Source organism: Gorilla gorilla, chromosome 3, assembly GCF_029281585.2.
Source record: "Gorilla gorilla gorilla isolate KB3781 chromosome 3, NHGRI_mGorGor1-v2.1_pri, whole genome shotgun sequence".
NCBI lineage: Eukaryota > Metazoa > Chordata > Mammalia > Primates > Hominidae > Gorilla > Gorilla gorilla.
Window position 1 is genome coordinate 146,549,479 of NC_073227.2, and position 144,179 is coordinate 146,693,657.

The 144,179-nt window shown below is 36.4% G+C and overlaps 1 long non-coding RNA gene across 1 annotated transcript; it reads right to left on the minus strand.

The window, feature by feature from the left end:
• Positions 1-35,636: 35,636 nt before the first annotated feature.
• LOC129533176 (uncharacterized) lies at positions 35,637-115,728 on the minus strand. Its single transcript, XR_010133252.1, has 5 exons — positions 115,539-115,728; positions 78,855-79,067; positions 76,970-78,227; positions 76,159-76,296; positions 35,637-37,340 (listed from the first exon to the last, which is right to left on the minus strand). It is a non-coding gene; the product is annotated as an uncharacterized lncRNA (long non-coding RNA).
• Positions 115,729-144,179: the final 28,451 nt, after the last annotated feature.

The following is a 144,179-nucleotide window of genomic DNA, read 5'->3' on the forward strand; positions in this document are numbered from 1 at the left end:
TTTGTAGTGATTAATATACATATTCCCATATATTGCTTTGTTTCACTACATTTTAATGAATGCTGTGTTAGAATGGGCTAAAATCCACTGGTGTTAAAATTTACGTCATCTTGGATAATAAATATGCAAATTCAGCAGTAAAACTGTTTATGACATTATAAAGAAAAATTTGTGTATATTTTGTACAGGTTTCCGTAAAGTTCTGTGCTATGTTATTTTTCACTCTCTCTATGTCTTTCTACTAGCTAGCTAGATAGATAGATTCATTGATCTACCTAACACATTATATTTCATAAATAAAATAAAATCCTTATGTTTAACATCTTGTGAATGAAAACCTCTATTTATGTGAGGCCAATACAAATATGTTTCAATGTGAGAAAAAAAAAATCACTGTTCCCTTTGTCATTGGTTTTGATTACTGGAAATTTATTCTTAAAACAAAGCTAAGTTTCCCTTATTTAATAAATTCATTATAATATCAGTATTTAAGAAGGGAAGACATATCTATTAAAAATTATGTATTAAATAGGAAAAAGACAAGGATGCCCACTCTCATCAGTTCTATTAAACGTAGTACTGGAAGTCCTAGACAGCAATTAGGCAAACAAAAGAAATAAAAAGAAGTAAAAGACATTTCTGACGAGGTGTGGTGACTCATGCCTGTAAACCCAACACTTTGGGAGGCTGAGGAGAGTGGATTGTTTGATTTGGAGACCAGCCTGGGCAATGTGGTGACACCCTATCTCTACAAAAATGCAAAAATTAGCTGGGCATGGTGGTGCACGCCTGTGGTCCCAGCTACTTGGGAGGCTGAGATGGGAGGATCGCTTGAGCCCAGGAGGTGGAGGTTGCAGTAAGCCGTGATGGCACCACTGCACTCTAGCCTGGGCAACAGAGTGAGACCCTGTCACACACACACACACACACACACACACACACACACAGACATTTCCAGAACACACACACAAACACACACGCACACTCTTTCAAATCAGAAAGAAAGAAGGAAAATTGTCTCTATTTGAGGATAAGATGATTTTATATATAGCAAACCCTGAAGACCCCACCAAAATATTGTTAGAACTAATAAATGAATTCAATAAAGTTGCAGATACAAAATCAACACTAAAAAAAACTAGTTGCATTTCTATAAACTAATGGTAAATTTTCTGTAAAATTAAGTAAACAATTACTTAATTACTTATACAATTGCATAAAAAAAATTAGAAATACACTTAACCAAGGAGGTAAGTGTGTTTTTTATTGGCTAAGGTAATTTTGAATATCTTTAAAATAGGATCTTTTCTAAACTTTGCTTTGAAAATGGAAAATATTTTGCAAACCTCACAATATTTAAAAATATATGGAAGTTATTATGTTATTTAAATGAGTCAAGACTTTATTTGACAAAAAGAATAAAACCATCATAGGAGACCTAAAGAAGACAACTATACACCCTCTGGTTTATTGCTTCCATAAAGTCTAATGATTTTTCCTATTGAGAAGTAATATATATCAAATTTATATAGCCTTCTGTCATTATCAATGATGGTGTACCAGGTGTTCACAGTTTATCACTGCCATAATGTTCCAATGATATACGTGAAAACATGCATTTTAAAAATTTGTCTACGTAGGTTGAATTTTAAAATTCTAATTTTAAAGTCGTATGTGTGTATGCATGTAATTTTTAAATTTATATGTGTGTATGCGTGTATGTGTCCATGTATATGTGTTTCACTATTGTGCCAAGATATATATTTGTGTCTATTTTAAGGTCAGAAGACTATTTTAAGTATAGACAATGATTTGGTGCCATGTTGTGGTATCTTTTTTGTAATTATTTATAAGACTTCTAATACGTTCTTTTTTCAGTTTAATATCTATGAAACTGAATCAGGACTTAAATACTTGATAAACACAATGAAATATGTTTGTGTATTTTGATATTTTCCATCATTATCCTTATTTCATAAAGATTATTTCATAATTTCCAACAAATTTAGTAAACAGCATTTTAAAAAATTTCATTTAATTACTCTTCAGAACACTAGCAGAATGTCTGTGTTGTGTGTGTGTGTGTGTGACTGTGTGGTGTGTAGAGGTATAAATATACCTAGAGCAAATGAAATAAATCATAGACATAACAAAATAATTCAAGAGAACATGTGACTCAAAATTCAAGACTGAAACACAAGGACAGCTTCTTTTAAGTGACTAGAAATTTAAGTATAAATGGTAACAGCTATACGTTGGCAAAGCTCATAGAAAGACTTTACTCAATCAAATTTGGATCCAAAGGTTTCTGTGATTCAGGTTTGGATTGGAATAGATTCCTCACAGATGAAAAAAATGTAAAATAATAGTTATCCTTCACTGATTTTCACTCACTAGGCAACCAGTTCCTAAGTTATAATGTAACACCCTTTGCTACATCTCATTCTTTCCAGGTTACTTTTGTGGCACTATGCATCAGCCCTACTTTAGTAATACTATTTTTACAGGAGCCAAAGAATAAATAAAAATTTCCCCATTATTCCCCAAGTAATGAGTGCCAGGAGTCATGACTTTTAAGCAGGTAAGACTTGGAAAATCAGAATAAACTTTTAGAAATACATTTAATTCAATTCTATAAATATTAATCATTCAAAATCTGGCCACAATCATAGGAATACAAAAGTAAAATCCCAGTTCTTTTTTCCCTAAAATGTCACAATGTAATAGATCTAACATTGCATATATTTCTAATGTGATGAAATGTTGATATATATTTTCTATCGTGCAAACTACAGCTCTAAAATTTTTCAAAGATAGTACATGTATTATGTTTTCTATAATACACCATCATTATTGTTTTACCTTTTATATCTCATATTCTACTTTAATTATGGAATGGTATTATTACATATCCCTGATAAAAATATTAAAATGTGCTATGGGAAAATTAAGAAAAGACATATTAAACCTTGTTATGTAGTAGCAGGGACCTGGGAAAGCTCCTTGGAAGAAGTAAGGTTCATCACTCAGAAGTCAACCTATTTAATACAGAGATAATGATTCAACTTTACTTCAGAGAATTTAAATCTGCAGCTACCCTCTCATGGTTTGAATGTAGTTGGTGACTATTTTTTAATAAAAGCAAGAACTAGCTGACACAACTCAAATTTTGTTTCTCTCGCATATTGTTTGAAAATAGTTAGATTTATCTAATAAAACAAAAATCAGAGTATTATACTGAAAAAACTGCATTTCCAGCTTTCCATAAAATTGTGAGCATGTGGCCAAACCAAGCCCTCAATTTTATTAGCAACATTTGGCTAAGTCACATCTGTTTCCATTTGCCCCCCTTGTCCACATCACGCATTTCACTCTCCTGACTGGGCAAATTAGTTATTTGCACTTTTACTCCTGCTTGAGAAATGTAAGAAGTGTTTCCCTCCCTCGTTCTACATGAAGTGACATATTCCTTTCTGGAAAGAGGAAATTGTTTTTCAGAAAAATAAACAGAAAGTGAAAATAGCCTTATTCAAGCAAATTGGCAAAGAATAAATTTAACACACTTATTTGTAAATTCTAAATATTTAAGCTAAGAATCCCATAATAACTTGACCATAAATAGTTTAATGAGGGTAGCAGAGTTGGTTGTAAACCCTAAAAAATCTGCTTAGAGAGTGTGGAGGTAGAAGGAAAATAAAATATATGAAGTGTCTGTTAAAATCACGTTAGGTGTAATCATCAAAGAGTTTAATATGATTGGCCTCAGTTTATATTCCCATAGTGGAAACAGGAAGCAAACTCAGAGTTACCCAACCTTAAAAGCCTCGGCACTCTATCTATTATTCTTTCTACTCTACCAATTATTTTCAATGACTGGCATGCTGTTTATTACATGTAAGATACAGAAGAAAAAATAAGGCAGAGGTTTTAAAATCATCAGTAATTCATTATATCTTGACTCCCATAGTATGAAGGACATTGTCTCCATTTTTTTATGAATTACCTAATTTGAAAATTTTATTTGTAATTTCTATGAGTATATAGTAAGTTTATGTATTTATGGGGCACATGAAGTATTCTCATACAGGCAGACTGCATAATAATCACATCAAGTTAAGGGGGTGTCCATCACTTCAAGTATTTATTATTTCTTTGCATTAAAAACATTCCAATTTTACTCTTTTAGTTATTTTTAAATGTACAATAAATTATCATTGACTGTGGTCACCTTGTTGTGTGATCAAATGCTAGATCTTACTCATTTTATCAAACTATAATTTTGTTCTCATTAACCATTTCCATTTCTCCCTCCCCTCCAAACTACCTGTCCCAGCACCTGGTTAGCTAGTATTCTACTCTCTATCTCCACAAGTTCCATTGTTTTAATTTTCAGCACCCACAGAAGAATGAAAACATGCAAAGTTTGCCTTTCTGTACCTGGCTTATTTCACTTAATATAATGACCTCTAGTTTAATTCATGTTCTTGCAAATGTCAGAATCTCATTCTTTTTACGGTAGAATAGTACTCTATTGTGTATGTCTACCACATTTTCTTTACCAATTCCTTTGTTGAACACTTACCTTGCTTCCAAATTTTGGCTGTGTTGAATAGTGCTGCAGTAAACATGGAAGTTCAGATACCTCTTCAACATACTGATTTCCTTTCTTTTGGGTATATACCTAAAACTGGGATTTCCGGATCATATGATAGTTCTATTTTTAGTTTTTTGAGGAATCTCCATACCGTTCTTCACAGAGGCTGTACTAATACACATTGCTACCAACAGTTTATGAGAGTTCCCTTTTCTCCACATCCTCAGCATTTGTTATTACCTATCTTTTCAATAAAACCCATTTTAACTGAGTAAGATGATATCTCATCGTAGTTTCGATTTGCATTTCTCTGATGATCAATCATGTTGAGCACCTTTTTGTATACCCATTTGCCATTTGTCCGTCTTCTTTTGAGAGATGTCTATGAAGATATTTTGCCTATTTAAAAATCAGATCATTTGATTTTTCCTATTGAGTTGTTTGAGCTCCTTATATGTTTTGAATATTAATCTCCTGTCAAATGAATAGTTTGCAAACATTTTCTCCCATTCTGTGGGTTGTTAATTCATATTGTTGATTGTTTCCTTTGTTGTGCATTAGGTTTCTAACTTAATACGATCCTGTTTTTCCATTTTTCTTTTGGTTGCCTGTGCTTATGCGGTATTACCCAAGAAACCTTTGCCCAGTCCAATGTCCTGGAGAGTTTCCCCAGTGTTTTCTTTTAGTAATTTCACAGTTTGAGGTCTTAGATTTAAGTCTGCAATGCATTTTGATTTGATCTTTTTATATGGTGAGAGATAGTGGTCTAGTTTCATTCTTCTGCGTATGGATATCCAGTTTTCCCAGCACTATTTGTTGAAAAGATTGTCCTTTCCCCATTGTATGTTCTTAGCAACTTTGTCAAAAATGAATTCATTGTAGATGTTAAGAACGTTTTTCTGGGTTCTTTTTTCTGTTCCATTGGTCTATGTGTCTGTTTTTATACTAGTACCATGGTATTTTACTTATTATAGGTCTGTAATATTCCTTGAAGTTAGGTAATGTGTTTCCTCCAGTCTTGTTCATTTTCCTCAGAATGGTTTTAGTTATTCTGGGTCTCCTGTGGTTCCATATAAATTTTAGAATTATTTTCTCTATTTCTGTGAAGAATGTCCTTGGTATTTTCGTAGGGATTGCACTGAAGCTGTAGATTGCTTTGAGTACTGTGGATATTTTAGCAGTATGGATTCTTCCAATCACAGAACATGCAATATTTTTCCATTTTTTTGTCTGTGTCATCTTCAAGTTCTTTCAGCAATGTTTTAGTTTTCATGATAGAGATCTTTCACTTCTTTGGTCAAATTTATTTCTGGGTACTTTTTATTTTGTTTGTAGCTATTGTAAATGAGATTACTTTCTTGATTTCTTTTTCAGGTTGTTCACTGTCGGCATATAGAACTGCTATTAATTTTTGCATATTGATTTTGTATCAGTATTTGTATCGGATTTGTTTATCAGTTCTAATAGTTTTTTTTTGTGGAGTCCTTAGGTTCTTCCAAATATAAGATCATACCATCTGCAAACATGAATAATTTGACTTCTTCCTTTCCAATTTGGATGTCCTGCATGTCTTTCTCTTGTCATATCGCTCTTGCTAGGACTTCCCATATGATGTTGAATAATAGCGGTGAAAGTGGGAATCCTTGTCATCTACCACGTCTTAAAGGAAAGACTTTTCATTTTTCCCTGTTCTGTATGATACTAGCTGTGGTTCTGCTCTGCATAGCTTTTATTGTGTTGAGGTATGTCCCTTCTATACCCCATTTTTAAAGGGTTTTTATCATGAAGGGATGTTGCATTTTATCAAATTTTTTTCAGCATCAATTGAAATGATCACGTTTTTTGTCCTCCATTCTGTTGATTATGATGTACCATGTTGATTGATTTGTGTATGCCTAACCATTCTTGCATCCCTTTGATGAATTTCACTTGGTCATAATGGATGATACTTTACATGTGCTGTTGAATTCAGTTTGCTAGTATTTTGTTGAGCATTTCTGCATCAAATTTCATCAGAGATATTGGCCTGTAGTTTCCTTTTTTTGATGTGTCTTTGTCTGGTTTTGCTATTAAGATAGTACTGGCCTTGTAGAATGAGTTTGAAAGTATTCCCTCCTCCTCTGTTTTTCGTAATAATTTGAATAGGTCTGGTATTAGTCCTTCTTTAAATGTTTGATAAAAGTCAGCAGTGAAGCCATTAGGTCTGGGCATTTCTCTACTGCAAGACATTTTAATCATAGCTTTGTTCTTGTCTCTTGTTATTGGTCTATTCTGCTTTTGGATTCCTCCATAGTTGAGTCTCATTAGGTTGTATGTGTCTGGGAATTCATCAGTTTCTTCTAGGTTTTCCAATTTATTGGCATGCAATTGCTGCTAGTAGTCTTTAATGATCCATTGAATTTCTTCAATGTCAGCTGTAATGTCTCCTTTTTCATCTCTGATTTTATTCATTTGGATCCTCTTTTCTTGTATATTTTTAAAATTTTAACCAATCAGCCACATATACTGAATGGATCCTCTCTTTTTTTAATAGTCTGGCTAAAAGTTTGTCAATGTTGTTTATCTTCTTGAAAAAATGGCTTTTCATCTAATTGATGTTTTGCATTTTTTTGTTTTCACTTCCACTTATTTCTGCTCTGATCTTCTTTATTTCTTTTCTTGTACTAATTTTGGGTTTTGTTTGCTCTTGCTTCACTAGTTATTTAAGATGTATCATTAGGCTGTTTGTTTAAAGTTTTTATACTTTTTTGATGCAGGTTATTATTGCTATAAACTTTCTTCTCAGTACTGCTTTTGCTGTATTCCAAAGGTTTTGGTATATTTACATTTTCATTTGTTTCAATACAATTTTTAAATTTCCTTCTCAATTTCTTTATGGACCTGCTGGATTTCATTCTTCATTCTCCTCATATAATGTTTCACATTGATATGTTAATTCATAGCTACTTGTGGCAATAGCAAGCAGTTTCAAGAGATGAATACATAGCTCAAAGCCAGGTGAGTAGGACATGAGTGCAGTCTCATTTTAATGCTTCTCTGGGCCTGACAATAAAAAGGGTTTGCATTCCTCAGATGACAGTGCTTTTCTTTTATCCTTAGAGAAGAGCAGCATATTGCTTAAATTCAGGATCATATTATTTAATTTTCACTTGTTTGTATAGTTTCCAAAATTGCTCTTGATTGATTTTTAGTTTTACTCCTTTTGGTCAGAAAAGACGCTTGCCATGATTTTCATTTTTCAATCTTTTAAGACTTGTTTTGTGAAATAACATAAAATCTACTACTTGAGAATGATCCATGTGTTGAGGAGAAGAATGTGTATTCTGTAGTCTTTGGATGAAATGTTCTGTGAGTATCTATTAGGTCCATTTGGTCTAGAGTGCAGATTAAGTCTGATGTTTCTTTGCTAATTTTCTGTCTGGTTAATCTGTACAATGCTGAAAGTAGGGAGCTGGTGTTTCCAGCTACTATTCTATTAGAATCCATCTCTCTCTTTAACTCTAATAATATTTGCTTTATATATCTTGGTGATCCAGTGTTAGGTGTATATATTTTTTAAATTGTCATATTCTCTTGCTGTATTGACCCTTTATCATTAAAGAATAACCTTCTTTTTGTCTCTTTTTATGCTTTTTGTCTTAAAATCTATTATATTTGATATTATATCTACTCCTGCTTTTTTCGTTTCCATTTGCATCTAATATCTTTCCCTACATCTTTACTTTAGTGTTTTTGTATCTTTATTGGTGAAGTGTGTTTCTTATAGGCAGCAGATAGTTGGAGTTTCCTTTTTTATCTGTTCAGCCACTCTAAGTCTTTTGATTAGAGAATTTTATTATTGATAAGGAAGGATTTACTACAACCATTTTGTTGTTGTTGTTGTTTTTCAGTTGTTTTTTGGCCTTCTTTTCCTTCCTTCTTTCCTTCATTCCTTTCTCTCTTCCTTTGTGTGAAAGTGATTTTCTCTGGTAGTGTGTTTTAGTTTCTTGTTTTTTATCTTTTGTGTTTCTACTGTAGGTTTTTTGATTTGAGGTTACCATGAGGCTTGCAAATAAAATCTTATAACCCATTATTTTAAATTAATGACAACTTAAATGTACTAATCTAGGATATAACTTTTCTTTTTTCCTTCAGCACTTTAAATATGTCATGCCACTTTCTCCTGCCCTGTAAAGTGTCCACTAAGAAGTCTGCACCAGATGTATTGGAGCTCTATTGTATGTTACTTGTTTCTTTTCTCTTTCTGCTTTTGGGATCCTTTCTTTATCTTTGACCTTTGGGAGTTTGATTATTTAATGTCTTAAGGTAGTCTTATTTGGGTTAAATCTACTTGTTGTTCATTACTGGTGTACTTGAATATTGCTATCTTTCTGGGTTTGTAAAGTTCTTTGTTATTATCTCTTTGAATAACTTTCTACCCAAATCTCTTTCTCTACTCCTCTTTAAGGTCAATAATTCTTAGATTGGTCCTTTTGAGGCTATTTTCTACTTCTTTTGTTGTTTTTTCTTTTGTGTTCCCTGTGTATTTTCAAATAGCTCACTGATTATTTTTTCTGTTTGATTAATTCTAATGAGAGACTCTAATGCATTCTTATTTTTTCAATTGAATGTTTTAGCTCCAGAATTTCTGCTTGATTTTTAAAATATATTTCAATCTCCTTATTTAATTTATCTGATAAGGTTCTACATTTCATCTCTATATTATCTTGAATTTAATTGAGTTTCTTCAAAACAGCTATTTTGAATTCTCTATCTGAAAGCTGGCATATCTCTGTCATTCTGAGATTGGTTACTGGTTCCTTATTTAGTTTGTTTGGTGAGGTCATGTTTTCCTAGAAAGTCCTGATGCTTGTGGATGTTCATCAATGTCTGGGCATTTAAGAATTAAATATTTATTCTATTCTTTGCAGTCTGGGCTTTCTTGTACCTGTCCTTCTTGAGAAGGCTTTCTAAGTATTCAAAGAGAATTGAATGTTGTAATCTAAGTCTGGTCACTGCAGCCATATCTGCATTGGGAACAGCATAAACTCAGTAATGGTGTTACTCTTACAGACTTGTAGAGATGCCTTGGTGATCTTTGGTAAGATCCAAGAGACTTCCCTGGATTACCAGCTAAGATCTCTTGTTTCCTTCCTTTACTTTCCTCCAAACAAATAGTCTTTCTCTCTTTCTCTCTCTCTCGCTGCTGAGCTACTTGGAGTTGGAGACAGGATGATGCAAGTGTTCCCATGGCCACCGCCATTGGAATTGTGTTGAGTCACACCCGCAGCCAGCATAGTACTGGATCTCACCCGCAGCCAACACAGTACGGGATCTCACCCAAGGCCTGTAGCAACTGTTGCCTGGCTACCACTGATATTTATTCAAAGGTTAAGGGCTCTTAAGTTAGCATATGGTGAATTCTGCCAGGCTTATGTTTTTTCCTTCAGGACAGTAGATTCCCTTCTGGCCAGGTGGGGTCTAGAAATGCCATCCAGAAGCTAGGGCCTGGAGTTGGGAACTTTAGTAACCTACTTGGTGCTTTATTTTACCGTGGCTGAGCTGGTATGCAAGTTGCATGATAAAGTCATTTTTACTCTACCTTCTCCTTTCCTCAAGTGGAAGGAGTCTCTCCCTGTGCCCACTACAGCTAGGAATGCTCTGGGTCACACCTGAAGGCAGCAAAGCACTGGGTCTTTCCTGAAATCCGCAGTGACTACTGCCTGCCTGGCTACCACTGATGTTTATTCAATGCCCAAGGGCTAGTTAGCAGGTAATAAATTCTGCTAGGACTGGGTCCCTCCCTTCAGGGCACTGGGTTCCCTTCTCACCTAGGGTGTGTCTAGAAATGTCAACCAGGAGCTATGGCCTAGAATAATGGCTTCTTGACTCTATTTCATGCTTTATTTTACTATGGCTGAACTGGTCTCCAAGTTGCAAGACAAAGTTCTCTTTATTCTTCCTTCTCCTTTCCTTAAGTAGAAAGAGTTTCTCCCAGAGCTGCAAGCTGTGCTGACTGGTATTGGAGGAGAGGTGACACAAGCACTCCCTTGGCCACCCCAGCTTGTGTCTCACTAGGTTGCATGCACCCCAAGTCCACTTGCTCCAAGCACATCATGGCACCAAGACTTGCCCTGGAATTGCCGTCCTTGTGGCCTAGACTGCCAATCAAATTTATTTAGGACCCCAGAGAACTCTAGCCTATAGAGGCTAGCCAGAACTCAGGTTCTGACTGCTGGGACAGATGATTCCCCTCTGGCTGGGGCTGATATAAGTGCTCCCTCTGTTGGTGGCAGCAAAATTCTGCCCTATTTGCTTTCCACTGTGACAGAGCAACACTGAGTGCCAATCTGGAGTCCCATATTCATTGCACTTTCCCTCCCCCAAACACACTTGGTATTGCCAGGGGATAGAGGAGGGTAATGTAGGCAATTCAAGACTGTGTTTTATATCCTCTTCAGTACCTCTTTCCTTAAAATGATATTAAAACCAGGTACTGTGATCACTCACTTGATTTTTGGTTCTTATAAAGATGACTTTTTGTGTGATAGTTGTTCAATTTGCTGTTCCGTTTGGGTAACGATCACTGGAGGATTTTATTCAGCCATCTTGCTCTGCCTCCTTAGATCTGGATTACCTATTTTTGATTTTTTATGCTTCCATTAGCCATGGACATTTCATTTTTTTCCTAAATTTAATTCTCCTATCACCAAAAGGCTGTTGTTTGCTTTTAGCATAACTTCCTGCCAAATCTATCTTCCAGGTATTATACACTAGACTTTTCTCCCTGATTTTTTCTACACTGGCTAGCCAACAATTAATTTCCTACCAAGCTGTAATTTGTATCAGTACCCAAGAACTTGCCTAAACATTTTCTATAGTATTATAATCTATTTATTTCCAAGTTCATAACCATATTTTAAAATGTATTTTATTTTTTCAATATATCATAGCTCTTATAATTTCCAAAAATGTATCTAGTATCCAACTAAAACATGTCAATTAGAAAGAAATTTGTGAATTATCAAGATACTACTCATTAATGCAAGAAAACTCAAAGCCCTAAGCCACATTTTTCTGTTACTTTTAAAAGAGAGGAGTCTGAATTAATTTAGATTTAGGTTTGTACAACACATATTCTGCTTTAAAGTTACTGTTGTCTTTTATTTCCTTAGTAAACATACTTAAATTTAAATGTTTCAAAAAATATTAATTTGTGTTCCTCAAATATAGGGGTTTTGGCCAAAAAGTAAAACATAAAATAGTTCTGCCAACTATTTCTTATTCTAAATCCAAAATGATGTAGCAGATATTGTCATTTTCTTCTTTAATTTAAATGAAATGAAATAAAATTTTTATCACATATGTATGTATTAATTTTTCTTTCCTACCCCTTCTAAAGTCTACCTAAACACATTACTGAGTGAACTTGACTCATTTTTACCATATTTTAAATATAATTCCAATGGATTCATTCAGCATAGTTAAGGGGATTCAATAAAATAAATATTTGATTAAAACAAAATACCAGACCACCTCCATAATGCTTTCTGACAATCCAAGTTTTAAAAAATATCTCATAAATGAGTGTTCTTATATAGTAGAATTATCCTTTTATCCTTTCACTTTCTGAAGTTACAGCATTGTATCACTTGTGTTTAAAGCCACAAAAGAGTAGGTTTGGATATTGAAACATGATATGCAGTGTATCTGGTTTCTAAGAGAGGTTGATATATTAAATATGCACTGGAAAAAAGAAGTGTACAAGCTGGGTTTTCCTAGTAAGGTTAAGGAGAAATATACCTAGTGTGTATTTGCTAGCCTTATTACATTTTGGAGTTTTTATTTCCTCCATTATTCGATGATCCCAGATAGGCATCTAAACATAAGGAAGGCAGACTGTTTTCACAGCTGCTCTTACAAAGTTATACCTATGTACTGTAGACCACACAGGAGGAGCACAGTTGCTCAACTATTAAAGTATCACCAAAAGACGGTTTACTTAAATTGATCTAATTGCAGCACTATGGGATAATTTCTGTGTACATACGTACATCAATAGTGTCTATATCAGTAAATGGAATTTATTTTGAAGAATTGTGTTTCAGAATCACATGAAAGAAATAGTACATAGTAACATTATAAAATAATTAAAATCTCATGGCCCAGGAAATAAAAAGGTGATGTATTTTACAAATTGTAACTGATAATATGCCCATGCCATCTTAAACACGTTTGAATATAAGAAAGAAATAAGTACAAGTAAAGTCAGCACTGTCATAAAAAAAATTATGTTCTGCTTGCCAAAGTAATTTCTCAGTACACTCAAGTAAATCCTACAATTTTCTATGTATTATTTAGCTGAGATTATCACATTTTATATCTATATCTATCTATATGTATATCTATCTACATTATATATGTGAAACACAAACACACACACACTTCCCTCATATCCAAAACCTGTCATTTATCAATAGAAAAAAGTGAGATAGAAGAAACAAAAAGCAACATAAGTATTGAACCTAATACTCTCATACAACAATCATCTCTTAAGTCAATGTCCACCCCTGTGATCAATGATGTCTTCAAATCATATATAGCCTTTGAACCAGCATCCCCCATCTTCAGGAAAAGAAGATATCTAAAGGTTCAATGTATCATGTTCTATCATTTTTTAAGCTTTTAAGTTGAGAATATGAAAATGAAGATTTGATATTTCCATATATTGCTTGCTTTCTTGAAGTCTCTCTTTAAAATGGCTTTTAAGAAAAAAAGAGGTTAATTGATTAGTAGCTCTGAAATATAAAAACATAAAAATTAACACTTTTTCCTCTAACAATTTTATTGAGTGTTAAGACTGATTTACAGATTTACTTAATTTCACATATAATTGAGGCCAAACCACTAAAAAGAAAAATATCAAGTCAGTTATTAATGCCAGATTGCTTCCAATAATCCTCAAAGATGATTTGGACTAGAAATGTGCAGCCAGACCCTGTTGCTTTTTAATTAAGTGCCACATTAAAGCTCCTAGATCCCAGTCAACTATAATAATAATAACATTTCTTCCAGAATCTAACTTCCTTTTATGGATCTATTTCTTCCTACATGCAGTTTATTTTTAAACTATGTACTTTTAAGATGTCTGATACTAATGATGTCTATTTTTAATAAAATAATAATGATTATATGTTATATTTTTACCCTTTTTAAAGCATTTTAAATATACTAATGTTTAATTTGCAGAGCTAAACTATGAAATCAATGAAATTAAAGATATATATTTAAAGATGAGAAAATGGATTCACAGTGAGCTTAGGTTCCTTCTCAAAATCATGTGGCTGGTAAACTGGCAGAGTAATAACCTCAACCTAAGTAGACTGGCCTCTGAGCCTCTCCTCATAAACAAAATGTTAATACTTCCTCTCTGTTTAGTGTCCATTCTTCCTTTTAAAACCCTAACTGAAGATAATGCTAACTGTGGTCTACAAAGTAAAGCTGTTTGATCCATCTATATTTACCCTAAACATCAAAAGGATTCTGAGTGGGCATAGATTTTTATGAAAAATAAAATGTTCTGCTTTATGTCTCAAAATAAATATAAAAGATTAGGCCAACCAAAGGTTTGGGACAACATGCTAAGTATTTGAATCTAGAGGATTTTTGCAAATATATTTTTAGGCAAAACAAAAAATGATAAATATGGAACAGAGAAAAATAATAGGTAAAAAGACAAATATTCCCCTAAAACAGGTTTATGAGACACTATTAATATCTTTCAGATGTGAAAACTAAGTAGTGATAATATTTAAGATGGTCCATGTAGTGAACATGACATTTTATAGTTTTTTAACTTCATTCACATACTGTCAGTTGAGCCTCATAGTTGCATATTGTGGGAGAATCAGGATAAGCTTTCTTACATAGGTAAGAAAATAAATATAGAAAGTGTTATTTGTCAGTGGTCTGATAGTTACTTGGTAATATATTTTACATATTTTATCATGATTCTTTTTCAAATAAAAGTGCTTAAAAATAGAATCCCATGCACTTTCAGAAAATGTGTGAATTACTAAACACAAATTGGGAAAAAATAAATAGTAGAGCTTCAGTCATAAACATCATTCATTTCAGTTTTAATCCTAACAAAAATTTTTGAATGCTTGTACTTCAGAAATACGCAATATTTTCCTAGCTTTCATCAATATTTAATTTTAATTTTATCTCTAGCATCACCTTTCATCTTTGTCTAACATAGTCATTCTAACTAAACTCAACTTTATACAAAGACTTCCATCTTTAGAGTTGAAAGCATCAGAATATTGGTTGGTCTGAATGAAAACATCTGCATGCTTGAATTTTTCACTTTCTTCTTGGATGTTTTAATGTCATATAGACAGAATTGTATTCCAAGGACATGGCAATATTTTTTATTTAAAATAATTGAATTTTTGGAGGTCAATTATTCAATTCTTGAGAAATCATTTTTTAGTTCTTTTTTTTTCCTTTTTGGCTAAATTCAAGGGAAGTTTATATTTTCATTATGTTAAGGCTGACTTTAATTGCAAAAACTATTTTTCATTTATCTTAGATATGTCAAGATTACTCGTGGGTGTTATGCAAATGAAAGTTTGCAAAGTTAGCACTTTAGTTTTTGAGTTATTGAGATAAAATGTAACTACAAAGAAAAGCAGGAATTGCAAATGTATATTCTGGTAAACTTTGACAAATATATATACTCAAGTAACTGTTTAAGATAGATAACATTTCTATCACACCAGGAAATTCCCTTTCCTTTTTTTCAATCTCTTTTATTTATAATCAACTCAGTTTTATCACTATTGATTTCCAACATCATGATTCTTGAATTTATAATTGATCCCTTTAAAATTAATATTTGTGTGTAGTATGAAGTAGGAGTAGAGTAGTATTTTTCCTCACGAATTTTTTGTTTGTTTTTAAACGACCATGTGTTAAAAAGACTTTTCTTTCTCTTCTGAATTGACCTGGTGCCTAAGCCAAAACATTTATAAAATCCCTATTCATTTTATTGATCTATTTGTCTACTATTATGTCAAAAATATACTCTCTTCATGACTATAGCTTTATAATAACTCCTGAAATCAGGCAATATAATTCCTCCAACATTGATACTGTGTTTTATGAATATTTGAATGATTACTGGTACTATACATTGGCACATATATTGTAGAATATGCTTGAGAATACTGAAAAACCTGTTGAATAGTTTCAGAGTATTCGTTTTCAAAATGAGAAGAGTTCTGTAGATGAATGATGGTGATGGTTGCACAAAAATATAAATATATTTAATGCTATTGAACGGTACACATGAAAAATGGCACATTTTAAGTTTTATGCATTTTACCATGCTTTGAAATATTGCTAAACAAATGAATGATGGCTAAACAAAATGTAGGCCATCCATTCAATGGAATATTTTCCACCATAAAAAGGAATGAAGTGCTGATATATGCTACAACATTCATAAACCTTCACAAAAATATTATGCTAAGTGAAAGAAATCAGACACAAAAGGACACATAGTGCACATAGTGCATAATTCCATTTATATAAAATGTTCAGAATAGGCAACTCTATAGAGACAAAGTAGATTTGTGATTGCCAGAGACTGGGAGAAGAAAGGATCTGGGAGTGACTACTAACAGGTACAGGATGTTTTTGAGGGGTTATGAAAATGTTTTGGAATTGTATGATGGTGATGGTTGTACCACCTTGTGAATATATGAAAAAACACTGAATTATACACTTTAGAATTGGGAATTTTTATGTTATGTAGAATTTTTTGTTATATGATTTAGTTTTCATTTATAAAATGAATAAATGAAAGAAAAAAATTTAATTTGGATTGATTTGAATCTTTCCATCAATATGAAAATAATGAATAATGAATGTTTCATTCATTTTTAGTGTACAAGTTTTACACATACCTTGTAAATCATACCTAAGAATTTTATGTTTTTGATGTACTTTAAAAGTGGCATTTCAAAAATTGTTTGCATTTTTTTCTAGAATACAAAAATAAAATTGATTATTGTTTATTTACCTTTTATTCTATGAGCTTGCTAAGTTTACTTACTAATTAATTATAGTATATTCGGTGAACAAGGGAGAGTGAAAAATTCCCTAGAATTTTGCAACAGTGCATAGTCTGTATATAGAAAGATGCTAACTTTTCAATCTTTAGGTCGTTATTTTACTTCTTGTCTTATTAACTAGGATACAACTTTGAATACAATGTTTAATAGAATGGCAAGAGCAGACATTCTTCAGAGAAAGAATTCAATATTTCACCCTTATTATAATGTTGCTATTGATATTTCACAGATATAATTTGACATTAATTAAATGACCTACTATTTCGTTTCCTGAGAGTGTTTAGAAAAAGTGTGTGTTGAATGTTGTCAAATGTGTTGTCTTCATCTATTGAGATGATATTATTTTTTCTCATTTATGTGTACATTTATATTAATTTATTTTCAAAAAAAAAATCCAGCCCTGCATTCTTGAGATAAACTCAAACTGGTTTTGATGAAAATACTAACATTTTATTAAGGCTATTTGTTTTCATATTTACAAAGAATGTTAATTTGTCATTTTTTATGACATTATCTAAATTCATGTTTATCATTTTATCTCTTGGTTATATAAACGTGTCTGCATATGTTTTTATATAGAAATGTGCATGTATTTGGTTTTGTTTTGTTGTTTTGTTTTTTTGTTGTTGGATTGTCAGTTTCAGTGAGTTCATTAGTTTGATTTTATAGTGGGAACTAGAGCAGTTCTTTTCTTAACACATGAATGAGTCTTTAACAGTCACAGAACTAGAGTCTGGTAAAACACAAGCCATCTATGAGGCTGCCTCCTTCCTTTCCAAATTTATTGCAAAAGATTATGGTGTGGAACCCTAGACAAAGAAGCAAATTCTGGTCTGGTTTGAATCTTGTCAACAGTGGAGAAGAAAAGTGTGAATTAATCAAGCCAACAACAGCTTACACATCCCCAGATATCTTTGAAACAACCCTTATTCATTGCTGTCAGAAGAGGAACAACTGCTCTGCCTGCAGATCTTAGCAGGTGCATCAGTAATGACCTGAATCAGAATGTGTCTCTTGTGATGCTTGGGATTGCTCAAAAAATAGGCCCCAACCTCCCCTGGCTCTTTTCAGGGAAAGAGGGCGTTTTGGGATGTGGAATCTGGTCCCAAAGATAGCATTCAAGAATTTAGGTCTTTTGTGAGGCTGGACAGAGAGGGGTGTGGCCTGATAGCTGTGGTTTCTTACACAGAGAGTCTCACAGTCTGGAACAACTGGAAGGCCTCATGATGTGGGCATAGATGGCTTGGGACTAGCCTAACTGGTTGGACCCACTGCTGGGGACCAGATGCTGAAAGGAGACCTGCTAGGTCAGGATAGTGGGAGCTGGTTTGGCCCCATGGCAAACTGCTGGGCTAAAAACCCCAGCCACCTTTCTTCACCTGAGTTAACTCTGTGGTGCAGCAGAGGTGCCTCCACTCCACCCTGGTGGGTAGTTGCAGTTGCCTGAGAGCTGCCCCTAGATCCCAACAAAGGCCAATGTTTGACCCGCCATGGAGAGCCTGGTTGCCAGCTTGCCTGGTCCGGCCTGAACCAGCTTTCCCTCCTCCAGCTGGCTTGGCAGGAGATCACAGGATAGGACCCTGAGAACCCCATGCCCTGCACATCATCAGGGATGCACCAGTACTTCCTTCATCAACAAAGGCCAAGTAATGCAACCAGGGCCAGCTTGGCGATATGAAGCTAATCTGCTTGTGCCATTGCTGAGTGCCCCAGCCTATACCCCTGAGATTATGGTGCAGCAGGGCTTTCTCTGCTCTACCCGAGGCTGAAATCCAGGCATTTGGAGTACCCTCTTGCCTGGACCAGCATCCTGTGATGCTCTATCCTTCATAAATATACATTGTGGTACAGAGGGACCCTTTCCACTCCATGTCCAAGCAGATCTCCAGGCATTTAGAGTGTCCACTCATCTAGTTCAGCAGTCTGAGTAACCCCACTCTTCCTGTGCAGGGATCCTGATGCAGGGGGTACTTTTCTGCTACATGCCCAGGCAGCTCTCCAAGCATTCAGAGCACCAGTTTGCCTGGTCCAGCAGCCTGAGTCACCCTACTCCTTCTGTACAGAAATCTCAGTTCAGGGGGCCATCTCAGCTCCATGCTTAGGCATATATCCAGGCATCAGAAACACCCACAGACATGGAGCAGCAGCCTGACCTGCTCCATACTTCCTAAGCAGAGATCCTGCTGCAGAGAGGCCCTCTTTGCTTGATGCCCAGGTAGATCACCAGGCATTAGGATCATCCACTCATCAGGTTCAGAAGCCTGAGCTGCCTCATCATTCCTGGACATAGATCGTGGTGCAGAGAGGCCTTCACTCCATGCTCAAGTAGATCTCCAGGCATTTGGAGCACCAACTCACATGGATCAGTAGCCTGAATTGCCTGACCCTTTCTGTGCAGAGATCTTGCTGCAGGGTGGCCGTCCCCACTCCATGCCCAGACAGATCTGCAGGCATAGGGACCACCCACTCCCTTGGATTAAGGGTTTAGGCTGCTCCTCATCCCTGTGCAGAGAACATGGGGCAAAGAAGGCTTCACACCTCCACACATGGGCACATTACTGGGCACTCAGCAGTGGCCCACTGGATTCTCTCCAAGTAATGCTGATTGTTTCTGCCATTGGGGCCATGTAGGTGGACCTACGTAGTCTGGCCCCACCCTTTATGATGTCCCCCCACCCACATGGGGTTCAGCAGAGAACACAGACCACTGTGCACCCCATGAAGCAGCCCATTGCTTTAGGCAACAGAGAGCTTCTGCCAGTAAGCAAGGATCAAGTATATACCCAGCATATTGGCAACAGAGGGCTCTTACCCATAAGTGCTGTCTACTGGCTTGTAGGTCAAACTGCACAGCCCAATATAAAACTTGCCAAAAGAAATGCCTAGGGCTATAGAAGCAAAGACAAAATGCCCTGCCCAGCATTCTCTACAATCACTTCCCCAAGGAGTAGGGGAAGGGAAAGGGAAATAATAATAATAATAAGTATGAAAGAAAAAGAAAAAATCATAACCTCATGGAAATAATTACAATAATTAGAAATGCCAGCATCTCCAGATAAGAAGGAACCAGCACAAGAATTCTGGCACCATGAAAAATCTTAATATAGTGACACTACCAAAAAATTGCACTACCTCCTTAGCAGTGATCTTTAACCAAAATGGTAACTCAGAAATGAGAGATAGATAACTCAAAGCATGGAATGCAAGGAACCTCAATGATATCCAAGACAAAGTTAATAATCAAAACAAATAAACTTCTAAAGCAATCCAGAAAATGATGGAAGAGATAAACATGAAAATAAATCAATCAGAGCTTCAGGAATAAAAAACTTACTCAAGAAATTTCCAAATACAATTAAAGCTTTATCAATAGACTGGACCAAGCAGAAGAAAGAATTACAGAGCTTGAAGTCCAGCCTTTCCAAATAAACCGTTCAGACAAAAATAAAGAAAAATAAATTTTTGAAAAATCAAGTCTTCAAGAAATATAGGATTATGTAAAGCCACTAAACTTATGAATTATTGGCATTACTGAGAGAGAATAAGAAAAGTAAACAACCTGGAAAACACATTTGAGGGTATAATTCAAGAAAATTTACTGAATTTTGCTAGAGATGTAGACATCAAGATACAAGAAATCTAGAGAACAACTGCAAGGTATTATTTAAAAAACTAACATCACCAAAGCATGTAGTCACCAGACTATGCAAGCTCAAAGCTAAAGAAAAAAATCTTAAAGACAGCTAAAGGAAAAGGTTAGATAACATTCAAAGGGAACCCCATCGGGCTAACAGAAGACTTCTCAACGGAAACCTTACAATCTCCAGAGGAGATTGAGGGACTATTTTTAGCATTCTTAAAGAACATAAATTTCAGCCAAGTATTTCTTACCCCACCAAACTAAGCTTTGTAAGCAAAGGAGACATAAAAACTTTTCCAGATATGCAAGCACTAAGGGAATTTATTACCACTAGACCAGCCTTAAAAGAGATCCTTAAGGGAGTTCTAAACATGGGGGGAAAAGGACAACACCTGCTAAAACAAAAAACACACTTAATGTGCATATCCTGCAGATCCTATAAAGCAAGCATACAATAGAAACCACAAAGCAATGAGCAAATAACTTCATGATAGAATCAAAACCTCGTATGTAAATATTAACCTTGAATGGAAGTAGTCTAAATACTCCACTTAAAAGGTACAGAATAAGAAGATGGATTAAAAAATAAAACCCATCTTTCTGCTGTCATCAAAAGACCCATCTCACACATAATGACACCCATAGACTCAAAGTGAAGGAAAGGGATCTATCATGCATGAAACAAAGAAGAGCAGGGGTTACTATTCTTATATCAGATAAAACAACTTTAAAGCAACAATAGTAAAGAAAAAGGACAAAGAAAGGCAATACATAATGATGAAGGGTTAAATTCAACAAGAAGCCAACGTCAGAGCACCCAAGTTAATTAAACAAAGTATTTCTAGGCCTACAAAAAGACTTAGACAGCCACAAAATACTAGTGGGGAACTTCAACATCTCATTCATAGATGCACGAGACAGATCATTGAGGGAGAAATCAACAAAGAAATTCTGGACTTTAAACCTGACACTTGACCTACTGGACCTAATAGACATCTACAGAATACTCTGCCCATCAACTTCAGAATTTACATTCTTGTCATCTGCTCATGGAACATACTGCAAGATCAATCACATGTTCAGCCATAAAGCAAGTCTAAATAAATTAAAAAAGCAAAATTATACCAACCATATTTTTGAACAACATTAGAATAAAAATAGAAATCATTACCAAAAATATCTCTCAATTCACACAATTACATTGGAAATCACATAACTTGCTCCTGAATGACTTTTGGGTAAACAACAAAATTAAGACAGAAATTAAAAAAATGTTCTTTGAAATAAGTGAAAACAGAGACACAACTTACCAAAATCTTTGGGATGCACCAAAAGCAGTGTCAAAAGGAAATTTTATAGCGCTAAATGCCTATGTTAAGAAGACAAAAATATCTCAACTTAATTATCTAACTTCATGCCTAGAGAAACTAGTAAAACAAGAACACCACCCAAAAGCTAGCAGAAGAAAATAAATAACTAAAATGAGAGTGGAACTGAACAAAATTGAGATCCTCAAATCCACACAAAAGATCAATAAAACCAAAAGTTGGTTTTTTGAAATGATAAAAAAGATTGATAGACTGATAGCTAGATTAACAAAGAAACAAAAAGAGAAGATCCAAATAAACACACCAGACATGACAAAGGTGACATTACAACAAATCCAACAGAAATACAAAAGATACTCAGGGAATATTATGAACAGCTCTACACACAAATGAGAAAAATCTAGAGAAAATGGATAAATTCCTGGAAACACACAAGTTCCCAAGATTGAATCAGGAATAAGTTGAAACACCGAACAAACAAATGTCAAGTTTTGATATTGCATCAATAATTAAAAACCTATGAACCAAAGACAAAAATAAAATAAAAATTATACAGCAGCTAGATTCATAGCCAAATTCTACCAGACATGCAAGGAGCTCGTCCACTTCTACTAAAACTATTCCAAAAAATCAAGGAGGAGGTACTCCTTCTTAACTTATTCTACAAAGCCAGCATTATTTCCTGATTTCAAAGCCCAGCAAAAACACAATGAAAAAAGAAAACTATAAACAAATATCACTCAGGAACATAGATGTAAGAATCCTCAACAAAATACTAGCAAACTGAATTCAATAGCATACAAAAAAGTTAATTCCCCATACTCAAGTAGGCTATATTCTTGGGATGTAAGGTTAGTTCAACACATGCAAATCAGTAAATGTGATTCACCACATAAAGAGTTAAAAACAAAACTCCTCAAAATATAGCAGTCATCTATGACAAACACACAACCAACAACTTACTGAATTTGCAAAACTGGAACCATCCTCCTTAAGAATTGGAACAAGACAAGGTTGCCCACTCTTACCACTTATATTTATCATAGTATTGAAAGTCCTAGCCAGCCAATAAGACAAGAGAAAGAAATAAGAGACACCCAAATACATAAAGAAAAAAGCAAATTCTTTCACTTCATGGACAATATAATCCTGTACCTAAAAAACCCAAAAGATTTCTGGGACTGATAAACTACTTCAGTAAAGTTTCAAAATACCAAATAAACATACAAAAATCAGTAACATTTCTATACATCAATATGTTTAAGCTGAGAACCAAATCAAGAAGGCAATCCCATTTACAACAGCCAAAAAATAAAATAATGTAGTATACGTAGGAATTCAGTTAACCAAGGAGGTAAAAGATCTCTATAAGGAGAACTGCAAAACACTTCTAAAAGAAATCACAGTTGATACAAACAAACGGAAAAACATTTTATGCTCATGGATTGGAATAATGAGTATCATTAAAATGGCCATACTGCCCAACAAAATCTACAGATTCAGTGCTATTTCTATCAAGCTACCAATGCCATTTTTTACAGAACTGGAAAAAACTACTCTAAAATTCATACTGAACAAAAATATGCAGTAATAAAAAATTGTTTGAAATGAATGAAAACAGAGACACAACATATCAAAACCACTGCTATCCCACAAAAGAAATGTGAAAAAGAAAGCTTATAGTGTTTATAGTGTTAAAGGCATATATCAAAAAGAAATAAGGATCTCCAATTAACAACCTAACTTCACACCTCAAGGAAATAGAAAAGCAAGAATAAAACACACCCAAAGCTAGCAGAAGAAAAGAAATAACAAAGTTCAGAGCAAAACTCAATAAAATTGAGACATAATTACAATAGACCAATAAAAGGAAAAGTTGGGTCTTTCAAAAGATAAAATTGATAGACTGCTACATAGATTAACCAATAAAAAGGAGAGAAGATTCAAATAAGCACAATGACAAAGGTGACATTGCAACTGATACCATTGAAATACAAAAGATCATCAGAGATTAATATGAACATTTATATGTACACAAACTAGAAACTGTAGAGGAAATGGATAAATTCCTGAAAACATACAACCTTCCAAGACTGAACCAGTAAGAAATAGAAATCCTGAACCTATTAATAATGAATAATGAATTTGAATAAGTAATAAAAATAACTTCCAACACACACACACACACACACACACACACGCCAGGACCAGATGGATTCACAGCGAAATTTTTCCAGATGTAAAAAGATGAGCTGGTTTCAATCTTACTGAAACTATTCCAAATAATCACGGAGGAGGGATTGGTGCCTAATTCATTCTACAAAACAAGTATCACCCTGATATGAAAATCAGGCAATGACAAAAAAAAAAAAGGAAGCTACAGCCCAATATTCCTAATGATCATAGATGCAAAACTTCTCAGCAAGAAACTAGCAAAGTGTGGCTGGGCAGGGTGGCTCACACCTGTAATCCCAGCACTTTGGAAACCAAGACAGGAGGATCACTTGAGCCCAGGAGTTCGAGACCAGCTGTTCAACATGGCGAACCCCCATCTCTACAAAAAATACAAAAATTAGATGAGCATGGTGGTGCATGTCTGTAGTCCCAGCTACTAGAGAGGCTGAGGTGGGAGGATCGCTTAAGCTTAGGAGTCAGAGTTTGCAGTGAGTCGAGATTGTGCCACTGCACTCCAGTCTGTCTCAAATAAAAATTTTTAAAATCAAATAAAATTGAAAAGAAAAAAGAAACTAGCAAAATGAATCCAATAGCACATCAAAAAGATAACTCATCATGATCAAGTGGATTTCATTCCAGGGATGCAAGATTGTTTCAACATATACAAGTCAACAAATGTGATTCACCACATAAATAGAATTAAATACAAAAACCACATGATCATCCCATTAGGGGCAGAAAAAACATTTGATACAATCCAACATCCTTTCTTGATAAAAAGAAAACCTTCAACAAACTAAGCATTGAAAGAGTGTACCTCAAAACAATAAGAGCTATATATGGCAAACCACATTCAACATCATAATGAATGGGGAAAAGTTGAGAGCATTCCCCCTAAAAAATGGAACTAGACAAGGATGTCCACTCTCACCACTCGTATTCACCATAGTACTGGAATTAATTCCTAGTCAGAGCGATCAGGCAAGAACAAGAAATAAAAGGCATCCAAATTGGAAAAGAGGAAATCTGATTATTTCTGTTTACTGATTACGTGATCTTATACCTTAAAAGCCCTAAAGCCTCCTCCAAAAGACTAGAATTGAGAAGTGAATTCAGTAAAGTTTCAGGATATAAAATCAGCATACAAAAATCAGTAGCATTTCTATACACCAATAACGTTCAAGATGAGAACCAAATCAAAATCTCAATGACGTTTACAATAGCCAGAAAGAAAAATAAAATACCTAAGAATACATTTAACCAATAAGATGAAAGAGCTGTAGAAGGAGAAATGCAAAACACTAATAAAAAAATAGCTGACACAAACAAATTGAAAAACATCCCATGATCATTGACTGGAAGAATCAATATTTTGAAAATAACCTTACTTTTCAAAACAATCTATGGATTCCATGCAATTCCTATCAAAGTACCATCAGTCTTCAAAGAATTACAATAAAACTTAAAATGTATGTAGAGCAACAATAATAACAAAAATTTTGAATAGCTAAAGCAATCCTAAACAAAAGGATCAAAGCCAGAGGCATCAATCACATTATCTGACTTCAAATTATATTATGGGGCTGTATTAATAACATGATACTGGTACAAAAATAGAAACATAGATCAATGGACCATAATAGAGAACCTAGAAATAAAGCCACATACCTACAACCAACTGATATTGACAACATCAACAAAAATAAACAATAGGAAAAGGAAACCCTATTCAATAAATGGTGCTGGGAAAATTGACTAGCCATATGCAGAAGAATGAAACTGCAAAACTGCGTATAGCTAGCCAATTATATCTCAACATATATATCTCACCATATATAAAAATTAACTCAATATGGATTAAAGACCAAAATGTAAACCTGAAAATATAAAAGTCACAGAAGACAATTAAGGAAAAACTCTTCTGGACATTGGCCTAGGCAAATAATTTATTACTGAGATCCTAAAAGCAAATGCAACAAAACCAAAATTAGACAAACGGTATTTAATTAAACTAAAAAGCTTCTTCACAGCAAAAGAAATAACAGATAAACAGAGAACATACAGGATGGGAGAAAATATTTACAGTTTATGCCTCTGACAGAATATTAATATCCAGAATATAAAGGAACCAAAACAACTGAACAAGAGAAAAACAAGTATCTATCCATCTGACAAAGATCTAATATCCAGAATCTACAAGGAACTTAAACAAATTTATTAACATTAAAAAACTGCACAAACAACTCGACTAAAAAGTGGGCAGGCCAGGGGTGATGGCTCATGCCTGTAATCTCAGCATTTTGGGAGGCCAAGGCAGGCGGATCACGAGGTCAAGAGCTCGAGACCATCCCGGCCAACATGGTGAAACCATGGTGAAACCGTTTTCTACTGAAAATACAAAAATCAGCTGGGTGTAGTGGTGCATGCCTGTAGTCCCAGCTACTAGGGAGGCTGAGGCAGGATAATCGCTTGAACCCAGGAGGCGGAGGTTGTAGTGAGCAGAGATCAAGCCACTGTACTCCAGCCTGGCAACAGAGAGAGACTCCATCTCAAAAATAAATAAATAAATAAATAAATAAATAAATAAATAAATAAATAAAACAAAATGAAGTGGGCAAAGGACACGAACAGACTCTTCTCAAAAAAAAGACATTCACGAGCCCAACAAACATATGAGAAAAGCTCAACATCACTGGTCATTAGAGAAATGCAAATCAAAACCACAATGAGATACCATCTCATGCCAGTCAGAATGGCAATTATTAAAAAGTCAAGAAACAGCAGGTGCTAGAGAGGTTACAGAGAAATAGGAATGCTTTTACACTGTTGGTGGGAATATAAACTAGTTCAACCATTATGGAAGACAGTGTGGAGATTCCTTGAAAATCTAGAACCAGAAATACCATTTGACCCAGCAATCTCATTACTGGATATATACCCAAAGGAATATAAATCATTCTGTTATAAAGATACATGCACATGCATGTTCCCTGCAACACTACTCACGCTTGAAAAGACATGGAATCACCACAAATGCCCATCAATGATAGACTGGATAAAGAAAATGTGGTACATGTACACCATAGAATACTATGCAAGCAAAAAAAGGAACAAGATCATGTCCTTTGCAGGGACATGGATAGAGTTGGAAGCCATCAACCTCAACAATCTAATGGAGGAACAGAAAACAAAACACTACACGTTTTCACTTACAAGTGGGAGCTGAACAATGAGAACACATGGACACAGGGAGGGGAACAATACATACTAGACCTGTCAGGGGAGGAGAGGGGTAGGGAGAGCATTAGGAAAAATAGTTAATGCATCCTGGGCTTAATACCTAGGTGGCAGGTTGATATGTGCAGCAAACCACCATGGCACACGTTTACCTATGAAATAAACCTGCATATCCTGCTCAAGTACCCTCGAACTTAAAAATAAAATGTTTTTAAAAATAAGGCAAAGGATATGAAAACACATTATTCAAAAGAAGACTTATAAATGGCCAACAGGTAAATTTTAAAAAAGCTCCACATCACTAATCATCAGAGAAATGCAAATTGAAACCACATTGAGATACCATGTTATACCAGTCAATATGACTACTATAAAAAAGTCAAAAACAACAGATGTTGGCATGGATACAGAGAAAGGAGAACTCTTATACACTGTTGGTAAGAATGTAAATTAGTACAACCTGTATGGAAAATAGTATAGAGAATTCTCAAAGAACTGAAAATAGAACTATATTTGACCCAGCAATCCCACTAATGGGTTTCTATCCAAAGGAAAGGAAAAACTGTTACATAAAAAAGACACACGGCCGGGAGGAGTGACTCATGCTTGTAATCCCAGCACTTTGGGAGGCCGAGGTGGGAGGATCACCTGAGGTCAGGAGTTCGAGACCAGCTTGGCCAACATGGTGAAAATACAAAAATACAAAAATTAGCCAAGTGTGGGCATGCCTGTAATCCCAGGTACTCGGGAGGCTGAGGCAGAAGAATCGCTTGAACCTGGGAGGCAGAGGCTGCAGTGAGTTGAGATCGTGCCACTATACTCCAGCCTAGGTGACAGAGTGAGATTCTGTCTCAAAAAATAAAAAATAAATAAAAAAGTTACCTGCACACATATGTTTATTGCAGCACTATTCACAACAGCAAAATCATAGAATCGAACTAAGTGCCCTCAGGGTGGATTGGATAAAGAAAATGTCTATATGTACACCATGGAATATTATGCAACCAAAAAGGGGGGAAAATCATGTCATTTGCCCCAATATGGATTGAACTGGAGGCCATTATCCTAAGTAAAATAACTCAGAAACAGAAAATTAAATATTTAATGTTCTCTCTTTAAGTGGGATCTAAATAATGGGTACATATGGACATAAAATGGTAATAATAAACACTGGGAACTCCAAAAGCAGGGAGGCTGGAGGGGGGTGGTGAGGGTTAAAAAATTACCCATTGGGTACAATGTTCAAACCTCACCATATACAATATATACATTTTAAAAACCTGCCCTCTGAATCTAAATTAAAAAAAAAATTAAAGGATTTAGATCCTATCTTCATAGTTGCCAGGCTGACAGGATTTGGGACTCTCTAGGCAAAATGTGACCCACCAATCTTTTGCCAATGTATGGATAAAACCTGTTATACATTGACATTCAGTGTTACCTAAATTAAAACAACTGAATTAGCCTTAAAGTGTACCCATCGCCTTTATAGCTATGGTGTGTGGATTTAACTCTTGCGGGCACTTCAGAAAAAATGAAAAGAAGTTTCATACCAAGATGGATTTTGTTGTTGTTTTCATTAGTTTATTTAGCCTAGGCCCAAATGAGGAATGGAGATTTTCTCAGATACTTATTTCTAAGGCATATAGGATTTCTGTTACTTACAACTGAGTGAATCTTGACAAATTTACTTTGTTAATGTAAGTCTGTTTTAGTGCAACCAATTCAATGAGTAGGCAATATTACACTTTCATACCTGACAGCCAGTCACAGCTGAGGGCTCCGTGTGAATGTGCCAGGGTGAATGCTACTTGCATGAAATTCCTTGCAGTAAAAGAGCATTTTTTTTTTTTCTGTCCAGACCCTCTGCTTCACCTGTCCTGGGAAACTTTTATTTTAAAAAGTTAAATGTATCTTTTCTCTTAGACATTATTCAGTAGGCAATCATTCTATAATGATTTTTCAATTTATCTTTTTGAAATACTTATAAAAAGAGCAAGCAATTTTATACTGTCACCTTAACCCCTACACAAATACTTTTTCTTGACCTTCATTTGAACTGGGAGAATGACAAGAATTTCATAAATATTCTCAAAGCACAAAGTCTTGTCAATTTTTTTTTTTTTTTTGATATTTCATTTGGGCCTTAGCTGTCAGTATTGCACCTGTTAAGATATTTTGCACACATATATTAGTAGATTTGACATTTTTAAGATAGCTACTGTCAATAAAAATTATAGGTATTTATTTTAAATTGTGTGGTTGGAAATCATCCAGCAGATCTTGGCAGAATAAAAGCCAGATCAGAATGAAAGCAAAAGCTCCTCCCCCAAATATTTCTTTTTCATACAGTGCCAGGAGTCTAATAAATATTTAAGTATATTTTTATCTCTATTAATTAGTGAATTAATAATAGACATAGTATCAATGCAAGATATTAATCTATGAAAAAATATTTATAATGTTACAAATTAATTTTCAAATGATATAGTTTTAAAATAAATTTTATTTCTCTCAGTCATAATTCATTAAATATGGTCAAACTTATTCCTTTTAGTGTTTTATTTTATTTTAATTAAAATATAGTGCATTCTCTTGATTTAAAATAGCAAAAAGGGTAAAATTCTCTCAACCAAAAGCTAATCTTTTCATTCCCATAAGTAACTGAATTAATACATTAATACATACATTAATAAATTAATACATACATACACACACAAACACAAACAATTCTGTATCCACAAATTATATTACAATGAAACACTGTTATTATACTTACTTTTTTACTTAACATTTATTTAAACACATTTTAAAATTATTTTCCATATAAATTTACCTCCTTTTTTTGTTAAACTGTATAAAACACATATAACATAAAATTCATCATCTTAACTATTTTTAAGTGTACATTTAGTATTATTAAATATATTCACATTGAGCAACGGATCCCAGAACTTTTTCAAATTGCAATACTGAATGTTAATATCCATTAAATAGTTACTCCCCATTTTAAACCCCCTCCAGCTCGTGGAAACCACAATTCTACTTTCTGTTTCTGTGAATTTCAGCACCCTAGATACCTAGATGAATCAAACAGTAGTTGTCTTTTGTGACTGGTTTATTTATTTCACTACAGTATAATGTGTTTGATGTTCATCTATATTGTACTTGTGTCAGAATTTACTTCCTTTTTGAGGCCAAATGACATTCCATTATACATATATGGCACATTTTGTTTTCTCAATTATCCATCAATGAACCCTGGGGTTGTTTTTACCTTTTGGCTATTGTGAATAATGATTCTGTGAACATGAATGAATAAATATCTTTTTGAGACCCTGCTTTTCACTATTTGGGAATACACCCAGAGAGACTTGCTGGATCATATGATAATTATGATTTTTAATTTTTTGAGGAACTGCAATACTGTTTTTCATTACACCTGCACCATTTTATATTCTTATTAATAGTGTCAAAGGGCTCCAATTTTTCCACAACCTCATCAACAATTATTATTTTCTACTTTTTTTTATGTTAGTCATCTTGACGAGTGTGAGATTCTATTTCCCCGTTTAAATGCTGTATAGGCTTTTATATGATTATATTATTGGTTATTTGGCAGTGTGATTTTTGATGAACATTATGATTATTTCTATGTTCAATGCTGAAATAGGAGCCTTATCCATATATGTTTGTGTACTTATGCAAATATATCATAATTACATACATTTTTATGAGTGGATTTTCTATGTCAAAGTATAAATGTATTCACATTTAGGAAAATTAAAATATAAATTGTTCCGTATTTTTTTAATGTTTTATTTTTGAATCTTTATACTAAGAGAAAGACATTTTCTCCTGCCCCCTTTATCCCAACAGAAACGCTTTTACCAAATATCCTCTAAAAGTGCTCAGCTATTTTGTAGTCTCAGCAAAAGGAGGAAACAGGGGCAACGGTCTTCCATAACCCTTACTAGTCTTTGTTGGTAGGGTGGGCTAATATTTCCTCATTTTGATTCTCTCGCTTTAATAATTTTGAGATTAATTGATTTTTATATTCATTGACCATTTGTTTCTTTTTTTAACTTTTGTGAAATATTCACATTTTAGGGCCTTTTTTTACATTATGGTTTTGTATTTTTTAATTGATTTATGAAAACTTCTTGAAAATTTAAAATACTAGTTCACTTTTTGCCATATTAGCTGCAAGTACTAATTTTGTATTTGGTTAAGAAATATCAATTTCATTGTTTTGTTTTTTTCCCAGAAAACAGCATTTGGTTTTATTGATTATTTATAATTTCTTATTACAATTTTAATAATTTGTTTACTGATTTGTGTATGCTAGACCATCCTTGCACCCTTGGGATGAATACCACTTGATCATGGTGAATGATCTTTTTAATGTGTTGTTGAATTTGGTTTGCTAATATTTTGTTTAGGATTTTTGTATCTATGTTAATCAGTAAAATTGGCCTGTAGTTTTCTTTTTGCGGTTGTTGTTGTGTCCTTGCCTGGATTTGCTATCAGGGTAATACTAGCCCCATAGAATGAATTAGGAAGAATTTTTGCTTCATTTGAGAATAATTGGTATTAATTCTTATAAGTATGATACATGGAATACACAGTAAAGCAATATGATTTCTGGGCTTTTGTGGGGAGAAGAGAGAGGAGACTTTCTATTACTGATTCAATTGTTACTCATTTTTGGTCTGTTTATGTTTTCCATTTATTCTTCATTCAATTTTTTTAGATTATATGTGTTCAATAATTTATCAATTTTCTCTAGGTTTTACAATTTGTTAGTGTATAAGTTTTCCAAAATGGTCTCTACTGATCCTTTACATTTCTTTAGCTTCAGTTATAATGTGTCCTTTTTCATATCTGATTTGATATATTTGGCACTTCTTTCTTTTTTCTTGGTTAGTTTAGCTAGCATGGTGATTTAGTTTATCTATTTTAAAAAACAAATCTTTACTTTTTTAATCCTTTGTAATTTCTTAGTCCCCATTTTGTCTATATCTGTTCTGATCATATATCTTTCCTACTATGCATTTCGGGCTTGGTTCATTCTTGTTTCTAGTTCTTCAAGCTGCATTGTTAAGTTGTTTATTTCAAGTCTTTCTACTTTTTTGTTGTAGGTGTTGCTATAAACTTCATTCTTAGCAATGCTTTTGCTGTATCCCACAGGTTTTACTATGTTGTATTTCCATCTTCATTTGTTTCAAGGAACTTTTTGGTTTTCTGCTTAATTTCTGCATTGACCCAATACTTGTCAGAAGCATCTTGTTTAATTTTCATACATTTTTACAGATTCTAATTTTTCGCTTGTTATTGATTTATAGTTTTATTTTATTTTGGTCTCAAGAAATTATTGATATAATCTTGATTAAAAAAAAATTGCTGAGACTTGTTTTGTAGCCTAGCAAATGGTCTGTCCTGGAGAATGTTCCATGTGCTGATGAGAAGAAAGTTTATTCCATAGCTATTGAATGAAATGTTCTGTAAATGTCCATTAGGTTCATTTGGTCTAAAGAGAAGCTTAAATTCAATGTTTCTTTGTTGATTTTTTTGTCTAGATGTTTTGTTCAATGCTGAGTGAGGGGTTCTTAAGTCCCCAGCACTTACTATATTGAAGTCTATCTCTAATGATTACTTTATATATCTGGGTGTTCTGGTGATGAGTACACATATATTTAAAATTGTTATATCCTTTTGTTGGATTGATCCAGTTATCCCTATATAATGACCTTCTTTGTGGCTTTTTACAGTTTTTGACTTAAAGTGTGTTTTAACTGACATAAATATAGCTACTCTTGCTCACGTATGGTTTCCATTTGTGTGGAATATCTTTTTCCATCCCTTTACCTTCTGTCTGTAAGTGTCTTTACAGGCCAAGTGAGTTGCTTGTAGGTAGCATATAGTTGAGTTATGTTTTTTTTTCCATTAATAAACCTTTTAAGTGTGGAGTTTAATCTGTTGACATCCAATATTATATTAATAGATGAGAACTTATTCCTGTTATTTTCTTGTTTTTGGGTTGTTTTGTATATCCTTTGCTCCTTTTGTAGTCTCTTATTATCATTGCAATTTGGTGGTTTTCTGTAGTGGTAACATTTCTTTCTCTTTCTCATTTTAGTATATAATAGACAGTAAGTTATATAATTTTGTGTTTTCATGATGTTAGACATCATCCTTTGATTTCTAGATGTAGGACTCTCTTATTCATTTTCGCAGGGCCTGTCTATTGGTGATGAATTCCTAGCTTTTGCTTGTCTTGAAAACAGTTTATTTCTTCCTCATTTTTGAAGGATAGCTTCATTGGATATAATATTCTTATCTGATAGGGGTTTTCTTCAGTACTTTAAATGTGTCATTCCATTTTCTCCTGGTCTATAAGGCTGCTGTTGAGAAATGTGCCATTAGTCTGATGGGGATTACCTTATATGTGACTTGATGCTTTTTTCCTGCTGTTTTTAACATTCTCTTTTTCTTTGACTTGACAGTTTTACTAAAATATGTGTTGGAGAATACATTTTTGGTTTGAATCTATTCAGGTATCTTTGAGATTCCTATATCTAGATATTACATCTCTTGTGACTCTTGAAAAGTTTTCAGCTATTATTTTATTAAATATGTTTTCTCTGTCTTTGCCCTTCTTTCTCCTTCTGGAACTTCCTGAATTTAGATATTTTGTCATTGTATATTATGTCAAATGTCACATAGAATTTCTTCATTCTTTTATATTCTTTTTTAAAAATCTAACTGTCTTATTTCAAAAGACTTGTCTTCAAGTTCAGAAATTCTTTCTTCTGCTTGATCTACTACATTTTTAAAACTCTTAATTGTGTTTTTCATTTTATTTATTGAATTCTTCAGTTACAGGCTTTCTGTTTGGTCCTTTTTTATGATATCCATCTCTTTGCTGAATTTGGCATTCGGATCATTGTTTTCCTGATTTCCTTGTATTGTTTATCTGTGCCCTCTTGTATCTCACTGAGTTGCTTTAATATTATTATTTTGATTTTTTAAGTCATTTTATAAATTTTCCTTTCATTGGAATCTGTTTCTAGAAAATTACTATGTTCCTTTGGAGATGTTATACTTCCTTGCTTTTTTTCATGTTTCTTGTGTTCTTAAGTTGATATCTGTGCATTTGTTGTAAGTCTCTTCTATCTATTTTATGGATTGGCTTTCGTAGGAAAATACTTTTTCCTATAGATGTATTTACAGTGTTGGTTGAGTAAGGTCACATGGCTTTGATTCTGGATGGGCATAGTAGTGTAGTCTCCACATGATTTTTTGGCTGCAATCAGCATCAGAGGTTCCTATGAGTTCCTCAGTGACTTAGACAGTGGTTGTTAGTGGAGGCTGTGGTAAGGCTTTGCTGGAGACAGTGACTCCAGGAAGGCCAGTATTCAGGCACCAGTGATGGCAGTAGTAGGCAGGGCAGGGCTGTCCTTAGGCCCCTAGATGATGTGCATAAGTGTCGGAAATGGAGGGTGGGGCCATGTAATCCCCAGGTTCCTGGGTGGTATATTCATGTGCCGGCAGTAGTGGCAGTAAGTAGGGAAGACCTAAGCTTCCTGGAAGATGTGCATAAGTGTCGGAAATGGAAGATAAGGCCATTTAATCCCATGCTCCTGGATGGTGTATTGATGTGCTGGCAGCAGTGAAAGTAAGTAGGGGAGGCCTAAGGCCCCTGGATAGTGGATGTGGGCACTGGCAGCAGTGGGTGGAGTGTGTTGATCCCCAGGCCTTCAAATAATGCACACGTGTGGTGGCAGCAGCAGCAAAATTCAGGATGGGTCTGTCCTTCGGCTTTCTAATGGTATGTGCACAAGCACCACCTACAGTGGTCAGGGCAGGTCAATCTATAGACACTTGGACCCTACTCCCAGACACTTGCAGTAGAGGTGAATAGTGTTTCAGGCCTGTCCTCAGGCCCCCAGTTGGTGCACAGGTATTGGCTGTAGCAGGTAGTGCAGGTCAGTCCCTAGGCCTCCCAATGACTTGCACATGTGGCAGCAGTGAAAGGCAATGCAGGTCTTTCCTCAGGCCTCTGATGGTACATGTGGACATTCACAGTGAGGCAGGTTGATCCCGGGCCCCTAGATGATATGCATGGGCACTAGTGGTGGGTAGGACAGTCCTCTCCTTGGACCCATGAATTGTGGTGTGCATGTCAGCCAGTGGTGGTTGGTGGAGCAGAGTGAATCCCCAGGCTCCAAGGCAATATGCATGGGCACAGTGAGCAGAGCATAACGCCCTTCAGGCCCCCAGGTGACGTGTGTGGGTGCCAACAGGCAAAGTAAACCTACTATTTCTCCAATTGCTAAATTGCTTTTTCTAAAACATCAGTAAAATGTTTCCACAAAATACTGTACCTTCAATAAAATATTATTTTTAAAGTTATATGGTTTTCTAAAGTTAATTATTTTGTTGTATGGAATTTTGTAAATCACACTAGGAAAGCAAAGATTACTGTCTAGGAATTTTCTGTCTATTTTATGTACTCTCAGATTAACTTCACACCACATATTCAGCTTAGAATTTATTCAAAAAGTGCATTTTTAAAAAAAAGATTTATTTGGCCAGCATAGTGAACATCTAGAGAACATCTCTTAACATACATCAAATGAAACAAAATAACTAAAGTAGAAAAGACAATGTTACCTGGGGACTAGGAGGTTCAGAGCCACATACATACAGCACTGCTTTTGAGAAATAGCTCCCACTAAAATACTACATGCTCCAAACTGGAGGAGTATACAATGAAGTATCAGAGAGTTTCACTATCTGAGATTTGTGTATATTATGTTGAATTAATATAGAATTCTTTTCATAGATTTATTCTAAAAATCCTTACGAGTGGTATGTATTTGGAAATATGGCAGGTGTTTAGATAATTGAGGATTAATGTCCTAAAGGTCCATTTTGGCAATATGTTACAGATATGGTGCTAAGTGTGATGGAGAGGGCATAGGATGGTAGGGTCATCTTTGTGATCTGCACTTAGTTCACAGAAGAGTGATTTCCAGAATGAAGGTTCAGAGACAAGAAACAAACATATAGTTTTAATTTTGTAGATAAAATTAACTATTGAAAAATAATTTCATACTTTTTATAAAACAAATATAGCAATGAATAGCACAAGTTTTCTCAACATAAATTCTTGCCATAGTAGCTAGCTAATTCCAAAGTAGCCGAATAAGCCAAATCCTAAGTGGTACGCAAGTGGTTTAGAAATGATACAATGTGTACAGAGTTTTGATGATAGGAAATGATATAAAACAAAGATTTATAAACTACTCAAGTTCCCTCATGCCACACTGGAGAGAAAAGCAATATATTATTATGTAGAGAAAACAAGGAAGCATATTACTCATATACATTTCCTAAACTGTGAAATTAGGGAAAAATCTTCATTCCCGTGTCTAAGTTAATTCACATCTTTACATTTGTGAAACATCTAAAACAATTTTTTTTCAGCTAAAAACTAATTTTGGGAGGCCTTAGATTGCACTTGAATCCCAGAAAATACAGAGGTAAAGATTGAGACTCTTATTTAAAATAAAAATTAATTTAAAACTTTAAAATCTAAGAAAGTCTAAAATAATTAGTTGGTATAAAACAAAACAAGTGGCGAATGTTTTATTAAGAAATTCACAAAAAAGAAATACAAATGACACCACATAAAATAACTGTTTTAAAACTAAAAAAAAAAACATTTTTATAGCCATAAGATTTAAAACTATGAAATGTTTAGTAGCATTTAGTCATTTTTGCAACAATGCCTAAACCAATGGCAAGAGCTTCTTCCATACGTTTTCTTGTAGTAGGTTTACAGTTTCATGTCCTATGTTTACGTTTTTAATCTATTTTGAATTTATTTTTGTATAAGATGTGAAGCAATGGTTCACTTTCATTCTTCTGTATGTAAATACCCAGTTTTTTTTTTTAACGTTATTTATTCAAGACTGTCATTTCTCTACATGTGTTTTTGGCACTTTTGTCACAAATCAATTGATTAAACATGGGTTTAATTCTGAGTTCTCTATCCTGTTCTATTGGTTGAGCTGTCTGTTTTTATGCCAGGACCATACTGTTTTGATCACAATTACTTTATAATATGTTTTGGAATCAGGGAATGTGACACCTCCAGCTCTGTTCTTTTTGCTTGAGATTGTTTTGGCTGTTGAGAGTCTCTTGTGGTTCTATGTGAATTCAAGAACATTTTTCTATTTCTGTAAGAATGGGAATTTTGATAAGAGATTACAATAAGTTTGCAGATTGTTTGGGTAGTATTAACATTTTATGAATATTAATTATTTCAGTCCATGAACAATTATTTCAGTCTTGCCTTTCTTTAACCAGTGTTTTATAGTTTTCAGTATATAGCCATTCCTTGGTATCCTTGGGGTATTGGTTCCAGGACCTCCCACAGATACCAAAATCCATGAATGCTCAAGTCCCTGATATAAAATGGCATATTATTTGATGTAAACTATGCACATCCTCTTGCATACTTTAAATAATCTCTAGATTACTTATGATCCTAATACAAAAAAAAACTATGTAAATAATTGTTAGAACTGTGTTGTTTAGGAAATAATTGATTAGAAAATTATTTTTTAGAAAAAAAGCCTGTACATGCTCAATACAGAGGTAACTTTTTTAAAAAAATATTTTTGATCTACGGTTGAATCCATGGATTCAGAATTTACAGGTAACAATGGCATATTATACAGGTCTTTTACCTCTTTGATTAAATTAAATTTACACTTATTTAACTTTTTGTTGCTATTGTAAATGTAAATGTTTTCTTAATTTTTTAAGAATAATTCATTATTAATATATAGAAATGCTACAAATTTTTGTATGTTGATTGTGTATTGTTCAATACACAATAAAATTCAACTTTACTGACTTCATTTATCAGTTCTAACAGTTTTCTAGTGGAGTCTTTAGGGTGTTTCTTACATATAAGATTAACTCTATTGCAAGAAAACAAACAACCTAATTAAAACATTAGCAAAAGATCTGAATAGACAGTTCTCAAAGAAGACATATATGTATGTGAAAAATGCTCAGTATCACTAACCATTAGGTAAATGAAAAATTAAAAGTACAGTAAGATACACCTCCCATCTGTTACAATGGCTCTTATCAAAAAGATGAAAAATAACAAGCGTTGGTGAGCATGCAGAGAAAAAGAAACTTGATATAATTTGGATATTTGTCATTGTCCAAATCACATGTTGAATTGTAATCCCCAAAGCTGAAGTGGGAACTAGTGGGAGATGGTTGGGTCATGGGGACAGGGACAGATCTCACATAGCTTGGTACTCTTTTTGCAATAGTGAGTGAGTTCTTGCAAGATCTGGTTGTTTAAAACTGTGTGGCATCTCCCCCTTCCACCTCACTTGCTTCTGCTCTTGCCATGTGATATGCCTTCTCCCCCTTTGCCTTCTGACATGATTGGAAGCTTCCCAAGTCCTCTGCAGAAGAGGATGTTGCTATGCTTCCTGTACAGCCTGCAGAACTATGATCCAATTAAAAATCTTTTCTTATGAGTTACTCAATCTCAGGTATTTCTTTATAGCAATGCAAGAATGGCCTAATGCAGAACTCTTATACATTGTTGGTAGAAATGCAAATTAGCACCATTATAGTAAACAGCCTAAAGTTTCCTCAGGACACTAAAAATAGAACTACCATATGATCCAGTAATACCACTCTGGGTGTATATCCAAAGGAAGCGAAATCAATATGTCAAAGAGATATCTGTACTGTCATGTTCATAGAAGCATTATTCACAATAGCCAAGATATAGAATGAACCTAAGTGTTCAACAATGGATGAATGGATGAAGAAAATGTAGTATATATACACAATAGAATATTAGGAAAATTCTGTCATTCATGACAAGGATAAATCTGAAGGACATTATGCTAAGTGACATAAGGCAAGCATAGAAGTTCAACTACCACATGATCTCACTTATATGTGTAATATAAAAAAGTTGAACCCACAAATGTACAGAGTTAAATGATGGCCTCACATAAAAAATGGTAAATAAGTGAAATGATGGATATGCTAGTTAGCTTGACTTAAACATTCCACATTGTATACATATATCAAAACATCACATTGTATCCCTTAAATACATACCATTATGATTTGTTAATCAAAAATAACATTAATAATCATGAATTTAAAATTTTAAAATAAATTAAAGTTGAAAGAGAAACTGCAAACATTGCTATAGAAAGATTCCTTAATAGTACCTAAAAGATTTATATAAAAATTCCTTTTTATTACATAACATCTTTTTAAATCCAGTCTTGATGTGAGATTTTTTAAAAATAGAAAACATTACTAAGTATCTGCAGAAAACTAGGACTTAACGTAATATATTAGATATTTAGTATTATTGTAACTACATTTATAGCAAGAAAAATTTCTAAATTTTGATTAAAGAATCTCACCCAATCTATCTACCAAAATCTGAAACAATGAAGAGCAATGATATAGAATAAATGAGTACATTTGAATACCAACAAAACAAAGAACTCATTTTAACACTTAATAATATTCTAGAAAGCAAAATAAATAAATAAATAAAACCTGAGACATCATTTGGCTTAGTAATTAATTTTATAAAAAGCCTCATCCTGCCTATTTTTTGCTTCATCTTTTTGAGAAAGATGAAAATTACCTGAAGGCTGTGTTGGGACATCAAGTTCTAGTCTAACTGCTGAAGTTGGTATTCTTTTTTTATTTTCCTGTCACATAGAAGGTGTTGAATTTTTTTTTTAATTATATGAGGTATATAGTAGGTGTGTATGTTTATTGGATACATGAGCTGTTTTGATACAGGCATGCAATACGTAATAATCACATCATAGAAGATGGAATATTCATCTTTTCAAGCATTTATCTTTTGTGTTATGAACAATGCAGTTATACTCTTTTAGTTATTTTTAAATGCATAATAAATTATTATTGACTGTAGTCACCTTGTTGTACTATCAAATACTATGCCTTGCTCATTCATTTTAACTATTTTTTTCTACCCATTAGACAGACATCCCCACCTACCCCCAATCCTCCGATTACCCTTCCCAGCCTCTGGTAACCATCCTTCTACTCTCTATCTCCACAGAATCAATTATTTTGATTTCTATATCCCATAAATTAGTGAAAACCTACAATGCTTTTCTTTCTGTGTCTGGCTTATTTCACTTAACATAATGACCTCCAATTTCATCCATGTTGTTGCAAATGATAGGATTTCATTTTTTTAATGGTTGTATAGTACTCCATTGTGTATAAGTACCATATTTTCTTTTATCTATTCGTCTGCTGATGGACACTTAGGTTGTTTCAAATCTTGTCTACTGTGAACAGAGCTGTAACAAACATGGGAATGTAGATATCTCTTTGATATATTGATTTCCTTTCTTTTGGGTATATATCCAGCAGTGGGATTGTTGGATAATACGGTAGCTCTATGTTTAGTTTTCTGAGGAACCTCCAAACTGTTCTCCATAGTGGTTGCACTAATTTACATTCCCACCAACAGTGTATGAGGGTTCCTTTTTCTCCACATTCTTACCAGCATTTATTATTGGCTCTATTTGGATAAAAGCCATTTTAAATGGGATGAGATATCTCATTGTAGTTTTGATTTGCATTTCTCTGAGGATATACGATGTTGAGCACCTTTTCATATGTCTGTTTACCATTTGAATGTCTTCTTTTGAGAAATGTCTTTTCAGATCTTCTGCCCATTTTTAAATCTGATTATTAGATCTTTTTTTTTCCTATTGAGTTGTTTGAGCTCCTTAGATATTCCAGTTATTAATCCCAGACGTTGGTATTCTAATATCTCATGATTCATCAATTATTTTCATCAAAACACAATATTAAAAGACAGACTGAAATATAATTAAAAAGAAAATATTTAATTTTCTCACACTTATTAAAAAAATAATAAAAGTTATCTCAAGCTACAAAAGCAAGAAAATTTCTAGTAATATTCCAAAGTGAGGAACTAAATACAATAGATATAAATTTTGTAGTTCTTGAAGCAGTCAATTTAGTGAGTAGGGGGAAATGATTCATCCTATCTTACATACTATAGTTGAAGTATTACTCAAAATTTTCTTTGTCACATGCTAACCTCTTTATAAAGTATATCAAATAATAGAAAGAAATTATACATTTACCTGACTTAGAGCTTTGGAAAGACCCAATCTTTTCACTTATATTTTTAGTAATTTCTTAGTTTACTTAATACCTCTCAGAAGACAAACTTATTTAGTGAATTATGAGTTAAAATAAAACTTATTATTTAGAGGAGAGGATTGTCTCACTGTTCACTGTACAAACCACCAAAACCAAGTTGCCAGGATCAAAAAACTGTCCCAGCCATCATAGCTTCATAATGACTGATAGCAATTCAGTCCAAACAGATCTTGATATTTCATCTGGATCAGCCACATAAGTGCAAGTATGTTTATCAGCAGATTTGACCCAACGACTTAAGTAATTTAAAGAATTCAAAGTCAAATGTGATGCACTTGTTTTTATTTTGTTTTATTTTGTTGCCTAATTTATAGGCCCCTTTAGTAAGAGGGTAAAAAGAACAGTGGAAGAAGTGGTTGGGTTGAATTGGTTTAGAGAGTGTGAAGGTGGCCTCTCTGCAGAGCAGGGGGCCTGCCAGTAGTCTGGAATCTATGCTCTAACTATAAAACAGCCTTTACACTGAGCCTCGAGGGTCATTTTATAGGTGTTCTATAAACATTTTAAAGCTATTCTATAGCTGTTCCTTTTTTATAACTGCCCCATCTTATCCCTCCTGGAGATGCCGACCCAGCAGGGGGTGAGGTAATGGCCAGTTACGGAGATCAGAATGGATTGCTTTCTTTACTCACTCACCCTTCACCTACTGTTTAATGACCACCCAACGACTCCCAGCACAACAAAAAGAAATCAGTAGGAATAGCTCTGAAAGGATACTCTAGACAAAGTCTAGATCTGAAGGTTTCCCCACTGCCACTCAGTGAATGAATGGCCTATCCTACTGTCCTTGTTTAAATACAGGCATAGTTATACGTAATACACACACACACACACACACACACACACACACACACACACACACACAATGCAACTAAATCTGATATGGGAAGAGATAAATTCTTGGTAGGGCTCTCTCCCTTGTCATACCAGAGAGTTAAGTAATGTTCTTTGCATGGTGATCACGTGATGAATAAGAAAATATTCAGTGCCCAAAGCACAATTTTGAGATTATGTGTTTAATCAATCTACCCTAGGAAAGAAAAAGTAGTGTTTAGGTTATTCTGAGTACATCGTCTATGGGGTAGCCTTGCTCTACAAGGAGTAGCTAAAAAAGAAAAAGAAAAAGTAATGTTTAAACCTGTAGATTTTTCTCAAAATATCAGAGAATTTTTACTTTCTTTTGAGTATTGTCCTGATATGTTTTAAATTTCACTGAAAATTCCGGAAATAATGTGGCTAACAATGCACACAGCAGGAAGTAAGATTTTGGCTATTGTGATCGTCTTAAGTGTCAATTTAAACCATAATCTAGATTTGCAGTGAAGGTATTTGTAGATATCATTTTCCCCAGAAATCAGTTTACCTTTACTTTAAGTAAAGAAGATTATGCCTGACGATATGGGAGGGCCTTATCCAATCAGTAGAAGATCTTAGGAGCAAAGTCGAGGTTTCCTAGACAAGAATTTTTGCCTCCAGATGACAGCCTAAAATCTGCCTGTTTCAAGTCTGTTGGCCTGTATTATAGGTTTCCAACTTGCCAGCTTTCACAATTCCATAAGCCATTTCTTAAAATAAATGTCTCTCTGTTAAATATCTCTCTATTTTCTATATAATTCTACTGATTCTGTTTCTCTGAAGAAACCTGACTAATGCAGTTATTAAATATTAAATTGCTCAAAAGATATACATAAATTTATCTTAATATATATAAACTATGTATATAGAAAGTGTTAAGAAATACAGCAAGGATGCAGGGTACAAGATTCAAAATACAAAAATCAATTGTGTTTCCAGCAATGATCAACTTGAAAATAAAATTAAGAAAACAATTTCACTTATGATAACATGAAAAATGATAAAACTCCTAGGAGCAGCTACAGAACATTGTTGAAAGAAATTAAAGGCCTGAAATAATGGAAAGCTACCTCATGTTTATTCATGGAAAAATTTAATATTTTTAAAGTGCCAGTACTCCTCAACTTGATGTATACATTCAAAGCAATTAGTATCAAAATTCCAGCTGGCTTCTTTGAATAATTTACAAACTGATTGTGAAATTCAGGTGGAAATTTAAGGAGCTCAAAATAACTAAAAATGTGGAAAAAAAGAACAAAATGGGAGGACTCACGCATCCTGACCGCAAAACTGCAGTGTTAAGGACATCGTGGTACTAACGTAAGGATAGACAAATAGATCAATAGAATTAAGATTCCAGGAACAAACCCTCACATTTACAGTCAAATAATCTTCAGCAGTGGTGCCAAGTAATTCAATGGGGAAAAAAATGTTATTTTCAACAAAATGATGCAGAGATAACACGATATCCACACGTAAAAGAATGAAGTTGGGCCTTAGCTCATATCACACGTGAAAATTAATTCAAAATGTACTAAAGGTCTATATGTAAGAGCTAAATTTATAAAACTCTTGGAAAAGCACATATGTGTAAACATTCACATCATGGGTTAGGCAATAGTTTCTAAGATATGACACCAAAGCCCCGGCAAAGAAGGAAAATTTGATAAATTTGACTTCATCAAAATTTTTAAAATGTTTGTGCTTCAAAGGACAGTATGAAGAAAGTGGAAAGACAACTCACTGAATGTGTAGGAATATTTGCAAAACATATATCTGATAAGAAGCTAGTATTCAGAATATAAAAAGAAACCTAACATCTCAACTATAAATAACCCAATTAAAAAATGTGAATAGACATTTCTCCAAAGAAGATGTACGAATACCCAATGAGCACATGAAAAGATGTTTGACATTGTTAGTCATTAGGGAAAGGCACATCAAAATCACAATAAGATACCATTATCTTCTTCATATAATAAATAAAAGGATAACTGTACATCAAAGAGACTAATAATTAAGTGTTGGCACTAATGGGGATAAATTGAACACATGTGCATTACTGTGGAAATGTAAAATTGTGTATCTGCTTTAAAAAATAGTTTGGCAGTTTCTCAAAAACAAAAAGTTAAAGAGTTACCATATGACCCAGAAATTTCACTCCTAGCTATACACCTATGAGAAATGTAAACATACATCTATACAAAAAGTTGTACCTGAATGTACATTGAAGCATTACTCAAAATAGCCAAGAAGTGTAAGCAACCAAAATGCCCATCCATTCATGAATGACTAAACAAAATGCAGTATATCTGTACAACGGAATATCATTCAACAACAAAGGAACAAAATGCTGATACATATCAAAACATAGATGAACATTGAATACATTATGCCAACTTAAAGAAGCCAGACACAAAAGACCGCATATGGTACGATTCACTTTATATGAGACATACAAAACAGACAAATCAATAGAGATAAAAAGTACCTCAGTGTTTACCAGAGTTTGAAGTGGAGAGGGAGAGAAAGGAAATGGCTGCTAATGGGTAAGTGGGTTCTGTCTGGCCTGGTGAAAAGGTGAAAATACTCTGGAATTAGGTAGTGGTGACGATTGCACAATTTTGTTAATATAATTGAAACTACTGAATTTTATCTATAAAGTGGTGAATTTTATGATATGTGAATTATGTCTCAAAAAAGAACATAATAAAGTTTGAAAATCAGGTTGTATTATTAGTCCATTCTCGCACTGCTATAAAGAAATACCTGAGACTGGGCAATTTATAAAGAAAATAAAAGGGGTTTAATTGTCTGACAGTTCTGCAGGCTGTACAGGAAGTATAGCGGCTTGTGCTTCTGGAGGGAGGCCTTAGGAAGCTTTCGATCATGGTAGAAGGCAAAGCATAAGCCAGGCACTTCACATGGCTGGAGTAGGAGGAAGGAGGCGGGGAGGTGCCACACACTCGTAAACAAGCAAATCTCAGGAGAACTCACTATTGCAACAAAGCCAGGGCTGGTGGGGTGGTGAAGGAGGGATGGTGTTAAACCATGAGGAAACCTCCCCCATGAGCCAATCAACTCCCACCAGACCTCACTTCTAGCATTGGGGATTATATTTCAACATGAGAATTGGGCGGAGATACAGATTCAAACCATAGCACATGATGAAAGCAATTGTATTATTTTGAGTAACTAATCTTTGATGACCTGAAATTTGGAATTTATTGACCTTTTTTATAAATTATTTTAGATATATAATGAAGATAAATGTATAGTCTTTTCTATTCTTTGCAAAGCATTTTTGGGAAAGTATCTTTTTTTCATCTTATATCCTAAAGTGGTAAATTTCATAGATTGAAAACCTCCAGCTATTTTTATTTTGTTTTTCTTCCTTTTGTCCCCAATGTTAGTTTTCAAGGCATCTTTCTGTTTTAAAATACACATTTTATTCAAGTCTGGTGAGGCCAACAGATCAAGGGATGACTGACGTCAAAAAGATAACTTGTTGCTTAGTTCCCAAAAGGGACATACCATGCCATGAGAAAAACAACATAAATTTATTTATAGGCACTAAGGTCAAGTGAGACTTGAAGAAAATTTAAAGAAAAAAAATTATCACTTGAATATATTAATAACCTTATTCCCTCTTCCCTTCTTCCCTGGGGAAATGCCGGGTTGGCCAGGAAGCTGTGGAAAAACAAGGTCAAGAGACTTTATTGTGGTTTTCAGGGAAAGAAGTGGGCAAGGTGGTGTAAGCAGGTTTAGGGTCACTACTTTAAGTAATCTCCACAGGTTCTGAGGCATAAGGACTGTTCCTAATACCTGGTACCTGGCCTTGGGGTGTTTGGAGCAAAGGAATATTGGTCCAGAGTTTTAGAACCTTATAGAAGAGGTGGGGTGTGGTGGTGGCTGTGAGTTCTGCATTGGTTAGTCTGCATATAAAAGATACAGTCACAGTGGATCCTTTACTGACTCTAGGGATTGGCTAGTCCCAGGACAGACAGTCTCACCAGGGTTCGTAAAGCGCCACATATCAAAACTTCCTAACAGAGTGTGACATGCTTCACACACCCTCCTTGATTTCTTTACTTCAAAATCTACCCTCAAATGCTTTTAGTCTAATAAATTTAAGTGGTTGACATATTAAAATGTACCACCCCCAAAAGACAGCACATACAAGCAGGCCTCATCCAACAGGTGAGTTAAATGCATACCATATAGGAAGTTCTTACAGAGGCTCCACAACAGCTGGGAGTTAGACTATTCTGTCCTGTGTTTCCAGAAATGAGAGCTGATGGAATAGCAAACATAATATAAAGCACACTACAAATATTGTCATGTTGCTTTATTTATGTCATGACTCTTCTTTGTGACATTTAGAAAAGTCTTATAAATGGGAATCTAAACCAAATGCAAACCAGTATTCTCAAATAAATATGGAGGCCATAATACTAAGCTTATCATTAAGTCCACCAGCAAGCAAATGTGTTCAGTTGTCTTAGTGGTTTTTGTCAAATACAAAACTTAGGAGAACCAAAAAATCTTGCCAGGTTTCCAACTCTTCTATTCCTTTAACTAGTTATTGTATTTCATTTTTGTTAAGGAACGCTTTAAACAAATATTTTTCTCTTAGATTCTTTAAGAGCACTTATAGCTGCAGACATCCAACTGAAACTTTTTCTGCCCACTAGTTCCATATTTCATTTAAGTTAAATTTAGAGAATCCACCCTGGAAAGTGTGGCATACGGTATCATGGCACAGTGGAAAGAAGAATGTAGATTTGCTTACTGAAGGAAAGGCCAATGAGAATTTAAGAAGATTCAGAGGACAAATCAAAATCATTATATGTGCTAATAAATTTATCCCCTCTCCCAAATAAGAAAATTATATTTAAGTACACACACACACACACATGCACACAATGATAAAAATTTGCATTCTTTTCTCATCACCATTGTAATTCTCAAATATAAGATCTTTCCTTTTAATTGTTCACTCACAAAGATTTAATTAGCCAAATTTCTAAAATGTGACAACCAAGCTGCCAAAAAGCAGCCGTAGTTTTGACTCGTAGGTCTGTAAAGAATTACTTGGTAGCAATCAGAATGAATTGCAAAGCTTATGTCCAAAAATTTTTTCATACCGCATAAACACAGCAATTGGTGTGGTAATTCTTCTTGATTGCACTAGCTGGGGGAATTTAGCAGAAAATGCCAAAAGTTAGTTAAGGTATGCTATCTACTGGGCTATGTGTCATAAAACTGCTAAATACATGTACATGTAGATTATATACATATACACACATAAAAATATATTCAATATAGAGTTTATTTTTAAGCTATGTCACTGAGAAACGAGTGCTATTAGGAACATAGAACCATCTTCTATACAGACACTAAGACTCAGGATTTACTTGGGCAAAGGTGGACTTCAGCACATTTAATATAGTTTTCTAATTCTCCCACGACATAGTGCTATTCTTCACATGAGTTTTGTTGTTTGTAAATACTGTTTATGTTCAGGAATAATAGAGGAATAAAAATGAATAAAAGAAAGCTGAGTTTCATGTTAAAAAAATGATTGCTCCAGCTTGAATCCCTATCAATATGTTCTTATAACCAAATTTTATGTTTTCATCAAATCAAACTCTCAAGGAGAATGGCAAGGTGCTAGCAGTTCAAAGTCACTATGCAAAAAAGTAATATCTCAAATAATATGAATACCTCTAACAGAAAGCATAGACACCATACACACTAATAACATGGTGTTAGACCTGTCAATCAAAACTGTGGCTGGTTTTTGGCAGCGTGATTATCACATTTTAGAAATTTGGCTAACTGAAACTTTGAGCGAACAATTAAAAGAAAAGATCTTATATTTGAGAATTAAAAGAGTGACGAAACAAGAATACAAATTCTTACTATTCGCCCTCTCTCTCTCTCTCTCTCTCTCTCTGTGTGTGTGTGTGTGTGTGTGTGTGTGTGTGTGTATTTAAATATAACTTTCTTATTTGGAGGAAGGGATAAGTAGGTGTTAATAGGAGTTCCAATTTCAAAATATGTCTGTTTTATTCATCAGCTGGACTTCTCAAAGATCAGTCAATTGATCTCAAATGCCCTTAAGAGTGTAAAAAATCGGCCGGCGCAGTGGCTTATACCTATAATCCCAGTATTTTGGGAGGCCGAGGCGGGTGGATCACCTGAAGTCAGGAGTTCGAGACCAGCCTAGCCAACATGGTGAAACCCCGTCTCTACTAAAAATACAAAAATTAGCAAGGCATGGTGGCAAGTGCCTATAGTCCAACCTACATGGGAGGCTGAGCCAGGAGAATCACTTGAACCCATGAGGCAGAGGTTGCAGTGAGCCGAGATCGTGCCACTGCACTCCAGCCTGGGTGACAGTGCAAGACTCCGTCTCAAAAAAAAAAAAAAGTGTAAAAATTAAATATTATCCCCAAGTATAGAGATCTTAATATCAACTTAAAAAAGAATGTTATATATCATAAAGCATGACACATCTATGAGTTAAAAACACTTTACCTGATGTTACCATCTGCTGGAACTAAGACTACTTCATGTGTCCCACGGTGCAGGGAGGGCGGAGGCAATAGGCGGAAGCTTCTCCAAAGAATACAGGAAGAGTGATGTTGGATGCAATCCTCTCATAAAATAATTAAAATGACAAAATTCAGGATTACTCCCAAATGTGTAGCATTAAAAAAAGACAAGAGTAGTAATGTAAATGAGCATTTTTAATGCTGAAAACAAGCTACTTATCTAATTATAACCTTTATTTTGGAAAGAAAACACCAAATAATACAACAGATCTCTAAAATTTAATGTACACATGCTATATACCAGGTTTTGTGCTAAGAAAATTATTAAGATTATTTTATTTATTCTTAGAACAACTCTAAACCATAGAAACTGTTAATGGCTCCTTTTTTATAAAGGAAACCTTAGAGAATAACTCCCTAAGTCTCACCTCATAAGTGGGCCCAGTATGTGAAGGGCTTAAAAGTTGTTATCCAGGAGTGATATTTAAAAACATATCAACGTGTTATTTATAGTTGACACTTCATTATTGCTAACTTTCAGATGATTTCTAAAAAGTCTTTTTGTATTATTAATTTGTATAGAAAGATTACCAGTAAAATGTAATTTCTCCTAATGCTGTGTAAATATCCATGTTGAGACAAATCCCTCACCACACAGCTAAAATATAATGAGGCATCTTCAGTAGTTTTCTCTTTTTAGAAGTGATTCATTTATGTTCAGCAATTTCTTGGTCAGTTCAGGTCAGAAAGTCTAAGAGTGAGCAGGAGATTGTTTTTCCAGTGACAGAGGTTACAGAGGAAGAAAGCAACAATGGAAGCTGGAAAAGTTTACTATGATACTAGTTATTTCCTTGTATGGAAAAATTCTTCCTTTATATGGACAAATTTTGATCAGGGTCAGTGGAAAATAACTGAAGTCTTTCAGAAAATTGCAGGGTTTCTTACACTCTTGGAAGGCACATCTGTCAGGGCACTCAATCAAGCCATCATGTTACTGCTATTTCTTTAGAAAAGCCAAATAAATAGGTACACAAAGATTACATCAATTTAGGTGGAAGTTCTTAATCATCAAAGCTCAAATAATGGATGAAAAACATGTGTAACTTGCATTAAACAGATGGTTTTTCTACTCTAATGGCCTAGTTGACAATTGTAGGAGAGATAAAAAGAGAAGGTGAAAGAAAGATAACTTTAATTCAGATCATCCTGGTTTGTGGCCCTTTCAGTAAAGACTAAGTATAAGATCCCAGGTAAGATATTTAATCCATCTCAATTTTACTGTCCTCACATATAAAAGAAATATGCATAATATTAAAAATTTTTATATAGCTATAACTATGTCTATATTGCTTGAGAGAGTAGGAGCTCCAAAACTGATAACTATTTTTATTAAGCCAGCCTTAGTCTTAAAAGTACTTTTTATTTTTGCTTCTTTCTTTGTTTTCTTTAAAAATAATTGTGATCAGAACACTTAAGATCTACACTCTTAACAAATTTTTAAGTGTACAAATGATTATAGATACAATGCTGTATAGTAGATCTTTGAAGCTTATTCACCTTGCTTTACCAAAACTTTGTGCCTGTTGATTAGTAAGTCCCCATTTCTCCTCCCTCCAGCCCCTAGCAACCATTTTATTCTTTGATTCCATGAATTTGACTATTTTAGATGAGTCATGTAAGTAGAATCATGCAGTATTTGTCTTTCTGTGACTGCCTTATTTCACTTAGCATAGTATCCTCAAAATTCACCCATATTGGCCAGGCGCAGTGGTTCACGCCTGTAATCCCAGCACTTTGGGAGGCAGAGGCGAGTGGATCACCTGAGCAGGAGTTCAAGACCAGCCTGGCCAACATGGTGAAACCCCATCTCCACTAAATATACAAAAACTAGCCAGGCGTGGTGGTGCATGCCTGTAACCCCAGCTACTCAGGAGGCTGAGGCAGGAGAATCACTTGAACCTGGGAGGTAGAGGTTGCAGTGAGCCAAGATCATGCCACTGAACTCCAGCCTGGGCAACAAGAGTGAAACTCCATCTAAAAAAAAAAAAAATACCCATATTGTCACATATTTCAGAATTTCCTTTTTGTGAAGGCTGAATAGTATTCCACTGTATGTATTTACTACATTTTCTTTATCCATTCATTTGTTCATGGACATTTAAGTTTCTTCCATATATTAGCTATTGTGAATAGTGCTGCAACAAACATAGGGGGACTCATATTTCTTGAAGATATTGATTTCAATTCTTTTGTATAAATATCTAGAAGTGGGATTGCTGTATATCATACCATAGTTCTATTTTTAAATTTCTGATGAATCTCCATACTATTTTCCATAGAAACTGCATCATTTTGCATCCCCACCAATAGTGTGCAAAGGTTTCAATTTCTCCACATATTCACCATCACGTGTCTTTTGATATTTTGATAATAGACATCCTGACAGGTAAGAGGAAATATCTCATTTTCGTTTTGATTTGCATCTCCCTGATGATTAGTGATGTTGAACATCTTTGTCATATACCTGTTGGCCATTTTTATGTCTTCCTTGGAGAAATATCTATTCAGGTCCCTAGTCTATTTATTATTATTATTTTTTAATAGAGATGGTGGTCTCTCTATGTTGCCCAGGCAGGTCTCTAGCTCCTGGACTCAAGTGATCTGCCCACCTTGGTCTCCCAAAATGCTGGAATTAACCTAGTCCCTTTTAAATCAGGTTACTAGGTTTTTGCTTTTACTATGAGTCTCTTATTTTTTTGCAGATTAACCACTTATCAAATACACAGTTTGTAAGTATTTTATCCCATTCCTTAGATCACCCTGTTCACTCTGTTTCTTCTTCTTCTTCTTCTTCTTATTTTTTAACACAGCAGAAGCTTTTTGGTTTTATGTAGTTCTACTTGTTTGTTTTTCTTGCCTTGCTTTTGGTGTCATATCACCTTATGGCTATTTCTAATTGTTACTTTTGAGTCACCTTCTTGATCAGTGTTTTCTCTAACTTATTTCTGAAGATTCTCAAGATTTACAAAATAAAACAGTAGGGATCCTTGAAAATACAGATTATATAATAAGAAGAATTATGAATTTTGTAATGGAGGTATACCAATATTATAATATATAATCATTCCTAAAATTACTTTAATAATAGGGTCTTTTTTTTCCTGTAGGGTATTGATGGAACCTTGAGAAAACACAGTTGTAATGAGCATATATTGCTTTTTCCCAGTTGTCTTTCTGCGATAACCAGCAGAATAAGAAAAAATTGAATAAGTTTTTCTGTGTACACTGGCACAAAATAAGGTCTTTGAAAATAAAATTGAGTTAAGCTTTTAAAACTTTTGAATTCTATAATAAAGAAAAGACTTAGGAAATTCTCTCATCCTTTTCATGAATTCAGATAGCCACTTCTAACAGATATTCAAATAATGAAAGTGGTGAAAACTCAATTTCTAGCTCATAAGCCTGAAGAGACTTTAGAGTTAAATAAAGGATAAAATCCCAAGAATAAAAGTGTAGAAAAGCTCCTTATCTTCATCCTGTTTATTCAACATATAAGATCACTCTTTGATGTACACACAAGTCTATCCCCGGGTGGGTAAAAAAAATAGGCTGGATGTTTTACTTCTGTAATGGGTGATTACTACACAAACTAAAATAAAGAAGGAACTAAAACTTTTTGTAGAAGATCAGGGAAAGAACACTTCACCTAAAGCACAAATTCATTCTCGTGATAAAATTTGAGTGTCTAGTTTTATGCTATGTGACGGACATAGAGCAGTTACAAAAACAAACATTTTTTGCATGTAACTTTATGTAAGCTTATTTTCTTTAAATATCAGAAGTGTAAAGGGGAATGAGTAAAATATTATATTTTGGAAAAGAGAGTAGAAAGGTAACACTCCTGAGATGTCAATCATTTATATTGTCCTTCGGTCATTCATACATACTTTCCACTGTGTTAAATGTTGCTGAGGGAGTAACGAGGGGAATTAAATGTGAAGAAACTCAAAGACAGTGGGTGAACTTAGAACAATATCTAATGCAGTGATGGCCCAGAGGCCATTTTACAATGGGCTGAAAAAAAAGTGTCAGATGAAGAAATGGACACATTGATTATAAACATCTCATTTCATCAGTTTGGCTCAGGAGACTAGAAAAAAATAATGCTTTAACTGGTGTGTTTATTTTACTTTAATTGGTTAAATGTGAGGGTTTAATGGAGAAATTTGAGAGTTAAGAATAAAGTATGGGGAATTTTAGTTAAGAGAGAAGTTGAATATACTGAGGAGAGAAGGAAAAAATTCAATGTAAGTTTCTGAGGAACTAGGAGGAGAAAGAAAAGAAATTATGCCTTGTTCAGGCAAAGAAACTGCTTTTAAAAAAGAAAAAGAATCAGAAACAATTGGTATCCTCTTCCATTTCAGTGCTTCTCTAACTTAAATATAGGCAAAAAGAAAAAAAAGAAAAAGAAAAAAACACACAACTGAGAGCCTTTTAAATGCAGATTTGGGTTCATTAGGTCTGAGTTGGGGCCTTAGAGTCGACATTTCTAACAGATTTCCAGGTGCTTCTCATGCTGTAGTGAGCAGATCACATTTGCAGCAGCAAGGCTGTGTTTCTATATTTGGTACTAATAAATGACAAGCTCCCAGCATCTGGCTGTAATTTTCTATTAATTAGAAATGGCCATCAAACAGTTGGAGGGAGGAGAGTAAGGGTGGTTAGAATAAGGGTGGTTAGAGCATTGACATAATTTTTCAGAGGCCACGTGAGTTGATTGGACCAGAGACATGATAAAATTATAAGCAGTACATTGAGGGCCTCCCAGTATGTGTTGTGACCAATTTATAACAGAACTTGCCTCTGCTGATGGGCCTCTTTCCACATTCTCTGTCCAGAGAAAATGCACGGTTGGTTTCATCCAAGATTAGGGTTGTGTGTGGAGATATAATGCAAAAACAACAGAGAGTCAAGAATGTATGTTATTACTGAAAAGGTGCTCCATGTAAACTAAGCTGGTTAAATAAAGAGGGAAGTTAAGGGTCACTAGTGCTAACGAATAGAGAGCAATAAAGGGATCCTTGTTTGTAAGTATCACTAAGGTCAGATAAGGTCAGATGTTTCTTTTTGTTTTTTGGATTTTGTTGTTTTTTTAGTTTAATTTTTATTCTTGATGTATATTTATATGTTGCTATGTAACATAAGCTGATTAGAGTCTAATTCAATCAGCAGACATTAATTAAGAAGCATAAAGCTGGGAAATTCCCATGTCTGTTATGTGCACTAGTAAGGATCAGTAGCCTAAAGACCCACATTGCAGTGTTATTCTGCTCCTGTTTGTAATTTACAAGATTGTACTCCAAATGGAGGCCTGTGAGTTTAGTATTCTGATCAATGATCTAAGGTATTGGCTAAAGAATTACAAGTAGAATACTGGGAAAAGGATAAAACTGATAGTGAAAAAAAAAGATTGTTGTTAAAATCAAGTAAGAGTGTTTATGAATATAAGCCAGTTGAGCAGGATTCAGAGTTCATAATAAGGCATAGAGTTCATTACCTGAAGAGAAGGTTTACTTAAATCGTATTCAGTAGATGCAGCTGGAATTACAGAACAGGCTACAGGTCAGCCGACCAAACACCACGGATCTGCTAGAGACCACCAAGGAAGCCTTTGGCCCCCTCTTCTGAGAAGCACTGACCTGTAAAGACCATGTGTGAGTCAGGCCAGACTGGCCAGCAAAACTAAACTAGGAGTCAGGAGATAAAAAAACACTGCTCCAAAAATCCTTAAACCAAAGTCGCCTTAGTGATGTTCTACTCCTGCTATTTTAAAGGCAAGATTCTCTTAGTAAGAATGTTCTACTGCTGACATTTGAAAGACAAGATTCTCTTTGTGGAAGGTTTGCTGCCCAGGATTTACCAATCTTGTCTCTTCTTTGAAAAGCCCTTCCTTCAAAAGAAATACACTCCATCCACCACAGAATAACAAGCACAATTTGATATAAAAATTATTAATTCATAGCAATGGCAAAATATCACACAAAATCAGGTAACCTCCAGGTAGAATGTCTGTATTATTAAATTTATTTGGCTTAAAAGGAAGTCTCTTCTCTTAAAGTTTTGAATATTTACCTCAATACTTTGAAAAAATTAATTAATTTGATCATAGACAAATGATGGGAGACACTTCAAATCTGTATAAGACTTCTAAAGTTTTCTTCTGAGGTCCTAGGCCAAATACTGAAATATAAATAAAATATTTTTTGAACACACATGGGTGGCTATTCTATTTCAATAGAACTAGACATTTCTTTCAGAAACACCTTGAACTTTTTTTCCCCGGCATTCCACACAAGTTTCATGATTTGTGTCTCAGCTGTTTTTATTTTTTAAATTCTGTATCAATACTTGTGAACTTTGAACTTGCCCAGATGATAGTATTGCACTGGGTTAGAAGCATAGATAGAGTCGGAGAACTGGAGTTCAAACCCCAGCTCTCCTCCTTAGTAACAGGGTTAACCATCAGCATTTGCTTAATCTCTCTGGGCCTCGTTTTCGCCAGCTTGGCAAGCTGTAAGTGCTATGCAAGTTTTGTTGAAGCAAAAATTGTTACTGGACAATTTAAACAGAAAGAGGATATTTTAGGTAAGGCTATTGAAATAGGGCAGAGAGGCCAGAATTCAGTCTGAACTCAAATAGTGTGAAACAAAAGGTGGGAGGCTTTTTAAGTGCTGTGGTGAGAGAGTGGAAAAGTACTAGAGGATACTAGCAGAGAAGTTGGTCACTGTGCAGAGCATACTGAGTTATTTATGAGTTTTCTTTTTTATTTTTTTCTGCATGGTTAGATCATCTTTGTATATTATGTGGCACCACTCACCCACATTAGGCTCTTACCCTCTCACAGGGGCTAGGAAATAGGAGCCATCTTCCTGAGATTGTGTCTGAAAAAGATAGCTCCCAGGTCCTTGAGGAAGACATTCTTGTGTTAGAAACTAGCAGGAGGCCTTAAAAAAGATTTACATCTCAAAGGAACAAAGAAAGAATTTACAATGACAAGTTTTCTAAAGTAAATAAATGCTCTTAAGTCAGAGTCTACAGTCAGGAAAAATGTCTACAATGTAGTCCAGCTGAGGGGAACATTAAGGTCTTCTTGGCCAGTATCTATTGTTGCTTTAATTATAATCATTATTGTTAAGATGAAAGTTTGAGCCTTCGACACCTGGTGAGTGAATGCACAGAAATGTTTTTTTTTTTTTTAATTCCTGGGTTGTTATCAAATGATATTAAAATAACTTTTGTTTTTTCAGGACACCAGCAATGTCTGAATTCAGTTCAAAACACTTACCTCTGCTCAGATTTTTCAACATGTGACATATACATGAGAATCAGTGACACATTGAAACCAAAATAGCACACATTTGTAGGATAAACGAAAATCCCAATGAAGGGAACTCTGATACAGTTAGGTCTGCGAAGAAATCCCATTTCCTAAACAATTAAACCTAAATAGAATCTAACCAAGGCAGGCTATGTGGCCCGAGTACTACTCTGCTTTTTTCAACTAAACCTCGCTGACCTTTACTTTAAAAAAATCTAGTTTATGGCCTAGTGCGGTGCCTCATGCCTGTAATCCCAGCACTTTAGGAGGCTGAGGCGGACAGATCACGAGGTCAGGAGTTAGAGACCAGCCTGACTAACATGGTGAAATCCGTGTCTACTAAAAATACAAAAATTTGCCAGGCATGGTGGCGTGCGCCTGTAATCCCAGTTACTCAGGAGGCTGAGGCAGGAGAATCGCTTGATCCTGGGAGATGGAGTCTGCAGTGAGCCAAGACTGTGCCACTGCACTCCAGCCTGGGCAACAGAGTGAGACTCCATCTCAAAAATAAAATAAAATAAAAATAAATAAATGAATAAAAGGAGTTTATAATTCTACTACATATTGGTAACCCAAATTAAAAGTACAGGTTACATAGAAAGTTGGGCCTTTTTACAACTCCTGATTGAGTGAATTGGATAGAAGTAGAACAGAAATCCACGAACTCAAGCTTTTTCATGCTTAGTGCACCCTAGAATCTGAAAACTTGGTAGCATTTCACCTTCTGTGGGAATGTCTGATACATTCCCACAGAAGACGTTCCTATAGAAGGCAGTAAAGCAGAAGAAGATTATACTCCTTTTAAAGGCATGAATGCTTGACTATCATTATTTCTCCTCCTAACCCCATTGCTCTCTCGGGCCCATTGGCATTTGATAGGCTGATATTTAAAATGAGGACTTGAATATCTCCTCTTGTCATCCACAGAAGGCTAATCTTGCTCTTAAACTTTCAATATCTTTTCTAAGACTCTTTAACATTTCAACTTCTTAGCCTGTCATCTTCCATTATTCTTTCTCACAAATGATTACCAAAATTCTCTAGCCTGATGGAGTCACTTTGTTCTTCAAGAGTAAAATAATTACACAAATGATCACTCCATTAATGATTTCTCTTCTTCCTAATATTGCCAGCAATTGTTGAGAACTTATGTTTCTTCTCAGCACCTTGATATGTGCATTCATATCTCCGCTAAATTATCAAGCTCTTTTTTTAAAACAGCCATGACTAATGACCCAAAATTTTAACAGGATCTTCCCGCTGCAGAAGACCCAGATAGTGATATAAAAGTAAAAATTGCAAAGGCAAATCTAAGTATGCATTATTTAAAGATTATTTGAATCATCAGTAAAGTACACTGAAGCATGTAATTTTCCAAGACGAGTTAGATATAAAAAGATTTAGTCAAAACATCCAATCCCTTTATTCACTTAAAATACATAGGAAAAGTGAGAAGTTTTAAGGCAAATGGAACTTGCAACTAAGTAAAATTAGCAGAGATCTGGTAAAATTATATCTAAACTAAAAACTAATAGAAGTTTTTGCATTTGTTCATTTGTAATTTTCTGTATTTGATGCAGGTAAAATAATTGAAAAGTATCAGGGCATGAATTTTTGATAAATATGTTGTAATGCAGAATTGTAAAGAAGGATGTAGAGAAGTAAAATTATTTAGAAAATAGGTAACACATTATGGTCTGTATCAGTAAGTATAAACTAAGTAGTTCTGCATAATTATGCCATCTATTCAAATTTTTAAAATATTTATTATAAAATTATAACAATGTTGTTTGGATCTTCAATAGGCTACAAGCTACTTACAGTTTACACTCACTCTTGAGGACATAAAAGTTAAGTTAACATAGTAATGAGAGGATTTTTAACTACAATGGAATGCCAGATGAAAAACGTACAAGAAAATATGGGAAAGTAGAAGAAGGTAAAACCAGAGCTATCGGGGAAGGGCGTACATTTGTAGTGTGGAAGAAGAACCACTTTCACTGAGATAAGGCATTAAGAGTGGAACTTAATGAACATTAATTGGAAAGCAAATTCCTGTATTTGAGTCACATCCAGGAAAAGATATACATTTGCTATGTATGGAAGTATGGGAATAGTTTGCAAGAGTGAAATTGTATGTATTAGAAAAGGGGCTTAACAAAATTGGTAAAGGTTGAAATAAATGGGAGAAATTAGAGGAAGTGACAGATATAACTGAAAATTGTGCATTTTTGAAAATCCAATTGGAAGGGAAACTTTGGGTTGTGGAACATGTTTCTTTAAAAATGAGATTTGATTCCTTGTAGTTAAAGAATTCTGGGTTGGAGTTTCACCAGTAAGTGTGGAAGAACTGGTCAAGGTCAGGATGGTACGGAGTAAAAACTTTATGGTATTGGCAAAATAAGGCAGAATGATATGTGTTATATCCTGGATAGACAAGAAAGGAAACAATAACTGGGAGACATATAGAAAGAAGAGACTGATTATTCATGACATTAGGGAAGAAATAGAATCAGTGGAAGAGAAATAGATCATTGTCAGAATATGGGATAGTAACATTTCAAGCTTCAGTAGTAGATAGTTTCACATATGCCTCTTTTCTTGAATTTTTACTCTCTTATTAAAGTTCTCAACTCCTTTCTGTATTCACTCTTTAACCCACTTCCATCTGCCAATAGAAGTATTGTAAAAAGAGAAGCATCATCCAATCCCTTTATCTGTCAAGAAGAACTTTCTGAGAATATGAGACAATATTTAAATGTTAAAAAATGAATTTTATATGGAACTGCTAAATATCTGTTTCTCAGGAGCTTGGTATTATAAGCACTAGTGATAGCCACATTATCACTTATTAGGATTAATAGATACGACCTCAATGAAATTAATTAAAATATGATAAAAAATATATAAAATCTTTTAAAACAAATTGATAATCTAGCAAGTAATACTTGAAAGGCAAAAAAATGGGATTGAGAGGCAGAAAGAGGATCAAAGGTGACTTTTACTTTGGGGAATTTTGTGAAACCCAGGGATTTGTCTTTGCAATGCACAAGGGACAGAAAGAAAAAAAAAATCCAGAGCTTGCCCAATGTTGAGAGTGCAAGAGGATATCCTCCATATTAAGCGCTGCAGTATATGGGGTAAACTAGAAATAAACTCTACCACCACACACACGTACACAAATCAGCAAGGGAAATTGCTTGCCTTAGACCTTGCCACAAAGTTAAATAAAAGAGAAAAAAAAATCATTTCCATGAGAACTTATCCACACTAGATAGTGCTCATATGTGTTTATAGATGAAATTTATACTCCCCCAAGACATTCCAAGCTGAAAATTTAGTTTAAAATGGTTTTGGGTGGTTGTACACTCAGGAGCAAAAGAAGAGTACCTCTCAAGAAAGCCACAGAAACTACTGTCTTCGAAGAAGCCCATAGACCCAATTTTAAAACTAGAAAGTAGCAGGCAAAATTCACCTAATATGCAGGGAAATGAATTCCCATGATGCAACAACAGAAACATGGACTTGAATTTTTGAAACATGATATACCACAAATTATACTCACTTTGTTCTTTTCATTTCTATAAAAAGATGATCTCATAGTTGACTCTGACACTCTCATTTTTGAATCCTTAAATCTGGGTTACATGTTAGCAGTTGCAAAAGGTTTTGGCCACATGTCCCATTTAGGGAACTAATTGTGCTTGATCCTAAACTTCCAGTGATATTTACAGATACTTTGCCGAGAAGCCTATCCCCAATGAGCTATCACATAGTTGAGAGAATAAATATTGATATGGTTTGGATCTATGTCTACACCCAAATCTCATGTTCCGTTGTAATCCCCATGTTGGACGTGGGGCCTGGTGAGAGGTGATTGGATCGTTAGGGCAGTTTCTTGTGAATGGTTTAGCACCATCTTCTCGATGCTGCCCTTGCAGTACTGAGTGAGTGCTCACGAGATCTATTTGTTTAAAAGTGTGCAGCACACCCCCATCTCTCTCTTGCTCCTGCCTCAGCCATAGGGAGTCTCTATTCCTCCTTTGCCTTCTGCCATGATGGCAAGTTTCCTGAGGCCTCCCTAGAAGCCAGGCAGATTCCAGGATCATGCTTCCTGTAAGCCTGCAGAAATGTGAGCCAATTAAACCTCTTTTTTTAAAAAAATAAATTACTCAGTCTCAGGTATTTTTTTGTAGCAATGTGAGAATGGCCTAATACAAATATAGACCCAGTAAAGTCAAAGTGAGCATTTTACCTAACAATACAGGTTCTTTACATTTAAAAAAATGTAAACGTATCTTTCTTTTCTAAGACTGCTCACATCCTCTTGCTTTCCTAGAACGTCTGAGTTAGGTTACTATAGTTTCCTTTTACTATAGGAAACACACTATAGTCAAAAAATCGAGTGAGTCCATCCCGCTGCTTTTCTTTCCATAAATAAAGTAGAATTCTAGTTCTGCCGAATATCTTAAGGTACTGTACTATCTGTCCCAACCCCACCGCCACCTCCCCCTCCCCGATCTTGCATTCTAGTATCTGTTCTTTCAAAGGACACCACTAGATCAATTACATACGTACTTTAGGCTCAATCCTTATAGCTTTTTGTTTTCTTTATCTCTTCCCCAGATCTGGTGCTAACGAAAATCTAAGATATTAACCAACAGAAAACTATAGTTTATCATTGGCATAGTGCTTTGGCCTGACAAATGATGAGTTTCTTATCCAGCATTCTTGGAAGCAATACAAGCATTTTTAATAATCTTTTTAAATTACAGCTTAGGCCTTACATAAGCTACATTTAGTAGCAGACACTTTTCATATCACTGAACCAGTGAAATTACATCTGCAATTTGATTCTCCCCAATAAGAGTTTCCAGTAATCATGCCCAACTATGTTCTCAATTTAGACCACTGGGATACAGAACAATATGTAACATGTCAGAATGTTTCTGCTTGTCACAGTGATGGAGCTCAGAGTAGAATAAGGGAGCAGCTTTTTAAACTTTAGGCGAAAAACAACCTTGTTCAAGCTTATACGTAAATATGAGGCAATTGTATTATTTCATTAGAAATGCATTTAAAAAACACATTTTCATTCAAAAAATGTGGTTAAGGGGATTGCCTTTTTTTTTGGTCAAATGTTGTCATGTGAGTAGAAAGGAGGAAGGAAACTCAGAAATTCCAATTCAGATGGCTTTAGTGCAGATAAAATCATTATCTCAAAATTCCAGGATCAGGTATAATTTTAGTTCTGAAGATTGCATGCCCATATGATAGAATGAGAATTCAAATCACTGGCTGATTTGGGTTGATAAGTCTTCAAGCTAGAATGCTGCCTATTCTTACTACAGAATGTAAGTACTGCCTCATGGTTATGACTGGTGATGGCTAATAAAATGCCAAAAGCCACCTCAATATGGGTCTTACACAGAAGGTGAGTATTAACTAATTCCTGGGGAGAAATGTTCTGTGCCTGAAAGTTACATATTTTTAGGTTATGACTTTTGATGACAAAAACCACAATTACTTTTGCACCAATTTAATATCAAATATCCATCCTTAATTATTGTGTCATTACAGTAATGGCTTCATTGACCGAGTTAGTCTAACCCAGGAAGAGAATAATTCTGCTTTTTCTGCCATTCTGGGCTTTCATAGTTTTCAGAGTGCTGCACAGAGCCCCAGAGTAATTAAGAGGTGCTTCAGGGGCTGCTTAAGAATAAAATAGCCCGTGAAGAAGGTGAAGCTCCCACCCTCTGCATCCTACCCTTTGTGTCCACACAACATTTTTTCTATCTGATTCATCTGTGCAAGATGTGTTTGAAAAAATTTTCTTAATTACAAAAATAGAAAAAAATGTGAAAGCCACTGTTCTAAATAAGTGATATTTTGGTATAAATTATTTAGATGATCACAATTGTGCAGATCTCATTTTACACATAAATGAGAAGCTTGGAAAGTTTTGCACATAAATGACAAGTTTTGTCTAAAACCATAACAACCAAACAAAACAGCATTGTTATTGTCCCTGAGCTGCCAAAGATGACCTACTGTGCCTAGTGGGAACATGTTGTAGGCATATGTGCAAATACCTCATACCATGCAACTAAGATAATGGGAGTCTGCACATACAGGAATGCATAATAGCAAATTTTGCGCTAATGTCTGTAAATGTGTCAGAAGTGCCGGTTGAGTTTGATGAAGCTTATTGATTGCTGTCTTCTGGTCAAGGACGATGACACAGAGAATTTTTAAATTTTCACTTCTTGGTTTTATCAAAGGTACAGATAGATTTGTAGGTACTCTCTGAGTGAATTTAGCATATGAGCACGGTCGGTCTCTTGCAACTGAGAATGAGACATACTGTGTAAGAATTTGTCTGAATCTTTCCCAAGCTGTTGTCCAGATTTCATGGGATCTTGGAAGGCATATGCTCCCAAATCAACTTGATGTTCTTGATTGCTAATGTTTGCTTTATGGCCTTAACACTAAACATGTGTATACACATGTGACCACTTTACAGCCTAATGTCTCTGCATTTGTGCCGACTGTCTAACGGCACTTAATTCACCTAAAGGGATCTTTCCCGTGAGACGGGTCTTTTCATTTTCTCAATTTTGAGATAATGGAATTTGAATAAGTTGCATTCGTAGATTTAAGAGACCACTTTTCATTCCAAGGATCTTTTGAGGACAGGAAGAGTACAATATTCAACCTTCACTGATACACGTTAATGAAGAAAATCTCTCAAAGGTTATTTAACTTATCTCGCATATGGCTATTTACAGTAATTATTTACTCCTATAAAACTACCAGCAATGATTCATGTTCTGTGCAATACTACAGAGCAAAATATTTTAAATTAAATAGTGTTACACTGTAAAACTGTTTCACATTTTAAAATATTTTTATTTTTAGAATATTTTTTAAACAATTAAATGGCACTTGCTTTTCAGTTCACCTCCCCATCTTTTCCCATTTCTCCTTTGACTAATAATATTAAAAACCTTTTTGCTATGAAGAAAATATGTAAATATTGAACTATATATTTTTATTTTTTTCTTTTTAGAATTAATATGTTTCTTTTGTACAGGATTAAAAATAAAAGTAAATTGTTGTACTTCACTTCTTTGATAGCTTTGACCTTGAAATCAACTTCAGACTTTTCTGGTAACATGGAAATACATGAGAATCATATAAAATTGTTATCTTAGTCAGTGACAAATGTTTACCTAAAAGATCAAAGTATATTTTCCTATAATAAAATAGTGTTTTGTCTTGAAGGAAGAAAAATTAGAGATGTAAAATCAGTTGATTTCTATTTGTTCTGTAAGTTTCCCAGAAGAATTCAAAACTTAATGTGCATTTTAAATGCTTTACAGATACTGAAGGATTCTTAGATCCCTTTATCTAAGCCCCACCACAGTCATTTTCATCATTTTTTTTCTATTCTTTCTCAGCACACACACACACAAAAAAGCTTAAATGGTTTTCTGTTTCTTCTTCTTGGTTTCTCTCAATTGCAAATATTTATAATGACCTCATATTACCTATTTTACCTTTGATTATACAAAATCTGATTATTATTCCTTCTTCAGATGTAAGTGAATTGCATCTATTTAAACACACCCAATGATTTTATCTGTTGAGTACAGGAATCTTCAATGTTAAGTTCTGAATAAATTTCATACCAAATTAACCTAATTTTACTCTTGTCTCTGAGATCAAATCAACTATAAGAGTATTCATTTCACTGAAAGCAGCATAAAGGGAAGATGCAATATGTTGTAGTGCATTTATTGTATCCATGTGGACATAATCTAAGTCTTTACTGAGAAATAAGGCTCATCAGATAATTTGTCAAATTATCTCTTTCTGATCTTGCATCATTATTTAGATGCTGCTAATTAGGTAAGAAAACATGGTGTGCAAACCTTTACATTTTGTTTCTTAAACTTATACTCATTCATTTGTTCATTGATTAATTGAGTATCATATGTGTGACACACTGGACAAGACTCTGGAGATATGTGGGTTATGTTTTCTACTCTTTTGGAATGAAGCATATACTCCTGGTACCATCATTTATTAGTTATGTGACCAGATCTTTGATCATTTAAATTTTCTCTGCCTCAGTTTCCTCATCTATAACATGTGAGTCATAATTTTGTCTAAAACATCATTTTGGTAGTTGAGAAAATCAAATTACTTAATATACAGACGTGCTTGTGATTTGTATTGGGCAGTAGAATGTTAGCTTCTAATAGTAGTACATGTTGAGCATCCCTAATTTGAAAATCCAAAATCTAACATACTCCAAAATCCAAAACTTTCTGAGTGCCAACATAATGCTCACAAGTGGAAAATTTTACCCCTGACCTTAAGTGATGGGTAAAGGTACACAACACACAGTTCATTCAATGTCCACAAGAGAAAAAAATACCCTTGCGGCCCCCTTCAGCTGCAAAATTTCTTTTCTGCATATACCCAGATTCCCCCATGTAGGCAAGCCCCAAAAGCTCATAAAATGGTACAAGTCCAAGTTGGACGCACCAATAACACGCTCCCCATTATACCCCCCACTTGGGGCCAAGACCTACATGCATTAGTCATAGTTTTTTTGCTTATTAACTTCTCTGTGATGTAAAGATGTTGTTGAAAATGTCAAAAAGGCCTGCAGATATCCCTATAACAAAAAGAGGAAGAACTTATGTTTATCTATAGCACAGAAAGTCAAGTAATTGCAACTGGACAGTGGTGTAAGTGTGAAACGTCTTACAGAAGAGTATGGTGTTGGAATGACCACTGTATATGACCTGAGGAAACAGAAAGATAAACTGTTGAAGTTCTGTGCTGAAACTGATGAGCAGAAGTTAATGAAAAATAGGGAAATGCTGCATTAAGCTAAAAAATGGAGATCTTGATCATGTATTGAAAGAGTGGATCCATCAGTGTCACAATGAGCATATGCCACTTAATTATATGCTGATCATGAAATAAGATCTATCATGATAAACTGAAGGGAACTGTGAATATTCAACAGGCTGGTTGCAGAAAATTAAGAACATAGAATTAAATTTTTAAAGATTTGTGATGATAAAGCCTCAGCTGATCACATAGCAGTGGAGAAATTCTTTGATGAGTGTGCCAAGGTCATCACTAATGAAAATCTGTTGCCAGAACAAGTTTATAATGCTGATGAAGCACAACTGCTTTGGTGTTATTGCCCTAGAAAAACATTGACTACAACTGATGAGATAGCCCCTACAGAAATTTAAAATGCCAAGAACAGAATAATTGTTCCGAGAAGTGTCAATGCAGCAGGAAAGCATGAGTGTAAACTTGCCATGATAGGCAAAATCATGAGTCATGACTATTTCCAAACAGTGACTTTTTTTTTTACCAGTCCATTATTATGCTAACAGAAAAACATGGATCACCAGGGACATCTTTTCTGACTGATTTCACAAATATTTTGTACCAGCAGCTCAAGCTTACTGCAGGGAAGCTGAACTGGATGATGACTAAAAGATTTTGTTACTCCTTGACAACTGTTCTGTTCATCCTCCAGCTGAAATTCTCATAAAAATAATGTTTATGCTATGTACTTTCCCCCAAATGCATTTCATTAAGTCATCCATGTGACCAGGATTTCCTATTGTGAATATTGCTGCAATGAACATGGGCATGCAAATGTCTCTTTGAGATACTTTTGTGGGAACACCATTAAATTTTAAAACTGCTCATTAAAGGAAAGAACAAAGTGAAAAGGCAACCTGTAAAATGGGAAAATATTCGCAAATTATATTTCTGATAAGAGCTTAATATCTAGAATAAATAGAAGCTCCTACAACTCAGCAACAACAAAAAATGTCCCAATTAAAAAAAAAGAAAAGAATTTGAATAGATGTTTAGATATTTCTCCAGTGAAGATGTCCAAATGGCCGGTAAGCATATGAAAAAATATTCAGCATCACGAATCATTAGGAAAATGCAAATATAAACCACAATGAGACATCATCTCATTAAGATGGCCACTATCCACTCCACACCCACACCCCCACCCCCCCGAAAAAAGAGAGAAACAGAGAGAGAGAGAGAAGAAGAAGAAGAAAATAACAAGTCTGAAGACATGGAGAAATTGAAAATTGGATCTCTGTGGTGCATTGTTGGTGGGGTTGTACGTTGTTATAAATCCTACGGAAAACATCATGGAAGTTCTCCAAAAAGTTAAAAACAGAACTACCATGCGATCTATGCATTTCCTTTCTGTGTTGCAGTTTTAAGTAAAATGGGTATATAGATTTCACTTGGAGGTGATATTTAAGCAGCAACTTGAGGCCCGTAAAGGAATTACCTATGAAGTTATCTGGGGAAAGAGTGTTTCAGCAGAAAGAACAGCTAGCTAGATGCTAAGAGAAGTGCCTCTGGTATATGAAAATTTGCTAGGAGATCAGAGTGGCTAGACAGACTTACAGGGTAAGAGTAATAGTAGGTGAGTTATGAAAAGAAACAGACAATGAAGGGTGATGTTAAGGCAGATAACGGATGTCCCTTTGAGGCTTGTGTATGATACAAAAGGTTTTAGATAGCTTCTGTGTCATCTGTGACAGTTGTATCAGATACCTTAAATGAATGTTTTCTCGAGGGTTTTCAGAAATGCAGATACAGGAATACGATTCCTCGTGAGGACTCAACTCCTAATCTCAACTTCCTTTTTGTTTGATGATGTGGTACTTTCCTAGACTCCATTCTAGGTGTTACCAAAAAATGCAATAATTGTACTTTAATATCTTTATAAACTCCTAAAATTTTCTGAAAATTAATATATTCTACTCTAAGGGCTTCAGATAAGAGATTAGGGGCCCAGTGTGGTGGCTCATGCCTGTAATCCCAGCACTTTGGGATGCTGAGGCAGGGGGATCACATGAGGTCAGGGGTTTGAGACCAGTCTGGCGAACATGGAGAAACTCTGCCTCTTTGGAAAATACAAAAATTAGTCGGGCATGGTGGCGCACACCTATAATCCCAGCTACTCGGGAGGCTGAGGCAGGAGAATCACTTAAGCCCAGGAGAGCTGAGATTTGCCACTGAGATACAGCAAGACCCTGTCTCAAAAAAAAAAAAAAAAAAAAAAAAGGAGATTAGGGATCTGTAGTATGAATTCTGAAGTATTTTTCTCACTCCTTCTCTGGGATTGAAATGAAATTCGACAAGTAAGTTTACCTCTCAAACTTTATTTTCTAAGAATCTCAGTTTAGATACACATTTTTAAACTTGTTTTTGGATATAAACTACATTAATTTAAAACATAAAACCAACTTAAATTTCTAACATATATGATATTATAAAATCTTCTGTACATAATGATTACATTACTCAATATCAATTCCTGCCATACCCAGTTTTATCTCACTCAAGGGCAAAAATTTATGCACCACTCAGTTATTGACCAAGTGAGAAACTGTATTAGGAAACTTGCCCTCTTCAGTGGCTGATCCTAGTTGTGTTTCTGGAGGTCAGACTAGAGCTAGAATCAATAATAGGTGCATATCTCTGCAGTGTCTGTCCTGTGTTCCACCTTCTTTTGAAGAATTTATGACTGCCCTTCTCCCTTGGTTCCCTAGGCACGTATTCCAGGACCCCTATCAGACCCCTATCTGTCTATTAGGGCTGGATCCCTGTTCTGAATTACATCCAGTCCTTCTGGGAGCCTGAACCCTTTCCCAGGGTCTGCAAGTTCCCTTGCCTTCAAGACATGGACCCTTCTCTACATAGTCTAGCTGGAATCTTTCTCTAAGAAGACTTCTGGGAATTGTGCTGTCAACTACCATGTTAATAATTTTACTTTTGCCCAGGGCTCCACTCTGGTGCTCTCTGACCTGCTTAGATCTCCTTGGAGATGTATACAAACTCATGTTTCATTCAAGAGCTTGATGGTCAATATTGACTGTCAACTTGAGTGGATTGAGGGATGCAAACATTTGAGTCAGTGGACTGGAGAAGCGACCCACCTTCAGTGTGGGTAAGCACCATCTAATCAGCTGCCAGCACAGCTAGGATAAAAGCAGGCAGAGGAATGTGGAAGGACTAGACTGGCTAAGTCTTCTGGCGTCCATCTTTCTCCCATGCAGGATGCTTCCTGTGGTCAAACATTGGACTTAAAGTTCTTCAGCTTTTGGAGTCTTGGACCTATACCAGTGCTTTGCCAGGGGCTCTTGGGCCTTTGGTCAGACTGAAGACTGCACTGTCAGCTTCCCTACTTTTGAGGTTTTGGAACTCAGACTGGCTTCCTTGCTCTCCTCAGCTTGCAGATGGCCTACTGTGGGACTTCACCTTGTGATCACGTGAGTCAATACTCCTTAACAAACTCCCTTGCATACGTACATCTATCATATTAGTCCTGTCTCTCTAGAGAACCCTAACTCAAGAGCTGATAACTAATCACAAAGTAAGAGAATTCCTTGCATTCTAAGCTTTCCCTATTCCTAGTTTTCTTCCTTTCTCCCATCCTTTGGAGAATCAGCATGCTATTGCCCTAAAGTAACATGTTTTGATTCACACACATTTTCAAACAAGATCTGGGAGTTAAAGATTTAAAGCCTCTCACACAATTTATATATTTTTTTCTGTTTAAGTAAGTATTTCTAAATCTCAAATGCAAATAATGTTTCTTCTACCAGAATAACTTAACATATGAGACAAAGTGATCCAATAAAAGTTAAAAAAATAGGATTTGACTGACAGACCTCATGTTGTTTTAGGGTACATTTTATAGTGTCCATTTTATAGTGTCATATTACCAGAAGGTTAAACTTGACGTCTATTTCTTTAACCTATGTTGTCATTTAAAATATTTATCAATTTTGAAGAGAAAGTATGAAACAACTTAACTAAATACATTGTCAAGCTTCAGTTATGGCAATGATGAAGTCATTTCATGTGAGGATGATAGAGTAGCCAAACTGAATAAAATGAATTTCAAGATTGATCATATTTTTCACAAAACTTTTTCTGCTGTTGTCCTAATGTGCACTTAAGATCTCAGAGAAACATGGTTTTCAAACTGATTTTTCTACCATGAAACTTAGTTGGCCATCCTAATCAGAATATAGTTAAAATCTCACTAGAATTGTTAGCAATTACTATTGAGGACATTATTGCTAGTTTTTAATTTAAGTGAGTGTGTGGGGATTGGCTGGCCTGTATCTGGGACCATACCCATTTAAGAATGTGTCACCAAAACACTTGAAAATGCTCAGTAGAACTTTTCTAAATTATTGGTTGACAAATAAATAGGAAATAGTCAAGACTTGCTGAACACTGCATGCCAAGCACAATCTTTCTAATTAGCATTTAATAGTTATAAAAAAGAAAACTGTCACATAGATATATTAATTTAATAAATATAACATCTCTAGCAAGGATTAATGGAATAGAAACTTGAATTTAGGTTTCTGGAGACAGGATACTACAGTGACGCTTATGGATTTTGGAATCTGATTAGGTTATCTCAAACCTACCATTAGTTACAATCGTGTAAAAGTAAATCAGAGAAATTAGTATCTGTATCACATGATCGTTAGAAAATTAAATATATGAAATAAGAATTCAATAAATGATTTATGAAACCTTTTATTGATTTATCAGTCAGGTTCTTGGTTCTTAACTATTCTACTTACTCTGTGATCCAATGATAAAATTGTTATATGAGGCACTTTTTATAGTCATAATTGTCCATGAAAATATGTGCAAGTTAGTAAACAGTGCATGTGTAAAATCATACAACATGTGGCTACATATCAGATACGGTGTAGATACATCCTATACATCCTATTTCAATGCCAATCCAACCTTATTGTGCAATCATCAATACATTTATTTATGCCTGCTCTTGTGTCCTAGCACTAGTCAGTTTCTCGCTGCTCATTTTCCTCACTGTGCATCCTTTCTTTACTCTCTATACAACATCCCATATATTTTGCACAACAGAAGGTATGTTAAAACGAATGTTCATCAAATACTTTCATGTATATTTTAGCTGCTGTTATTCTTAATAATAATTCTTATATATACTCTTACTAATAATTCTTAATTATCCAGATTCATGCAATAAAAAAGAAAACTGTGTTCTCCAAAATGCCTGATGTCTGTGAAAATTCTGCCTGTGCAAGCTATTCATGTTGTGTTACACTGATACAAAGAAAGGGTTTTAGAACTTTATCTGGCTTTTGGCAGGGGAGAAAAATATCACTTCTGAACTGCTTTTGACTTGGTAAATTTCCCACACTGTTGAGATGTATGGAAACTCATCTGACTATGGAAAGCTGTATTGAATGATCTGTAGTATTTTGGATTTTACTTCCATTGTGTGGGCTACATTTATGCCTGCCCAAATAGAGCTTCCCATTGACCAGAAATATAAACCAAACACAGCATGAGGAAAATTAATGAATTACTTATTTTTGTAAACTATTATTTAGGAATATGCACAAATAAATTAATTAGAAAATTTCATCTCTAATCTGTACCTAGAACTTTATGTCTGGGTAATTTAAAAGAATAATTGGTATAAAAAATTAAGAACTCCATATACAATTAAGGTCTACAAGAGAATATAAAAAAAGCAACTCTTCTTTATTTTCTCTCAATTACATGAACAAAATAAAATTAATCATATGAGGATTAAAGTTTCTCATATCATGTATAAAAACTTGAGAAAAGTCTTTGATCTAATATTAACAATTTTCCAGCGTGAATCAAGCACTTTTTTAAAGGGCTTTTATTAACATGAGCTAAAGTTCTAATGACTATGGAATTTGACTACAGCTGCACAAAAACAAGTCCAAAATGCGTCTTCTAAAATAGATGTTTGTGTTCCGTAATTTTTCAGTTCCATCAGACACAAGCACCTTTCAACTAATAAATAAATTGACATTTTCCCTTTTACTATACTAAAATGAAATTCAGAGATAAAAATAAACCTTTATGAATCTTATGGCATGGTCACTCTAAAATGTTTAATTGATTAGATGCTTTCACCGGTTTACAGTGAATATATATTTTATTTAAGTTAAAATGCCTAGAAGTTAGTCTTCATGGAAACAAAGGAAAATGAAAAGCAAAGGTAGGTGGGCATTGAAACATAAACATTTATTAGGATAAGTAATAATAAATTAGACTTACTTGTCTATGATGAGAAAAAGGGTAAAATAAAAAAAGGCCATGCCAAAATGACATATTATTGACTACAAAATTGAAAAAATTAAGGTGTGAAATACCTAGCTCATGTTGTCAACAAAGGTGTTAACATGTTAAATTGAATACATACCATAAATTGCATATAGATACAGACATAGGTATAAATGTATAGAGACATATAATAAATCAGCAACATTATTCCCAGCTTATTTACTGTTAGTACTGTGGCCTCAAAATTATGCACTTACTGATTGACTAGATATGATGTGCTGAATGAATAAATTCTAATGCTTAGTAGGATCAATAAAATACTTTTATTAGAATTAATCTTTCATCTACATACTGATTTTTCTCCTAAATTGTTAGCCTCTTTGTGAAAGTTTCTGAAAATTTTGTTTTCAGTAATATAATAATTAGATATATAGACACCTAGAATTGAGATAAGTTTTGTCCACAGAATATTTATAATTTGTGTGTTCTATGAAGAAATTATTTGATATGCAGGAGTGTTCTATGCACTGCCTCTGTGGCCTTTACTCACTAAATACTAGAAGTTTCTTCCCAATCAGTAAAAGTGCAAAAATTACAAGTCACAAAAACTAGGTTTTTTTAAAAAAAAAGGTGACAGAAAAGTTTGTTCAGAAATTGTCAACTCTGTCCTAGTACTACACCTTTCCTTTCTTTAGTCAACAGTCTGATTTCATAACAATCTTCCTTTACTCCATTTCTTTTCCTCAGTACGTTCTAGTCTTTTCCTTAACCAGGGCTCAATGTCTTTGCTCCCAAAGACCTTTGCCAAGTTAGCTGCAGGGTTGTCTCCTATTATTCAATCAGATGCCATCTTAAATTCACTTCCTAATAGAGGCTTTCCTTGGAAAGCCTGTTATCAGTAGCCACCTCACCTCGACCATGTCATTACTCCCCCATCATGTCACTACTCAACTTATTCTGTTTAATTTCTTTTGCAGCATCTACATTATTTACATCATTTTGTTCCTCCCTCACTGGAATGTAAGCCCAAGAGGGCATGGACCATCCCTATATTGTTCAGCACTGTCTCCTCAGTGCCTAGAAGAATGCCTGGCACACAGTAAGTACAAAGATAGGGACCTGAGTGTATGAGTTCATCTTTTATTCTTCTCTAGAACACATAATCACCAAGTCCTTTCACAGCTGACCACCACATTCAGGGGCTCTGGTGTCGTGAACTGCTGTTCAGCTTTCATATAGACACAACGAAAAGCTACATGTGTGGGGATGGAGGTCTTGTCACAACCTCCAAATTTATTTTAAAGAATAGTGTTGACATTCATTTCAAATTCACTTCCTTCACTCTTCAAATGTTTGCCTTATATCTCATTAAAATTACTTTAAATTATTTGGATATTTTTCCTAAAAATGTTTATATGGATGAAATCATTAAAAATGTGATTGATTGCTGTGACTTCATCACATTTTTACTTAATACTGGTTCTTTTTAATCTTGTTTTAGTATTAAATAATTTCCCCCAAATAAAATAGAAACGTGATCATTCCTGGTAGTGGACCTGATGTTATCAGATGAGTTTTCCTCTCCAGATGCCATGGTTTTATGTACTGTAAATGATCTTCTCATTACCAGATGGTATGAGAAAGAAACTGCTTCAGGGAGGTAGATGCTATAGAAGTCTGTACATTGAGTAGCAATTAAAAAAAAGCAAATCTTTGTAAACTAGCCAGCAAAGCATCTTAACACAGCAGTGAGTATTGGGGAATGCAAACAGTGAACTCTCCATCTGACCAGATGTGGACATTCCTAATGGATGATAAGTTTAATTAACCAACAAAATGTTTTCAATTTAAAGCTTAAAGTGGTGATTATAATGTTTGTGTTCTTTGCCTAGATAGTACAGCTGAAGCAGAGATACCAAAAAAGCAAATTAGTTTGCAAACCAAATATTTATCAGACTAGCTCTTAATCTAGGCTATTTTTTATTGTTCTAAAACTTAAGATATGGAGGATGTAGAAGAATTACATGAAAATTGAGACAATTGCTGAAATACATGCTGATAACATTTTGCTTTTACTCTACACCTAATTCAAATCATGATTTTAACTGCAGTGGTTCTAAGTATAATTGTATTTTTTGAGTTAAGGATTTTACTTTAATCATCATTCCATTTTATATATTTCTCATTTTAGAGTTGGTTCATTTGCTTGTTTTCCGGGTACATGTGATTATTTAATACATTTATACAATTGGTAAAGAAAAAAATCTATGTACTTAGGCTATCCATCACATTAAACATTTATCTTTTGTCTGTGCTGGAAACATCTGAATTATTCTCTTGTAGCTATTTTTAAATATACAATAGATTATTGTAAACTATAGTCAACCTACTGATCTATCAAACACTAGGTATTATTTCTTCTATTAAACTGTGTATTTTTACTTATTATCAACTTCCCTTTATTTCCTGTCCCCTCTACAATTCTTGTCCTCTGGCAACTGTCATTCTACTCTCTTATCTATCTCCATAAAATCATTTTTTTAGCTCCCACATATGAGTGAGAGCGTGCCATATTTGTCTTTCTGTGCTTGGATTATTTTACTTAATATAAGGACCTCCAGGTCAATCCATTGGCTGCAAATAACAGGATTTTATTCTTTTAATGGCCCAATAATATTCCACTGTGTATATATACCACATTTTCTTTCTATTCATCCACTGATGGGCGCTTAGGTTGATTTCATATCTTGGCTGTTGTGAATAAATGGTGCTGCAATAAACATGGGAGCCAGATATCTTTTAAATACATTGATTTCTTTTCTTTGTGATATATCCTCAGTAGTGAAATAACTGGATTATATGGTAGTTCTATTTTTAGTTTTTGAGGACCTGCCATACTGTTCTCCACAGTGGCTGTACTTATTTACATTTCCACAACAGTGTACAAGGATTCTCCTTTCTCCACATCCTCACTGGCATCTATGGTTTCCTTTAGGATAAAAGGCATTCCAACTAGGGTGAGATGATAGCCAATTGTGCTTTTGATTTGCATTTCTCTGATGATTAGTGATGTTGAGCATTTTTTCATATACTTGTTTGCCATTTGTATGTCTTCTTTTGAGAAACGTCTATTCAGATCATTTGACCATGTTTTAAATGGATTATTTGGCTTTTTGCTATTGTTAACACTCCTTGTATATTCTAGCATCAATTCCTTGTCATATGGGTAGTTTCCAAGTATTTTCTCCCATTCTGTGGGTTGTCTCTTCATTTTGCTGATTGTTTTCTTGTAGAAGAGGCATCTATTGCATAACTACTTTTCAAGATGATCGGTCCCAAATATTTACCCCCTCCTGATTTAGGACATGTACACTTGAATGCTCAACTATTAATGTCAACTTAGCATATGTAAAACTAAACTAAATTCAACTTCATCTTTTTTTCTAGACTAGATTCTGTTGCTCATTACTTTCTTCTATCATTGTCATAGAGAAAAAACTTGAAAAAGACAGTCACTCTCTGACTCCTATGCTCCCCATCCTTATATTTTGCTTGTCATCAGCAGGCTTATCATTCTTTTTATCATATATTTTTCATGTATTTATTATGTTTTCTACTCCTAAGCACCTGGTTCGACCTCATTGAAATATCTCTGAACTGCAGAATGAACTTCGGGCTTTTAATTTTTTAATCTAGAGGAAGTATACTGTTGGCCTAAATCTGATAGTCCTTATTGTCATAGCATTATTATCTTCAAGGACAAAAAAGTCTTATTTTTTCCCTCTGAATTGAGTCAAAACTCACTGAGATGATTAGGATTCACCTTTATTCATCTTTATCCATTTAAACTCACTTCCAGAAAACCTCAGTGTGGATTAGTATCCAACTAGGAGGGCTTACATTTTTACTCCCCTCTTCCTTTTTTTAAGCTCCTAAAGATTAAGAAATGCAGTTTAATATATTTCATAGCACTTAAACATTTAACAGATAAATAATTATAAATAAATTACAGTGCTTTTTGTAAAGTTTTGTTCCTGTTTTTCAAATGCTAGCAGTAGTAGTGAATATATTGAGTTAATTAAAAGCATACAGTAACTTTAATCATCATTCAGTTGGTAGTCTGCATTCAAAATTTAAATATTCAAAATTATTATTTATTAATTCTCTATTATGTATCAGGCAGTATTCTAGTCAGTAGGAATATAGAAGTAAACAAAACATGGCAAGTTGTTGTATCTTAGTATTGCTGTCTACTCTGAGTCCTCATGTCATAATCCAACCCTTGAAATAGGTTGTTAATCATATATGTGTGTGTATAATATGTGTGTATATAATTATATAACCATATCATATAATCATGTAATATAATTATCATATTATCATATAATTCTATATACATATACACGTGTATAAATATAATTATAATGTATAATTATACATATTACATTATATAATATAATTGTATTACATATTGTATATATGTTGTATATATGTGATGTATATTACACACACACACACACACACACACACACACTTGTTTTGAAAAGATTCAAGACAATTAGAAGACCCACAGGAAAGATTTTTATCTAAATATTGTTATGGCTCTTGCTTGATGTTAATTAATAAATTTTCCATCTTTTAAAATATATATTTTACATAAAACATATGTGTATACACACTCATATATACACACACATACATTTTTCTTAATTCTATAACAAAGAAACTGACAAAGGAGCTTTTCTGGTCCACCCCATCGTTTATACTGACCGTGCATACTTCATTCAGCAGCTCAGCAGTGTGTCATGAAAGATCCTCAGCTGTCACTTCATTTTCTTATGTTAAAATTAATCTGCAAACCCAGACCCCGTATCTTAGATAATCGTGGTCTGAAGCTGTTTTCTTTACCTGGTTTTAATGTAAGTATTCAGTGTTAAATTCTTTTTTACATAAATGGCTATACAATTTTACTGTAATTTCTATATCATAACAATGTAAACACAGGCATTTGTACTTCACTTTCTCACCAGTGCATGTTACTTTTCATATTCTCATTACAATCCACCAGTCTTTATAAAGTTGTCATAGAAATTAAAATATTATGCAATGACTACCTTGAATAATGATCACGAATGACAATTCTGAAAATATGCTACGAAAAGATGACAATGAATTCAGAGACTGGAATGCAAAGTGCTCTAGATGGGCACATAATACATGAATTTGGATCTATATCAATATTAAATTTTATTTGAAATCTCTGAATTTATTATGGAAAAAGATATCATATTTATTCAATTAACTTGTTTGAGAGATATTCTTCCTTATCAGTATCTTCTTAATTAGAACAAAATCAAATACTCACAGTACTCATTCTAATCATTGTGGAATCTTCCTACATTTTTAAACTCAAACTGCCTCGATTCTGATCCAATTTTCTTCTGGGTATACATTTTAGGGCCTGTAATCCTACAAATATCATTTCCTCTGGTCGCTTAATTTGAATGTGAACTTATTTGAAATTTTAAAATTTCAATTTATAAAATATATTTTATTTTTCCTTCTTTCCGACTCTAAGTACCTTATGTGGTACACGCGAAATTAATTCCAGCTCTGTCGTCAAAGCAGAGTCAATGTCTGCATACTGTCCAGACTAATCTTGGCTCCTAAGAGGGCAAGGGATTTAGAAAATCAATTAAAATACTAAAATGATTAATTTTATTCTTTAGAAGAAAATTATTGTGCTCTCCATTAACTGGATATACCTTTTACAATTAAGTATACAGAAGAGTATAAATGATTACAAATACTATATTTCCTTATCCAAGGTAAACTTTTCATAAAGTTAGTATGTTTTAATCGTAGATATTTTTGACATAAATGTGAACATTAATAATGTTAGTATACGTGATGAGCCTATACAGTGCTATTTGGGACCCACGTATTCTCCTGAGGAAAAAAAAATTAAGACAATTGGGAGCCCCCAGGAAAGATTTTTATATCTAATTATTGTTATGACTCTTGCTTGATGTTAATTATTAAATTTGCAATCTTCGAAAATATTTCTGAATATGATCAATTTTCATTTTAAGTTATTGCCATAAGTAAAAATTCATTGATACTATTACATAGGCTAGGATACTAAAACACAAACAAATGTTTTAATGTAAAGTGAGCTTATAGTCTAATTTGAAAAGCAGAATATGTATTAAAAAAAGAAGAAAAATCACCAAGAGAACTATTTCTCATGTCAATGATTATTTTTTAAGAAGTGATAGAGATATTCCTAGAACAAATGTATTAGTGGTTCAGTTGCACAGGAAGGGAAGGCCTCATTCGATTTTGAAGTGAGCCTTGAAGGAACAGTTATCCTTAGATTAAAAAGAGAGGGGGGGAATTTTAGGCAGTAGAATGTTTAAACGGTGGAAACTGATATGTATAATAGCTCGAAATGGGATTGAACATTATTTATTTATTTGAAATGATTTGCCTTTTAACAAGTTTGGATATATGTTTTAAAAATATTAAAAATATGAATTGAACATCTCAAATTTTTCTCAGGTTGGTCTCATTTCATCAAATCAGTTTCCACACATGTGGTTAGGTTTATCTGTGACATTAAAGTAGAAACTTAAAGATATTTTTAAAAGGAACTGTTATTGTCATTTTGAGGTAGAAAAATCCTTTGAATTTGAAGGGAACAAAAATGAAAAGAATATTTAACTGCTAAGGTTGAGATCAAGGTGTTAGTATCTTCGTTTTCAACTCTACCTTTTCTCTTTATTGTCATCATACTGTGTTCCAGTCTCTTCTCTTTTCAATCAAGCTTTTTGTAAGCTCTGCGAACATAAAAAATGTTGATAGAAGTCATGAGTCTACACAATATTGTAATGTGGGATCCATGTACTCATCAAATACAAATAATTCAAAAAAATTAAATTCCCATGCTGATTTTCAATCTAGAGGGTCAATTCTGATGCTATGCCTAAAAAATATGCTATAATCAAACAGTTAAAATCAGAAACAAGATTGCAAATTGTTCTTGGATTGCACAGTATTATATAGTTAGGACTTAAAATACATATTATTTTTGTGTTCAGAATGTATGCTGTAAAATATATAATCGCTATCATACAAGCTCCAGTATATTAACTTTTTCAGGCCCTTGGACCTAAGTTTCAGAACAGTAGTGGATAGCTGCTGAAAAGAAATACGTGCTAACAAAATTAAAGCAACATTTGTATATAGAGCAAATTTAAAATAAAACGATGATAAATAAAATTTGGGGGGGATGATGAAATGTTCTAAAATTAGTGATAATTGTTGCATAACTAAATACACCAAAAGCTGATAAATTGTATACCTTAAAAGCATGACTTTTATATTAGTCAGGGTTCTCTAGCAGGACAGGCCTAAAAGAATAGATATAAATATGAAAGGGACTTTATTAAGGAGTATTGACTCACATGATCACAAGGTGAAGTCACACAATAGGCCATCTACAAGCTGAGGAGAGCAAGGAAGCCAGTCTGAGTCCCAAAACCTCAAAAGTAGGGAAGCCAATAGTGCAGCCTTCAGTGTGTGGCCAAAGGTCCAAGAGACCCTGGCAAACCATTGGTATAGATCCAGGATCCAAAAGCTGAAGAACTCGGAGTCCGATGTTAAAGGGCAGGAAGCATCTAGCACAGGAGAAAGATGGAGGCCAGAAGACTCAGTTAGTCTACTTCTTCCATATTCCTCTGCCTACTTTTATTCTAGCTGTGCTGGCAGCTGATTAGATGGTGTCCACCCAGATTGAGGGTGGGTCTGCCTCTCCCAGCCCACTGACTCAAATGTTAATCTCCTTTGGCAACACTCTCACAGACACACCCAAGACCAATACTTTGCATCCTTTAATCCAATCGAGTTGACAGTCAATATTAACCATCACAACTTTTATGATGTATACATTTTATCTCAAGAAAGCTGTTATACAGAAGAAGAACAGTACCAATAACAACAGCCAGAAGCAGTAGCACAGTATATCCAGTTTCTGGTTAAATTTAGTTGATGGGACCTAAAAAAATTACACAACAGTTCTAGTGGTCCAACTGTGATGCAATACTTACCATTCTGGTACCTTTTTTCTCCTCTTTATCATGTTGTAATCCCTAAAGTAAAATGATTTTGTTAGGTTGATTGGTTACTATCTGAAATGTCTTGCTTTATCCACTAATTCCTGCACTTTGTTGCAGAATTAGTTTAATGTATACACTTAATTTAAAATATATATTCACTTTATGCAAAAAAAAAAAATTCCATGGGGGTGCTTCCCTCGAAAAAAAAAATGTGACTAGCAGACAATTTGAGACTATCACTTCTTCAGCACAGGGGACATTTCTGCCTCAACATATAACTCTAAAGTACTCTCTCTTAAGGTAATATAATTATTCATATACAATCAAATATGTACTTTATCTTTCTACATGAGGGATGGCAAATAAAATAGCAGGTCTTGATTGCTGCTTCCAAATATTTATTACAGAATAGTTGTACCAGGCTGACACCTCCATGAAGAACAAGGAGAAAATCCATCTAAAATAAAATTAAAAATATATGTTTAAAAACACTGAAACACTATCAGGTTAACTAGCACATGAGAAGCAAAATATTAGGAAAGAGGAACTGTAAAGATATGAGCCAATACTCACCAATACTGATTTTTCTTTATATGTCCTTTTTCTAGGTATAGGTTAGAGGTTGAAAATAATGGCAAATTATATGATAAAACACTACTTCTACTTCATGGAGATATCAGCAGTACCTATGACAGTGTCAGGTGACTAGAAAAATAGAAATTAAATATATGAAGTTCCAGGATCTTAATAAAAAAAAATTCAGAGTACTAAACCAAATATTTTTCCACAAATACGTTTGCAAATGTCTAAACTCCAATGCACAGGAAGCTAACAGCCATGTAGCAAGTTACTAAAAAGCAATGCTGATAAGCTGTACCATTGACCTGAGGAGATTTGGTAGGAGTTCAGATTCCTGAAAGCAGAAGACACAGGTAAAGACCATAGATTCTCACCTGGAATCCCTCCAAGGCTATGCCTTTGGAGAACAACAAGAGGCAATGCATTCTTTCTAATATTTAAGCCTAGCCTTACTAAAAATGCAAACCAATTTAGCTCATTTCCTGATTAGTTTTAGGCTAACAGTCCCATTCTGTCTTCCTAAAAAATAAAAAAAGGAATAAATTCTCCGTGGAAGAAAAGAAATCATAGACAGCCTCTACAATTTTTTTATGTAGATCGTATTGCTTTTAGTTACTGAAAAGGGAAAAGAAAAAATTGAAAAATAGAAACAGACCCATAGATGACACAGCTCTTAGATGAATCAGGAAAGAACTATGAAATTGCTATGAATAATATATTCAGGAAATAAAAGAACATAAGAAAAAATAAGTGAAAATATGTTTATTTTCACCAGAAATATGGAGGTTTTATTTTATCATAGTCAATAGGAAATCTAGAACTGAAATATAAAAGCTGAAAGTAAGAATTCAATAGATGAATTTAACAGCAGATTAGACAAAGTAGAAGATGGGATTAGTGAACTAGAAGAAAGGTTAATAGATAATATTCAGCCTGAAGCAAAGAGAAAAAAAGTGTGAAAAAAAGATCACAATAGAAACATTACACTGTAAAAATAAATTTAACAGTTTTATGAAGAGAGAGGAGAGAAAAGGAGCAGAAATAGTAAAGATATGCTGAGAAATGTCAAAGACTAATAAAGACATCGAGTTAGAATTTTGAAAGTTCTGTGGACACCAAACAAGGTGACTGACTGAAAAGGATGCTTCATCAATGAACATAATCATAAAACTGACCACCAAAATTATATGTGTGTGTGTGTGACAGTGTGTGGGTGTCTGTATGAGAAAAAGACGTATCACATCAAAGAACCTAATTTGAGACTGAGGATTTACTTTACAATAGAAGATTTGAAAGCCGGGAAACAAACAAGTGCACTTTAAATGCTGGAAAAAAATTCATTCCTAATTCAGAATTTTTTACCAAATGCAAATATAATTCAAAAACAACTCTAAAATAACATTCTTTTCAGATAAAACAAAACTAATAAAATTTTTCGCCAGCCAACTTGCTTTAAAAGAAATACTAAATAAAATTATTTAGGCAAAATGGAAAAGATCCTATTCCTAAACATAGAAATGCATGAAGAAATGAAGAATGAGGATAAATACAAACATATATAAATGTATGTTACCCACCAAAATCAGTGATAAAACTATCTTGGGTATTAGAATATATACAGTATTATAATACATAAAAACAAAATAAAGGCAGGGGATAAATAGAATTATATAAAATATCCTAAGGTGTTAGTACACGCTAGGATTTGATAATATAGTTGATCCTTGAGCTACATAGGTTTCAGCTGCATAGGCCCACTCATAAACAGCTTTTAAAATAAGTATATTGGGAAATTTTCTGGAGATTCATGAAAAATTGAAAAAGCTAGCAGATGAACCACATAGCCTAGAAATATCAAAAAAATTAAGAAAATGTTAGGTATTCATGAATGCATAAAATGTTTGTGGATAATAGTCAATTTTATCACTTACTACCATAAAATACATGAATCTATTCTAAAAAGTTAAAATTTATCAAAACATATGCATGCAAATACAGACCATATATAGCGTCATTCACAGTTGAGAGAAATGTAAGCAAATGAAAAGATGCAGTATTAAACCATAACTCCATACAATTTACTGTGGTACACATTTTACTACTGTTGTAATTTTATAGTCACTTCCTGTTGCTATTGCACTGAACTCAACTGTTAGGAGTATCTGCTTGCCTGCCATGAAAAATCATCCCTGCATGAGCAGTTTATCTCTTCAGTAAATGTGTATTGCAGTAAAAGGTGATCTCCTGTGGTTCTCACGTATTTTTCATCATGTTTAGTGCAATAGCATAAACCTTGAGCAATACCAGAAGACCCATACAAAGTACCACCAGTGACACTGGAAGTGCCCACAAGAAGTAAAGACAATCCATGACATTGAAAGAAAAAGTCAAGGCTGGGAGTGGTGGCTCATACCTATAATCTCAGCACTTTGGGAGGCCAAGTCAGGAAGTTCACTTGAGCTCAGGAGTTCAAGACCAGCCTGGGCAACATAGGGAGGCCTTGTCTCTACAAAAATAATAACAATAATGATAAAATATTAGCTGGGTGCAGTGCCTGGCACCTGTAGTCCCACCTACTAAGGAGGCTAAGATGAGAGGAGGTCAGGGTTGTGGTGAACTATGATTGCAACACTGCACTCCAGCCTGGGCAACAGAACAGGGCCCTGTCTAAAAAGAAAGAGAGAAAGAATGGCAAAACCCTGTCTCTACTAAAAATACAAAAATTAGCCTGGCATGGTGGTGCGTGCCTATAATCCTAGCTACTAGGGAGGCTGAGGCAGGAGAATCACTTGAACCCGGGACGTGGAGGTTGCAGTGAGCTGAGATAGTGCCACTGCACTCCAGCCTGGATGACAGAGCGAGACTCCATCTCAAAAAAAAAAAAAAAATGAGAGAGAGAGAGAAAGGAAGGCAGGAAGGAAGGCAGGCAGGCAGGCAGGCAGGAAGGAAAGCAGGAAGGAAGGAAGGAAGGAAGGAAGGAAGGAAGGAAGGAAGGAAGGAAGGAAAGGTTGAGTAGCTTGGTATTTAGATTAAGATCTACAGTTGCAGTTGCTCACCATTTGAGACTGATAATTCATCTTACAAACAGATGACTCAAACTTGTAGTATTCGTAAACACAGCACAGTACTGTAAATGCATTCTCTCTTCCTTATGGTTTTCTTAGTAACATTTTCTTTCTTTACTTTATTGTAAGAATACAGCATATAATACATATAATATTTTTAAAATGTGTGAACTGACTGTTTATGTTATTGGTAACGCTTCTGGTCAACAGTAATAGGTAATTAATTAATAGGTAAGTTTCTGAGGAATCAAAAGTTATATACACTTTCTACTATATGAAGGCTCAGCACCCCAACCCCCACATCGTTCAAGGATCAACTGTAGATTATATTAAATCACATCATATTTATATTAGATCATTTTTATAATAAATCATATTAAGTCAAAATAAATATATGTTTTCGTCTCTACGGAAGTAGATTTTTTTTTTTTTTTTTTTTTGAGACAGTCTCACTCTGTCACCCAGGCTGCAGTGCAGTGGGGTGACCTCGGCTCGCTGCAACCTCCGCCTCCTGGGTTTAAGCAATTTTATTACCTCAGCCTCCCAAGTAGCTAGGACTATAGGCACGTGCCACCATGTCTGGCTAATTTTTGTATTTTTAGTAGAGATGGGGTTTCACCATGTTGACCAGACTGGTCTCGAACTCCTGACCTCAAGTGATCCACCCACCTTGGCCTCCCAGAGTGCTGGGATTACAAGTGTGAGCCACTGCACCCAGGTGAAATAGTTCTTAATAAGAGGAGATTTGGCATCTCAGAGGACATTTGGCAATATCAAGAGACATTTTGGTTTCTTGCCATTGGAAAGGAAGGGGCTACTGGCATGTAGCGAATTAGATGTCAAACATGCTGCTAAACATCTTACAATGCACAGGACCACATCCATGACAAAAAAAAAAAAAAAAATGGCCCAAAATGTCAATATTGCCAAGGTTGAAAAATCCTGCTCTAGGTAACCAGGAGAAGATATGTATAAGACGTATGTCAAAGTGGAATGATAGAATCGTCTACTCAATTTAAAAAAAAAGGAAGAGAGAACAAAGGACTATGAAACAGGTTAACACATTATTCCAAAAAAAAAAAACCCAAAAAGATTAAATGATAGATATAAACCCAAGCCTATAAGAGGTCATATTAAGTGTAAATTGCATAAATGTTTTATTTAAAACACTAGGATTATCAAACAGGATAAAAATTAAGTGTTTATACTTATCAAATATAGATAAAAATAACCAAATACAATCTATTATAAGAGAAAGGTGGACAATTTTAGCTGGCTTTACCAGATTCTCAGGCCTCAGCTAAGGTTTGGTATGGTGTGTATGGTGTGTTTCAGTATTAGCAGATGTAGACTATTGGGAAGTTTGTATCAGCCTAGTGCTTCCATCATAAACATTATAAAATTTCACCTAATTTGTTTAATGTTTCTCTTTTGAACTTTCAGGAGCTCTTCTGAAGTATCCAAAAGTTAATTCAAGGTCAAAAAGACTTGATTTTGATTTTGGAAAGTTTGCCAAAAATTAAGGTTCAAAACATTTGATCAAAATCTTATCACATATTATTATGAAATAATATTTATTTAATCAAAAGTCTTAACAGGCCTGGCGCAGTGGCTTACACTTGTATTTCCAGCACTTTGAGAGGTTGAGGTGGGTGAACCATTTGATCCAGGAGTTCGAGATCAGCCTGGGCAACATGGAGAAATTCTGTCTCTACCAAAAAAAAGTAACAAAAATTAGCTGAATGTGGTGATACGTGCCTATATTCCCAGCTACTCAGGAAGCTGAGGCGGGAGGATCACTTGAGGCCAGGAAGAGGAGGTTGCAGTGAGTCAAGATTGTGCTACTGCACTCCAGCCTGGGTGATGCAGCAAGATCCTGTCTCCAAAAACTAAAAGTCTTTACAAAGACAAGCAACATGTAAAACCTGTTTTCTTTGCTCTCCCTTCTTTTTTGTAGCTTATTTAAAATGTAAACATAAATCTTTTATTATTTTTATTAATACTATAAAAGAAATTTGTTTTAAAGAGGGCTACATTCTAGATTTGCATTACTGATATTAAAGCTTAAATTTAACGCTTATAATAAACTTAATTTTAGTCAGTTTAACCACACAAGACTTTTCTTCACTTTAAAAAGTTTTATTTTTATTTATGTTTTTTATTGATTTATTTTGAAAAAGATTTAAATATTTTAGACAGTTACCATTTTAATAAAAGCACACTGGTGTTTTGAACACTTAGTGTACATTTTTAAAATATTTTAGTAGCTTTAGTTACCTATATTTACCCAATATTATTTTTATTTACCAAAGATTACTAAAATCACATGAACACAGAAAGGATCTGGGTTTATATATTTAATTTACGAGCATTATTTATTTATTTATTTATTTATTTATTTATTTATTTTAAGTCAATTGAGTACCATGTGGATAATATACAAAAACAGACATGTACACATGTATACATAAAAATATAGACAGATATAAAAAAAGATTTTATAGGTTCAATTTTAAAATTTTAGTAATGAGACAGGTAAAACTCGCTAGTTTAAAAGGATGGTTTTATTTAAATGGTCTTTTTAATGGAACAAGTTTCAGTTTATCTGTCCCACATGGCCAAAACTCTTCTTGAGTTCTAGAGAAAAAAGGGTAGAAAATATCAAAACACGGAAAAAAAGGAAAGTAGACTTTTTTTGTTTTTTTTTGTTTTTGAGATTGAGACTTGCTCTGTTGCCCAGGCTAGAGTTCAGTGGCACAATCTTGGCTCACTGCACCTGGGTTCAAGTGATTCTCCTGCCTCAGCCTCCCGAGTAGCTGGGACTACAGGCGTGCACCACCACACCTGGCTAAGTTTTGTATTTTTAGTAGAGATGGGTTTTCACCATGTTGGCCAGGCTGATCTCAAACTCCTGCCCTCAAGTGATCCACCCATCTTGGCCTCCCAAAGTGTTGGGAGGCAGGAGCCACTGTGCCCTGCCAAAAATGTAAACTTTTTAAAGAAGGAGTTTGGTTGTGTCAGTTGAGCACACAGAGAAAGATTATACATGGATTACAAGGTAACATAAAAGCTGAAAAACTTGTTACAGAATTTTAAAAGAAAATATGTAATGAATCTATGAAAAAATTCAGAATCCCATTTAAAATAACCAGCTGAGAATGTAAAAATTTAGAGACCAATTTAGTTAGATAGGTGGCTTTTCAATTTAGTTTTTTTTTTCTCTTTCTTTCTTTCTTTCCTTCCTTCCTTCCTTCCATCCTTCTTTTTTTTAATGGGATTACAGAGTTCAGGACAGAGTCCACTAACAAAGAGGACTAAGAAAACATTTGGAGCTTTTAAATCCTAACATTTCCACATGAGAAAGGAGAGGCACAGGTGGAATGTGGAGCATTTAGATCTTTAGAAATAAGGAAGCTAAGCTTGCAAAGAAATGAAAAAAGTAGCAAATGAGAGTTTGACCCTCTGCAATAACGCTTACTGTAACATTTGTCAGTTACCTTTAAAAGTGACTGACAAATGTTACAGTAAGCAATTATTGCTGCAGAGTGACTTGTCAGTGTCTTGTGAGTTATCATACATTAAAAGGTCAAGTGTTTTTTAAGTATAAAATAACCCTTAGTGCCCCTAAAGACAAAATAAATGGCAGGGTGCTCAAATTAAATGAGCGCAGAATTTAAGATCTGAGAGAAACCCATTTACAACTCTTGAGGTCCCTTGAGGAAGACAGGATACTCTACAACAGGTGCTTAGTGGCACCTTTTCCTCCAAGAGTCTCAGGGCCACTAGAAGTCACTTTTTAAACTGTTTATATGATAGAACTCTGATATTCCTCTTAGCTTGAGGAGTTTATATCAAGTATCTGCATAAAAAATCAAAGGTGGGGCCAGGCACAGTGGTTCATGCCTGTAATCCCAACACTTTGGGAGTCCGAGGTGGGCAGATCACCTGAGGACAGGAGTTTGAGATTAGCCTGACCAACATGGTGAAACCCTGTCTCTACTAAAAATACAAAAAAATTAGCCAGGCGTGGTGTCGCATACCTGTAATCCCAGCTACTTGGAACACTGAGGCAGGAGAATCTCTTCATCCTGGGAAGTGGAGGTTGCACAAGAGTTGAACTCCATCTCAAAAAAAAAAAAAAAAAAAAAAAAAAAAAAAAATCAAAGATGGCACAAGAAAAGAGGGGTAAAAGTAACCTTTATTTCTCATGAAAGGTTGCAGCCTGCATAGTGGCCATTCTAACAGACTGGGAAACACAGCCTCTGGTCAGAAGCTGAACACAGACAATTCAAGGGAGGGGTAAAGGGAACAGGAACTTATGCTGATCAAGGCTGAATATCCATATTTAATAAGCTATAGGAGGAGAAATGAATATTTATAAAAGGAGAAATATGACCATGTGCAATTGAACTTCATGCCTCTCCATGGGACCCATGTTAAAAAAATGGCAGTGTTAGCATAATCCAAGTGTGGAGTTCGGGGCCATCTGGTATCAAAGGGTGAAGCAGAGGACCTGAGCATCCTTACTGAGCATCCTCTATAGACTGACCAGAACCACTTCTTGTTCGGTGGCCTCTTATCAGGCAAAAAAGGAGGGGCAGGGGCAGGCTATTTGTTGATAAAAGTGGTGGAGTTTATTGAAAGGTCTGGATTCTGTTCAGCCCTTAGGGAAGAAACTCTGATTATGGATAGGGAGGGAGGAGACATAATGAGGTGTGTCTGACCCCTCATCTTGGTATGGCAGATAATTCAGTTTTCGAGGTTACTCTGGAGTCCCTTTGGCTAAGAGATGGTCCATTCAGTCAGCTGGGGGGCTTAGAATTTTGTTTTTAGTTTATAAGTTTTAATTAATAGGAGTTCAAGAAAAGGGGTTCGGTTGACTAAGAGGTTCCTATGGGAGAAATAAGATACAATAGAGAAAGAGAAGCTTTTATTAAAAAACATTGTTTGAATATCAGCTTTTAATTAAAGTTTTTATTGCATAGTTCTTTAAAAATACGTATTTTTTAAAGAGGAGGAGTTCATATATATATATGAGGAGGACAGTTTAGTTTCCAACATCCAGACTTTACAGTATCTGCAAACAAGGAAGGTTTTGTGGTGGCAAACAGGGAAGGTTTTGGCGGCAAACAGGGAACGTTTTGTGGTGGATGAGAACAATGGGTGGACTTTAAGTATGTTTTAGAAGTACATCTCTGTTTTTGTAGAGACTCAGTGTGCAAATCAAAGATACTTGTTCTTAATTTCCCTAAAAATTAGGTTGTGGCTTGAGTATCAAGGGGCTAACCCATCCATTAGACTGCATTATGTTCAATTCTCTTTATATGTATTTAGGAAGTAAGTTTTCAGCTAATATAGAAATTAAAAGATTTCTCTGGTTTACAGTTAGAGGCATTTGTCTTTAAAGTAATTTAATAAATGGTTTTCTTTTTATTTAAATATACAGTTGTATTTTTTAGCTAAGGAGAGAAAACTAAGTAAACAATAAAAGGCAAAAAAAGTTTTTATTATGTTCTGAATATACTAATTTTTAAAAATATCGTTCTCTTAACTGTAAACCAAAATTTTAAACCTATAGTTCTCTGATTCAATACTAAAACAAACATTTGAGACTAAACCTAAAAAACCTTTTTAAAAAGGGAGAAAGATACAACTCTTTTACAATCCAGACCACTCCCAAAGATAGGTGAAAAGAAAGAAAAGCCAGGTGGATCACCTGAGGTCAGGAGATCGAGACCAGCCTGGTCAACATGGAGAAACGCTGTCTCTACTAAAAATACACAAATTAGCCAGGCATGGTGGTGCATGCCTGTAATCCCAGCTACTTGAGAGGCTGAGGCAGGAGAATCATTTGAACCCAGGAGGTGGAGGTTGCAGTGAGCTAGGATCATGCCACTCCAGCCTGGGCAACGGGAGTGAAACTTCGTCTCAAATACATAAATAAATACATAAATAAAAGCTTAAATGCTTATCTGCAAATGGAGTGCAAACCACATTTCTGTCCAGTAACATTCTTGGGGCTCAGAGCCTTTTGCTGCCTATACACGTATACCCAGTAACCTGTGTGTTACTGATAGATGGAAAATTAAAAACAGTGACTAAAACAAATAAGAAATCAAAAGTTATCCATGGGGTAAGAAAGGATTACTAGATGGCCGAATAGGAACACCTCCGGTCTACAGCTCCCAGCGTGAGCGATGCAGAAGACGGGTGATTTCTGCATTTCCATCTGAGGTACCAGGTTCATCTCACTAGAAAGTGCCAGACAGTGGGCCCAGGTCAGTGGGTGTGTGCACCGTGTGCGAGCCAAAGCAGGGCGAGGCATTGCCTCACTTGGGAAGCGCAAGGGGTCAGGAAGTTCCCTTTCCAAGTCAAAGAAAGGGGTGACGGACGCACCTGGAAAATCAGGTCACTCCCACCCGAATACTGCGCTTTTCCGACCGGCTTAAAAAACGGCGCACGACAAGATTATATCCCGCACCGGGCTCGGAGGGTCCTACACCCACGGAGTCTCGCTGATTGCTAGCACAGCAGTCTGAGATCAAACTGCAAGGCGGCAGCGAGGCTGGGGGAGTGGCGCCCGCTATTGCCCAGGCTTGCTGAGGTAAACAAAGCAGCCAGGAAGCTGGAACTGGGTGGAGCCCACCACAGCTCAAGGAGGCCTGCCTGCCTCTGTAGGCTCCACCTCTGGGGGCAGGGCACAGACAAACAAAAAGACAGCAGTAATCTCTGCAGACTTAAATGTCCCTGTCTGACAGCTTTGAAGAGAGCAGTGGTTCTCCCAGCATGTAGCTGGAGATCTGAGAAAGGGCAGACTGCCTCCTCAAGTGGGTCCCTGACCCCTGACCCCCGAGCAGCCTAACTGGGAGGCACCCCTCAGCAGGGGCACACTGACATCTCACACGGCAGGGTATTCCAACAGACCTGCAGCTGAGGGTCCTGTCTGTTAGAAGGAAAACTAACAAACAGAAAGTACATCCACACCAAAAACCCATATGTACATCACCATCATCAAAGACCAAAAGTAGATAAAACCACAAAGATGGGGAAAAACAGAACAGGAAAACTGGAAACTCTAAAAAGCAGAGTGCCTCTCCTCCTCCAAAGGAACGCACTTCCTCACCAGCAATGGAACCAAGCTGGATGGGGAATGACTTTGACGAGCTGAGAGAAGAAGGCTTCAGACGATCAAATTACTCTGAGCTACAGGAGGACATTCAAACCAAAGGCAAAGAAGTTGAAAACTTTGAAAAAAATTTAGAAGAATTATAACTAGAATAACCAATACAGAGAAGTGCTTAAAGGAGCTGATGGAGCTGAAAACCAAGGCTCGAGAACTACGTGAAGAATGCAGAAGCCTCAGGAGCCGATGCGATCAACTGGAAGAAAGGGTATCAGCAATGGAAGATGAAATGAATGAAATGAAGCGAGATGGGAAGTTTAGAGAAAAAAGAATAAAAAGAAATGAGCAAAGCCTCCAAGAAATATGGGACTATGTGAAAAGACCAAATCTACGTCTGATTGGTGTACCTGAAAGTGATGGGGAGAATGGAACCAAGTTGGAAAACACTCTGCAGGATATTATCCAGGAGAACTTCCCCAATCTAGCAAGGCAGGCCAACTTTCAGATTCAGGAAATACAGAGAACGCCACAAAGATACTCCTCGAGAAGAGCAACTCCAAGACACATAATTGTCAGATTCACCAAAGTTGAAATGAAGAAAAAAATGTTAAGGGCAGCCAGAGAGAAAGGTCGGGTTACCCTCAAAAGGAAGCCCATGAGACTAACAGTGGATCTCTCGGAAGAAACCCTACAAGCCAGAAGAGAGTGGGGGCCAATATTCAACATTCTTAAAGAAAAGAATTTTCAACCCAGAATTTCATATCCAGCCAAACTAAGCTTCATAAGTGAAGGAGAAATAAAATACTTTACAGACAAGCAAATGCTGAGAGATTTTGTCACCACCAGGCCTGCCCTAAAAGACCTCCTGAAGGAAGCACTAAAAATGGAAAGGAACAATGGGTACCAGCCGCTGCAAAATCATGCCAAAATGTAAAGACCATCAAGGCTAGGAAGAAACTGCATCAACTAACGAGCAAAATAACCAGCTAACATCATAATGACAGGATCAAATTCACACATAACAATATTAACTTTAAATGTAAATGGACTAAATGCTCCAATTAAAAGACACAGACTGGCAAATTGGATAAAGAGTCAAGACCCATCAGTGTGCTGTATTCAGGAAACCCATCTCACGTGCAGAGACACACATACGCTCAAAACAAAAGGATGGAGGAAGATCTACCAAGCAAATGGAAAACAAAAAAAGGCAGGGATTGCAATCCTAGTCTCTGATAAAACAGACTTTAAACCAACAAAGATCAAAAGAGACAAAGAAGGCCATTACATAATGGTAAAGGGATCAATTCAACAAGAAGAGCTAACTATCCTAAATGTATATGCACCCAATGCAGGAGCACCCAGATTCATAAAGCGAGTCCTGAGTGACCTACAAAGAGACTTAGACTCCCACACATTAATAATGGGAGACTTTAACACCCCACTGTCAACATTGGACAGATCAAGGAGACAGAAAGTCAACAAGGATACCCAGGAATTGAACTCAGCTCTGCACCAAGTGGACCTAATAGACATCTACAGAACTCTCCACCCCAAATCAACAGAATATACATTTTTTTCAGCACCACACCACACCTATTCCAAAACTGACCACATACTTGGAAGTAAAGCTCTCCTCAGCAAATGTAAAAGAACAGAAATTATAACAAACTATCTCTCAGACCACAGTGCAATCAAACTAGAACTCAGGATTAAGAATCTCACTCAAAACCGCTCAACTTCATGGAAACTGAACAACCTGCTCCTGAATGACTACTGGGTGCATAACAAAATGAAGGCAGAAATAAAGATGTTCTTTGAAACCAACGAGAACAAAGACACAACATACCAGAATCTCTGGGATGCATTCAAAGCAGTGTGTAGAGGGAAATTTATAGCACTAAATGCCCACAAGAGAAAGCAGGAAAGATCCAAAATTGACACCCTAACATCACAATTAAAAGAACTAGAAAAACAAGAGCAAACACATTCAAAAGCTAGCAGAAGGCAAGAAATAACTAAAATCAGAGCAGAACTGAAGGAAATAGAGACACAAAAAACCCTTCAAAAAATTAATGAATCCAGGAGCTGGTTTTTTGAAAGGATCAACAAAATTGATAGACTGCTAGCAAGACTAATAAAGAAAAAAAGAGAGAAGAATCAAATAGATGCAATAAAAATGATAAAGGGGATATCACCACGAATCCCACAGAAATACAAACTACCATCAGAGAATACTACAAACACCTCTATGCAAATAAACTAGAAAATCTACAAGAAATGGATAAATTCCTCGACACATACACTCTCCCAAGACTAAACCAGGAAGAAATTGAATCTCTGAATAGACTAATAACAGGATCTGAAATTGTGGCAATAATCAATAGCTTACCAACCAAAAAGAGTCCAGGACCAGATGGATTCACAGCCGAATTCTACCAGAGGTACAAGGAGGAACTGGTACCATTCCTTCTGAAACTATTCCAATCAACAGAAAAAGAATGAATCCTCCCTAACTCATTTTATGAGGCCAGCATCATTCTGATACCAAAGCCAGGCAGAGACACAACCAAAAAAGAGAATTTTAGACCAATATCCTTGATGAACATTGATGCAAAAATCCTCAATAAAATACTGGCAAAACAAATCCAGCAGCACATCAAAAAGCTTATCCACCATGATCAAGTGGGCTTCATCCCTGGGATGCAAGGCTGGTTCAATATACGCAAATCAATAAATGTAATCCAGCATATAAAGAGAGCCAAAGACAAAAACCACATGATTATCTCAATAGATGCAGAAAAGGCCTTTGACAAAATTCAACAACACTTCATGCTAAAAACTCTCAATAAATTAGGTATTGATGGGACGTATTTCAAAATAATAAGAGCTATCTATGACAAACCCACAGCCAATATCATTTTGCCCATGAATGGGCAAAAACTGGAAGCATTCCCTTTGAAAACTGGCACAAGACAGGGATGCCCTCTCTCACCACTCCTATTCAACATAGTGTTAGAAGTTCTGGCCAGGGCAATTGGGCAGGAGAAGGAAATAAAGGGTATTCAATTAGGAAAAGAGGAAATCAAATTGTCCCTGTTTGCAGATGACATGATTGCATATCTACAAAACCCCATTGTCTCAGCCCAAAATCTCCTTAAGCTGATAAGCAACTTCAGCAAAGTCTCAGGATACAAAATCAATGTACAAAAATCACAAGCATTCTTATACACCAACAACAGACACAGAGCCAAATCATGAGTGAACTCCCATTCACAATTGCTGCAAAGAGAATAAAATACCTAGGAATCCAACTTACAAGGGATGTGAAGGACCTCTTCAAGGAGAACTACAAACCACTGCTCAAGGAAATAAAAGAGGATACAAACAAATGGAAGAACATTCCATGCTCATGGGTAGGAAGAATCAATATTGCGAAAATGACCATACTGCCCAAGGTAATTTATAGATTCAATGCCATCCCCATCAAGCTACCAATGCTTTTCTTCACAGAATTGGAAAAAACTACTTGAAAGTTCATATGGAACCAAAAAAGAGCCCGCATCGCCAAGTCAATCCTAAGCCAAAAGAACAAAGCTGGAGGCATCACACTACCTGACTTCAAACTATACTACAAGGCTACAGTAAACAAAACAGCATGGTACTGGTACCAAAACAGAGATATAGATCAATGGAACAGAACAGAGCCCTCAGAAATAACGCTGCATATCTACAACTATCTGATCTTTGACAAACCTGAGAAAAACAAGCAATGGGGAAAGGTTCCCTATTTAATAAATGGTGCTGGGAAAACTGGCTAGCCATATTTAGAAAGCTGAAACTGGATCCCTTCCTTACACCTTATACAAAAATCAATTCAAGATGGATTAAAGACTTAAACCTTAGACCTAAAACCGTAAAAACCCTAGAAGAAAACCTAGGCATTACCATTCAGGACATAGGCATGGGCAAGGACTTCATGTCTAAAACACCAAAAGCAATGGCAACAAAAGCCAAAATTGACAAATGGGATCTCATTAAACTAAAGAGCTTCTGCACAGCAAAAGAAACTACCATCAGAGTGAACAGGCAACCTACAAAATGGGAGAAAATTTTCGCAACCTACTCATCTGACAAAGGGCTAATATCCAGAATCTACGATGAACTCAAACAAATTTACAAGAAAAAAACAAACCACCCCATCAAAAAGTGGGCAAAGGGTATGAACAGACACTTCTCAAAAGAAGACATTTATGCAGCCAAAAAACACATGAAAAAATGCTCATCATCACTGGCCATCAGAGAAATGCAAATCAAAACCACAACGACATATCATCTTACACCAGTTAGAATGGCAATCATTAAAAAGTCAGGAAACAACAGGTGCTGGAGAGGATGTGAAGAAATAGGAACAGTTTTACACTGTTGGTGGGACTGTAAACTAGTTCAACCATTGTGGAAGTCAGTGTGGCGATTCCTCAGGGATCTAGAACTAGAAATACCATTTGACCCAGCCATCCCATTACTGGGTATATACCCAAAGGACTATAAATCATGCTGCTATAAAGACACATGCACACATATGTTTATTGCAGCATTATTCACAATAGCAAAGACTTGGAACCAACCCAAATGTCCAACAATGATAGACTGGATTAAGAAAATGTGGCACATATACACCATGGAATACTATGCAGCTGTAAAAAATGATGAGTTCATGTCCTTTGTAGGGACATGGACGAAATTGGAAATCATCATTCTCAGTGAACTATCACAAGAACAAAAAACCAAACACTGCATATTCTCACTCATAGGTGGGAATTGAACAATGAGATCACATGGACACAGGAAGGGGAATATCACACTCTGGGGACTGTTGTGGGGTGGGGGGAGGGGGGAGGGATAGCATTGGGAGATATACCTAATGCTAGATGACAAGTTAGTGGGTGCAGCGCACCAGCATGGCACATGTATACGTATGTAACTAACCTGCACAATGTGCACATGTACCCTAAAACTTAAAGTATAATAAAAAATAAAAATAAAAAAAAAGAAGAGGGGCAAAAAAAAAAAAAAGAAAGGATTACTTACAAATGGGTACCAAGAAAAGTCGAGTCACACAAATATAAACTTACAATGACAACAAAAAACTAATTTTTATAAATGTTCTTCACCTGAGCTGAAGGAATTGAAACAACCTTTGCAAAATTCTGACAGTAACAGAAATCTGACATAGTTGACTCCATCTTGCTTCTGACCTCCAAATTGTTCTTGATCCTTCCTGGGTGTAGGCCAAGTTAACATTGGGAGCAATTTAGTTTATAGTAAAATTTTAAAGCAAGGATGATATTAGTCCTTCCCTAAAACTAATCTTTTTGCTCAGAGACCAAAAACGACTTTGTAAGACTAATGAAAGGCCAGAAGAATAGGATCATGGGAGAAACGTGAACTTTACTAAAATGTCTGTCTAGTTTCTATAGTCCTTACTGCTCAGGAGTCTTGTGGCTAGAGGTCATAAGATTTGTGACTGCTTCAATTGCTCCTATAGTTAGCATCACTATTGTAAAACCTAAGATTGGCTTTTGAGATATTTTTCAGCCTGATCCCACCTGGACCAGTGACTCATGACTCAGCTTCTCCTGTGGCCCCACCGAGCAGCAGACTCATTGCACAAGCACTGTTTTCCACACCTCTATGATTTTATCCCCAACCAATCAACAGCACCCATTCCCTAGCTCCCTGCCCACCAAATAGACCATAAAAGCCTTAACCTCCAAGCCTTTGGGAAGATTGATTTGAGAGATAACTCCAGTTTTCTCTCATGGGCCAGCCTCAAGTCAATTAAACTCTTTCTCTACAGCAATGCTGTGGTCTTAGTGGATTGATTTTGTCTTTGCAGAGGGTAGGAAGAACCTGTCAGGTGATTACAGAATTTACTTAAGGAAATGGAGCTGGACTCAAGAGAGGGAAGTTTTAAATCAAGGGTTTAGAGATCTAAAAGATCTTCTGGTTTAAAGAATCCTGAATTTGTTTTAAATCTGATTTATGCCTTTTAATCTTCTCAAAAGAGTCTCTAAGCCTAGTCATCATTTCCTTTGTATCTTTTTTTAGGTGCCAATAAGATAGCTTTTTAAGATGAGAGCTCTCTAAAATAGCTTTTTAATATAGTAAATTTATTTACCAACAGTCAATAAGCCTTTTAAAATAAAAAGTCCTAGATGTAACTTTCTAGGTTTAGAATACCTTGGACATAAGTGGCATTTTAAAAATGAACACAGAAGATGCAACCCTCTCATCTCCCCACAAATTTACTCCCAGAGTTTGGCTAGGATAGCAGAACATCTTTGTTGCCATGGTCAGTTAAGGATATTGTTTGTATGAATTATATCTTTGCCTCCCCCTCCACAAACATATGGATGGATACATGAACATGTGGACACGTGGGATGCCTTTGTTATCTGTGGAAGTTATCCAAGTTATTGGCGGCAAATCCATACAGTCTGCAGCAACTCAATTATTGCCTTCTCAGTAGAAAGAATTCAACTGAGAGGCATAAGGCAGAAGAAGAGACCAAGGCAAGTTTTAGAGCAGGAGTAGATGTTTATTAAAAAGCTTTAGAGGTTCAACATGGAGAAACCCTGTCTCTACTAAAAACACAATAATTAGCTGGGCATTGTGGTGGGCACCTATAACCCAGCTACCTGGGAGGCTGAGGCAGGAGAATCACTTGAACCTGGGAGGCGGAGGTTGCATTAAGCGGAGTTTGCGCTGCGCCACTGCACTTTAGCCTGAGCAACAGAGCAAGATTCCATCAAAAAAAAAAAAAAAAAGTTTTAGAGCAGGAATGAACAGAAAGTAAAGTACACTTGAAAAGAGGCCAAGCAGGCAGCTTGGAGGTCAAGTGCCCCGTTTGAACATGGACTTCAGGTTTTATACGTTTGCCTACTTCTGGCATCTTGAGTCCCATTCCCTTAATTCTTTCCTTAGGGTGGGCTGCCTGCGTCTCAGTGGTCTGTTAGTACCTGGGAGGTGAGTGTGTGCAGTGTGTTTACTGGAGCTGTACACATGCTCACCTGAGGCATTCTTCCCTTTGCTGTGGAGTGCCCTTGGAAGGTCATATACCAGTTAAACTCTGCCATTTTGCCTCTTGGTGCGCATGTGTGAGCCGACTTGCCCGACTCCTGAGATCTTATTGGGAAGCTGCCGATCATCAGTTTCAGGTGTTTCTCTAGAATGGGAAACTGCCTTTCCCTGGCGCTGGTGGTGACCAGTTATTATTTTAGAGTGGCAATGTGACAACTGCCTGACCAACACCCGATGGTCGCCTGACATTCCTGATGGGGTCGGGGGAGCCCTCTCCTGCTCCGCTCATGCCTGACTAGCTATGACTTTACACATTCAGTCACAGACCCATGAACCTGTGACACCAGGCAAGCACTTCTGGGACTGGACTTTCCCAGCACTAACGACGCGGATAAAAGATAGAGATGATACCTTTGAAACAAAGAGAGTGCTACTTAGTAATCTTACATGTCTCAGGTTCCCAAACTTTTCAGACTTATTACTAGATGCGACCTTTCAGATTTGCACTGGAACTACACTACCAACTTTCTGGGTCTGCAGCTTGCACACGGCAGAATGTGGGACTTCCCAGCCTCCATAATTGTGGGAGCCAATCTCTCTTAATAAATCTATTCCTATTTTTGTAGGTAATTGTTTATTTACCAAAAATTTTTAATTACCAAGTTTTTTATTTTTTAATTACCAAAATTTTTATATGTTTATCATGTACAACATGATGTTTTGGAACATGTATATACTGTGGAATGGCTGTGTGAAGCTAATTAACATACGTACTTATCACATAATTATCATTTTTTTCTGCTTAAGACATTTGAAATCTACTCTCTTAGTGATACAGACAGGAGGCAGGGAAATACTAGGTAGGAAAGGGTGGAGTCCCTGGCAAGGGTTCCACCCTCAAGCCTGAACCTGCAGCCCTAAATGAGAACTTCATATCCCTGTTTTCCCACCTGAATGTTGCCTTTTGGCCTGCCACACCCTCTATCTTGTGCCCATAAGAACCCCAGACCCTGGACTAAAAACACACACAGAAAAGAGAAGCATCTGAACATTGAGAGGAGAAGAAGCAGCTGGACATCGGAGACTACTGTCAGAGAGGAGTTTGGCTGGAGACAGTTGGAAAAGACCACCTTCCCACTCCATCTTCTTTCCAGCTCCCCATCCCACTGAGAGCCACTTCCGTTACTCAGTAAAATCCCCACATTCACCAACCTTCGAGTCCACGTGACCTCTTTCCTCTTGGGCACCAGACAAGGACCCAGGTGCAGGTGCAGGAGGCTGTCACACTGACTCTCCACTGAGTGGTTTAACACTTAAGCCATCTGCAGACAGCAAAGCTAAAAGAGCATGCTGTAACACACCCCCTCTGGGGCCCCAGAGGTCATGGGCAACCCCTAGATGCTGCCATGGGCCGGTACAGGGTTTGCTCCTGCCAGCACCCAAAGACACCTCTCCCAGCCCCTGTACCTGCTCACCGTGTGTTCCCCCTCCTGCAAGCGGTTTGAGTGCTGCAGGCTAAGTGAGCTACCCTTTCACAAGTCCCATGAAGGGGTCGAGGAAATTATCCCATGTCAACTGGGGACTCTCCTGGGATTCATCAGATGGGTGAGTAACATGCAGATCTGTCTCTCCTTGTCCTCAGACTTTCCTCTGAGCTATGCCACTTGCAGGGAACAGGATGCAACCCTGCCATTTCTCTTTCTTTGAGTGAAAGGAACGTTGGCTCTGTTTCCCTTCATGGAGGTTTAGCTGTCGCGTGGGACCAGGACAAAGTCCTGGGGCAGCTGAAGGCACCTGGCTGAGGCCACTCCTCGGTGTTACCGGAAGGCCCCTGGACTGGCCCCCAGTCTCTGACCACAGGCGCCAGCCAAGACCTCCAGACTTTTCTATGGCATCTTTTATTTTTCACAATTTGAAATGGCTCCTATCTTTTCTTTTATAATGTGAAGGGTTTTGCTACAGACTGCAGCTATGATATTAGGCAGAATGTAACTTTGGCCCAGCCATCAGATGTGCAATTCAGAACAATGTGATTTCTGTTTGTTCTTAAAAGTGCGACCTGGAACCCTACCCCAATGGCCGCAGGCGCATTTGTGAAATGGGCAGGCATGCAGTGGCTCCCCTTCTTACTACCTCCCCACCTAGCTTGGATGCTTGGATGTGTCTGCAGTATGCAGGAGCCACATCCAATGGCTACAAAGGGTGGGAGAAAACCACTGTCCAGGGGTGCTGGGGGCGCAGGGCTGCCTCTGGGGCCCCGCTCAGCAGACAGGCTGGACTCTTCCACCCACCATTCCCTCCTGCCACATGCTGGTGCCCACAGAGCCTTTTCTTCTATGACTGAGGGGTCCTTATCAGTCTGAACCGGGAGAGGAATACAATAATTGAAGGAGCCCATTTGCATAGAACAGGAAGTTCTTTCCCCATCTCTTTTTTGTACTTTAAGCTGTTTCTTTTTTCTTTTCTAAGTGAGAGGCTTCTTTTCCCCAGGACTCTGCTTATGATAGGGAAAACAACGGAGAGCGGCCCCTGCTGGCTATATCTTCAAATTTGGCAGTACCCCTTTGGGACTTTGGGACTTAACGTAAATACTTCCATGCACCGCCATGAAATACCTTTTTTGTCCCAAACTCAATTCCAACTTTCAGGTTGAAGCCTTAGAATGGAAAACCAGATCTGAGGGATTCAAAGCCAGACAACAGGTACAAAGTAAATGGACAGGACCAATTCCTGCTGATTAAACCCCCATTTCATGAAAGGAGGCCATGCTCCATGTAGTAGATGAGGCCCAGGGAACTCAAGTGTTGTCGACAGTAGAAGGGATAGAGGCATAGGTTAGTGTGGATAATTCCTATTCTCTAGATCTTGCTTTATGGGTGAAAGCCGCATTGGCACCCATGGATGGCACATGCCAAGGTCCCTGGGATTCAGGGACAAAAAGATGGTGGAGAAAGGGGAGATGCCCACTTTCCCTATCCCTCACAGCCCAGGTTATTGTGGAAAGAAGGAAGGGAAATGAGGGATGCCTATTTCCCTTTCAGGATGGCAACTGAAAGGAGCCGGGCACATTCCTCAGCCCCGGGCTCAAAACAAACAAGCCCAGTACAAACACATCCCATCCTCCCATCCCACCACATATCGCCATATATCTCTCAAACTTCCTGAGCCCAGTACAAACACCACCAAGAAAGTCTCCAATAAGGGGACAGCCGTTCAAAGTTTTACTGAAAGAGCGGAAACCAAAAGAATTCCTTTGTTCCCCTGTAACTTTCAGGCTATAAAAAGCAAACACTCGCATTGTTCAGGGCCCTCTTGTATGCTGTGGGATGGAGGGACCAGGTTTGAACTTGTAGTAAAGATCCTTGCCGCTTGCCTTTGACTCTGGACTCTGGTGGTCTTCTTTGGGGAACTAACGGTCTGGGCATAACATCTGGGGGCTCGTCTGGGATTCCCCAAGCCCACCAGACTCCTGGTCAACGGATCTGCTAGGATCGATCTACTGATAGGTGAGCTGGCTCGTCTCCGTTTGCCTGTCTGTGTCTGTTCTGAATCTGAATCTGTGACTCGCGAGGTCTGAAACTGGAGCTGGCACAGTCCTGGCGGACGCGCTATAGGACGGCCAGCGGAGACCGGTGGGAGACGTCCCCTGGCTCTCATCTGATCTAAATTGCAATCTGAACTGCCCCGGTTTGGTGGGCAGCAGCTATCTCTGATCTGGGCTGCCCCAGCGCGATCGCGATCCAGGCAGCTAACTCTGACCCGGGCTTCCGGTGCGCGCTTGCAATCTGAACTGCCCCGGTTTGGCGGGCAGCAGCCGTCTCTGATCTGGGCTGCCCCAGCACGATCGCGATCCAGGCAGCTAACTCTGACCCGGGCTTCCGGTGCGCGCTTGCAATCTGAACTGCCCCAGTTTGGCGGGCAGCAGCTGTCTCTGATCTGGGCTGCCCCAGCGCGATTGCGATCCAGGCAGCTAACTCTGACCCGGGCTTCCGGTGCACGCTTGCAATCTGAACTGCCCCGGTTTGGCGGGCAGCAGCTATCTCTGATCTGGGCTGCCCCAGCGCGATCGCGATCCAGGCAGCTAACTCTGACCAGGGCTGCCAAAGTGCGCCTGTGATTAGATATCATTAATAAGTCAGATCAGATTTCCTTTACAGGGATTCAAACCCCCATTCCTTTACAGGAAGAGACTACAAATTATTACAGGATGGGTAATACCCAGAGCACTCCTCTATCTCTCCTTACGAGTAATTTCAAAGAAGCTAGAGCAAGGGGCCATGATCTTGGTATAGAAATCAGGAAAGGAAAGCTAATTACTCTGTGTCGCTCTGAATGGCCTGCCTTTGATGTGGGGTGGCCGCCCGAAGGGACCTTCCAACTTGCTGTCATCACTAGGGTAAAGTCCAAGATTTTCCTACCTGGGCGTGCGGGCCACTTAGATCAAATCCCATATATCCTCATATGGCAGGACCTTGTTGAGAACCCGCCTCCTTGGCTGTCCCCTTTCCAATTAGCCTCTGAACCCTGTAAGGCACTGGTTGCTCGACCACTAAAATCCAAGCAACCAACTGTCCCCCCCCCATCCTGTTCTACCTGACAGCGGGGACCCACTGTTCACAGAACCCCCTCCGTACCCCTCCGGGCCCCAGGCCCCAGCCCCCCTGGCTGAGCTGCGGGAGGGAGCAGGCGGACGGGAGGCTGCTGGCACACACGGGCCCGCTGAAAGGGAAAGTAACTTTGAAGGGCCGGCGGGGCAGACGCGAGGGCACACTTCGCAGACTAGCCCCCCTCAGCCGCCTGAATCCACGGTGGCTTTACCCCTTCGGGAAATAGGACCCCCAGATGACACAGGAATCCCCAGGCTCCAGTACTGGCCATTCTCCACCAGTGATCTGTATAACTGGAAGACTCAGAGTGCTCGGTTTTCAGACAGCCCCAAAGATTTACTGGCTTTACTGGATAGTGTCATGTTCACCCACCAGCCCACTTGAGATGATTGTCAGCAGCTCCTCTGAATCTCGTTCACCATGGAGGAGTGAGAGAGAATACAGATAGAAGCTAGAAAGCTGGTCCCGGGGGACGACGGTCAACCGACTGCCAACCCCGACCTCATAAACGCAACCTTTCCTCTGACCAGGCCAGCGTGGGACTACAACACGGCAGAAGGTAGGGGACGGCTACACCTTTATCGCCAGACTCTAACGGCAGGTCTCCGGGCAGCTGCTCGCAAGCCCACTAATTTGGCTAAAGTATATTCTATTCTGCAGGGAAAAACAGACAGCCCAGCTACCTACTTAGAAAGATTAATGGAAGCTTTCAGACAGTACACCCCCATAGATCCAGAGGCTCCAGGAAGTCAGGCAGCTGTTGTAATGTCTTTCGTAAATCAGGCAGCCCCAGATATTAAGAGAAAACTCCAGAAATTAGAAGACTTAGAGGGAAAGCGGATTCAGGACCTCCTACAGATAGCCCAGCGGGTTTACAATAGCAGAGATACTCCAGAGGAAAAGCAATTTAAGGCCACTGAAAAAATGACCAAGGTCCTGGCAGCAGTGGTACAGAAAGAGCATCTACAGCCATAGTACACCCAACCTAGGCGGCCCCCCCGGCATGATAATCTGAGCAAAGACCAATGTGCCTACTGTAAGGGGGCTGGCCACTGGGTAAGAGACTGCCCCAAAAAGAAACCACGAGGACAGGGACCCGGACCCCCTAGGTCTACACCCGTACTAGTCACTCAAGACGAAGACAAGGGAAGATGGGGTTCGGACCCCCTCCCCGAACCTAGGGTAACTTTGCAAGTGGAGGGGTCCCCAGTCCAGTTCTTGGTCGATACGGGAGCACAGCACTCGGTCTTAGTTAAAACTAATGGGAAATTATCCTCCAAATCCTCGTGGGTACAAGGGGCCACAGGAGCTAAGAAATACCCATGGACACACAAAGAACAGTAAACCTCGGAGCCAAGAATGTAACCCATTCTTTCCTGGTCATCCCTGAGAGCCCCTGTCCCCTATTGGGGAGAGACCTGCTAACTAAAATGGGAGCACAGATCCATTTCCTCCCTGAGGGGCCCATCGTGACCAACTCCCACAATCGACCCGTGTCCGTCCTGACTATAAACCTAGAAGATGAGTACCGGCTCCACCAGGAGAAAGCGGCCCCTGACCAGGACATAGCTACCTGGCTCCAGCAATATCCAGAAGCGTGGGCGGAAACGGGGGGTTTAGGTCTAGCAAAACACTGTCCTGCCTTATTTATTGAACTTAAGCCTGGGACAGACCCCGTACGGGTACGCCAATACCCGATGCCCCTAGAGGCCAAGAAAGGGATTTTGCAGACTATGGATACCTGGGTTCGCAGAACTGGCTAAACCCTTGTATCAGGCAACACGGGGGCAACAGCCATTTAATTGGACAGATGAAGCCGAGTTGGCTTTCCAACAGATTAAAACCGCCCTACTCTCCGTGCCTGCACTAGGACTACCTGGTGTTACCAAGCCCTTCCACTTATACGTGGATGAGAATAAGGGTGTCGCCAAGGCGGTAATAACTCAGAACTTAGGCCCCTGGCGGAGGCCAGTTGCCTACCTGTCAAAGAAGTTAGACCCAGTGGCTGCCGGGTGGCCCCCTTGTCTCCGAATGATTGCGGCCACGGCTCTGATGGTGCAAGATGCTGATAAACTTGTCATGGGGCAAGAATTGCAGGTCGTTACTCCACATGCCATCGAAGGTGTACTCAAACAGCCACCTAATTGATGGATGAGTAACGCCCGGCTCACCCACTACCAAGGACTACTACTAAATCCTCTCAGGATAATTTTCCTGCCCCCAACGACCTTAAACCCTGCCTCACTGCTGCCCAACCCGGACCTGGACACCCCACTCCATGACTGCACCAAGATACTAGCTCAGGTGCACGGAGTTCGAGAAGACCTGCAGGACCACCCACTTCCTGACACTGACCTCGTCTGGTTCACTGATGGGAGCAGCTTCATGCATCAAGGCCAGAGGTACGCTGGAGCGGCAGTAACTTCAGAGACTGAGGTAATCTGGGCGGAACCCCTGCCCCCGGGGACATCAGCCCAGAAGGCCGAACTGATAGCGCTCACCCAAGCTTTTACCTTAGGGGTGGGGAAAAAGCTGACAGTATATACAGACAGCCGATATGCTTTTGCAACGGCACATATACATGGGGCCATTTACAGGGAGCGAGGGTTACTGACAGCTGAAGGAAAAGAGATAAAAAACAAGCAAGAGATCCTAGCCCTGCTAACAGCCCTATGGAGGCCAGAAAAATTAGCCATTGTATATTGCCCATGGCATCAGAAACTAACTACTCCAACTGCTCAAGGCAACTTTCTGGCAGACCAAACTGCAAGGAATGTGGCGAAGGCTCCCAGCCAACTCCTTGCACTCCAGCTCCCTTACCCGGGCCCCCGGGACTTGCCATATTTCCCTGAATATTCAGAACAAGATCTAAAGTGGATTGACAAACTTCCCCTGAAACAAATCCAGAATGGGTGGTGGACTGATACTAATGACCAAACCATCCTACCAGAAAAATTAGGACAACAGGTGTTAGAACACATCCACCGAACCACCCACCTGGGGGCCCGGCGGATGATAGACCTGATCAGACGCTCCAAGCTCAAAATCAGACATATAGCTGAGACGGCCAGCAGTATCGTAACAAGTTGCAAAGTCTGCCAGCTTAACAACGCATACCCCCAATCTCAAGCTGCAACAGGAACAAGGCTCAGGGGAACCAGGCCCGGTATCTACTGGGAAGTAGATTTTACTGAAATAAAGCCAGGAAAGTACGGGTACCGGTACTTACTTGTCTTTGTAGATACTTTTTCAGGGTGGACTGAAGCATTCCCAACCAAAAGAGAAACTGCTCAGGTCGTAGCAAAGAAAATTCTGGAAGATATCCTTCCCAGGTATGGCTTCCCCATCCAGATAGGGTCAGATAATGGGCCCGCTTTCGTCGCTAAGGTAAGTCAGGACTTGGCTTCCATCCTTGGGGCAAATTGGAAACTACATTGCGCTTACAGGCCCCAGAGTTCAGGACAGGTAGAAAGGATGAATTGGACCTTAAAAGAGACCTTAACTAAATTGACTATAGAGACTGGCGCTAATTGGGTAGTCCTTCTCCCCTATGCTCTGTTCCGGGCCCGTAATACCCCTTACAAACTGGGCCTTACCCCTTACGAAATCATGTATGGCAGACCTCCACCCCTGGTTCCTAGCTTAAAAGATGACCTGCTTAAGTCTGAAACAGAAAATGTCTCTGAATTCTTATTTTCCCTACAAGCCTTACAGAAAATTCACCAAGAAATCTGGCCCAAGCTGAAAGAACTATATGAGACCAGTCCCCCACCGACACCCCATCCGTACCAGCCGGGAGACTGGGTCCTGGTTAAGCGACACCGACAAGAGACCCTAGAGCCCAGGTGGAAAGGACCACTCCAAGTACTCCTGACCACACCCACCGCCCTGAAGGTAGAAGGCATTGCGTCGTGGATCCACTACACCCACGTCAAGCCAGTGGACCCAACCTCCGACCTTCTGGGGCCAATCACGGCGGCGGCTGAAGCACCGGACACGTGGACTGTGGACAGAGCACCAAAGTGCCGGCTGCCCTTATAACTATTGTAACATCCATAAATACAAATGGTGGGGTGGAAAAGAACAGATAGATCCCAGATGGCTCTTCCATCGCAGACGAGATAGAGACCTTTCATATACATGGATAGTTAGAGACCCCTGGAACTCCCGCTGGACCACGCCTCAACACGGGGCTGTATACTACTCCTCCGCCTCCACATGGCCTAGCAGTCACCTCTATCTGTGGCAGGGTCTAGTGCAGGTACGGCCCCTGGTCCATGGAAATATCCAGCGACAAGAAAACCGCCTGACACAAGATTTACGTCCTTTTTCCTGGTTAAAATTAACTTGCCAACCTTACAGGACTTCACAGCCTGTCTGGCTGCTTTCTGTGTGCCACTCTAGGGCGTCCACCGCTAACCGCTGTCCCCCTGCCATGGGGATCCTCCACCTCTGCCCAAGCTAACAACCACCAAAACCTCTCATATGCCCCACCCCTAACGTGCCACTATACCTAAACCCCAGTCAAGAAAAGTTTCCCTACTGTTTCTCAGGAACTAATTCCAGCCTCTGCAACATCACTGCAACGCCCCCTAACATCACCTTAAGGGCTCCGTCAGGCATATTCTTCTGGTGTAATGGAACATTATCTAAAAACCTATCAAGCCCCTCTGTTAACAACCTACTGTGTCTTCCTGTCACATTAGTTCCCCGGTTAACTCTACTTACTGCCGGCGAGTTCCTAGGGTATACCGGTAACTGGACTAGTGCTGTTATTCACCCAGACCCTAGACCGAGACCTGCATGAGCCATATTTCTCCCCCTCATTGCAGGAATCTCCCTCACCGCATCCTTCATGGCGGCCGGACTGGCTGGGGGAGCCCTAGGTCACACCCTCATAGAAAGTAACAAGCTGTCCCAACAATTTGCCGTTGCTATGGAGGAGTCAGCTGAGTCCCTTGCCTCCCTCCAGCGGCAGCTCATGTCCCTAGCACAGGTAACCTTGCAGAATCGGAGGGCCTTAGACCTACTCACTGCTGAAAAAGGGGGAACGTGTATGTTTCTAAAGGAAGACTGTTGTTTCTACATAAATGAATCAGGGCTCGTGGAAGACCGGGTCCAACAGTTACGCAAGTTAAGCACAGAAGTAAGAACACGGCAGTTTGCTTCAGCTGCAGACCAATGGTGGAACTCATCTATGTTTTCTCTGTTAGCCCCCTTCCTTGGACCCCTGCTGAGTCTACTATTTCTGCTTACCGTAGGACCTTGTGTTGTTAACAGAATTTTGCGGTTCATTAAAGAAAGGTTTAACACTGTACAACTCATGGTCCTCAGAGCCCAATACCAACCTGTAAACGCTGAAACAGAATCAGACTTATAAGACCCAAGATTGGCTCTAAAAAATACCTGAAAAGAAAGGGGGGGGATGAAAGGAGCCGGGCACATTCCTCAGCCCCGGGCTCAAAACAAACAAGCCCAGTACAAACACATCCCATCCTCCCATCTCACCACATATCGCCATATATCTCTCAAACTTCCTGAGCCCAGTACAAACACCACCAAGAAAGTCTCCAATAAGGGGACAGCCGTTCAAAGTTTTACTGAAAGAGCGGAAACCAAAAGAATTCCTTTGTTCCCCTGTAACTTTCAGGCTATAAAAAGCAAACACTCGCATTGTTCAGGGCCCTCTTGTATGCTGTGGAATGGAGGGACCAGGTTCGAACTTGTAGTAAAGATCCTTGCCGCTTGGCTTTGACTCTGGACTCTGGTGGTCTTCTTTGGGGAACTAACTGTCTGGGCATAACACAACCAGCTATCTTCATCACCCCCAGTTTATACTCCTCTGGACTGTATACTGAATCACTGGGACTGCTTTGACCTTCAGACTCTAAAGGAAAAATATCTCATAGCCCTCTGCACAAAGGTTTGGCCAAATTATAATTTACAGGAAGGACTGGCTTGGCCTCAGAAAGAAACCATTTATTTCAATACCATCCTGCAGTGGGACCTTTTCTGTAAATATGAGGAAAAATGGTCTGAGGCCCCATATGTGCAGGCTTGCTATACCTGGCAGGACAATCCAGACCTTTGCTGACAGTGTAGGATTGATTCAGCCCTTAGTTTACTATCTCAGGACAGGCTGCCAGGGGCAATCCTAGGGAACTAAAGAAATGAAACCCAGAGGCACCCCCAGCAGGGCAGCCAGCTCCCTCCAGCCCTCTTGCTCGGGGTCTGCCCCGTCCTCCCTATTCAGCTTCTCTCTCTTGCTTGCCTCCTCCTAGAAATCCTCACCCTAGACAAGCTCCAGTCTCACTCTTGCCCCTTCAACAGTTGCCTGGTGAATTGGGCCCCAGTAAGGTCCAGGTCCCCTTCTTTCTATAAGACTTAAAGCAAATTAAGGGGGATCTTGGCAAGTTTTTAGATGACCCTGACAGATGTACAGAGGCTTTCCAGAATTTAAACCAAGTATTTGAACTCTCCTAGAAAGACATTATATTACTTTTGAATTAGACCTTGACAAACACTGAGAAGCAGCCACCTCTGCAAGCAGCAGAGAGATTTGGGGATGAGCTTTTTATTACATATGGTGTCAGGGAAGGTGCCAAACTTTACCCAACTGGAGGAAAAGCAGTACCAGTGGATGACCCTAAATGGGATCCCAATGATGAGATGGGAGAATGGAAAAGGAGACACTTTCAGATGTGCATAATAGAGGGCTTAAGTAGGACTAGAACTAAGTCCCTCAATTATACGAAGCTACTCATCATAGACCAGAGATATAATGAAAATCTCACTGCCTTCTTGGAGAGGCTAAGAGGGGCCTTGGTAAAGCACTGTATCTCTTGATTCCATTGAGGGACAACTAATCCTAAATTACTGCCTAAATTACTCAGGCAGCCCCTGATATCAGGAGGAAGCTGCAGAAATGGAACAGGCCCTGGGGACAGATAGTATTTTAGAGGACCTCTTTAAAGTGGCCACCTTGGTCTTTTACAATAGAAATAGAGAGACAAAAGAAAGAGGCAGAATCTTTAATGGCTACCATGCAAGCCCACAAACCTCAGAATTCCCAAGGTGCACATTTTAACAGATACACATGTAGCAAGAGCAGTAATCTTTCTTCTAAAGTTTAAACACTCCCATAAAAGGTTTAATTTCTTTCACCAGGGTGAAAGAGCTCAGGGTACTGTTGTGGGGTGAGGGAAGTGGGGAGGGATAGCATTAAGAGATATACCTAATGTAAATGACGAGTTAATGGGTGCAGCACACCAACATGGCACATGTATACATATGTAACAAACCTTCATGTTGTGCACATGTACCCTAGAACTTAAAGTATAATTTTAAAAAGACTCTTTAAATGCTGTATTACCAGCATTTCCATTTTATTTGTAACAAGAGATGCTTTGTATATGACACTTGACATTTTACATGAAAATACACATAATTTTTCAGAGGTATAGATATCCTTGCATCTGAAGAAAGTGTATCACCCCAAAGCCAGTTTGTTTATAAACTTTCTGTTTTTTTAAATGGGAGAAAAAAAAGCCAACTCTGCCTCTATCAGAAATTAAAACTATGCACAGAAAATCTAGAGTAAACGTATTTTTAAATAAACTAGTCATATTTTACATAGAATTGTATTATATTCTTTGTAGTTAGTATTTCTCCTTTTTGCACTAGTAATTTTTCAGATATATTTTTTGAAAATTTACAAAATCTCTATTAACCTTTCATGAAAAGGTTAATTGAAAGAAGAATCTCTGCTCATAATAATATTCACTTGAGTCAAGAAGTTTGAAGAAGAAAATGACATAATGAATAATGTGCTTTGAAGCAGAATACTTCTTAAAGTCTATGATGTATTTGATCCCAATTGGATTAATTGGGACTTAGCAGTGATTTGCCTGAGTTCAAACATAGCTCAAAATTCTAAGGAGTCTGCTGCTTGACTAATCTAATATTTTAAAAAATCATTTTCTGTCAGTTCTCAGGAATGGAAAGGAGAAGGGAGGAGAAAACATAAAAGGATGATTCCAGTTTATACTGGTGAGACTTGAGCTGTGTTTAGGAATATATAGACATGCAGAATATCTTGGATTTAGAATTATGGTTTGCACATAGTGTGAAGGCCAAAGACTTGACATATAAAATGTATTTAAAATGTTTTTGAGAATTTGATTATTTGTTATATAACTTAACATTATTATAACAACAGAGTATCAATATATGACTATGTGAAATTGTTTTAACCTGTACTTATCTACATTGAAAAGATGGATGGATAGATAGATCGAACAACAAGTTTTTAAATGGTCTGAGTAAATGTAAATTAGATGGCACAATGAAAATATAAAACAATAGAAACAAGAAACCAATGGAAAGAAAGCAACCTCAAAATATTACTTGGTATATATATATTGCTGTTTGAAGGTATTCAATTTTTTAATCACTCAAAACACATAATCAAGTAGAATAAAGAGATACTAGAGATTTTTTAATTTTCTATGTTGATCAACTGAATTGTTGCCATACTGAAGTTTTTAAAATAAAATATTATAGTAAAAATTCTTGTTTACTCTATACTATGTATCAGACTTTAAATATCATTCAGTTATTTCACTCTCAAAATAAATCTAAAAAATGTATAATTTTATTATCCAATTTTAAAGATGAGTGAATTGCAATTCACAGAAGGTATATGCACTTTTCTCAAGGATGCACAGCTATTAAAAGTTTGGGACCAACATATAAATCTTTCTTGCAATCTGAATACATTTCCATTCTTTTATCTACTGCTGCATACAACTGTCTAGACTGTCAATAGTTTTGGTTCATCTGATATTTTATTTCATTAATGCTAAATGTTCAAACATGACCTGTTAGTGAGAAACTACAAAGAGTTAATTTGAGATACCACCATCTACCTGAGTGATCTTTAGCATATGTGGAGTCAGAATGATAATGTTGGTATTGTGTAAAATGTATTTCAAATATTACCACAAATATGCAATTTTTAAAAATCAGGCGGCATAAAGAATAGTTTATCTGATTTTTCTTTGCTAGATTTTCATACAAAAAACAGGGACCCTAAATAAAAATATATATGAACATGTATTTCAGTTGAGCTAAGGACGTTAAAAAATATATGCATACAGCATTAGATATTTCCTGGAGAGAACTGTAGTGCTCTGACAAAATAATGGACAACTCAGAGAAAACAAAGAAAATCATTATTGTGATCCTCCTGTCTCAGACTCCTGGATAGCTGGGACTGCAGGCGTGTGCCACCATGACCCGCTACTTTTTGAATTTTTTGTAGAGATGGGGTTTCACCTTGTTGCCCAAGCTGGTCTCAAACCCCTGGGCTCATGCGACCTGCCTGCCTCGGCCTCCCAAAGTGCTGGGACTACAGGAATGGACCACTGCGCCTGGCCACAAAAATCATTGATTCTTAAAAAGAGTTCAGGGATTTGAAAGAAAGGAAGGAATAATATATTTGCCAACAATTTCTTATCTAGGATGTGTCCCAGAATCCCCAAGTGCAGTGCCGTATTTTCCTCTGACAGAATTTTACAAATATTTTCTACATCTTTAGTTCTTTATTGCAGATGTTCCAGAATGGTGAGAGCAATATTGAAGAAAGAGAATCAGTAAGAGAGAATTTATGAAATAACACTTTCATGTGCAAACTTGGAACAACCAGATGAGTGAAAAGGGTTCTTCAAACAAGGGATCAAGGCATAGCCTGAGATAAAAACCAGGTTGTGTCAGCAGTTGTAAAAGTTGCAAAGCAAATGTTAGTGGCAATTTGCTGAAAACAAACGCCACTTTTCCTTCACAACAAACAAAACGAGAGAAGGAAAAAAGGAAATATTCAAAACTCAATTACACATTAATTGTGAACATATAACATTGTTTTTTAGTTTCAGACCGTGCTCCTATATATTTATGACTTGAGGTTTCATTTACCTTCACAGTGGGGAAGAATTAAGAAACCTGCCTCTTCAGGCATTACTTTTCCTGGCAGGGAGATGGCGGGGTAGGTCTAGGACAAGATATTTCCAAAAGAGAGCATCTAAATGTAGGATAGGCATGACAAATCAATCATGGTAATTCAGATAGTTTTATGAAGTGATGCTGGGAACTAATAAATTTATAGACACAAAATAATAGAATTATATATTAAGAGTTTCTCAGAAGTTATTACACAGACTTGTCACCTCCTCTTTACCACCATTCCTACACATACATAGTTCTCCAATAAAGTAAATGAAGCAAACAGAATTTGGGAAAATTGTCTAAGAACACACAAATGATCAGCTGCCCATCTGCACTGGAATTCATTCTCCTGGTGGCCTTAGCAGTTCCCTAAAATACTTCCGAACTCCAAAAAGAACTGTAGGAATTCTATCCATTTGGGAATTTATTTTCAGGCCTTGAAATCAACCCAAGTCTGAATGGTTTTCAAAGCAATTGCCAATCAGCAGATTCCCCAGCAGACTGAAAGGCACCTGGGAAAATCAGGATTGTCACAAAGCCATGTAAGTATTTTGGAAATATATTTTAATGAGGTGCTTTTCTTTGGGAAAAAGTTTGATTCTAATTAAAGAAGAAGCCAAGCTAATTCTTGCAGTTTCTTAAATACAATTTTGGGAGGTTCTTTTAGTTATGAAACGTATAAAAATTTGACTCTGGACAAACTTTAGGCAGAATTTGTATTAATATGTACCCAAGCAAGTATTATATAGAAAATTTATGCTTTAATTTGTAAAGAGAGTGTTCTCAAATGGAAAGTTTCAATTTTGATGGACACTTCTGGATTCTAAATTTATCAGATTACTGGACTTCGGAGTTTAAAAAAATGAAGACCACTGCATTGTTATACTAGCTTATAAATTACAGCTGAAGAGGTCATTTTAGAATGTCTCTTTTATCAAAGTGGAAGCATAAGCTGTGCAAATGTGCAAAAATATTTATTGGACTCTCTTGCCCTGCTTCTAAATTTACCATAGAAATGTTTTGTATAAAGTTATATTGTCCTAGAGCTAAAGGTGATTTTAAGATAATGAGTTCAAAAGTTTCAAGCTCATTTCTAACTTTAGCTCTTACAGTTGTTAGCAAAGTGTTTTTCTCTAGAAAAAGTGGCCCTGCTTTCATATTGTTGTTAACATTAGTAATTATTTAAATGTATCATATTTTAGCAAATATCAAGGAAATGCAGATTTTAAGTTACTTCTCCTTTATATCGTGACATACATTTTCAATTTTTACTATTAAAAATAGGATTACAGAATTAAGAAATAACTCAGGAGAGTATCTAATTATCATGCAGATAATTTTCCTAGATTAATATGAATCCCATGCCAGTTCTGTGATCCTTAACTCTATAAAGCATCTTCATCAATTTTAACACTTCTTGTGGTGCCACTACTAAACTATACAGAATAAATGGGCATATAGATATGTGCCCATAAATAAAGACTTTGCAAAACAATAGTCAGAATCTGTCAATAATTCATTACAAAATTGTAGCACAGGTGATGCTGATTGGATGTTTATTGAGCATTAAGCAGCAGAAACTGTGCTAGCCACTGGAAATATAAAAGTTTCTATGACTTGGCTCCTCTCCTCAAGGAGTTTAAAGCCCAGTAGGGAAGACAGGCTTGTACACAAATAATTATAACATTTCAATAAGTTATTTATTATAATCCTAGAAGGTCACAACAGAATGTTTATAAATTATAATAAAGGAGATTAGGGAAAGTCTCTTGGGATAGATGATATATTAGGCAAAAAATTAGTAGGATTTTCCAGAAAGACAAACATAGAAAAGCAGAACAGCAAAGAATTGCATGTTAAAAAATAAGCAGGTGAGAAAAAGCCAGACACAGTAAAGTAGGTCATTTCTTATGACTTGTTAATTCAATGTGTATGGGGATAGAGGTTGGCAGCAGATTAAATTAATTCAATGTGTATGGGCGTGGTGGGAGTAAGATCATACTAATAAATGTACTTCATGCTGTGAGTGGGAAGACATTTAAAATATCACAAAAAATCAGATTTCCCTTTGTAGAAAGATCAACCCTGGGATGAGAAGATCATTTCTGAGGTTTGGTGTAAGTCTGGGAAAGAGAATTAATGTAGAGGTCACCAAGATGGAATGGACGAGAAGATTTGAGCTTGGCTTGTCAAACTTGGCTTCACAAGTTTGATGAGTTCCACATGGTAAGGTACATACATGGAATTACTCTTTTTTTTCTCATAACTGTCACCAAATTTTTGTTAAACACCCTATCTTTCTGGGTAGCAAGGATACTTAAGCTTACCAGTCAGTAACAACTCAGTCTAATTTAATAACTTTTCACTAGATTCTTGCTTAAAACCAAGTTTAGGACAATTCAAAACATCCTCTCAAAGAGCTCATGTAGAAATTCCTTCAAATACAATAAGCTGTTACCTGCAGAAAAATCTGGGAGTGGGAAAAATTTCATATAAGATCTTGGTAACTGTAGAGTTGGCTTTCTTGGTTACGGTAGAGTACACAACTATTCTTTCTGATGACCCATTAGATGGCCACTGCATACATAGTGATGGCTTTAGAAAAGAGGATTTTCAGATAATACAAATATATGCATTTAGAATCATAAATTACAAATTATTAATAATAAAGGGATAAAATAATTTTTAAAGACAAGGCAGATTTATTTAAAGGTTGCAAAATTAATTAGAAATAAAAATATTGTCAGTGAATATATTGGTTAAAGTTTAATTGGGAAAGAAGAGCAACTATGACCAATGATAACTAGAAATGTATTTTGGAAGTATACATTATGTAAATAAGGAAGGTACTAGGGAATTAAAAATATGGAAGTTGATGCTGTATAATGAGAGAAGGAATTACTAACCAAATGTCCTGAATAACTAGCATAGTTGGAAAAGTCAGAGTTTGCAGGCAAACCCAACGGTCCAAGCACATGTGGGCACCAGATTGATGATGCAGATTGGGAGAAGATGGAGCAGTTTATGGCAAACTGCTGCTTTTGTGTACCACTCTTCTGCATCTGGTTGTGGGTCTTGGGCCAGTGTTAGTCAGCAAGGGCAGCATTCAGAAAGACAAACGAGCAGAAGACAAGCTGGGTGCCACTGAGGGCCTACATATGCCTGAGACTTACCCATCCATGCCACCTTCTGAGTAATGGTCACCACTTTATTTTCACCTTTCAATTTTTATGCAAGATTCTCATTTGGCCAATCTAGCTGTGGTGATGTGGCATCTTATAATCATCTATTTACCATTTTTAACCTCCAAATAGAGAGATTACCAAAGTTGTTATTCTATTTACCTTTATGCTATTCTCTGCTTTATGAAAATATGCTAACACTTAGCTAAAAAAGAAATACATAAAATCCCACTTATCCATCTTAGGTTAAGTTCATTCTCATATTTGTCACACTCCCCCTTAGATATTCTGTAACCTAAATATTAACATATAAGGTTATCTTCTCTTAACATATTATGTACATGGTGGAGGAATAAGAAATTTTTAAAAGAACAATAATTGATAATACATACCTGCATACACATATTCACATCAAAGCAAAGAAGAAATAGAATGATGAAAGTCTTTGTTCCTACTGCTCACACAGTCATAGCTGCTGTTTAAAATATTCCTCCCTTTGTCCTCAGCAAGCAGCTTATCTGCTTATGGTTTGTTACTTGCTACATTGATCCAATCCTTTATTCATGAAGCATCTCTGGCAGTAAAAGTCTTATCTTTATCAAGTTATGTTTTATTTTTCTATTGAAATTTATCACATGATACACGTGTGCTAGATCTCCCAGAAGGCTCTTGCATTTCAGACATACTCCTCTCTATCACCAGAAATTAAAGTGGGTGTATTAACAACCCAATTTTCCCTTGATAGAATCAACTCTTCCAACAAGTCAATTTCTTTTTTATTTCTTGGTTCAGTGGCATGATAAACTCAAAGTGGCCAGGAAGCAGTTTCAACTTCCTATTTAATAGGACCAGTGCTTTGTTCCATGGTAAATGTAGTCTTCCCTTGAAAACTAAAACCTGTAAACTAGCAGAAGCCTAAGGTACAGACATGCCAAGCAAAAATTTTGTTAGAGAATATTTCAGGGTAATTGTAAGAGATGTACTCTGTTTGTCATGCCATGACCCTTGAGCCCATGATTAGTGACTTTATCAAAAGAGCACCATTTATTGATTGCTTATTCAGTGCAATATACAGAAGGCCATTAGACTGGACTATCAGGGCAGCTACTCCAGGTGATAAGGAATTTAAACCAGTGAATTACAGGAGCATGAGCCCATTTCTAAACTCAATTTGCTGTAAAACGAATTCCCTGATCAGAATTAATGCTCTGTGGATTATCCTGATAAACAAGGCATTCAATAAATACATAATTGGTAATTTTGGCAGAAACATTGTGAAAAAGACATATTCATACCTATAATGTCTATTTCAGTGAGAACAAAGAACGGTTTTTTTTCTTTTTTTCTGGAAGTGTTCCAACATAAGCCATAAGCAACCTACCATATCATGAGATTACTATTGGCCTCTCTTCTTGGCAAATGGGTACTCAGCAATGTACTCATGTTTAGCTTTTAGTCTTATCCTTATTGCCACTTTGTTCATTAGCCTATTAAGCAAGAACAAGGGCAGCTGAAGCAACAGGCAGACTGACATGCAAGGAATAAGTCATTTTGTCTACCCAATTAGTAAGATTCTCTCCAGCCAAGTTGGCTCTTTCGAGAGCATTTTGCTTATGGAACAATAATGCCTCTACACTCTTTGCTCATTTAAAGAGAATCATTCATAGTCATCTTCCTCAGATCACCATTCACCAGTTTACCAAATATGTTCTTTTTATGCCTCTATCATCCATGCAAATAATTATCTACTACCATTAAATAATTGAAGATCTGTATCTCCAGCCACCTCTCATTCCAGGTAAAACAGACAACAGATACACTGCACTATTCAAAGCTCTGCCATTTTGAGGCTTTTCTTTCATCACTTCTTTCAGGGCCACCCTTCAGGCAGTCATGCTGGATTTATCCACTTTTGAGTGGTGCTAGGATAATCATGCAGAACCATTACTAAACTGAGCCTAGTTTTTTTTTTTCTTTCTTAGACATATAGTCATAGGGAAGATGCTATGAAGCTATATGTGGAAAGAAAGGGAGGCAATGTGGCAGTGAGAAGTGACAGCGTGCTGGCAGCCCTCGCTCACTCTCGGTGCCTCCTTGGCCTCGGTGCCCACTCTGGCTGTGCTTGAGGTGCCCTTCAGCCCACCGCTGCACTGTGAGAGCCCCTCTCTGGGCTGGCTGAGGCCAGAGCCGGCTCCCTCTGCTTGCGGGGAGGTGTGGAGTGAGAGGTGCAGGCAGGAACCGGGGACGCTTCCAGGCCAGCGCGAGTTCTGGGTGGGTGTGGGCTCAGTGGGCCCGCACTCGCAGCAGCCGGCCGGTGCTGCCAGCCCTGGGCAGCGAGGGGCTGAGCACCCGGGCCAGCAGCTGTGGAGGGTGCGCCGGGTCCCCCGGCACTGCTGGCCCACCTGTGCCACGCTTGAATGCTCAGCCGCCTCCCCCTGGGGCAGGGCTTCGGACCTGCAGCCCACCATGCACAAGCACCCTGTCCCTCCCACCCGCCTGCCCCTGCTCCGGCATGGCCCAAGCTTCTCCAACGGGTGCCACCCTGGCACAGGATCCACTGGGGGAAGCCAGCTGAGCTCCTGAGTCAGGTGGGGACTTGGAGAACTTTTATGTCTAGCTGGAGGATTGTAAATGCACCAATCAGCACTCTGTGTCTAGCTCTGGGTTTGTGGATGCACCAATCAGCACTCTGTATCTAGCTAATCTGGTGGGGACTTGTAGAACATTTACGTCTAGCTAGAGGATTGTAAAAGCACCAATCAACACTCTGTGTCTAGCTAAAGGTTTGTAAATGCACCAATCAGTGCTCTGTGTCTAGCTAAAGGTTTGTAAATGCACCAATCAGTGCTCTGTGTCTAGCTAATCTAGTGGGGACTTGGAGAACTTTTATGTCTAGCTAGAGGATTGTAAACGCACCAATCAACACTCTGTGTCTAGCTAAAGGTTTGTAAATGCACCAATCAGTGCTCTGTGTCTAGCTAATCTAGTGGGGACTTGAAGAACTTTTATGTCTAGCTAGAGGATTGTAAATGCACCAATCAGCACCCTGTGTCTAGCTCAAGGTTTGTAAATGCACCAATCAGCACCCTGTGTCTAGCTCAAGGTTTGTAAATGCACCAATCAGCACCCTGTCAAAACGGACCAAACAGCTCTCTGTAAAACGGACCAATCAGCAGGATGCAGGTGGGGTCAGATAAGGGAATAAAAGCAGGCTGCCCTGAGCCAGCAGTGGCAACCTGCTTGGGTCCCCTTCCACACCATGGAAGCTTTGTTCTTTTGCTCTTTGCAATAAATCTTGCTGCTGCTCACTCTTTGGGTCCGCACTGCCTTTATGAGCTACAGCACTCACCGTGAAGGTCTGCAGCTTCACTCCTGAAGCCAGTGAGACCACAAACCCACCAGAAGGAAGAAACTCCGAACATGTCCGAACATCAGAAGGAACAAACTCCAGACACACCATCTTTAAGAACCGTAACACTCACCGCGAGTGTCTGCGGCTTCATTCTTGACGTCAGTGAGACCAAGAACCCACCAATTTCAGACACAGCAGGATGAGGATAGATGGAAGGAAACATGGGACAAAACACATTTGCTCCTATAAGTTACTTATAGCTTCTGGTCCTACTCAAGCTGAGTGTCACATATACCACTCACCATAGGCATACCACTTTCTGCTTCTGTGGGTCAAACCACATGCATTTCATGATAAGTCTCTCAGGTATCATAGGAACTTGGTAGTGTGTTTTTAAGTGTTTAGTTTCTACTAAAGCCCAGTAGTAAGAGAGAGGCATTTTTCCCTAAAAAGAAAAATAGTATATACAGAGGACAACATTAGCTTTGCTATAGATCCTATGGGTCTGTGTGGTAATTTACACATAGCAGCCAGCTAAAACCTCCACACAGTATCTCTCTCTGTCATAGACACCTGAATCACAGTTGTATCTGATGAAAAATACATAAACAGAATTTCATGGATGTTTGAGATAGAGTACTAGAGTCCCAAAAAGAGAGAGGAGACAGAATGGAGCATAAAACAATATTTGAATAAATAAAGACTAAAAACTTCCCAAATTTGGAGAAAGACATAAATTTAAAGATGCTCATTGGCCACACAGGAGAATAAATACAAACATGAAAAAGAAAACATGTCAGGCACATTGTAGTTATCCAGAAAAAATTCATTACATACTCATGTGCACAAAAAGAACAAATGACTGAAACTTTTAACTGTTCAGCTATCCCATAAAAATCCCTCCAAATTCTAACATATTGAAATCTAAGCCTCTGTTGTTTCTGTTCTGAAATAAAATTATGATCTAAAGCAAGCTTGTCCAACCTGTGGCCTGTGGGCCGCATGCAACCTAGGACGGCTTTGAATGCAGCCCAACACAAATTTGTAAACAGTCTAAAAACATGAGATTTGGGGGGAATTTTTTTTTTTTTAGCTCATCATCTATCATTAGTGTTATTGTATTTTATATGTGGCCTAAAACAGTCGTTCTTCTTCCAATGGAAGCCAAAGGACTGGACATCCCTGATCTAAAGAATTATAAATTAAACAATGTCAGTTGGCAAACTCCTTTCAAGTACACAGAAATCTCAGCCCATTATTCAATGACTTTCGCTTAAAGATTAATGAATATACAAGGATCACACATATTTGAGGGAAGTCAATGTCTTTTGTTGCCATCCCTAGAAATAAAACCTGAGATAGTGATTATATATAAGTGATTTTAAGGGAGTTTTACTGAGGAAAGTTCAGTAATGAGTGAGGAAAACAAGATAGGGAAGAATAAGGAGCTAATTAAATATTTTGTCTCAGTAAAGTCTAGCTTTGGGAGGATAACATGGAAGTCATAGAGCATAAGTTACATTGCAACATTGTTCCACCTTAACAAAAGGAACCTGTGTACTCCTTGTAGCAGTCAGTCATTATCTGCAGTCTGCCCCAAGGAGAAATTTAAGCCTTCCCAGGCAAGGTAGCTGAAGGCAATTCTCCCAAACAGAAGGCAACTGTAAGCTGTGAACTGTTAGCAGACACCACAATTATCCACTAGAGAATGAGAAAATCAGCCTGGTATAAAGTGACTGTGTGGGGTACAAACAGCACTTACTATGGACAATAATCTAAAAGAAAAATAATATCAAGACAAAAAAATTAAATCTAATTTGATTGAATGGGAGATAATAGACAAGAGAACATGGAAAATTCTAATTACTAATCTTTGACATAGTTTGGATATTTGTCTCCACCCTAATCTCATATTGACATGTAATCCCCAGTGCTGGAGGTGGGGCCTGGTTGGAGGTGTTTGGATCATGGCTGTGGATCCCTCATGAATGGATCGGGCCACCTCCTTGGTGATAAGTGAGCTCTCACTCTGTGTTCACATGACATCTGGTCACGTAAACATGTGTGGCACTTCCCCCTCCACTCTCTCTCCCATTTGCTCCTGCTTTTGCCATGACATGTGCCTGCTCTCCCTTCACCTTTTGCCATGATTGTAAGCTCTCCCTAGAAGCTGAGCAGATGCCAGCACCATGGTTCCTGTAAAGCCTGCAGAACTATGAGCCAATTAAATCTCTTTCCTTTATAAATTATCCAGTCTCGGGTATTTCTTCATAGCAATGCAAGAATGGACTAACACAATCTTCAAACAGATTTGAGAAGATTTTTCAATCAATTAAACAAAAGCGGAATACTATTTTAAAGAGGTTTCACCCTAGATAATGTTAGAGTAGTTTGTTTAAGACTAGCCATTTGCCAATAATCATTATAAACTCTGGCGGAGAGGTATAGAGGAGAAGATAAACAAACAAACTGAAGTCTCAAAGAAATCACCAAAAGCAAATAGGAACTAATGGGGCATACAACAATTTTTAAAGAGGTTGTGTAACACATGAGATCAACATCTAAGCAGAATTTTCCCTCAGTGAATTTCCCAGTTTACAGCAGACACTAGGGATAAGGCTCAAGCAGAAAATGTTAGCATTAAAAGGCTAAAAAGTCAGGAGTCAGAGTTCTGAACTACTTAGAGCAGTGTTTTCCAACCTTTTGGGCACCAGGGACTGGTTTCGTGGAGGACAATTTTTCCACAGATGAAGTAGGGATGAGCACTAGATTCTCATAAGAAGCATGCAACTTACATCTTTTGCATGCACAGTTCACAAGAGGATTCACACTCCTATGAGAATCTTTTGCCACACTAATTTGATAGAAGGCAGAGCTCAGGCATAATGCTCACTTGACTGCTGCTCGCCTCCTGCTGTGTGGCCTGGTTCCTAACAGTCCATGGACTGGTACTAGTCTGCGGCCTGGGAATTGGGGACCTCTGACTTAAAGGCTATAGAGCAGAGTGTCCAATCTTTTGGCTTCTCTAGGCCAAACTGAGAGAAGAAGAATTGTTTTGGGCCACACATAAAAAACACTAACACTAACGATAGCTGAAGAGCTTAAAAAAAATCTCAAGAAAAAATCTCATAATGTTTTAAGAAAGTTTACGAATTTGTGTTGGGCAGCATTCGAAACTGTACTGGGCCGCATGTGGCCTGTGAGCCATGGGTTGGACAAGCCTGCCACAGAGAATCACAGAGAGGACAGCTTAAAAAATCCCCTTGTAATTTTCCTTGAATCCTTGGTTGGTTCCTAAAATGTTTATGCACAAGACAAGATTTCAAGGAACTCTATAGAAAGCAAGGAACTCTATAGATTGCAAAGACAAATCAACTGAGCAGAGAATTTTACAACCACCAGGTGCTACGCAGACAGTTTGGAGTCTCGCTGAGTTAGAACATATCACATTTTCCACTGAAACTCAAGAAGGAGTGAGCCTTAGAAATAAGAAACAGATTTATGACTAAATGATATGCTCTAGAATTAAGGGCAGAGCTAAAATCACCTACCCCCTCAAAACAGTTGAAAATGAAGCATGAAAAAAATCATGGTGATCAGTAACTTCCTTGCCTGCAAGGGCAAAACTAAACACTATTTGGACAAAGATAAGCAAATTCTAGAGTCTCAATAATGTATCAATGTATGATATAAAGGATATATCAAATATATATGTATATAAAATAAAACTTGGTATACAATGGCAAGTAGGGAAAAAGTGCAATCCACAAACAAGAACAAAACCAGACAATATAAGGAGACCCTTAGACCACTTAGCAGATCAGAAGTTTAAAATAACAGTAAATTTTTAAAAAAATTATAACAAAGTTTTATTATAATGGGTAGGTAATCAGTAATCTTAGGACAAGTATAAGCCATTACCTTAGCTGTATCCCAGCCTTTCAATAATGGAGACACTAGAATTTAAAAATACAATAATAAAATGATCACGTGGGCTCAAAAACAGACTGACGCCACAAAAGAAAAATGATCAGTAAATCTGCAGAAATGTTACAAAAATTCAACCTGAAGCACAAGAGGAAATATGTAAGAAAAAATAGAGAAAGCCTCAATAACTAATAAGGCAGTAAAGAATATGCTAATATATGTACAATTTCAAGAAGAAAGAAAAAGAAAAAATTCTAAATTTTTATAAAAAGAAACAGAACATTAAATTAACTGTACAAAATTACATATTTGCATACTTCTTATATTTTATAAATAGTTGTATTATTGAGATTTGGGGCCAGATAGTTGTTTGTTGTTTAAGGGCTGTCCTGTGCATTGTGAATGTTTAGGTGAATCTCTAGCGTCTACCCACTGTAAGCCCTACCACCCCCCAATATGGCAAATTAAAATGACTCCAAACCTTGTCAAATGCTTCATGGGAGTGGGTGGGGGATAAAATAATTTTCAGTTGAGAACACACAATATTAGCTTTTGATATTAATTTTCCACTGCCAATGTAAGAGGTCTCCACAATTTTAATGACTTAAAACACTACACACTTATCATATTAGAGTTTTTCTAGTTCATGAATCCAGGTACAGTGTGGCTTAAGTAAGTCCTATGTGTAGAGACTCACAAGGCTCAACTCAAGGTATCAGCACACTCTTCTGGAGGAAATTGATAAGCCAGTTTCCAAGCATTTTCAGTTTGTTGGTCAAATTCAGTTCCATACGGTTGTGAGACTGAGGTTCCCATTTCCTTGCTTGCTATAAGCTGGGAAATATTCTCCACTTCTGGAGGTCACCTGCATTTTCCGGTTTGTAGCCTGTTTCATCTTCAATGCCAGGAATAGCAAGCAAAATTGTTCTCATGTTTCAAGTCCCTCTGCCCTGCCTTCTGTCACATCACTCAGCCTTCACTTGGAATAAATCATGCAGATGTTTATCACTATATTCATAGTTCCAAACTTAAAAATTCTAAAAAAAAGATCAAAATAGAATATTTTGTTCTTCATTTAGGAGAGTAAACCTTCAAAATCAGTTTAATCTAATTTTTTCTTTACAGTTCATTTGACCTTGTTTCCACTGTAAAAATAAAAATGCCTCTTACTAAATGTACGAATGTACATGCAATCTGAAGGTACTATATGGAAATTCTATGACTTATCTTACTACCTGATATTTAAAACGACAGTTTAAATCTGCTGCAATAACTTGGTTACCTACTATAGTAAAAGAGAAAAGTAAAAGCAGAATTGATAAGATGTTTTCTCTCAGTTGAGAAATTCTATGATTCTACAGTGAAATTAAAAAGTTCTGAGGAAAAGAGACGGCAGTAAAAACTGAAGTTTTGGCTTATATTGTTGATGAAGGTAGAATAATGTTTTTCCCCATTGATTATATGAGAATGCATTTTAGTTGAGGCAATGGTTAACAGGCTCAAAATAAAATAATAACTTACTTTTTCATGTTTAGTAATCAGTAGCTCTTTGGGGATAAGTGAATATTTTATTACTGTAGAATGTTTTAGCGACTGAATTGACAGCTGGAGAAACAATGATTGCTAATTACAGGAGATACAGGCATGAATAACATAGAAGTAGCATGTGAAAACATAACATTATTCTTACAGAATATATTTTGTATATTTAGTGTCCCAGATAGAATATAAGAAAAATTCCAAGCTTCCATCGTATGGGATTGTTTTTTCTGTGTGTTTAGATTTTCTGTGAAAGAAAGTAGTAGTATATACATTACTTCATTACAATTGGCTCATACTCTTCAGTTCCTCAATGGAAGCTATCAATATTATGCCATAATCAGTGTTCTAGAATTTTGATGTGAGGAAGTTAATAAAGAAAAGAGAGAAGAATCAAATAGACACAATAAAAAAAGATAAAGGTAATATCACCACTGATCCCACAGAAGTACAAACTACCATCAGAGATACTAGAAACACCTCTATGCAAATAAACTAGAAAATGTAGAAGAAATGGATAAATTCCTGGACACATACACCCTCCCAAGACTAAACCAGGAAGAAGTCGAATCCCTGAATAGACCAATAACAAGTTCTGAAATTGAGGCAGTAAGTAATAGTCTACCAACCAAAAAAAGCCCAGGACCAGACGGATTCACAGCCGAATTCTACCAGAAGTACAAAGAGGAGCTGGTGCCATTCCTTCTGAAACTACTGCAAACAATAGAAAAAGAGGGACTCCTCCCTAACTCATTTGATGAGGCCAGCATCATCCTGATACCAAAACTTGGCAAAGACACAACAAAAAAAGGAAGTTTTAAGCCAATAAACCTGATGAACATCAATGCAAAAATCATCATTAAATACTGGCAAACTGAATCCAGCAGCACATCAAAAACTTATCCACCAAGATCGAGTCGGCATCATATCTGGGATGCAACACTGGCTCAACATTTGCAAATCAATAAACATAATTCATCACATAAACAGAACCAATGACAAAAACCACATGATTATCTCAATAGATGCAGAAAAGGCCTTCAATAAAATTCAACAACCCTTTATGCTAAAAACACTCAATAAAGTAGGTATAGATGGAACATATCTCAAAATAATAAGAGCTATTTATGACAAACCCATAGCCAATATCATATTGAATGGGAAAAAGTTGGAAGCATTTCCTTTGAAAACTGGCACAAGACAGGATGCCCTCTCTCACCACTCCTAATCAACATAGTATTGGAAGTTCTGGCCAGGACAATCAGGCAAGAGAAATAAATAAAGAATATTCAAATAGGAAGAGAGGAAGTCAAATTGTCTCTGTTTGCAGATGATATGATTGTATATTTAGAAAACCCCATCATCTCAGCCCCAAAACTCTTTAAGCTGATAAACAACTTCAGCAAAGTCTCAGGATACAAAATCAATGTGCAAAAATCACAAGCATTTTTATACACCAATAATAGACAAGCAGAGAGCCAAATCATGAGTGAACTCCCATTCACAATTGCTACAAAGAGAATAAAATACCTAGGAATACAACTTACCAGGGACTTGAAGGACCTCTTCAAGGAGAAATACAAACCACTGCTCAAGGAAATAAGAGAGGACACAAACAAATGGAAAAGCATTCCATCCTCATGGATAGGAAGAATCAATATTGTGAAAATGGCAATACTGTTTAAAGTAATTTATAGATTCAATGCTATTTCCTTTAAGCTACCATTGAATTTCTTCACCAAATTAGAAAAATCTACTTTAAATTTTATATGGAACCAAAAACGAGCCCATGTAGCCAAGACAATCCTAAGCAAGAAGAACAAAGCTGGAGGAATCATGCTACCTGACTTCAATCTATACTACAAGATTACAGTAACCAAAGCAGCATAGTACTGGTACCAAAACAGATATATAGATTAATGGAAGAGAACAGAGATGTCACAACGTATCTACAACCATCTGATCTTCAACAAACCTGACAAAAACAAGCAATGGGGGAAAGGATTCCCTATTTAATAAATTATACTGGGAAAACTGGCTAACCATATGCAGAAAACAGAAACTGGAACCCTTCCTTACACCTTATACAAAAATTAACTAAAGATGGATTAGGGACTTAAATGTAAAACCCAAAACCATAAAAACCCTAGAAGAAAAGCTTGGCAATGTCATTCAGGACATATGCATGGATAGACTACATGACTAAAACACCAAAAGCTATTGCAACAAAAGTCAAAATTGACAAATGGGAAGGGTTATAAATCATACTACTATAAAGACACATGTACATGTATGTTTATTATAGCACTATTTACAATAGTGAAGAATTGGAACCAACCCAAATGCCCATCAGTGATAGACTGGATAAAGAAAATTGGCACATATACACCATGGAATACTATGCAGCCATAAAAAATGAGTTCATGTCCTTTGCAGGGACATGGATGAAGCTAGAAACCATTATTCTCAGCTAACTAACACAGGAACAGACAACCAAACACCACATGTTCTCACTCATAAGTGGGAGTTGAACAATGAGAACACATGGACACAGGGAGGGGAACATCACACACTGAGGCCTGTTGGTGGGTCAGGGGGAAGGGGAGGGAGAGCATTAGGACAAATACCTAACGCATGTGGGGCTTAAAACCTAGATGACAGGTTGATAGGTGCAGCAAATCACCATGGCACATATATAGCTATGTAACAAACCTGCACATTCTGCACATGTATCCCAGAACTTAAAGTAAAATAATTATTAAAAAAAAATTCTTACCAACTAGAGAAAGATTTTCAGAGAAATTAAATTTCAGAGAAAAAAATATCAAACTTTTATGATAACCCCAGATATGTTTCATATATTCTTTAATGAAAGCAACAAAGTACCTTTTATTAGTATTCTAATTTTCTCTACTTTGCTGTATTTTCATAAGGATTCAATTTTAAGTGCTATCCATGTTATAATATTAGACAGCTTTCAAAACGATCTACACCCTGAAGATTGTTTGCCATAACTTCCACAAGTGTATAAAGGATGTTTGAGGGAAAACCAAAAATTACCTATACCATAAAATAGCATTTTAAGAATAAAAAGAAACGAACAAAGCCTCCAAGAAATATGGGACTATTTGAAAAGACCAAATCTACGTCAGACTGGTGTACTTGAAAGTGACGGGGAGAATGGAACTAAGTTGGAAAACACTCTGCAGGATATTATCCAGGAGAACTTCCCCAATCTAGCAAGGCAGGCTAACATTGAAATTCAGGAAATACAGAGAAAGACACAGAGATACTCCTCCAGAAAAGCAACTCCAAGACACATAATTGTCAGATTCACCAAACTTGAAATGAAGGAAAAAATGTAAAGGGAAGCCAGAGAGAAAGGTCGGGTTACCCACAAAGGGAAGCCCATGAGACTAAAAGCTGATCTCTCGGCAGAAACTCTACAAGCCAGAAGAGAGTGGGGGGGCCAATACTCAATGTTCTTAAAGAAAAGAATTTTCAACCCAGAATTTCATATCCAGCCAAACTAAGCTTCCTAAGTGAAGGAGAAATAAAATCCTTTACAGACAACAAATGCTGAGAGATTCTGTCACCACCAGGCCTGCCCTACAAGAGATCCTGAAGGAAGCACTAAACATGGAAAGGAACAGCCGGTACCAGCCACTGCAAAAACATGCCAAATTGTGAAGACCATCAATGCTAGGAAGAAACTGCACCAACTAATGAGCAAAATAACCAGCTAACATCATAATGACAGGATCAAATTCACACATAACAATATTAACCTTAAATGTAAATGGGCTAAATGCTCCAATTAAAAGACACAGACTGGCAAATTGGATAAAGAGTCAAGACCCATCAGTGTGCTGTATTCAGGAAACCCATCTCATGTGCAGAGACACACATAGGCTCAAAATAAAGGGATGGAGGAAGATCTACCAAGAAAATGGAAAACAACAAGAGGCAAGGGTTGCAATCCTAGTCTCTGATAAAACAGACTTTAAACCAACAAAGATCAAAAGAGACAAAGAAGACCATTACATAATGGTAAAGGGATCAATTCAACAAGAAGAGCTAACTATTCTAAATAAACATGCACCCAATACAGGAGCACCCGGATTCATAAAGCAAGTCCTTAGAGACCTACAAAGAGACTTAGACTCCCACACAATAATAATGGGAGACTTTAACACCCCACTGTCAACATCAGACACATCAATGAGACAGAAAGTTAACAAGGATATCCAGGAATTGAATTCAGCTCTGCACCAAGCAGATGTAACAGACATCTACAGAACTCTCCACCCCAAATCAACAGAATATACATTCATCTCAGCACCACACCGCACCTATTCCAAAATTGACCACATAGTTGGAAGTAAAGCACTCCTCAGCAAATGTAAAAGAACAGAAATTATAACAAACTGTCTCTCAGACCACAGTGCAATCAAAGTAGAACTCAGGATTAAGAAACTCACTCAAAACCGCTCAACTACATGGAAACTGAACAACCTGCTCCTGAATGACTACTGGCTACATAACAAAATGAAGGCAGAAATAAAGATGTTCTTTGAAACCAAAGAGAACAAAGACACAACATACCAGAATCTCTGGGACACATTCAAAGCAGTGTGTAGAGGGAAATTTATAGCACTAAATGCCCACAAGAGAAAGCAGGAAAGATCTAAAATTGACACCCTAACATCACAATTAAAAGAACTAGAGAAGCAAGAGCAAACACACTCAAAAGCTAGCAGAAGGCAAGAAATAACTAAGATCAGAGCAGAACTGAGGGAGATAGAGACACAAAAAACCCTTTAAAAAATCAATGAATCCAGGAGCTGGTTTTTGGACAAGATCAACAAAATTGATAGACCACTAGCAAGACTAATAAAGAAGAAAAGACAGAAGAATCAAATAGATGCAATAAAAAATGATAAAGGGGATATCACCACCGATCCCACAGAAATACAAACTACCATCAGAGAATACTATAAACATCCCTATGCAAATAAACTAGAAAATCTAGAAGAAATGGATAAATTCCTCAACACATACACCCTCCCAAGACTAAACCAGGAAGAAGCTGAATGCCTGAATAGACCAATAACAGGCTCTGAAATTGAGGCAATAATTAGTAGCTTACCAACCGGAAATGTCCAGGACCAGATGGATTCACAGCCGAAATCTACCAGAGGTAAAAAGAGGAGATGGTACCTTTCCTTCTGAAACTATTCCAATCAATAGAAAAAGAATGAATCTTCCCTAACTCATTTTATGAGGCCAGTATCATCCTGATACCAAAGCCTGGCAGAGACACAGCAAAAAAAGACAATTTTAGACTAATATCCCTGATGAATGTCGACACAAAAATCCTCAATAAAATACAGGCAAACCAAATCCAGCAGCACATCAGAAAGCTTATCCACCATGATCAAGTGGGCTTCATCCCTGGGATACAAGAGGCTGGTTCAACATACGCAAATCAATAAATGTAATCCAGCATATAAACAGAACCAAAGACAAAAACCACATGATTATCTCAATAGATGCAGAAAAGGCCTTCGACAAAATTCAACAGCCCATCATATTTAAAACTCTCAATAAATTAGGTATTAATGGGACGTATCTTAAAATAATAAGAGCTATCTATGACAAACCCACAGCCAATATCATACTGAATGGGGAAAAACTGGAAGCATTCCCTTTGAAAACTGGCACAAGACAGGGATGCCCTCTCTCACCACTCCTATTCAACATAGTGTTGGAAGTTCTGGCCAGGGCAATTAGGCAGGAGAAAGAAATAAAGGGTATTCAATTAGGAAAAGAGGAAGTCAAATTGTCCCTTTTTGCAGACGACATGATTGTATATCTAGAAAACCCCATCGTCTCAGCCCAAAATCTCCTTAAGCTGATAAGCAACTTCAGCAAAGTCTCAGGATATAAAATCAATTTACAAAAATCACAAGCATTCTTATACACCAATAACAGACCAACAGAGAGCCAAATCATGAGTGAACTCCCATTCACAATTGCTTCAAGGAGAATAAAATACCTAGGAATCCAACTTACAAGGGATGTGAAGGACCTCTTCAAGGAGAACTACAAAGCACTGCTCAATGAAATAAAAGAGAACACAAACAAATGGAAGAAAATTCCATGCTCATGGATAGGAAAAATCAATATCGTGAAAATGGCCATACTGCCCAAGGTAATTTATAGATTCAATGCCATCCCCATCAAGATACCAATGACTTTCTTCACAGAATTGGAAAAAACTACTTGAAAGTTCATATGGAACCAAAAAGGAGCCTGCATTGCCAAGTCAATCCTAAGCCAAAAGAACAAAGCTGGAGGCATCACGCTACCTGACTTCAAACTATGTTATAAGTCTACAGTAACCAAAACAGCATGGTACTGGTACCAAAACAGAGATATAGACAAATGGAACAGAACAGAGCCCTCAGAAATAATACCACACATCTACAACTATCCGATCTTTGACAATCCTGACAAAAACAAGAAGTTGGGAAAGGATTCCCTATTTAATAAATGGTGCTGGGAAAACTGGCTAGCCATATGTAGAAAGCTGAAACTGGATCCCTTCCTTACACCTTATACAAAAATTAATTCAAGATGGATTAAAGACTTAAACATTAGACCTAAAACCATAAAAACCCTAGAAGAAAACCTAGGCAATACCATTCAGGACACAGGCATGGGCAAGGACTTCATGTCTAAAACACCAAAAGCAATGGCAACAAAAGCCAAAATTGACAAATGGGATCTCATTAAACTAAAGAGCTTCCACAAAGCAAAAGAAACTACCATCAGAGTGAACAGGCAACCTACAGAATGGGAGAAAATTTTTGCAATCTACTCATCTGACAACGGGCTAATATCTAGAATCTACAAAGAACTCAAACAAATTTACAAGAAAAAAAATCCCATCAAAAAGTGGGTGAAGGATATGAACAGACACTTCTCAAAAGAAGACATTTATGCAGCCAACAGACACATGAAAAAATGCTCATCATCACTGGCTATCAGAGAAATGCAAATCAAAACCACAATGATATATCATCTCAGACCAGTTAGAATGGCATTAAAAAGTCAGGAAACAAGGGGTGCTGGAGAGGATGTGGGGAAATAGGAACACTTTTACACTGTTGCTGGGACTGTAGTAGTTCAACCATTGTGGAAGGCAGGGTGGCGATTCCTTAGGCATCTAGAACTAGAAATACCATTTGACCCAGCCATCCCATTACTGGGTACATACACAGAGGAATACAAATCATGCTGCTATAAAGACACATGCACACGTATGTTTATTGTGGCACTACTCACAATAGCAAAGACTTGGAACCAACCCAAATGTCCAACAATGATAGACTGGATTAAGAAAATGTGGCACATATACACCATGGAATACTATGCAGCCATAAAAAATGATGAGTTCATGTCCTTCGTAGGGACATGGATGAAGCTGGAAACCATCATTCTCAGCAAACTATCGCAAGGACAAAAAGCCAAACACCACATGTTCTCACTTATAGGTGGGAATTGAACAATGAGAACACATGGACACAGGAAGGGGAACATCACACACTGGGGCCTGTTGTCGGGTGGGGGGAGGGGGGAGGGATAGCATTAGGAGACATACCTAAGGTAAATGATGAGTTAATGGGTGCAGCACACCAACATGGCACATGTATACATATGTAACAAATCTGCACGTTGTGCACATGTACCCTAGAACTTAAAGGATAATTTAAATATATATATATATATATATATATATATATATATATATATTGTTACCACTTCCTTACCTCCTTTCCAGCTATCATATTATTTGGTATGCTCACCAAAGACAGATTTTAATGTATATTTTAAATTTCTTAAAAAGTTTGTATCAGGAACTCTAAGAAGAAAGTTGTTTTCTTCTGGAAAGTGGTAGAAAAATCAGAAATTAGCTAAACAATGCAATGATTTTCAGAGCGTTGTTCAATGTTAGTATATAAATTATTTTGTCCCTGTTTCTGAAAGCGGGAAAACATCTGAGAACATATTAAAGAACTAGCCCAAATAGGTTCATTTTCAACAAATGGCGAGAGAAGGAGAGAGTGAATGAAAGTAGTGAGCCAAGCTCTTTGTGTGATTCTTACTCCCAGTGAGGACCAGAAAGGAGAATCAAAAAGAAAGAGAACAAGCCCAATGCAAGAAATCATGCACTGGAATTGTTTCCTTCAGATTTAAGTGTTAGTTGACTATATCTTGTGTGTACTACATGGACTTTGTTGGCTTTCTGTTTTCCTTAATCAAGAAAACCCTAAGTTTTGGGCTCTGTTTATACAACAGATGATCTTTTGGCTATTAATAAAAATGTAAAATGCTTGGTAAAATAAAATAAAATAGGATTTTATACAAATTAATAATGGGAAGGGATATTAATCACAGTCTGAATACTGAGAACATTCAACTATTTGCTCACTTTGACTCACTGTAGTTGTTGAATTTTAGCAACTCTAAGAAATGTTTCCTTGTAGCTCTACAACCTAGTTTGAAACCTAACATAGTAATACCATGACATTCTGATAAGATTCCTTTCAGAATTGTCATTTATAACAGTAAGATTGACAAGATAAATTCAAACAAAGAACTAAATGAATTAGTGAAATAGCTTAAAAAGATACATGGAAATTTCATTCATAAGTAAAGCTAAATATCACCCTTAATTATCAATAATTTGCAAAGTAAAAAATTTTGAAAAAAACAGGTTTTCATTAGCAATAGCAAATATTAATCTTCAATTTAGTACTAAACTTAATGAAAACTGGGTTAAAACAAATGAAAAGGTTACAAATTCTAATGGAAAATTTTAAAATAGAAACTAATCAATGGTAAATATACTATGTTCTTAGATGAAAATACTAAGTGCTATAGAAAGATCTGTTCTCACCAAGTTAATTTATAGATTTAACATATTTCAAATTAAAAATTCAACCACATTTTAAAAGGAATTTTAAAAGGAATTACCTAAAATAATTATAAAATGTATAAGGATACTTAAACAGTCAAGAACATTCAGTTTTTTTTTTTATTATACTTTAAGTTTTAGGGTACATGTGCACAAAGTGCAGGTTTGTTACATATGTATACATGTGCCATGTTGGTGTGCTGCACCCATTAACTCGTCATTTAACATTAGGTATATCTCCTAATGCTATCCCTCCCCCCTGCCCCCACCCCACAACAGGCCCTGGTGTGTGATGTTCCCCTTCCTGTGTCCATGTGTTCTCATTGTTCAATTCCCACCTATGAGTGAGAACAAGCGGTGTTTGGTTTTTTGTCCTTGCGATAGTTTGCTGAGAATGATGGTTTCCCATTCAGTTTTATTCTAAAGAAAAATACATTGTTGGGTTGCAGAAAAAATGTAAGAATTATGAAGTCAGGAAGACCTACCTCATATGATAATGTGTCTTAAATATCTTAAACAAAACATACCATGTAAACACAGAAATACAGATCAATGGATAAAAGTTGTGAATTCATGAACTAACCCCTTTTTGATAAATTTTACCAAGTCATGAGTAAATTTTTAAGAGAAAAACAAAGCTGTAAAAGAAAGAGGAAAGTTTAATAAATCCTACTAGAAAATCTTGAGTTATATTAAGGGAAAATATACATTGTATTATAAAGACTTGTAAGGAAGAAATAAACTTAAAACAAGTTTAAAACTCAAATGACAGGCCAATGAAAATAAGTTATATTTCTTACTTTGCTTAAGAAACAAAACTTCTCTTGTTTTATGTAGTCGAGAAAAAAATAACAATTGATTGGAGACTATCCAATATATATTTTTGAACTTCTCTACAATAAAAAATACATCAATCAACTAGACCAGTCTTTGAAGGATATAGATATATATATTCATACATGAGATATACATTCATGTTATATAATAGTGAAACCTGCAATTACTTTTGTTAATATTAAATTTTATATTATATACATTATATACATATGTATAACATTGTATGTGATACTAATTCATCCAGAAAAAAGAAAGTTACACTAAACATCTTACAGTAAGGATTGTCGAAAACAAGTAAACTATAAAATCTTAATAAAAAGCCTTTGAAAGAATATTCTTGTTTTAATTAAATATTATACTTTTTAATGTCTAAAACCTTTCAGAAAGAAAAATAACTATGGCAAAGTCCTCCATGAAACATACTATGACATAATAATGAACAGATGGCTTGATAAAGCTAGCCAAAGCTAAGTGTAAGTTAAATCCTCTGTGTGGGTGAGGTCTTATGTAATGATTAGATGATTTATGAGAAATTAATATTGGAAGCAAAGTGAAAAAATATCTCTAAATCAGGGAATATAGTATGTGAGAATCATGTAGGTGTATGACAGTGAGTGCAAGATGTAGAAATATTTTTACTCTTTGCAAAGTATAATCACTGTAAAATTGTGAAGTGTGTATAATATTTAGTGCCACACAGTATATCTTTAATGGTACAAATGGGAACACACTGTATAAAAATCTCTGTTAAGGTACCCATCAAGGACTTTTAATTCTACATCTTTGTAATGTAGATGAATTAACATGACTGTGGGAATTTTGACTTTGGAATTCCTGACTCTTGCATTGTTAATTTCTCAACCTTAATGTTCTAATATCAGATCAGAATGACTACACATGGTGGATATTTCTATCAGCTCAAGATGTTTCTAGAATGTAGCATTTACACTTAAAAAAATCATTTGAGAGGGAAGAAAAAAGCAAAAACAATCAGAGTCTGTTCTGTTGATTAGCAGCAGATCTCTTTATTAGTTGGAAGAGAATGTGAAAATGAATAAATACCCACAGTAGTGACAGAAGGTGGAAAAGTGACAGAAAAACAATGATTATTTATACATGTAAAATGTGTGAAATAAACCTCAGATTTTGGAGGAAAATGTCTAAAGGATAAAAAATAAAGAACTATCTTTATAAGTGTTTACTGACTTAAAGTAAAGCAAAAACTACCTTTAAAGATAATGTACATACACACAAAATAGTTGCCAGAATAAGATATCCAGGGAAACTTTTGAAATATTACTGTGTTACCTCATGAAGGATATGGCATAAGCAACAACATAGCGAAGGTGTTTCCTTGTATATTCTCCAATACTGCCTGTTTTCTGCTTCATTGCTTAGGTTAGGAAAAGTGGTAGAAAAGATTGGGTAATTATGTTTTTTCATTTTTATAAGAGAACATCATGATTGGAGATTGTGGCGTCTAATTAGAAACATTGCATTTTTAACAACTGATGCTCATAAATCTTTACGTTAACAGCAATCAGGAGCTTGAAAGGAATCTTAAAACAGATGTACTTGAACATGACTCCATGTTTAGAGTTTGATGAACCAGAGGGACTTCCTGATTCTCTCATGGACAGTTTCTTATCTATTACACATCATTCCTCTATCCCTACAGTGTTATACATTCAAGACATACACGTAATTTCTGTCTGTCTTGCAGTCATCACTCAAGTAATTGGGAAGGTTAAATAGGAATCTCAAAGCTTGGAAAATGTGTTAGGTTTCAGTATTCCAGTGTTGTTGGTTTACTAGAAAAATATTCATTCTTAAAATTTATTTATAATTCAATTATTGATAAAATTTATTAAAATTTTTATGAAAGACAAAAGTAGGGGTGTGTGTGTGCGTGTGTGTTGTGCATTCCAGAGAATAAAAATCAGTTTTAAATGCTGAAAAACTTTTGACAGAAAGTTCTAGTAAAGGATTTTAGAATCCAATTTGTTCAAATAGTACAGATAAATGCTAAGTATTATCATCAAATCTGCTGTAGTAACCAAATGAGAAGTGCTTTGTTTCAAATAAATATTATTTTCATAATTATCACCATATAAACATTTATCAATGTTTGCAGAATAGACATACAGATTGACATCCTTTGTTGCTATAGATACAGATTATCCAAATAAAAAGACAATTGAATGCATAACACATTTTGGTGATTGAATATCAATTTATTCTGTGTATGCAAAATAATGAAGTAAGCAATGAATAAGCCACGAATGTATCTCTCCCCTATTCTTCTTGGATGCCCCTTCTCCCTTCACATACGATGACTCTTATTTGCCTAGTGATTTGCTCTTTCTCTCAGATGCTAAGTCTTCCCTCTTTGCTTCAGTGGTATTATAGCCAATGCTTTGGCATTTGCACTGTTCACTTCTCCTTCTATTATACTCAAATAATCAAATATTAATCAAATACCCTACTCTTTATTGCAATGACTGAGATAGATTTGGAAATATTTTTAAAAAGACATAAGAATTGTTCCCAGATATTTAAATCCAGTAGAAGAGAAAATATATGTATGCAAATAATTTTAATAAATTATAGAATGTGATAAAAAGACATTGCTGGACACTGGAGGATAAAGAGGTATGAACAAAGCAGAGATGAGAAAAAATATGCTAAAAGCAGAAAAAACAAAGTAAAAAATATGGGGGGATAAAAATTCTAGCTCTACATGGAAAATAACTATATTTGGCTAGAATGGTGGTTGAGGGGAAATGATCAAAGTTAATCTTTCATAGTACTTTGTAGTACTTTGGTTTTAAATCATAAAAGTCCCTGGGTGAAGAATGCAAGCTTCATTCTTTGGCAAATGTAGGCAAAGGTTTTTGAGAAAGGGATGGACATGATTAAATTTATGATTTAGGTAAAACTGTTCTGGAAAACAGTGGGAATCAACTTCACAAGTAAACACAAAATAATATTTTTAAAGTTTTAAGTTTGGTAACAGTTAAAATGAATGTATGAAGTTACTAGTGATGAAAAGGAATTCATGAAATAAAATTGAGGGGAACTCAAAAGGCAAACAAAGATAGACATGGAAGACTTTAATGTGCTTCAAAATGTACCACTACATCCCTTTTTGATTTAGGCTAAAATTTGTGAGGGCAGGAGTTTCAAAAATTGTGTTATCATCGCTGAAGCCTCATTGTCTAGAAGAGCACCTGGCACACAGTAGTTCATCAATACCAATTGTGTAATGAATATAACTTATCAGATATTAATCAAAATCTTAGGCTAAAAAATCTAATTATCTTCCATACTCAGATTTATATTAATTATGAACTTATTTTCTAGTTCCCAGTGAATTAATTCAAATAAATAAGTCACTGGCAAAAACTGTTGTCACTCCCATCTCTCACCATATATAAAAATCAATTCAAAATGGATTAAAGACTTAAATCTAAGACCTCAAACAACGAAACTACTATAAGAAAACATTGGAGAAACCCTCCAGAACATTAATCTGGGCAAAAATACCTTGAGCAATACCCCTCAAGCACAGGCAACCAAAGCAAAAATGGACAAATGAGATCACATCAAGTTAAGAAGCTTATGCACAGCAAAGAAAACAGTCAACAAAGTGAAGAGACGACCTACACTATAGAAGAAAATATTTGCAAACTATCTATCTGACAGAAGATTCATAACTAGAATATACAAGATGATCAAAAACTCAGCAGGGAAAAGTATAATACTCTGATTTAAAAATGAGCAAAATAACTAAATAGACATTTCTGAAAACATACGCAAATGGCAAACAGGTATATGAAAAGGTGATGAATATCATTGATCAAATCAATGCTATCAAAATGCAAATAAAATATCATTTCACTGCAGTTAAAATGGCTTTTATCCAAAAGGCAGGCAAGAACAAATACTGGTGAGGGTGTGGAGAAAAGATAACTCTCATACACTGTTGGTGGGGACATAAATTAGTATAACCGCTATGAAGAACAGGTTGGAAGTTCCTCAAAAAACTTAAAATAGAGCTCACATATGATTCAGAACTCTTTCTGCTAGGTATATACCCGAAAGAAAGGAAATCAGTATATCAAAGGGATATCTGCACTCCCATGTTTATTGTAACACTATTGACAATAGCCAAGATTTGGAAGCAACCTAAGTGTCCATCAACAGATGAATAAATAAAGAAAATGGAGTATTTACTATTCAGTCATAAAAGAACAAGATCTTGCCATTTGCAACAACATGGATGGAACTGGAGGTCATTATGTTAAGTGAAATAAGCCAGGCATAGAAAGACAAACATTGCCTACTTATTTATTTGTGGGTGCTAAAAATTAAAACAATTGAACTCATAGAGGTAGAGAGTAGAATGATAGTTACCAGAGGCTGGGAAGCACAGTAGGGGAAAGGAAGAGGGGATGTTTAACAGGTACAAAATATAGTTAGACAGAAAAAATAAGACCGAGTATTTGATGGCACAGTAAGTAGAGTCACTACAATCAATAATAATTTATTGTACATGTTAAAATAACTAAAAGAGCATAATTGGATTTTTTGTAACACAAAGAAAGAATCAAGACTTCAATTGATGGATGCCTCATTTACCTTGATGTAATTATTATTCATTGTATGCAATATTAAACATTTGATGTACCCCATAAATATATACACCTACTATGTACCCACAAAAATTAAAACAAAATTTTTAAAAAACATTAAAATCAATACCAAAAGGCAAAAATAAACTCTATTTTTTAGTATGAGTACAGGGTGCTATTTTAGGTACTATAGCATGAAGACACATAAGGCTTCAACCTATTTATTAATTGTGGTTGTTTAGCCTGCCAGAAATTTACATTTTATTTCACGAGGCAGATAAAGCATCTGTATTTAAAGCAGTTTATAAAGTCGAAAGCTTAAGGATAAACTTTATCACTAAATATTGACAGCAACACATCATGGGTCCCATGAGGGAGACAGTTTAAATTAGGTGTATTTGCATCATACAGACACAACTAGATGTATTTTCCAGGATGTATTTTCTTAATAGTGATCATGAATCAATCAACTCTCCTCCCAAAAGTAAACCTAGATCTTATGAAACTGTTTTCTTCTATTTAAATTATCTTTTATTAAAGGCCTAACTTATAATATGAGTGGTTTTTTAAAAAATTAAGAGACAAATGTCAAAAGAGTCATAAGAAGTTTGAAACTTAATGTATTTTTTTCTTTTCCTTTGTAGTTGGCACATAATAATTATACATAATTATGGAGTACTGACTGGTATTTTGATATGTGTATACAATGTGTAGATCCAATCAGGTTTATTGGCATATCCATTACCTCAAATATTTATTATTTATGTTAGGAATACTCAAAATCCTCTCTTCTAGCTTTTTGAAAAGATACAATAAATTATTATTAACTATATTCAACAAACAGAAGACTAGAACTTATTCCTCCTATATAGTTGTAATTTTGTACCTGTTAACCAACTCTTCCCCTCCCTTTTCCCTTCCCAGACTGTAATTATCACAATTCTACTCATTGCTTCTATGAGCTCAACTTTTTTTTAGCTCCCATATATGACTGAAAACATGCAGCATTTGTCTTTCTGGGCCTGGCTTATTTTACTTAATATCCTCTAGGCTCTTTAATGTTGCTGCAAATGACAGGCTTGCATTTTTTTTCATGGCTGAATAGTATCCCAAAGTGTATACATACCACATTATCTTTATCCATTAATCTGTTTTCTTTATCTTTTACTCTTTCGCAAGTCAACATAAAAAAATCATAGCATATCTTACAGTATGGTAGTCTTGACATCAAATAATGGTAGAAATAATTGTCTATTCAAGGTTTCCTTTATGGAGTTTGAATTGTTTCAGTCCATCACAATACAATAGAATAATTCACAGAACCTTAAGAGTGATACACCATCCGGCCAGGTGCGGTGGCTCACACCTGTAATCCCAGCACTTTGGGAGGCCAGGGCAGGTGAATCACGAGGTCAGAAGTTCAGGACCAGCCTGGCCAACATGGTGAAACCCCGTCTCTACTAAAAATACAAAAATTAGCTGGGCGTGGTGGCAGGCGCCTGAATCCCAGCTACTTGGGAGGCTGAGGCAGGAGAATCACTTGAATCTGGGAGGCAGAGGTTGCAGTGAGCCGAGATCGCACCACTGCACTTCAGCCCAGGTGACAGTGCGAGACTCTGTTTCAAAAAGAAAAACAAAAATAGATTGATACACCATCCAAAGCTATCAAAGATATTCTATGATATCAGGGCTTGTTCCTCTCCACCTCCATCCTTCCAACCAAGCACCCATTCTTCATGTGTCAGGTATAGTGTCTTCATGAGTCACTCTGGTGATACACAGTGTTAAATAAAGCAGAATCCCTGTGTTCAAAAAGGTTTAGAGTTCATGGAAAAGTTTGTCCAGAGACTTTTCTGTGTAACATTCAATCCTAGAGAATATACAGATGATCAAAATCAAAATGATTTCAGAATTTCTCATAACCAGTCTTTTTAAAACAAAAGTGCAGTCTCTGAGATCAGGGCATTCTAAATAGAAGTCCTGGTTCCACACTACTGAAATAGTAGTCCAAATGGTTCTACTACCTTCTGAAACTATAGTGGTTGAAGCAGTATTTTCATAGGAAAATAAATTAAAATTAAGCAAATTTGTAAAAAAAAATCAATCAAATCAGAATGATCTGAAAATTTTTAGCAGAATTCCATAACTCAAATAACATTTTAGCCCATCATATAAAATTAAGTATGAAATTATATAGTATAGGAGGTAACTAGAGTACCAGTAGATTCAAAACTTCTAGCTTAGATCTAAGCTGTTTTAAATTGACAAATAAAAAATTTAAAAATTGTGTATCTTATCAAATTACTAAATAGTTGTCATAGCAGTCACTAACTAAAATATTTTATGCATTATCAGAACATAAATATATAGAGTGGGCTTTCAGAGAGTGTGTCACAAGCAACACAAGAGACAATACAGTGTAATTCTAGCCTGTATTTTCCATAATTACACTGTGGAGAATTTTGCTCTACTGATAGTCTGCTTTGCAATGTTTCTGAACTTTCTCAAAAGAAGCTTAGCAAAACTCTACTTATTGTGCACATGCAGTGAAGCAATTCTTTGCATTTTTATTTGTTGTCATTTCCAAGATACAAATGGACAAGTTTCTTACTTGAGAAGATACCTAGTATATCTCTGGGTAACTATCTTCAGATGTGTGCGAAGGTCTGTATCTTGGAGAAGAATTCCAAGTGGTATGGTAATAGAAAAGGTCCAGAAATACAAAGAGGATAAGCTTATAATAGGCTTTGAAATGCAATGAAAGACAGAATTTGCATTGACTGTAACCACTCTCTAGTCATTTTAAACACATCCTCACAGTCTAATCTACAAAGGGCGACCTGCAAATTTTTGGCTATTACATCATTCTATAATTATGTTTTATGTCTTGGTTCACTAAAGGATGCCTGAATTTACATTTTATTTCGTTGGAAAATCTCCTGGACCTTATATATTATTTGCTAATATCTGGCAAAGTTCTAGGATATTTCTCTTTTTCCACTGCTACCCTGTACCCCTTATTTTGTGGTCTCAAGGGTAATTTCTGGTGTTTCACCATGAACAACACTAGCTACTGGAAATCTGGTTCTCTTTATTTCTTTAAATTTCTCTGATACTTCAGCACTTTGTTTGCTATCCACAGGCTGGCTGATCTCACATGTTAACTGATATGTTAACTCCCCTGCTCAGGAAAAGGAATTAAATTCAGGAAGTTAAGACTGACAAGGAAATGAAGCAAAGCATTCCTGATGGTACATACTCCTCTGCCTAGGAGAATCTATAAGCAGGTCTTAAATTGTGGTTTTGCAAATAAAAAAGGTACTGGTACATAAGAATGTAGGTTGTGGATCACCACTATGCTTGTATAGCTACTGCTTTATAATGAAGTCATCCATTGAAATGCTCAAAATAACACTGGAAGAAATATAAGTAAATGACAACACAAATTCCAAGCTTTAGTAAAGTTTGCTATTACCTTTTAGATATGAGATCCATAATGACACCATTATTTTTCTAATCTCTTTTTGCAATCACTGTAACTATTCATTAAGTTTCACCTAGAATCCAAACTAAAAAGTGTTCTTCAATGATCATACTGAAAATTGAGCTAATACAGTACAGTTTTAATTTAGTAATGTCTTCGACAAGAGCATAGTGATATTAATGATCCAGAAGGCAGTTCACAAAGTACTAAGGCATAAAATATGAATGTGATAAAATCTTAGAAATTGTTGTAAACTGATGTTGAAACTTTGAAGAAACACATTACACTAAGAGTGGCAAGGGCGTTAAAGCTCAGATGTATGTAAATTATGGAATGTGGAAAAAAATGAGATAAAATTTGCAAAGTCTTCATCAGTATTCTTACTTGAATATGATTTATAATGGAAAATATTTGACTTAATTAGGAAAGTCTCAACAGCTAAAGAACAAAAACAAAAATAAATTAATAGGAAGGATAAATAAATAGAGAAATACTGACATGAATAGGGCATCTTGTGAATGACAGAAACAGTGACAGGTAATTATTAATTTTATGAAACAGGTACACTGGTGTTTCAGCATAGTGCAATATGTTATATAAAAACTAGAAGTGTATGAAACCTCAACATAAATTCCATATATCACAGTCATTTTGTAATTTAACCCACACAACACCACAAAGTGGCTTTACTTCCTTTTTGCTTATGTCGCTTTTCTTTTCCAAATCATTGATTGTCCATCAACTTTTAGAGGTTAGATAGTTTAAAAATTTGTTATTTTCATATTTCTGGGATCACTTTTTCTTGAGGGAGATTTGCAGAAAGCCAGATAAAGGATATTACCCATTTAGTTTAGAGTTACTTTTAAATCTCAGGAACTATATCCAGTCATTTTTTAGCTTTAATATGAGGGCTTTTTGAATAATTTTCATTTAAAACTCTACAACAGGCACTTTCACTATTGATCTATGTTATCTTCTCATTTTCTCAATTTCACTCATTTCTCTCTTCTCTGTCTTTGTCTCCCTCTTTCTCTAATTCCCTCTTCATTCACATTTATTAACTGATGCTAATATGGGGAAAATGATAGAAAATATTACATGGTATATATTTCTTAAGTTATCAAATTTAAAAATTGGAAGAAATCTTAAATATTATTTAATCAACCTCTTCGTTTTACAGATTAACAGACTAAGGTTCACATAAGATAAATAACTTCAGAAACTTCCATTTCCACCTGTTAACTGTTGGGATAATGTTTTCTCATGTTATATTCTTGTAAGCAGGACTTAGGTTCTGTGAATATGTTTACAATTATTTGTGGGCGTTCATTCTTCTGGTCTCAGTTTTATGAAATCAAGTTAATCAAACTTAAATAATTACATAAAGGAAATGTTCATATTAAGGTTTAATGACTGTGTGAGGACACTATCCCAAAATATGACAGAATCCTCAGTGACAAAACTTTACATAAACTGTCTTTGCTTTAGTCCATAAATCACTTGTAGAATTTCCAGATAATATACATGAGAATAAATAAGTAGCAAAAATGTCTTAAGAATAGAAAAAAAGTAAAAATAGAGGAACTAAAAAAGTTTTTTCAATAAAGAATTTTGAATGTATGCAACTGTTTAAGATGTTCTTTGAAATACAGCAAAATGTTGTAATCATTGCATTTTGAAGAAATGGGAAGAAATTACCAAAAGAAGAAAGCAGGTCATACATAGAAGTGACACTTGGCTGGGCACGGTGGCTTGCGCTTCTAATCCCAGCACTTTGGGAAGCCGAGGAGGGCGGATAACGAGGTCAGGAGATCGAGACCATCCTATCCCGGCCAACATGGTGAAACCCCGTCTCTACTAAAAATACAAAAACTAGCTGGGTGTGGTGGTGTGTACCTGTAGTCTCAGCTACTCGGGAGGCTGAGGCAGGAGAATCACTTGAACCTGAGAGGTGGAGGTTGCAGTGAGCCGAGATCACGCCACTGCATGCCAGCCAGGCCACAGAGCAAGACTCCGTCAAAAAAAAAAAAAGAAGAAGTGCCACTCGGACACTCGCAGGTTTCAAGATAAGGCTGATATTTCCATAGATGTGAACCTCCCCATAGCGAATCATTCATCAGGTATCTGTATATTGCAATGATATATAGATCATTAAGAATCTGTAATATACGAGAGAATATATGGGAGAATAAAGATTTGAGTTCTATTATTGAATAAATTAAACATAAAGTAAGAAGTGAGAGTTATTTCAATATGTCTAAAGATTAAACTGGAAAT